General features: G+C 42.7%; 1 protein-coding gene and 1 non-coding gene across 2 annotated transcripts; one reads left to right on the forward strand and one right to left on the reverse strand.

Moving 5' to 3' along the window:
* Nucleotides 1-1799: 1799 nt before the first annotated feature.
* Nucleotides 1800-79774, reverse strand: Tbc1d2b (TBC1 domain family member 2B). Its single transcript, XM_059268361.1, has 13 exons — nucleotides 79409-79774; nucleotides 58099-58252; nucleotides 46075-46243; nucleotides 34181-34344; nucleotides 31703-31938; nucleotides 30294-30677; nucleotides 26057-26167; nucleotides 24885-25078; nucleotides 18747-19241; nucleotides 15137-15254; nucleotides 9904-10089; nucleotides 7908-8029; nucleotides 1800-5200 (listed from the first exon to the last, which is right to left on the reverse strand). The coding sequence occupies exons 1-13, from the start codon at nucleotides 79772-79774 to the stop codon at nucleotides 5005-5007; spliced, it is 2895 nt and encodes a 964-aa protein (XP_059124344.1). The 3' UTR covers nucleotides 1800-5004.
* Nucleotides 66684-66790, forward strand: LOC131915723 (U6 spliceosomal RNA). The gene has a single exon (XR_009380383.1). It is a non-coding gene; the product is annotated as a U6 spliceosomal RNA (small nuclear RNA).
* Nucleotides 79775-144179: the final 64405 nt, after the last annotated feature.

Raw genomic sequence — 144179 nt, forward strand, 5'->3', positions numbered from 1 at the left:
GGGCAGACAGCAGTTCTCCGTTCCTGTGGGGGCCGATCAGCACGGCCAGCAGAGGCCATGCAAAGATGCCTAATGTAGACGTGGAAGCTCCTGAGGTGGGTGGAGATGGCATCTAGGGAAGGCACATATATCGACAGAGGCTTACACAGCAGGAGCAGCAAGGTCTTTGCAGGGGGCACAGGTTGGCAGAGGCCCAGGGAGTCCTCCTGTTCACTGTCCCCACTCATTCCACACCCCTGCCCACTATCTCCTGTTAAGGTCCTCAGAGACCTCGGTTTCACAGGGATGGAGCCAGACGCACTCATGCACATGAGGCAGTCTAGTCTCTCACGGGGACTACCTGTGGCATGACAGCAGGCACCTGCCAGGTCTGCTACCTGAGAGCAGCTGGGCATGCAGGTACTTTGAAGAGGGTTCTGGACCCTGGTCAGCGACAGGGAGAACTAGGCCTTCTTCTCAGCCTTGGCCCCTGTCTGACCCTTCCTTCTGGCTATGAGTCATCTTCTGGAAGGCATTTATGCTCTCCCTCAAGTTTGAGGCACTGGAGTTGTAAAAAAAAAAAAGGGCACTCGTTACATTTTATTCTCCAGAGTGAGGTGTATGTAGAAGCATGGAGGGATCTGATCACCGAGAATGTGGGTACAGTGGAAGTCACTGCTTGGGACCGGGAAGTGGTGACACAGGGTGGAACCAGTCAGTGCTGTGCCTGTCCCAGGACTTGCTCTACCTGGGAGTGGGGTGGGGGTGGGGGGTGGAGCAGGGGCTGTGGCTCTCAGGAGTAAAGGTTTTTGTCTAGCTCTGGGTTTCCTGTTCTCCCACCATCTCATCCTGAACATGAGCAGGTGAGAAGTTCACGGTGGAGGGAGTGACTAGAGATACAGGCCCAGTGGAGACGCTGGGCTCCAGGCAGTCCTATACTTGGCCAAATTTAGGCAGTCTACCAGGTTACTCAGGAAAGCAAGTCACTGGTGGCCTGTGTGCATCCAAGCACTACCATGCTGAGGGTGGAGAAGCATTGGGTTTGCTTCCTGCCTATGTCTGCAGCAGCCCTGTGGGCCCAAAGAGGCCCTGGAGACCCACAGTCTGAGTGATGGCTTCCTACAACCTTGCCCAATCCACTCCCCATGGCAACTCCTCACAAAGATGGGAACAGAGACCCATACACTGCAGGGGTTGGCACTGTGGTAGAGACCTAGGGTCCCTGACCCCTGCCATTACTATAGTGCTGTGGGACCTCAGGAGCCCCCCAGCCTTACTGAATAAACCCATGTCTCCTAAAGAGCAGCAGCTTACCAGGTCCAGGCCTACATTGATGAGTCCTGCCCCCCTCTGCCCCCTCCCCCACTTCATGGAAAGACATTTGGTCCTAATCATTCTTGTGTTTTTCCAGAGATGGCTGGGGGAGTCCCTAGCGTCAGCTGGGCCTGAGCTGTCTGCCCAGACAGGAGGTAAACAAACCATGACTCAGGCTGGGCACGCACAGCTGGTGCGAGAGGGTACCTGTCTCCCAAGGGGTGGGGGGTGGGGTAGTAAGGACTGCTCCAAACACAGGCAGCATCTCACTATGACTCCAACCTCTGCCCTCAGCCCTTGCCCATAGTTCGGTTCTGGCACTCAGGTCTATCAGTGTTGAGAAGGGCATCCTGTCCCTCCTATCCCAATGGAACCAAGGGCAGGGACATAAGAATCAGCAGGCTGGCAGAATGAATAGCACCCCACCCCTATAATGCACACCCCACGCTTCAAGACCATGCAGAGGCCTCCACCCCAAATGACTACAACTACCTTTCAAGACAGAATGTAATACAAATTAGTTTATTTCTCCCTTTACAAGTCTAACATTGAACTCAAAGATCAGCATAAAAGCTGCTGTGATACATAAGGACGGTCACTGGTAGTGTGCCCTCAAGTCTTCCAGTTGCCCACAGGGGAAGAACCTCACACACTGGGCATGCATCCAGCCTCTATCTTCAAGGACTTCCCTGAACAGGCCGACCAAGAGGTCAGGAAGAAAGCACTGTACAGAGTGAGAGGGGCGTGTGCAGTCCCAGATAACAAAACCTGACTGGGTGCTACCTAGAGTACTTCCTGTATCAACACAACATAGCTAACGCCAGAGACGTAAACAGCGACCAGCTACTGTTCAGCTGTCAGCATGGCTACACGCAGCACCAGAGGCTATCTGGGTGAGCAGAAGTGAGGGATGGCCAAGGCTAAGGGGAGAAGGCAGAACAGGAGGGAACTGTGATTTGGAAGGCTCAGGTTGATATAAATACATACAAGGGAGTTGTGCACACAAAATAGAACTTGTTATATAAAAGTCGTACAGAATCTAGAAAAACCTTAATAAAATAAGTCTATAAAAAATATAAAATGTAGTGAAAATATAAAAGTATTAACAGTTGAAATATTGGTAAGTCCCATCAGATGGGGCACTGAGGGCGGGGTAACCCCCGTCCCCGCCCCCACCATGGCATGTGCATGTGGACCCACATGCTGGAGGCTATGCTTTGGGTTTCTCAGCCCACAAGGATCACCAGGCAGGAGCCACGGGTTGCATGCTGGGTAAAGGTTCAAAAGAAGAGCAGCTGCATGAGGCGGCCCCTGACATTAGGGGTGCCTGCCATGGTGGCCAGTATAAGTCTGGAACCTCAGGGGCACTGGAGGGTAAAGACAGAGGTGATGGCTCAAATCTCTGGAGTTATGCCTGGGGAGGAGCCTGCTTCATTCTGCCCCCAAACTGGAGAGAAGGCAACTATGCCTTCTCAGCTCCGTGGACACGGAATCCTTTATTCCAGGGAGGAGAGCCCGCAGGTGTACATTTCCTGAGTTCTCTTGTGACTTTACCTGACCACTGACGCTAACTGGGAAACTAATGCTGCCTCTCAGGGAATGGCAGGACAGCATGCTAGGGATTTTTCTTTTTTCTTTGCATTGCTGAGATGGAACCCAGAGCCTCACATGCCAGGCACACGTTCTACCACTGAGCCATGTCCCCAGCATTACCAGATACTTTTAAGATGCCTCTACTGGGCACACAGGACAAAAGCAGCCCAGTGCTAAAAGAGCATTTATGCCAAATTCATATTTGGACTGACTGGCATCTTCCAGTGGGGAACTGACGTGGCGACTGAAATCAAGGCAACTGGAACTGAGCCATGGGGCTCCAGCCCCATCCTACTGCACCTCCTTAGCAGCTGTCCCCAAGGCTGACAGCCGTCATTTCACAGGGGGTGGGGATTTTTCTGGCATTTGGTTTCAGGGAGGCCCTGAGAACAGTAGTGAGACCACTGTCCAGCTCAGACAGCTTCCTGAAGAAGCCGTGCCTTAAACCACCATCCTAAAGATACAATGCTGACATTTTTTATACCTGAAAAGAGACAAAGGTTATTGGCTAAATACAGAGACCAGCTCCTTTTACACGGTAATAAATGAAGCAACTTTTAGAGAAGTTGAGCACAGTCTAGATGCTGAAAAACTGACTCAGCCATTCAAGTGCTAGAAAGCGGATAGCAAAAACAGGAAAACCGGTCATGGAAAAAGCACTTCTCACAACTGCCTTGCTCCAATTCTTAGTCTGAGTGTGTTTATACTAGCTAAGGATTGTTTCCGATCTTTTTCCAGGTAGTGTAAGATAGTCCGCTTAAGGCTGTTTCCCTTGGGTTCCGATAATACTGTTAGAAAATGTTTTCTCATGACAGTCACTCATCAGGGATGCTTAGGACTGAACAAAAATAACCTCCCTTGTTCAGACCCTCTTTGGGCTTTAAGAAGGAAGTGTTCCAAGTCCCCAGAGTCCCCAGAGGCCACAGTGACCCCAGCTCCCTGATGAGGACAAGGATGATAAAGACTGGGAGAGCTCATCACTCTTGTCCTCAAGCAAAGGTGCTTCCAGATCTAGGAAGCTGGCAGTTAGCCTCATTCCCCACCCAACCTCTGGGCACAAGAGCTATCAGAACCCTGGCCACTGCCACCCAGGAGCCCACAAGCCACAGCACTGCCACATGTTTCCATGTTTCTTCATGCAGGGGCGGGCCTACTGCAAGGCTCATTTGGAAGCCCAATCCGGCCACACTTGGAGAATGGCATCTCCAAGTCACCTCCCAACGACAAGAGCTTTCCACAGCAGCTCTTGGAGGTGTGCCAGGCTCCCTGCAAGCCGGGACAGAGCAACTGGCAAAATCGCTGGCAATAAGAAGTGTGGGGGCTGGCAGCAGGACAGGGTGAGTGCTAAAGTCTGAAAGGCCATGTATGAGGGCAAAGGCTAGTCCGGAAGGGGCTGTGGCTGGCAGTGTGAAGCCACCAGCAGAGGGCTCCCAGGCTCTCTAGGAAGGATGGTTCTGAATAAGAGTTGTGCTTGCTTTTTTTAAAAGGACCCTCTTTTTTTTTTTTTTTTTTTTTGGTTTTTTGAGACAGGGTTTTTCTGTGTAGCTTTGGAGCCTGTCCTGGAACTCACTCTGTAGACCAGGCTGGCCTCGAACTCACAGAGCTCCGCCTGCCTCTGCCTCCCAAGTGCTGAGGGCGTTCGACATCAACTCCCCGGCAAGAGACCCCTCTTCTTATGATGACCTTTTGCCCCTGGAAGCAGCCTTGCTGAAGCCCTGTGTGCATTCCTCCACAGTGCTGTCCTTGAATAAAAAGAGCCTGGGGAGATGTGAAGCACAGCAGTTTTTGTAGGGTGAAACACTCACACGATTGGCAGATGCTGTAAACAGGCCCTTGGAAACGGTCAATTGGGGAGTCACCAATCGGGTAGCAAGCATGACTGTGATGCATGTGACTGAATGCCATGACATGGAAATGGCTGTAAAGCCATCGGACCTCTGCCCCCAAATGGGAGGTGAGAAGGTACAGCTTAGTTTTGGACATCTGCTTAGCAGACAGCCAGAGGCCACAGATGTTACATTTTGGCAGCTGAATGAGCAGAAACATGCCTGGAGTTAACCCCTTTGCTACTTTTGGTTATGAAGGCAAGAAGAGCAGCATCCTAGGGTGGGGGTTCATTCAAGTGTCCTCCTCCTCATCGCTGACCAGCTCGCCTTTGTCAGGGCTAGTGTCCCGCTCACGCAGGAAATCCTCTCGGATGGCCTCCAGCTCTGTCAGCTCCAGCCGGACCTTCTCCAAGTGGTAGGTTCTCCGGTTCCGAATCTGGCGCAGGGGGAAGGGGTTCAGATCCCCAAAGGAGATGCTGATCAGCTTCCTGGTGGGACAAAGGGCAGAGGCAAGCATCAGCAAGGTCAGGGGAGTGCTCAGAACACTGCCTGGAGACCAGGAAAGGGAGCAAGAGAAATGTGCCATGCTGAGAGTCTGACGGGGGAATGTCACCGTGGGAGTCCAGGCCTATCTTTTTTTAAAGATTTATTTATTTATTTATTTATTTATTTATTTATTTATTTATTTATTTATTTATTTATTTATTATGCATACAGTGTTCTGTTTGCATGTATGCCTGCAGGCCAGAAGAGGGCACCAGTTCTCATTACAGATGGTTGCGAGCCACCATGTGGTTGCTGGGAATTGAACTCAGGATCTCCGGAAGAGCTTAACCTCTGAGCCATCTCTCTAGCCCCAACCCAGGCCTATCTTATGCAGAGCGGCAAGAAGGTTCAGTGGCTAAGGGGAAAACCCTAAGCTCAGAACCCTTTTTGACCTGATTCTTCATCTGCACACTGGGAACATCAGAGGTGTCTCCCCGTATGGTTCCCACACATAGGCGTTAATAACTTGGTGCTCGCTTGGTGGCAGCAGGTATCCACGAGTATGATTCTTCAGGGCCAGTGTCAGGCAGGGCTACGTTTAGCATAGATGTACACAGGATATGCAAGCGGCCAGGATTTCTCCTTTTTATATTTAAACAGCTTCTCTTGCAAGGGAGCAAAAAGGCTAGCCTGGCCGGCTCTCTTCACAGGCCAGGTTCCCCACACGGTCTAGGACGGGCAAGCACCAGAGGTTAAGGCAGGCCTGACTGTGCCCAGGTGTTGTTTCAGGCCCAGCTTTGTGATCTAGCTGGGGCACATCACTGAGACTGGGAACCAGGAGCCCACCACTGTCCTTTCTCTTCCGTGAGGCACAGGCCCGTAGACCAGAAAACTCATTCTTTACCATCAAAAGTGGAAAAGGTTTCCTCTAGCTGGAAAGAGCCGACTGTGACAGGCCCCGGCTGCAGCACAAGGGAACGCAGGTATTTGCCCTTGGATGCTCAGCCTCTCAGGACCCCCAGAAGTCCTGCCACAGACACCAACCAGTTCAGTCTTGCATCATCCAAAGTCTCCTGAGCGTACCTGGCTATGGAAGCCCCCGTCCCTCCCTCTTTGTAAGACCTATCAACTCCGCAGAACTGCCTCTCCTCAGACCACTAGCATGGGCAGCTCCTTAAAGCACTGGAACTCCAGAGTGGAGGTGGGGCCAAGGCACCTGCAGCTTCAGCAACCTCCCTGGGGGTGGGGAGGTGCAGGAGCAGGGGCTGGTGGCACTGATGCACAAATCGGGAGCTCTTATCTAGTGACCTTGACTTTGTAGAGCAAAGGGGAAACTGTTTCAAGTGCCATTCACAAGGTGGCGCTGTAGGATCGGGCAAGATGGGAGTGCCCAGCTCTTTCCTATGGTGAAGTAGAGGAGGGGGTTTATCTCCAGGCAGCCCTGACATTCCCCTTAAGACTGTCAGGGTGAGGCGGAGTCTGTCTCTGAACCAAAATGCTCTCAACACAGTGTCAGCTGTCATGTGGGAATTCATTCAGTCATTTTTAATCTTGACCATTGCGAGATGAACAAAATCCTTATTCTAAACTTTTCATCAATCTTTCTCAGCAAACTCTCTCAGATACCCCTTCTCACTAGGCACAAATCAAGTTATTTTTAGTGTTAGGACTAAGCCTAAAACTATCTTGAAAGCATACGCCTCAAGCATAAGATCCTAAAAAACAGAGACGACCTCCCAGAGGCCTGGCATGGCTTCTGCCAACCACTGCCACTGCCAACGTCCACGCCAGCTGCCAGAGCCAGAGCAACCACCAACTGTGGCCAAGGGAAAAACGGCAGCCCAGACAGGAAATAATTATGTGGCTTGAGGCGTGTGTGTGTGTGTGTGTGTGTGTGTGTGTGTGTGTGTGTGTGTCTCTGTGTGTGTGTGTGCGCGCGTGTGTGTGTGTGTGTGTGTGTGTGTGTGTCTGTGTGCGTCTGTGTGTGTGTGTGCGTCTGTGTGTGTGTGTGTGTGTAAAGATTCATGAATATTCCAGCTATTCAAGCTGGAAACTTAGGGTTCTTCCAAGTTCAAAATCTCAGATCTCTTCAATCTGTCCCACTTTCTCCAACTCTCAGGACACCTCTCTCTGGCTACCACCTTTCTTTCCTGGATCTTTCTGACAGTCACTGTCTACTCTCCTAGTGGCCAGTTCTGCCCCAATGCCTTCAGTGACTTCCCAATGTTTAGAATGAAGCTCCAAGTCCTGAGCATAATCCACAGGAGCCAGGCTAGGCTGTAGCCTTGAGCCCCAGTACCCTGGCACAAGCTGAGTGGTCCCCTCCCACTGTCTCTAAATACACTGGTTCCCACACCTGTGCCCGGAAGAATCTCTGTCAAGCACAATTCCTGCTACTTCCTCCTAGCCTTGTTCTCTTCCAGACTGGCTTCTTCCCACTGAGAGCCGTCAAGTTCAGGGCTATTTTTATCTACCATCCCTCCTGTACAGGTTCTGCACTATCACAGAAACAGAAATGCTTTAGGCATGGAACACTGCTTTCAGTTCCTAGATTTTATTTATTGAATAAAGAACAAAACCATACTCATCTCTGTCTCCTCAAATGACTGGAAGGCCATAGCCCTTCCCATTTCTCTCTCTATAAAGGAATGTCCCTCCCGCAGATGGCACCCTGGACAGCTCTGCGTCTGAGGACTCCTGGCAACTCACCTGGCATCAAGGATAGTCCGAGTGAAGTAACGGAGATACTTGAATATGGACATGGAATCTTGCAATTTCAGGATCTCCTCTTCTTTGTATTTGAAAAGTGCCAGGGCAAAACGGAAAATAACCTATGGGAAAGCCAGGGAAACTGTAATTGAAAACACACTGTGGCTAGGCAGGAGTCCAGGCATGAGGCTGGGACTCTGGAGCTGGGGGCTGGCTGGAGAAGTATCCTGAAGGCCCTGCCCTTGGGCAGACACCTGAATTGATGGGTGACTTCCAGGACTGGACAAGGACCTTTGGTACAGAAAAACAAATACTTGTGGTTTCCAATAGTTCGGTCCAAACCAGAAACGTTCCTAAGAAGTGAGGATACTTGTGGAATCCTTTCACATTTGGCTAACCTTTGTATTCAACAAGGAATACTGACCTCAGAAGCAGTTTCACATAAGATCAAAACCCAGGCTTTTTTTTTTTGACTGAAAATGTGAAGCTGCAACTCCTGAGACAAGCACAGTCTTGGCTAATGAGCAGGGGTCTGAGCAACTTTTCATTTCAGTGAAATAATCAGTTGATTTTGGTGATTTTTTTTTGGGTGCTCTGGGCAAGGCTGGGGGAATGAACTCCTGGTGATCTTACAAGTTGAGGCAGCTTTGGAACAAACTGCTTTTCCACATCTAAGAGCCCTAAATGGCCTGAGCCAGCCTACACTGTACCATATTTAGAAAGCAGTATTTACAGGGTCAAATTGTTCATGATTCTCTTTACATACTCATGTACAGCCCAACATAAACAGTGTTGATGATCTTAGTTGAGAATTCTTTGTATTAATGATACATTAAGACTATAAAAGTGGCAATACCCTATGCTGGATACTGAATCTACATATGGGATAATATATATACTCAACTGCTGTGGGAGTGTAAACTCTTACAGCTTTGTTTGTTTGAGACAGGGTTTCTCTGTGTAGCTCTGGCTATCCAGGAACTCACTCTGTAGATCAGGCTGGCCTCAAACTCACAGAGACCCACCTGCCTCTGCCTCCTGAATGCTGGGATTAAAGGCGTGTACCACCAGGGCCTAGCCCTCACAAGGACCGTTTGAGGGGCAATCTGGTGTTACCCCAACACTACTGGTGAACTAACCTTTGATCCTGCAATTCTAGGCTAAATCTACAGTGCATGTGCATACGTGTGGAAAGATGGAAGTCACAGGAGAGCTGGGTACAGCTTGTTCTAAAGTGGGAAGAGACTGGAAACATGCAAAGCAGCCACCATCAGGGACTGCTATGCTCATTTCTGACTCCTTATATAAGAAGATGCCATCAGGTTACAGCACAGGTCCTGTATGTGCTGCTACAGAACTAACTCCAAGATACAGTAAAACAGCATACTTTAGATCGGCTTAAGAAACACGATAGAATGTATAAACTGAGGAGAAAACAAGAGGATATTGGGAGGAGAGAGACTGTTTTCCTACTATATATCCTTTTTATGTTTTGTTCTTATTTTTACTTAATTAAAATGTTTTGTTTGATGTGTGTACATGTGTGGTCATACGCTTGTGTGTAGAGCTTCAGGAAAACTTGGGGAAGTTGGTTCTCTCCTGTCACCCTGTAATTCGAAGAATTAAACTTAGGCTGGAGGATTGTTGTGTTGTCCCACCAGCCACTTATTTATCCATTTTTGGTGTATTGTGGTGTGGCATGTGGGGGTAGGAGAAGGGTAGGGACTGAACCCAGAGGTCTCACAGGAGCAAAGCGAGTGCTGAATCACTAAGCTACCAAGCGCTTTGCTAGTTATTCTGAGACAGGATGTCCCTGTGAGCTACTGTGCTCAGCTTCACACTGAGGTTTTTGATGGATGAGCAGGTAACTGCTGTTCCCCAAGGCCTGCAGGAGCATATCACACTGAGGTAACTCTACAAGTTCCAGGTGAACCAGCCACTCGGCTATGTGTATGTCAGTCTGTCAAGCATGTGTATCTGGAAAGAGTGCACTCACCTTTGGTCCCTCATAAAGGAAAGAGTCCCATATTTTAAAAAGGACGTCGCTGACGACACTGTCCACGAATACCACCAGAAACCAGTTGAAGGTGATGAGGGTGTAGTCCACTTTGTACTGTTCAAAGTGGGTGTGCAATCGAGGCAGCTTTTCACTCATGAGGTCTCTGAACACCCGCTGGTCCACCTGGAGAGGGAACAAAGTGAGAGAGGTCTGGGGTCTGCGGTGCAGAACAGCTGTTCCACCTGAGAACGGAGGGTGGAGCCCATGGGGACATGCAGCAACACAGCTGTTTCAGATGTACATGTGGGACACTCACAGAGCCAGGCTGCTCCGTGGCCCGGGGGCAGCTGACCTCAAACGCTTCAGGGCCCCTAAGTAGAACTTTCATCAGGGGATGGGCAGAAGTGAATAGTCTGTAGCCTAAAAGTGAATAGTCTGTAGCCTAAAAGTGAATAGTCTGTAGCCTAAAAGTGAATAGTCTGTAGCCTAAAAGTGAATAGTCTGTAGCCTAAAAGTGAATAGTCTGTAGCCTAAAAGTGAATAGTCTGTAGCCTAAAAGCAGCTTCTGGACTCAACATCTATGGGAAAGCAGGCTGGTATCAGCTTGCTAGTACTCGCACAAATACAGGCAGCCCTGGGCAGGTGCATAAGGAAAGGTGAGCCGCTGAACAGAAATATAACATTACTACCCACATCCACACAATGAATATGCTTAACAGGGCAGGGTGGGGAGAGAGAACACTAGAGTCAGAGGACTCCAGGTACTAGCTGGGTCCACCCACCTACAAAGAAGTTCTAAACAGCCATGTACTCTGGAAGACAGTTTGTGAACATTAAAAGAGATGTGTAAAGTTTTATAAGACAGGCAAGCCACAGGTGGCGGAAGCCACTGCATGTTAGGTCAGGCAACCAGTCAGTGCTGGGCAGAAGGCTGAATAAGGTTCCAGGATGACCTAGAGGATGGAAGAGATGAGTAGGGCAGCTAGACAAATGGATTAGCGTAACTGTGGGCAGGGATCAGGCTTCTAGGAAGAGGGTTGAGGGGCCACACCAAGGGGCTTTTCCCTGCTCTGTGTGTGACCCTCACATAAACATTTTGTGTGTGTGTGTGTGTGTGTGTGTGTGTGTGTGTGTGTGTGTGTGTGTCTGTGTGTGTGTGTGTGTGTGTATAACAGAAACAAGCTTCACAGAACAATGCTAAGTGGGACTCAGGGCCATCTGGTTACAGTCCAATCAATTTTATTTGACACAGGAAAAAAAATCTACGAAACCAGTTTCTCCACAGAGTCTGCAAACAGCAGGGAAGAGAGGAGAAGCATCTCAAGGCTCTCAGCAGGATGGCCAATAGTGAGGCCTGCTCTCTAGGTCCATCCTTCCCGCTACAACAGAAACGCCAGACTGGATGGCTGAGAGCCCTGGACAAATGGATGAAAACAGAGGAGGGTGCACGGACCCCAAAACTCCCTGAAGGTAACTGCTAAAGGTAACTCCCCTTTGAGTGAGAGGTGAGAAAAGGTGCTCAGAACACCCCACTTCTGAGCCTGGCAGGGAGAGTGCAGAGATGTGGCCTCTGAGACCAGAGCATAGGGAAGATGAGAACCAGTGGGTGTCCCTTTTAGGGAGACCCCTACGATGAGTGGTACAATTGCGAGGAACAAGGCTGCAGAGGTACAAAGCCAGCCTGTAGAGGAGGAAGGCTCTGGTCCGCTCACGCTGAGACCATGGAGTAGGTCATCCTCTCTGAGTAGCTGACGGGGAAATCGACTGGATAGCCACTGTGGAGAACAGTCCTACCCGGGAGGGCATCCTGGACTAATCTGCAAAGCCCCTGTGTAATAGTTTTATGTCAACTTGAAACAAGCTAAAGGCATCTGAAAGGAAGGAACCTTGATTGAGAAAATGCCTCTGTAAGATCAGGCTGCAGGCAAATCTGTAGAGTAGTAGTTCTCAATCTTCCTGATGCTTCAACTCTTTAATGCAGTTGTGGGGTACACCCAACCCTAAAATTATTTTTGTTGCTACTTCATAACTAGAATTTTGCTACTGTTATGAACCACAATGTAAATATCTACGTTTCCAGGTGGTCTTAGGTGACCCCTGTGAAAGGTTCATTGAACCCCCCCAAAGGGGTAGAGACACACAGGTTCAGAACTGCTGGTGTAGAGCATTTTCTCAATTAGTGATTGATGAGGGATGGCCCAGCCCCTCGTGGGTTGTGCCTTCCCTGGGCTAGTGGTCCTGGGTTCTACAGAAAAGCAGGGTGAACAAGCCATGAAGAGCAAGCCAGTAGTAAGTGGCATTCCTCCACGGCTTCTGCATCAGCTCCTGCCTCCAGGTTCCTGCCCTACATCCTGTGATGTAAGTCAAATAAATAAAGCCTTTCCTCCTCAAGTTGCTTTGGTCATGGTGTTTCATCACAGCAATAGAAATCCTACCTAGGACAACTCCTGTCAATTAGGACACTAGGTGAGAACATTCCTGGGATTCCTGGAATACTAACACAGCTACAGTCTAATCAAATGTTAACACTTTAAAAATGTTATTCTAAAGGACAATCCAAAACTTTTAAAATGGCAACTATTTGTTGGAAGTTCTGTTTGTTTTTTTTTTTTTTAATATTGTTATGGCTTTAACAATAAAAATGTGTTGTTATTTGTTTTGGAAAACACAGTTAAACAGGTTCAAGTAGGAACTTCTATTTGAATTTAACTTTTTAAAGGCAAAGCTAAAAACTAGCAGGCAAGGTGGTGGACATCTATACTACTTACATTTGGGAGGCTAGGGCAGGAGGAGCTGGAGTTCTAGGCCAGCTGCAAAGACAAAATCAAAGGTATAAACTGCTAAAATGAATGTAATTTTCTGGAATACTTTAAAAAAACCAAAGTGCACATAAAAAGCTGCAGAGCCCACCTCAGCGTTCACCCGTATCTACTTCCCCTGTCAAACTCGGGTTAGATGTTCTATCCTGAAAACCATTTCAAAAGCTCTCAAACTATCCCACAAGTTGCCTAAGAGGTCAAGCTGGGGCTGGTGTCCATTCACCAGGAAGCATTGCTCCCCTGCCCTCAGAAGCGCCCTCCTTGACAGTCAGATCATACACTTTCTGTACACCTGGATCCTGACATCAGGGGCCAGAGTTGGGTAACATGAACTGGAAGAGGTCAGATCATCTGTCTCCACCTGGTCTTGCACAGCCTAACCCCCAGAGTGGTGGGCACTCTGGGGGTTAGGCTGCCCTAGCGTTTCCCGCTTTCTCTGCTGTCCTGGCTACCTTGCCCCCAGGCTCTTCCTGCCTCTCAACCACAGCTGCCTCCCCAGGTCCACAGCAAGCCTGGCATGCCTGCTCACACAACCTGCCCTTGCTCTCCTTTCTGCTCCATCTGGGCTAGCACCATGGGTTAGTGGACAGTTCCCACCCACTCACAAAGCTGCTGGATACAGTTCATCCTCTAACCACAGGGCACCGGTTCTGTTTATGGAGTCCTCTACCAGAACACATCCCCTGCTCATCTAGAAAGTTCCAGGTCAGTTCCAGCATACACCCTCCCTCCCACACTGCTGCCCTGCATTCCTCCCACCCCTGGGATGGCTATTACCTAGCTGGATTAACCCTTGCCTGCCTGCCTCTCCTCCAGCTAATCAGTGGTACCATCCAGGCCACAGCTCTGTCATCTTAGGATGTCCAGTACCACCCAAAGAAATGTCAGCACCTGCAGCAGCTACTGTTTGACCAGAAGAGGGAACTGGTATTTAGTGAGCCTGGCCTTAGACTCCCAGCTACACTCTCAAGTCATACCATGTACCAACCTTATTGTCCCCATTTGGCTTGGGAGAAAAGGAATGTCAAACACACTGAACTAGGGCTAGTTAGTTGCCTAGGGCCAGCAAGAGAGATGGGTATCTGAGCGTGAGACCAAGTGATGACATAGGATTTAGTCTATCTGGGGGGTGGGGGGACAGCTGAAGACGTCTGCAAGGACAGGACATCCATCTGCCTTTGAAGTGGGAGAAAAATATGTGTACACATCTCTTCTTCCAACTGGATGGCACACTGTGCCTCACTTGAGGCTGTCCAGGGGTTGGCAGAGGGCTGGGCAGGGAGCAGGCTGCCAGGAAATGCTTGCTGAGGCCTCTGTTTTACCCTCCTCCACTGAGCACTGGAGGACATGGGATAAGCATGTCATTCATCGGTGTCTGCAATGCCTGGGTGAGGTCCTGGCACACAACATGCCCTTCAAGGATGGCAGGAAAGGGAAACCTGGCCAGCAGTTGGGCCACAGCAGCAGCAGGCAGCGGGCTTGGGGCTCTGGGTTCCGGCAAGACCAGCACTGGGACCGATGGCATACTCACTTTCAGAGCAGCCTTATACATACTTCTCAGAGATAATGAAGAGAAATGAGTGTGTGGTGGACACCCGAGACAAGAAACTGGCACCAACATCAGGGTAAAAAGTACCTGATGACACCCCACCCAGAGTGGTCAGGACATCGAGGCTTCACTTTGTCTCTTCTGAAACCCTGGGGCATCCGAGGCTCTAAATTCAAGCTTGCGGGGCTGTTTTCAGGTGCTGTGAATATGCAAAGCACTAGCCACCGAGTTTTCAAATCCCACCTGACTGAGACCGTTACCTCATCCCCTTGTTGTCCATGTCCTGGGCAAGATCAGGTGGAGACAGATGATCTGGCCTCTTCCAGTCCATGTCACCCTGCTCTGGCCCCTGATGTCAGGATCCGGGTGTGAAATGGAACGTGTACCAGATCCTCTGATGGAGGAGGTTACTGCCAATCCTTCTGCAGTTCTTTAAGACTTATTGTTTGTTCCCAGAAACTAGGGAATGGCAGGGTAGGGCACCAAGGAAGCTGCTCCTCTGGTACCTTTAACAGCTGAGACTCCTCCCACCAACTCTGGTTCCTTCCCCGGGCTGGAGGCTCCCCCAGCCTCCTCAGCTGCCCTTTGTCCTCCCACATCTCCTCCAGCCTGGTCCCCGAATCCTGGAAGAACCGACCTAACAGACCAGAAGCTCCCCCAACTCCCTGCGCATCTTTGGCCTATGACAGACTGCCAGGGAGGGCTGTCTCTCTGAGGTGCTCAGGGAGCTGAAGGAGCTGACCTAGTCCACTCACAGAGATCAGCTGCTGCAGTCATGGACACAAGCTGCCCCCACAGGGTTGACTCAGATGACACTGGAGCCCTATAAACCAGTGACCAAGGCACAGTATTTTAAAAGTACCTGGGATCCCAACAGAGTCTTTGTGTAATAGTCTCGAGGCATGAAGACTTCCACAATGGTAACGAGACACCAGAAAGCGTCTTCCTGTTCCAGGTAAAGGAGGGCCACCGCCACCAACCTGTGGGCAGACAGGAACAAGGTCAGCGTGGGCTCCTGTTCCTGCCTTCACCATATTCTCTAAGGGCCACTGCGGTTTCCACTTCTCTAATGAAGGATAAATGATTATTTCTCAGTAAGTGACGAATCCTCTACAACTTGAAGAGAAAAGCCACCTTCCTCTGATCCCATCATTTGGTGTTTGTTCAAAGTTGAAATTACTTCCCAATGAAATTGCCTCCCTGTGACCCATGAGCCTTGTTTAAAGAATGTTTCACTTGGGGTGCAGAGGCGGCTCAGCCGTTAAAGGCAAGGCTTACAAACAAGCGTTTCACTCTAATATTTTGCTAATGCAGCTAATTCTTTGAGTTCATTGCTTAAAATGTTTTGATTAATCCTTTTATGTCTAAAAAGTAATGTGAATGTAACAGAGTATGAGGTAGTTTAAGAACCTGATTTCACCCGCTATCCAGCTGCCTTTCTGGAGGGGGAAATGGGTTGCACAGAGTCCCCAGGAGGGGCCTTTGGAACTGCATGAGGTGGGCACACAGGGCAGGAAAGGAGCTCACACATACCAACTGCTTTGCCATTCATAATGGAAAGAAACCTGACTCCAACCATTTGTACACGGTCATAATGCAGAGGTTGTTGGTAAAACATGACTAATCCCAGTTTCTGAGCAGGCTACAGCAGAAGGAATCACAAACTGAGGCTCATGTCTGGGCAAGCTGGCAAGACCCTGTCTCAAAATTTAAAATAAAGGTGTGTGAAGAGAGGGTGCTGGGGATGCAGCTCAGTGGTCCAGCATTTGCCTAGTACGTCTCAGGCTTGGGTCCAATGTCCATATCACAACCCAAGGGTGGGGGATGTGGCTGTACTCGGAGGCAGAGTGCTCGTTCTGACAGGTGAGGTCCTGAGTTCCATCACCAGACACGGGCAGAGTTGAGGGAAAGTTCCTCTCCACTGAGCTGAAATCCAAGAACTTCTGCCCCAAAGTCTATATGCGCCACTTACAGGAAAAAATGGCCCTGCTCAGAATTTGCTCTTTCCTTTTTCTTTGTAAAACTGAAAGAAATCAGCAAATCTCAAATTAAAAAATAGGACCTGGGTAGGTAGGCAAAGGGAGGACCCCTGTTTTCCTAAAAGGGATGGAGAGTGGGGGGAGGGGAGTGACAACTGAGGACAATCACAGGGAACGTTCCTGACAGCACAAAACCATAACCAGAGGCACAGCTCCCAGGATGCCAGGAGAGGCACCAAAGAGTCCAAAACAGAACTGTCAGGACATCATTCAACTGAGGCTGATCACGATGAGCACAAATCCAGAAAGACCTAGTGTTCTCACACTAGGTTCTCAGAAGGCAGGGGCATGTACTGGGTATTCTGAGGAAAAAATTTACCCCCACCCACCATTAAAATTCAGAGGCTTTAACAGGACAGGAGTGGAGATGAGGCAGGGTTACAGTATCCCGAGAATCACGGAACTGGCTCACAGAACACCGGCAAGTCTTCACTGTGGAGCCCTGGCCTCAGGGTTTCAGCTTCTAGTAAGTTTCAGACTTGGTACAGTGTGAGCTGTCGCTTTAAGTAAAACCAAGACTGCTTTAGGCAGGTTTTGGTTTTTTTTTTTTTTTTCGTTGTTGTTGTTTTGTTTTTCGAGACAGGGTTTCTCTGTGTAGCTTTGGAGCCTGTCCTGGATCTCACTCTGTAGACCAGGCTGGCCTCGAACTCACAGAGATCCGCCTGCCTCTGCCTCCCGAGTGCTGGGATTAAAAGCATATGCCACCGCAGCCCAGCAGGTTTTAGTTTTTAATTGGAGACCAAGAGAAGCTGAAGTCCTCTTTAACTTCTCAAGGGCAGAGAGAACTCCCCTGTCCTTGTTGACAGAAGTCATGGTTTTCTGGTAGCCACTGGGTTTCATCTGGGTTTTAAGTAAGTGGTGGTCAGGTTCTAAACCATATACTTGTGTAGACACAGACAGCTTACCTGGAGGTCAGCAGCAAAAATCCCTGAGCAGCCAGACTGAAAACCAGCATTTGAAACTCCCACACACGCTCTGCTTATGGGAGAATTGCTCAAGTACACACAAAGATCTTCATTCTTATTTTATCTTTTATTTCCCCCTTCCTTTTTGAGGCAGGGTCTCACTATGTAGCCTTTACTGGCCTAGAACTTGCTATATAGACCAGGCTGGCCTCAAACTCACAGAGACCTACTTACTTCTGCCTCCCAAGTGCTGGGATTAAAGGATGTGTCACCGTGTTCTGACAAGCTTGGGAAGGACTGTGAGCTGCAGTGACAGCAGAGAGCAGAGAGAGATGAAGGAGGATATGATGACATTACGGTAAGAAGTCGTCCCAGCACCCAGTGTCTGGTGCTGAGAGGAGATTGATGGGCAGCAGACCTTGGTACCCCCAAAGCCTTGTCCTGGCCTAACACACAGCTCAGGACGACAGCCTGGATTATTAATAAAAGGTGAGAGTCCCTTTGTTTGCTTATGGAAGCAAGGAAAATATTCAAGACCTGTAAGAGACTCTATTCAGAGGCTACAAAGCAAAACAAATAGGCATGAATGTGAGAGATTTGTGGGGAGGAGGGGAGCAGACAGGGATGGGAGGGGGTTGGGAGAACACTGGGGATGACAGTGGTCAGGATGCACTGTGTAAGAAAAAAAACTAATATATATATAAAAAGGCAAGCAAGTTTAGGTCTTTGAAGGGCTGAGTATTAATTAGCAGAAAAAAAAGTTCAGGATCCTGTACAATCATATGACACAAGCTTTTACTCCATCAATTATCAAATAATGCAATCAGATTCCTAATGATTAAAATTGAAGTGTGAAGAGAAAAGGAAGGAAAAAAAACGAGACTCTAAGATGCTTCCAGTGAGCCTGACTTCTGTGCTTACCTAGCCTGGTGCTGGGACGGGACCAGGGTCTCACTGTGCCAAGAACACACATCGCCACTGAGCCACATCCCAGCAGCTTCTGTAGTCCTCAGGCTATCTGAGGCAGAATCTGCCTGAGTTACTCTAGAGAGATATAAAGGCCAGTAGCTAGGCAGGAGAGATAGGCGGGACTTCTGGGCAGAGAGAGGAAGAGGAGGAGGACTCTAGGCACATGGATTACACCAGAGAGATGCCAATAAAGCTCTGAAGAAGTCGGACATACGGTACAGAGCAGAGGTAACCTAGCCACATGGCAGATCGTAGATTAATAGAAACAAGTTAATTTGAGTTATAAGAGCTAGCTGGGGACAAGCCTAGCTAAAGGCCGAATTTTCATAATTAATAATAAGCCTTCAGGTCATTATTTGTGGGCTGGCGATCCAGACATAGTCCGACAAGAAAGCCTGCTACAGAACTAGAGGACTGCATCATGAAAACTAGCTCTTATCCCGGGATCCTTTCCCCAAGAATACAGGCTTTTCTTAGCCGGGAGGAGAGGGAGCTGCCAGGTAGTGCCCGGTGCCCTGAGGTTTTTCTAAACCACAGACGAGAGTGGTCAGACACCCACCTGTTGAGGCCTTGGCAGTAGCCAATATCCGGATTTCGCCAAGAGAAGGCAAGCAGGACACTGCGCAGCTTCTGGATGCCCTCCGATGTGGGGCTGGAGTAATGTTTGTTGTTGGGCAGAGTCCGCAGCAGGTCCAGCTCAATCTGCTTGGAGGCAGGGTTCTGTTTCTCTAGTGCCTTCTGGAGCAAGGTCTGGAAGTAGCCGGGCTCCATGCTGTCCTTGAACTTCCTGGTATGACGGTCGACACACCACTTCCACACCTTGGAGCGGTGCTCATGGGGAATGCCTGCTCGGATCAGGTTTTTCAGCTCCGGAGAGCATACCATCTCCCTGTTCATTGTGCTTGCAAAATAGTTTTCCCACTTGACCCCAGTGGAAACTTCCTGGTTTTCTGTGAGGTACAGAGTCTTCAGGTCTAATGCTCGGACCTTGGCGACCAACTTCTCTTCCTCATCATCATCAGGGACAGTCCTAAACCCGTAGATATCGAACTCACTGTGGAAAAACAAGAGGGACAGTAGAAATGGCATGGTCTTGGCAAAGGGTGCAGTGAAATAGGAGACATTTCAGACCATCAAGCACATAACAAGCTTCTCAATGAGCTAGGACAACTGGCTGTCTACATGGAAAAGGTCAAATGAGAGCTACTCTCCATTGCGTACAGGGACAAATCACTCTCGGGTGGGTTAAAACTCTGCAGGTAAAACCAGAAGAAAATACAAGCACCACCACCAATCAAGACTGACTTAAGTGGGACAGAGTGGTGTACACCACCGATCTCAGTGTTCAGGAGGCTGAAGAGGGAGGATTGTAAGTTCAAGGCAAGTTTGGGTGTAGTGAGAAAGACACTGTCTCAGAAAGAAGAAAGAAAATGAAAAAAAGATTCATCTATGTGGCTATGTCGTTGTATATGTCTGTGTCTTCATACATCCAGAACAACTTCAAGCTTCAAAAGGTATTGTTTTAATAAAAAAAAGTATCTTGCTATGTTTACCAGCCTAGCCTCAAATACCTAGGCTCTGTCTCAGCCTTCCAAGTAGCTGGGATCACAGGTGTGTACTGCCACACCTGTCCACAAGGCATCATTTTAAAAGGTGAAAAGACGGGGTTGGGGATTTAGCTCAGTGGTAGAGCGCTTGCCTAGCAAGCGCAAGGCCCTGGGTTCGGTCCTCAGCTCTGACAAAAAAAAAAAAAAAAGGTGAAAAGACAATGAAGAAGGTATTTGTAAGATGTTGGGTACGAGCATCAATCAAGGCTTTGGTGGAAAGGATATGGCCCCACAGACGTCAACATCCTACTCCTGAAATCTGTGATTATATACAAGAAGATGGTGGCCGATGGTACTAAGGTTACAGAATTAAGACAAAGAGACTGTCTGAGTTACCAAAAGACCTGGTATCCACATGAACCCTTCAAAGAGGAAAAGGGAAAGGAAGAACAGATCAGAGGAAAAGGACAACAGAAGAGGCAGGGGAGAAGGGTGTGTGTGCAGGGGCCGGATGAGCTGCTGACACTTCACAGATGGAAGGGGCCAGGAGCCATGGAATACAGGTGGTCTCTGAGGCTAGGAAACAGGGTCTCACTTTATATCTACCAGGAACTGTATCTACCAACATTTTTAATGATGAAAATGAACTGCTCCCCAGAAGATCCACAAAGGAGCCCAGTCCTTGATTAAACTGTGACTTCAATCCAGTAAGATCTTACGTTGCCTTCTGACCTATGAACTCTATGACAGCAAAGTTGCTGCTAAGTCTGTGATTAGTTGAGACAGGATTGGAATCTAGTACAAAGCTTCTTGCTGTGGGATGGTCTGTATGTCAAGTGTGTTGCTGATTGGTCAGTAAATAAATCACTGATTGGCCATTGGCTAGGCAGGAAGTATAGGCGGGACAAAGAAAAGAATTCTGGGAAGTGGAAGGCTGAGAGAGAGACACTGCCAGCCGCCATCAGGACAAGGAAGATGTAAGGTACCAGTAAGCCATGAGCCATGTGGCAAAGTAAAGATTAATAGAAATGGGCTAAATATAAGAGTAAGAGCTAGACAATAACAGGCCTGAGCTAATGGCCAAGCAGTTTAAATAATGTAAGAGTCTGTGTGTTTATTTTATAAGTGGGCTCTGAGACTGGCGGGACTTGGTGGTGGGAGCTGGAGAGAAAAACTCTAGCTACAAATGGCGTCCAACGTGGTGGCAAGAGTTTCCACCTAAAAACTTAGAAAAAAGATTCTAAAACGGAACTAAAAACAGCTTCCTAATTGTCTCTCTCAAATGAGCGGCAGCTGCCGGTTTGAGCTACTGGCGGGTTCCTAGTGTGCACTCTCGACCTGCAGTATGGTAGGAATGAGGCCTCTGCAAGTAACACATTAAGCTATGTGGTGGATTTAGCCTTTGCTAGTACAAAACAAAAAAAAAGAAGTTTCTGGGCTACACGCTGCTTGGATAAAAGCATAGACCCACGATAGCTCCCAGAGCTGGCGGTAAACGTAGCCATGTTGGGAAGCTGAGGTGGGCGGAGCCAGCAGCCACAGCTGCTGCAGTTTAAGGCAAGAGATTCACAATAAGACAGATTCAGATGTAATAGTTTACAATGTATGTAAAAGATACGTAGGCTTGAAAGAGACAAAAAAAGTGATATATAGAGTTATAGAAACAAATACATAGTTTTAAAAAATAAAGTCTTTAAAGAGACAGTAAAGGTAGTATAAAAAATAAGCCACGTAAAGATGACTACCACACAGAGAATCTGGATTATGTTCTCTTTGATATTCGTAACTGCAGAAAAACATTTGATTGTAAAAGCTGTTGAGTTATGCCAAAATGTATATTTTAAAGGTACCTTGACTTCAAAATTTGGATATAAGGATATGTTGCTTTGGAAAAGAGTCTCTGCTCTTGTTTCCACAGAAAGCCAGAGACTATGGATTTGTTCCAGATTAAGATACATCAGGTTTGACCAGCCAAGACCCCCTGAAAGGTCTCCAGTGACACCATGGCCCAGATGATTCAACATCCAGAATGGTTTCAAGGCAACTGGCTCAGACGATACAGCCTCATGGACTACTCCATGATCCTAAAATTTTCTTCGTGTCCCCATAAGATACAGCGCCCCCCTCCAGCAGGAAGTAGTAAGAGAAGCTACGCCCAAATTCCCAAATATACCAAGCTGGCTTTAGAGATGGAATTGGCTCACTCCCCCTCTAAACCCAGACATATTGCTCAAAAAAAAAAAAAAAAAAAAAATGGTTAAGAGATTCTTGTGTCCCAAATCAGAAGAGCCCTCTGGTGTGGGACAGAGAAAAAACAATATTTTTATTTAAATCAGGTTGATTATAAATACAATCTCTTTCTAAAACAAAAAGGGGGATAGTTTAGATATGATAGGATGAAAGGGTAGATTAATGAACCTACTTTTAAAGAGTAACAACTTGTTTAAAATGTTTTACATTGCTATAGATTTTAGTTTATTGATACAAATTTAAACTTAATTTTGTTATACTGTATATATATTTCTATTCTTGTTTGAGGTATTATGTTTATGTAACTCATTTAAAATTATAATGGATAATTAAAAAATAGATTAATAATTAGTCATCTATGATAATCATATTTGTAGCCATGTTAGTTAAGTATCTAGGTATACATAGTTATATTTCAGATAGATAGGTAGTCTTCAAACACTTCAAAGACCTACAGAATATGGCATTTAAAATGTTTTAAAAATTTAGACTTTCTGGACAGTGAGACATGTCTGCTCCTGACAGCACCGATTTACTTCAGAGAGGAGGATGGGCATCGAAGACACTCCATACGGAGTTTATCTTCACCTTGACAAAAATAGCCATTTGGGCAAGAAACTGTTCTTGCCTGGACTGTCTGATCAACTGGACATGCAGGACCCATACAAAGGTGACCACTGAACTTTGCTTGACAAAATGGTCCTTCAGGTTCCTGCTTTGCAGAGAAAACTGCCAGACATTCTACAGGACACAGAGAAAAGTGAATAAGAGACTCTAGGCCTGTGGGCTGAAGACAGATGCCCCAACTTTACAAGAGAACTTTGAATGACTGTCCAGGCTGCCAGCTGTCTCTGTCTACCCTACAAGACTCCTAAAAGTTGCTTATATCCTTCTCCATTTCTCAGGTAGTAGTATATCCTTCTGAGGTCTTTGATGTGGTTAAAGACTAGATACTTACAATTTTCCTTAGTTATAATAAAAGATAAGTTAGATATAAAACCTTAAACTTACAAATATAAGATAGATAGGATCTCTTCTTTAATATTGTATCTGTAATTCTTGCTTGATAATTGTTTTGTTATATGTAATTTTACTATGTTAAAGTTAAAACCTTCCTTTTTAAGAAAAGAAAAGGGGAAGTGCTGTGGGATGGTCTGTATGTCAAGTGTGTTGCTGATTGGTCAGTAAATAAATCACTGATTGGCCATTGGCTAGGCAGGAAGTATAGGCGGGACAAGGAAAAGAATTCTGGGAAGTGGAAGGCTGAGAGAGAGACACTGCCAGCCGCCATCAGGACAAGGAAGATGTAAGGTACCAGTAAGCCATGAGCCATGTGGCAAAGTAAAGATTAATAGAAATGGGCTAAATATAAGAGTAAGAGCTAGACAATAACAGGCCTGAGCTAATGGCCAAGCAGTTTAAATAATGTAAGAGTCTGTGTGTTTATTTTATAAGTGGGCTCTGAGACTGGCGGGACTTGGTGGTGGGAGCTGGAGAGAAAAACTCTAGCTACACTTCTGACATAATGGATATGCTTAGGAACTTTACACAAATCTTAGGAACTTTGGAAATCAAATCTGGTGGTGTTGAAGACATGCACTTCTTTCACATCAGGAATCTCCTTTCTCTTCTACATCCTGGAGAAACTCTTGCCTGGGCACAAGGAATGTATACCATGGTGTTTGTAACTAAGGAGACTAGAAAGGTCCTAAGTGTCCTTCATGAAGGGAAGCAATAATGCCTTTATCTATTAGCTAATGAAGTTCTGCAAAGCAGGAAAGAATGCACACAACTTCCTAAATGCACACGAGAAGAATATAACACACCTTCAGAACAGCTCCCAACAGCTATGAACAAAGCAACCACAAATGATGTGGAGGAAGCACCCTTGAACTTGAGACTCTAGCTGCCTGGGCTGGGGTCTCATCCGTGTCCCAGAGGTTATGTAACTCAGGATATGCTGTATTACCTCCTGACTCAGTCACCTCACTTACAAAGTGAGGGAAAAAACCTACCTGCATTGAGCATTTAATACAATTCTGCACGCGAAGCACTTAGCAATTCCTATACCTGTTACACCCCGAAAATGAGTCCTGTAACAATGGTGCTGATTACACTCTGAAAGTTTAGTTCTGTCATTTAACTAGTGCAGTCAATGCTGGGAGGTTCTGTCAGCTTGGGGAAGGGCCCCAGCATGTCCAAGGGCTTCATCTGAGGCTGGAGGAAAGGCAGTGAGGAGATTGCATTGAGCAAGGCCCAGACAGTGCTCAGTCTGAGAGACAGAGACAGAAGAGGAGGGTACCCCAGGTGAACCTGCAGAGTTTTCCTAGTCCTAACACGCCGAGACTTGTCAGAAAATACATTGTATATGAGCTTTTAATCCAAGATCCATCAGATGCTTCTAGGCTCTATGACCCCCATCCCCACAAGAAAAAAAAAAAAGATGCAGTATTTTACATGTAGTTGCCTTAGTGCATCTTGGTTTGTTTCAGATCCTCTGTGGGTCTTGGGCCACTCAGTCAGGTTATAGAACTGCCTTCCCATACAAGGAAAACGCAGCTTCCCTTCATAGGCCCCTTTGCTTTCAGTTCCCTGTGGATGGGATGTATTCGTGTCAGGAAAGGGTTCCTATTTCTTGGAAAACTGGCCCCCACAGAAAGAGATATGGATTGTAGGTGTGGCTACTTTGACATGATTTTGGAATCAACAGGCCTGGACTGATTCCAGCTCCAGCACTTGATTTCTGAGGGAGAATGATGATATATGTTTTGCTGGCCTGACAGTACTTATTACAGGCATCAAATAAGATACACAGTGTTAAGTGCCCCGTGAGTGTCTACTGCTATGGAAAGGGAACTTTAGAAACGGGTGGACTTCCCAACAGAGTCAAGCACATTTACCTGACCAGATGAGGCTTAATGAATGCTTGCTCTGGCTGTTCTTGGCTCTCAACCTGCAGAGCATCCTCCAGCAACTGGGCTATGACATCCCTGGTAGGCCCCTGTTCTTCTGAGCAAACTGGTGTCTTCATTTCTTGAAGCAGTATCAAATACTTACTTTCCACCTGGCAGAGCTTGGCTTCCAGGCTAGAATACTGCAGAGAATGTAAGGTGGTAAGCTGTTACCTCTACCCAGAGATAAACACAGGAAAAGCATGCCTTGGGTCCCTTAGGCAACCAATGAACCCAAACCAGCATGCCCAGAAAGATTAGGAAGTAAGCCTGCTGCAAATTACAACACAGGTGAAAGGTTAATTCATGCCACAGACCCTTTCAGGGTTAAAATAGCCTGCTACGGCTCCCCTCTTTTTTTTAAGAGTTCAACACAGAAGGGGTGCTGATAAACACAGGTACCATTCTTCAACATGGTTAGAGGGAGCAACAAAACTCGTCACGAGCCAATTACTGAGGTCAAGCCTAATACTTGGTTACATGGGCCATGAATGCCCTACCCCCCATGCACACCAACTTTGTTAGGACATCATGTCCTGGTAGGACTAGTTGCCATCTGCTACCTGATGGAAAAATCAACTTCATCCTGGCAAATATGCAGAAATACAGTTTAGAAATGTGCTCAGAAGGCTGCTCAAAAATAGTACATACACACAACATCTGGGACGAGTGTCAGGTGTGTATAACTCACTACTATGCAGCTGAAAGCCTTGTGGCCCTATATACTTTCCAAAGCCCTCTGCAGCCGTAATCATGGCTGATTCTCAAGCCAATCCTGCTGGATCTGTGGAGATGGTAATATGCTCACCATTCCTGCTTCACACATGTGAAACTAAATTTCTACAGTATAAATGAAAATCTAGGTAATATGAATTTAGGAGAACCCTATAATTACACTTCATTTTTACCTCTGAAAACACTTTAAAAATGTATGAATGCCATATGTGAGAGTGTTTCTTTGTCATCCACAAAGAAAATGTACTGGACATACTAAACATATGTTTTGATACCAGTAGCCATGTTTTTCCCAGCATGGCGGTTGGGCAGGTTCTACAGCACATCTGCTGAAATGTACTTTCCTCCCTCTCACCAAGTGGTAAAATGCATCCATCCTGACTTACCTTTGCCATCAGATCCCTCTCTCTCCTTTCTGCATTTCTTCGTAGAGCAGAGAGTTCCAAAATTTCCTTATTTAGAAATTTATTTTGGGTTTTGTACCCTTGCAGACTATCCTGTTAGAGAAAAATATTATCAATTCATGTGGGTTACATGTTGGCTAGTTACCCAACATAATTAGTATATTTGAGTCCCGCTAAGTGAGAGCAAGTTCTAAAAGAAAAATGGAAAGATGTCAGAAGTAGCACTCTGAGGAATCTTTTTTGGCCATTTGGGGCAGCAGGAGGTGAGAATACTGCTGTCGTCATGAAGGAGGTGGAAAAAACATTACTTAGCAGTGGTGATTTTTCTTGACTGATGGCAGGAGAAATAAACAGGTTGTATTTTCTAAATCCACTCATACTCATTAAGTTGGTGATGAGAAAAAAAAGCAATAATAATTTAACATTCCTTTAAGCCAGAGAAATTGAACATATTCTTCGTAGGTTCTCATTTTTACTTATGTAGCTTCTATTTTAAAACACTATAAAAATGCACAAGAGCCCTGATTAAGAACGGCATGTAATGATAACTACTACAACCTGTGATGCAGCAGGGACTCTGGAGGATAGAGCCCTTGCTTTTGTGTGCATTGTGGAAAAGTTGAAGGAAAAGAACGACGGGACAGAGGGTGGAGCTGTGATAAAGGCCCTGCCTGGGTCCAGTCCCCAGCACCGACTCCACAAACAACCAAGAACAAAATGGGCTCTTCAGTGGATGGCCAACTGGTCACTTGAGAGAACATAACAAGCTGGAGACAAAGTTTTTTTTGTAAAGACAGGGTCTCTCCATCATGTATCCTTAGCTGTTCTGGAAGTCACTATGTAGACTAGTCTGGTTTCAAACTCAGGGATCTGGCCTGCTTCCCTCTCCCATGGTCACACGTTTTGTCCTGTTCAACTTGAAGTACAGATGTGGCTGGGTAGGGAAGAGGTTTCACGTAAAATGCTCTGGAAATAAAGTTTACTGACTGCTTTAGACCATCCTCATGATAAAACAAAGAAGCTTCTAAATAAAGATGAATCAGAACCATCTTTAAGGCTGTGGTTTCTAAAGACTTCTTATAAATTCCATCTTTTGTAACCACACCCTCCCTCTGCCCCTGACCATTTCTAAATATTTCTCCAGACACTCCCCAGTCTCCAGACTGAACTTCCTCCAGGGTACAGACTTTCCTATAAGATGCAGAAGAACTGGGAAGGTTTCCCTGCTGCCCCTGATTTGCTGGCACTCATGGAACACATGCTATGGGTCACAGAACTCTGGGCAAGGCATATGAGCGTCTTGATCTCACTTAGACCTCTCAAGTCCCAGGAGCCATTCTCAGCATTATTCGCCAGACAGACCCAGGTCAGGGAGGCTATGCGTTCACTGACTGCTGTGCAGGGAAGCCAGCTTCCGAGCTCTGGGGGCCAGGCCCAGTACTTGAGCCTCCTCACCTGCAACCCAACCCCTGCATCGTACCAACTCAGCCTCAGCAAACCAAGTACTTAAGCGAAAATGTCAGACCCCAAAGAAGGCTAATGTGTCCTTTTCTGGCTCAAATGATGACATTTTCTCGGCTCTCCTGGCATCTTAAAAATACTGTATTGGGAAACAATGAACACACACATCATTAAAAGGCAGGTCGTTAAAAGAAGGTTGGCTGGAGAGAAAGGAAAGACACTGAGCTGTGAGGAGAAAGGCTAAGTGACAGCTACTCTGTCCCTACTGGCTGTGTACTTTGTCTTTAGTGTAAAATTTGTGCTCCAGTCTAAGTAAATTCTGACCATTTGCCATCAGTATACTTTCTTGATAATAACGTCTGGCAATAAACACTCCACAGGGTGCCAGGTCCAGATGTGGACCACTTCCCTCAACCCTCCTAACACCCAGGGGCAGCAGCACTGCTTCACAGATGAGGTCACCGCTGGTCAGAGCTCACTGTGTGAGGATGGCTGAGCTCGGGGCAAGCCGCCTACACTCTTTGGGGAGGACTGGATCTCACTGCAGTAACAGGCTCGGGCGGAGCAACGCCAGCAACGTGAGGTTCTGACCTAGGCAGGCTGCCCTGCCCGCTAGGAAGCCAACAACCACCAGCCACTTAGGACGTTTCCCCACTAGGCTTCATTCCCTGTGTAGACTTTGGAGCCACAGCTTGAAAGCGTTGAGAAAAACTGAGGAAAAGGATCCATGACTCATTCAAAGTCACCCCAGCCACACAAGGACACAGGAGGACACGGCCCGCTTTGGATGAGGTGAGTTGGCCGTCTTCAAAGGTTTGGTGGTCATAGAAATTACACAGCCTATTCTCACACCCCGGCTTAGCTCCCTGGGGAAATGTGTGCCATACACTTAGCTCCTGCCAAGAACAAAAAGACCACCTGGAAAACCCACGTGACAAACACTAAAAAATTACTACCGTGGGGACGCATAGGAAGGGCAGAACATTTAAGGCTGAGCATATAAACAAAATTGACTTCTACAGGCAACACCAAGACCACTTGTTAAAAGAAAAACGAAACAGAAACAAACAAGCAGCCAAGCATGGGGGCTCGCACCTGGTAACTCCAGCACCCTGGACATGGAAGGGATTACCTTGAGTCTGAGGCAAACCTGGGCTACAATGAGTTCCGAGTCAGCCTGAGCTACAGTATGCAACCTTGTCTCAAAAATATAAATAAATAAAATAATGAGGCCTGTTCTATAGTAGATATAAATATAATAAGGTGCTTTGGTTCCTCATTAATCAATCCTACAGAAAGCTGTGAAGAGGGCTTAGCCAGCAAAGAGTCTGCTGCACAGGAATGAGGACCTACACTTGGGTTTCTACACCATGTAAGAGCCTTGTGCTACAGTACTCCTATAACCCTAGTGCAGCAAGCGCAGAGACAGGGGGATCCCTGGAGCTTCCAGGCCAACCGGTAAGCTCAGGGTTCAGACTTTGTCTCAGAAAATAAGGTGGAGAGGTATGGAGGGAGAATATCAGTATCTAGTCTCCACGTGCATGGGCACACCTGTGCATGTCCACCTGCAGATACACGTGCACCCATGCACACACCACACACACCAAAAAAATAAACCACATTGGCCTGTGTATCCAAAGGGTGTTGTCACTAAGACAGACCACCCACACATTCCAACAGTGCTGCCATTGTCTCAGTGTTCCTAACTCTGAAGTCCCCAGCCTGCCCGGCACACACTCAGCTCACAGCTGGTAAATGAAAGGTGCTGGAAGCCATGATGTTCACACTCTGTAATGACCTCAACAGTAACACACCTAGGCCAAACACCTGGAACCAAATTATTTGCAAGAAGACAATGGCCACGTGGAAACACTGGGGCTAGTAGTTAAAGACCTATTTGTGGTCTGCTGGAGTTGTTTGGGTTCTACCTAATGCCCCATTAGGTAGACATTTGTCTACCTAAATCTTTCTTCTCCAGTAGAGTCTCAGGAGCTGCTGACAGCAGAGGTATGCTGGTCTCCTCTACAACCTTACTCATAGCAGCCCAAACGGTTCAGCTCTCTACTCTAGACCAGCAGAATTGTCCACAGGCCTAAAAGCATTCCCCTGCTTCCCAAAGGGGGAATGCTCCCCTCCCTCATGTGCTGCCTATCACCTCAGTTCCCTTGTGTTCAGGAACCTGCTTCTCATCCCTGGGCCATCGAAGAGGAGGACACTGGGAAGACAGCTCCACCCTTCCAAGTTCACGACTTCTGATGTTAGGCACTGACCCTGACCAAGCAGGCTTCTTTTCTGAACTGCCTGGAGCTGGGTCCACTTTCCCAGCTGACCCTACTCTGACGACTGTGACAATACTCCTACCTGGGCCTGCGGGAGGCTGTGCAAATTCAGTCCATGTTTGCATTCATGTACACAGAAGGGGAAACTGACAACCTCCATATGTTCCATGGCATAATGAAGTCCTGAGAGTGGGATCAATCAAAGGAAAGGGGTGTTTCAGCTCCTCCTAAGAAAGGGACTAGAAGAGCTGGAAGTGTCCCAGGCAATAGCGGCAATGCTAACAGTGCTGGAAGTGCTTCCAAGGAAGTTCCTTAAAATGCCTAGAAGTTGACTGCAAAGCCAGTTTCTGTGCCCTGCCCCAGCTCTGCTTCCTTCCCAGACTAGCTCACTGATGACAGTACCTCTAGGGATCGAAACTGAGGGAGCTAACAGAGTTTGGGATCTCTGTCCAAAAAGCCAGCCCACACCCTGCCCTTACTTTTAGCCTGTCCAGCTCCAGCTGGTCTCGGCTGGCTGGGCTGGCCAAAGGAGAGGTGGGCCCCATGGTGGGCGAAGACACGCTGCCCTCACACTCGCTGAGCTTGATGATGACCTCGTCCTTGGCCTGGATGGTCTCCATCAGCATCCCCAGCCGCTCGTTCAGCTCGCCCACCTTGCTCTTCAGCGTCCTCACTTCCTGCTGGAGACTCTCCTTCTCCAGGCTGAACCTCTCCAGTTGGCCGCTGAGGCCCAGGATCTGCTCGTCTTTTTGGTGGAGAAGCTCCAGTGTGTCCCTGGGGACCCCCTGGCTGATTTGGTGGCTTGTGAAATACTTGTCATATTGGGACGACCGGACTGTCTGCTGGAGCAGCCGAATGAGCTCCTAGGAGCCAAGAAGATGATGAGGTGAAGAAGGGTGTGAGGGAGAAAAACAGAAATCATAACAGTGTTGTTATGTAAGTAATCACTGGAATTTGAGGAAATGCAGAAACAAACTTCACTGGAAACATTTTAATACTGAACTTCCTCTTGAAAGACCTCAAAAATAGAGAGGAAAAAAATTTACTCCACAAATACAGCCTGAAGAGAACAATAATAGGAAACTGGAAATAATGGATGTGCATGCTGTAATTAGCAATGGTTCCTGGCACATGTTTATCAGTACTAAGGGATCTGTGAAGTACTGTGTGGTGGCACATGCCTGTAATTCCAGTGCTGGAGGAGGATCAATTGTTCCAGGCCAGCCTAGGCTACACAGTGAAATGATGTCTCAAAAATAAGTAAGTAAGTAAAGAAATAAATGGACGTGAGTGTGTGTGTGTGTGTGTGTGTGTGTGTGTGCGCGCGCGTGCGCGCGCGCGCGCAGGGGTTGACAGAGAATGAATCAGCAGTTACAAGCACATACTGCTCTTGCAGAGGATCTGAGCTTGGTTCCCAGAATCTATGCTGGGAGGCTCACTGGATTTGACACCCTTTTCTGATCTCCATGGGTGCCCGCATTCACATACTCACACACATAATTAAAAATAAAACAAAACAGGCTGGGGGTGGGGGAAGAAAAATCCAGGCTCTAAGATTCACTGAACTGTCCAGCAATTAGGAAGAAGAATGTCTGACCAGCTTAGAAAAATAGTTCTGTCTAACAGGATGTGGAAACTTCAGAGACCTCTAGGCTGAGGAACTGGGTGTGGGCGCAGATAGCAGCACCCTGTAACCTTCCCTTCCCTCCATGTAGTCTAGGGCCTTTGAATAAATGACGGGCATAGCTCAGGGCATGGGATGGAGGCCCCGGGATGGAGGCCCCGGGATGGAGGCCCCGGGATGGAGGCCCCGGCAGCACAAGCATCAGGGAAGGGCTCCTTGGTCTTTGGCTGCTGAAGGAACACACAGAAGTCAGGAGAAAGCTACCTTCTGACTGGACAGGTCCTTCTTGAGCTGCTCCAGCTCTTCCTGCTGGCTTTCAATCTGCAGCTGCATCTCGGAGACTGGTTTCGTGAGGCTTCCGCCACCCGATGATGTTCCCTCAATCGAGGAATCACCGCTGCTCTGGCGATTTTTGTATGACCCAATTATGTCTTTCAAGGGGCGCTTTCCTTTGTAAGGGTTCCGTCCAAACTCGAAGGGGAATCCCGAACTAGTGACTCCTACATTAAAACAAAAAAGTTTTTGAGCAAGTTAAAGCTTCTCCTGGTGTCCTCAGAGATCACTCTCAGGGGGTGCGGACTCGTCAACCCTTGAAGAAAGCAGGGCAGCCCATGTCACTTTGCCCCAGCTCACTGCAGAGAATACCCAAGAGGTCTAAAACCAGCAGAGTCCTCACTGGACCACTCTTTACAGAAGACTACAACATGAGCCCTTTAAGTCAAGCTGAGATGCACAAGGCGACCCTGGGCTTCTTATTTCTACTCATTTGTTTTTGGCTCAAAACCAAAACACAATGAATGTTTTCCCCCAACTGGATCAGGCCCTCTGAATGGGTGAGACAGTTGATTGGCTTGATCTGTTTGGGAGGCACCCAGGCAGTGGGACCGGGTCCTGCCCTCAGTGCATGAGTTGGCTGTTTGAAACCTGGGGCCTATGCAGGGTCGCTTGGCTCAGCCTGGGAGGAGGGGACTGGACCTGCCTAGACTGAGTCTACCAGGTTGATCTCAGTCCTCGGGGGAGTCTTTGCCCTGGAGGAGATGGGAATGGGGAGTGGGCTGGGGGGAAGGTGAGGGGGGGCGGGAGGGGGGAGAACAAGGGAATCCGTGGCTGATATGTAGAATTAAATTATATTGTAAAATTAAAAAAAAAAGTAAGAACTTAGAGCTATGAACTTGCTATATGTTTCAGTACATTGTACTTCCTTCTCTTTCATTGCAAAAAGTTGTTAGTTTTCTTGTTGAATTTTATCTGGACCCAGTTTTCATTCATCAGTTAGTTATTCAGTTTCTAAGAGTTCCTGTTCTTTCTGCTATCTTCATTGTTGTTGAAATCTAGCTTTAATTCATGATGGTTAGATAGGATGCTGGGTAGTGTGTAAAATACCTTACATCTGTTGAGACTGGCTTTGTGTGCACATATTGGTCAATTTTAGAGAAAGTTTTTGAGCTGCTGAGAAGAAAATATAGTGTTTGGTGGAATGTTCTGCACATGTCTGATAGGTCTAATTACTTTATGATGTTAACTTAATGTTTCTCTGTTTTGTTTTTGTCTTGATGATCTGTCTATTTGTGAAAGCGGAGTATTGAACTCATTACCCACTATCATGATTTGAGATTAAATATGTGATTTTGTCTGTGAAAAAAAAAAGTAAAAATACATTTTTAAAGTGTGACTTTGCATATTAAATGGTCCAAATAAATGTTACTATGAATGGCTTCAAATGTATACTCAAAAATACAAACAGGAGACACAAAAGTACTATGAACTTTTGATTTTTTAAAGCTATGAGACACAAAGGCATCTCTGCTGTTAGAAGCACACAGTGGCCTCCTGCAGTCGGGCAGAGACTCGAAGGGGGCAACAGCATCTGGCACCTAAGTGGCACTGGATAGCTGGTGTGCCTGCCTCATGACAACTCACAGAGGTGCATGTTTCTGACCTGGGGACTTGTTCGGGTCTAGCGTGTCTCCCAAAGGTCCATGTGTTAACACCTTAAGTCACCAGCTTGTTGATACTGGAAGATGATGAAAACTAGGGGCCTAATGTGAAGTCTTCCAGACAGTGGTACCCCACTCCTTTTTCTGTTTTGCTTCCTGGCCTCATAGTCCCATAATGATGCACCTGAACAGGCCCAAAGCAATGGGATCAATTGGTCATACACTAAAATCTCTACAACTGTGAACCAAAATAAATCTTTTCTCTACATGAGTTAGTTTACTCAGCTACTAGTTACAGTAATGGGAATATGACTAATTTAACCACTTCTCCAGAATCTATGAGACTAGGTTTTGTTCCTTTTAAGCACATCTAAAATTTCTGTAAATAAAGGTGATGTGTGTGTGTGTGTGTGTGTGTGTGTGTGTGTGTGTGTGTGTGTGTGTTTCTGAGACAGAGTCTTGCTACACAGCCCCGGCTGCCCTCAATTGTGCAATCCTCCTGCTTCAGCCTCCCAGGCCCTAGAACTACAGGCGTATGACATGCCTGTGATCCACAGAGGCATGACAGGTATTCTATCTCCCGAAGAAGGTTTGCAGCCACTGGGCTAGATGGACATTTATTCCTTGTAGCACTTCACAAACTTTTATGAATTAGTGCCCCCCCCCCCCCCCCCCGCACCATAACACAAGACTCTACTGCACTCCATGCCTCCAGGAACTCTGCCAGTCAAGTGTCTGTCTGTTATGTCCCTGGAGGTAACAAACGGCAGCACACCGAGTGACAGAGCACAGGTGCATTCTGTACCTTTGTTTCCCTCAGGCATCTGCTTCTTCCTTTCCTCCTGTATCAGCGACTCCTCTAGGTCCTTAGGAGGCGGGTCTAAAAGTTCCCACTCTTCATTGGTGTAAAACACAGTCCGGCGACTCTCACTGTGCCCTCTCCCAGGACGGAAAGATGACATTGAATTTCTGATTAAAAACAAGAAAAGGCAAAACTAAACATAACTGCATATACGATTGATAAAAACGAAGACTTGGTAATACCAATTGTTGAGACTATGGAAAACAAGAAAATATCCATTGCTAATGAGTACACACTGATGCTAGTATCACGGGGAGCAACCCAACATGGCAAGCTAAGTTAAACTGAAGAAGAACCTTTCTTTTTCTTTAAAAAACAAAACAAATCTTTATTTAAAAAAAGTCACACACCCAAATTAACCAGCTCCAAAGTTTATCCATCTCAATGGATTTCTGCACAGTTAGATCAGCTATTCTGAAGTGGTGGAGCTTCACACTGGATTTTATACTGTCACCAACAAATATATTTTTATGAAAAATGCCTTTCTAAAGACGCCAGTATTTCCTAAATGAAATTCCTGCACACGAATACAGGCAGATACTAAAACACACACTGCATTATTCATGATAGCCACTCCTTATACTTATCGTGAGCTGATCTTCAACAAGGATGTAAAAAGATTCCAGGGGGGAAATGTGGTTATAAAAACTGGTTATATATAGGAAAAAATCAACTTGAACCTTACCTCATACACACATACAAATTAATTAAAAATATACTATAGAGACAGGTTGTTGTGGCACACTCCTATAATCCCAGCACCTGGGGGACTGAGGCAGCAGGACCATAAGTTCCAGGTCAGCCTGGGCTATATAGTGAGATCCTGTCTCAAAACAAAAATAAAAACACCCCCCTAAAAAACAAACCCAAACCAAAATAAAACAAGCCCCATAAAGGACTTAAACATAATCACCAAAACACAAAACTTCTAGAAGAAAAGGAGAAAGTACTTTTCACACTTAATTTTTTCTTTTTTTATACGCATGTGCATATGTGTGTGTGTATGTATGCACACATGCCTGTGTAGGCCAAAGGTCAACTTCAGTTGTCTTTCTCAATTACTTTTCAGCTTATTTTTTGAGACAAGGTTTCTCTCTGAACCTGAGGCTCACCCATTTGGCTAGGCTAGCCAACAAACTCCAAAGATCTGCCTGTCTCCAGCACCCTAGTGCTGGGATTACAGGCAACATCTAGGTTTTTACATGGGTTCTGGGGGGCCAAACTCAGGTCAAGTTTACTTCCTGACTAAGCCATCTCTGTAGCCCAAAGTTGGACAGATTTTCTAGAGAGCACTCAGAAAGCACAATCTATAAGACAAAATGGGAAAAACCAAGTTTATTAAAACTTTTCCCCTTTGAAAAGTATTTGAAAAACATATGACAAAAGGCTCATATCCAGAATATTTAAGAACTCTTAAAGCTCAGTAAGATGGACAAACAACTCAGCTTTTAAAAATGACCAAGAGATCAAAGCAAACTAAAAAGGGAAAAATACAGCAGTTTCCTAACTTGTAAGGTTGGACTTAAGATTACTTTAAAATTTAATGATGGTTCCAAAGCAATACACGTTCACTGCAAACCATACTTTGAAGCTTCATTTTTCCTGGGCTAATGATGTGCAGTAAGATACTCTCGAGCCAGAAGTGGCTTCCAGTGAGCTCCATGATTTCAAGGGTGAACAACTGGTACTCCACAGAGTACAAGCAGCTAAGCCACAACATTTGCTTTGTTAGAGCTAGAAAATGCATGTTTGCCTTTCAGCCTCTTCAATTTATGGTAGGCTTGCTAGGACATAACCCTATCACGTAACCCTTCCTAAGCCAAGAAGCATCTGTCCATGAATGGCTTAAAAAGAGAACATGGGGGTTGGAGAGGTAGCTCTGTGGTTAGGGCCCTTGTTTCGCTTGCAGATGACACTGGTTTGGTTCCCGTCACACACATGGCAGCTCACCACCATCCATAACTCTTAGCTCCAGGGCATACAACCACTTTTGGCCTCCACAGGCACTAGGCATGCATGTGGTACACAGATATACATGTAGGCAAAACCACACACATAAAATAATCTAAAAAAAAAAAAAACTTAAAAGTACGTTAGTTATCATATACTAGTTTAAAAACGCATCACACCCCAACAGCTGAAGTGAAGAACAAGAGCAATTCCTAGTGTTCAGGAGGATGTGGGGCAGCTGGAACTGACCTTGTCATGTTGGTGGGAACGCGAAACGGAACAGTCACCTTGAAGGGTTACGTCAAGGAAACAATGACTATTCGGCTAGAGGACGAAAGAGTTGACTTATTTTAAATTCTTACAAAAGCACAGCTAGTGAGAGCGAGTGGCTTGGAGGTTGTCCGAGGCCACGGATTAGGGGAGGGCTCCTGAGCAAACATTCTCTCCCTCCCACACCCACCATCTCAGATAGGGTCTCACCATGTAGCTCCGCCTGGCACAGAACTGGATACATAGACCAGGCTGGCTTCAAACTTACTGAAATTTGCTTGCCTCTGCCTCCCACATGCTAGGATTATGTATAGGCATGTGACCTGATTTGAAAAAAATTTGATTTGAACATTCACTAGCCTGTACGCCTAAAATACGTGAGTCTACAGGCAAACCACACCTCAATATGGCTTCTCAACCAGGAGAAGAACCTGTGCGTCACCAGTGTTTCCCGAGGCAGACTGCAGGTGGGAAGGGAAAGCCGATGCCAGCTCCAGTTTGAACTAGATAGATGACACTCTAGCATAAAGCAGCTATGTCTCAATAGTTTAGTTCCGGTGTGGGTTGTGTGTATGTGCAGCTGTGTTTTCCTGGGCATGCGTGTGTGGGCCAGATATCAGCATCAAGTATCTTTCCCTATTGCGTTCTACTTCTTTTATTTAATTTTGTTTTTGTTTTGTTCTTCCTGTTTTTGGCTCAGTAGATAAGAACACTGGCTGCTCTTCCAAAGGACCTGGGTTCGATTCCCACATGGTGGCTCACAACTGCCTATAACTCCAGTTCCAGAATGCCCTCTTCTGGGCTCCATGGGCACCAGGCATGCATGTGGTACACAGACATACATGCACACCAAATATTCATACTCATAAAATAAACATGTTGTTTCTTTCCTGGGAGGCATGTGCACCGCGGAACACGTGTGGAGGAAGCCAGAGGACAGTTTTCCAGATCTCAGGTAACCAGGCTTGCTGGGGAATACTTTTACCTGCTCAGCCATCTCACCAGCCCTTCCACACTTTATTTTTCATGGAAAGTCTCACTGAGCCCGGAACTCACTGTTTCAGCTAGACTGGCTGGCCAGCAAGCTCTCCGGAGCTCCTCCCCAGTACTGGGGTTACAGCTGTGGAGCCAATGCTTGGCTTTTACATGGGGACTGAGGATCTAAATTCAGGTCCTCAGGCGTGAGCAGTGACTACTTTACTTATTGAGCCATCTGAGTCCCTTAATATCTGTGTTGTTAAAAGCACAGTTTATCCCTTTTATTTGAATTGCACTAAGTATTTTTAAACTTTTAGAAGAACACAAAGAAATTATACAGCACATGTAGGTTCTCATTCTGCTGGCAAAATATGCAAACGTATCACTTTACACACACACACACACACACACACACACACACACACACACACACACACGTTTTAACACTGAGTCCCCAAAACCTAGTGATTACATTTTTCTAAGACTGGCAGCTGTTTTTAAGCTGTTACTTACTGAGAACTGAGACCAGAGGTAAATAAACATAGTAAGCATGTTCCATGTTATTCAAGCCTAATCTTTTCTGGTGCCTGGCTCTGTACACAGAGGGGCTCCGTCAATACCCAGGGGAACCTAATGACCACACTCTTGTCACGGTCAACTCTGGCTTCGTAACATCCCGGAACTGTAGAGAAAACGATTGCAAAATAGTTGCTCTGGAAGAAAAGGAAGTCTCACAAATGCCTTATCTACCCCTGCACATTCCAGCACCTGGGATCCGGCCCCAACGTTTTGGTGACAGTTTCCAGGCCCAGAACTCCTTGTATCCTGTTCTCCTACAACATGTTTCAGGAGTTAGAAACCTCCTTGCCATTTGCCACAGCTTCAAAATGTGCTCTTGTGTCTTTCTTGAAGAACACTGCCAGTGAGCAGGGAGCCGAGGAGTAGCTGAGCTCTGCCTGCCGCTCTTGTTCTTGAAGTCAAAAGGAGAAATGAGAGCAGAGAAGACCCACACTCAGCCTGGGCAGGAAGAAAGGCAGTTTCAATAACTGACTTCCATGTACTCTGCTTCCACCCCCCCCCCCACCCCCGTTTGTTTCCCGGCTGTCGCAAACCCCTGCAGCTGAGGGACAGCTTTGGAGTGCTGTGACAACCGCCAAGGCCTGGGTAACGGAGAAATGAGATTGGCTTCAACGCAAGGTCTCTTTCAGCTGAAGTACTGTCGAACCAAATTCCGGGTGAGTGTGCAACACACTGTGCCACACTTTCCAAAACAAATAAATATAAAGATATCCAAGTAACACAGCAATTATATACTCAGTTCTCACTGTAATTTCGACGAGCAAGTGGACTTTAGGAGTTGAGAGAAGTGTTTGGAAATGTCCCATCAAATCTCTCCTGAGCCTACAAGTTCACATGTTGCCTGCACGGCCACCCTGTGGCCAGCACCTCAACCTTTTTCAGTGGTGAAAGGTGGGCTAAGGTGGAAGTTTGGATTTACAGAAGGCTGAAGGCGGCAGGAAGCAAGCTACCCCAAGGGGTTTCACTCAGCTATCTTCCCTCACACCAATGTCAAAACAAAAACAAAAACAAAAACAAAAAACGAGGAGGTACTCTCTCACTTGCTGTGGGATGTTCTGGATGCTCTGAATGTGTTGCTCTGATTGGTTAATAAATAAAGTGCTGATTGGCCAGTAGCCAGGCAGGAAGTATAGGTGGGACAAAGAGAGAGGAGAATGCTGGGAGGAAGAAGGCTGAGTCAGGAGTTGCCAGCCAGACACAGAGGAAGCGAGATGTAAAAGTACCGGTAAGCCATGAGCCACGTGGTAAGGTATAGATTAATAGAAATGGGTTAATTTAAGATACAAGAACTAGATAACAAGAAGCTTGCATTGGCCATACAGTTTGTAAGCAATATAAGTCTCTGTGTGTTTACTCTGTTGGGTCTGAGTGGCTGCCGGACTGGCAGGTGAGAGAGATTTGTCCTGACCGTGGGCCAGGCAGGACTGGAGAAAACTCCCACTACACTCACTGAAGGTGACTCAGCATTTCTTCCTCTGACTCAATGAGCAGATACCCACAAGTAGGGAACAGGTCAGACAAAGGGCGCATCCAGACCCCTGAACTCCGCAGAATAACAGCCCCCACAGATTACTGAGTTAGACCATTCCAGACTATACAGTGCCTCAATTCCAAGAATCATGAAGTTGTCGTCCACACCCCATCACTGCCAAGCTCTCACTCTGCAGGTCAGGGTACAGCTCTGGTCCGAGTGGGCCTCACGACTTGGTTGTCACACAGAAAACATGTCTAGGAGAAAAGTCAGGAGAATGCTAAGGCACCAAGACAGTGTATACTGCAGATTCTCTTTTATCAGGCAAAGAGAATTCCAGAGTGCTTACATTCACAATTCCATTTCTAGTAGCTACTTCTGGAATGTGGATTTACAAAGGCCTCAGTTTTAGCTTTGAGCCCCTCAGCATGAGCAGGCCTCTTTCTTTATAAGCATGCATGCCTTTCACAAGACTAAGAAAAAAAGGACAGGTTGAATGAAGCTGGTGGGTGGCAGCATACAGGCCAGGTGGTTCTGGGCTCACCTAGGCCAGAGGGTCCAAGCTCTGAGTATTTCAGAGAAGATCGAGGGCCCAGGCTGTGCTTTCTACCACTGGGCCTACCCACTGACCCCCACCATAATGCCCAGTGTTCCAAAAGGAGACGGAGAAGTGCTGAGGAGGCTAGATAAAGTAGGAACCAGGGGAAAGCCCCACCGTGACGGAAGGGATAAATAATGCCCACAGCCCACAATGTCTACACCTAAATCTCAGGAAAAGATCTTCAGTTGGGGAGGTCATGCTGGGTTATCTGAGGGAATGAGGAGGCTCTGAAAGGCTAAGAGAACAGAATGAACTGACCCAGGCTACTGAGAACTTGGCTCCTGTAACAAGTGGATCCAGCAGGCCCAGAAGACACTGACTGTTCCTCCTCCTGGAGCCCTCAACTCTAACTAAAATAGGAGACTTGGGTTAACTGGTTGGTGGCCTTGGATAAGGCATGGACTGACATTCTCTGGTTTCCTAGACTGAGTCAGATATCATCCGAGCCATGGCTAAGGTCTTCCAGTCTGCAAGCCACGGCTAAGGTCTTCCAGTCTGCAAGCTACAACCATGATTTCTCTAAAGTTACAGTAGTCCTGCTAATGAACGGGAAGTGCATGGTTCCAATCAAGATGGGAAAGACTGTTGGCAAGAAGTACTAGGTACAAACAATTTTATGCTCCAGGAAGCTCTTAGGAAAGAGTATTGACATAGCAACACACACAACCTGGCCAACTTCTTCAACCACCATCCTTGTGCTTCCCTTCAGAAGGCCTGGTTCTGAAAACACCCACGAGGTAGCAACATGACTATACAATCCTCCTAGTTCTTGGCAAAGACTGAGCTATACCTTAAAACAAGGAAAATATTAGCAAGTACCACATAGCCACAGACACAAAAGACCTCCCCAAATACACCAGATATCTGGGCACTGGTTTGGGCTGGGGTGGCCTTCTCTTTGCAATGGGGCTCTGAAAGAGATGAGTCACCAGGCAAAGCCCTAGATGGCAAAACCAGTGGATTCCCAGAACCTGAGTCACATACAAAAGTGACATTGCTACCAGGTTTGAGGGGTCTTGAGGAAAGCAGAAACAAAGAGTCCAGGACACAGTCAGCAGCAGAACCAGTAAAAGACGCAGCAGAGACAACCTAGAAAGGTGAGCACACCTTCCCAGCAAGCTCAGCCTCCCCATGCATCTGGGACAGTGGGGGTGGGGGTGGGGGGACGCTCTCCACCTGACATGAAGGGAAGACCCACTATGTTTACGGCCCCAAAGTGTGAGAGCAATGCCTGTAACACTGCATCCTCCAGCCACCACTGGCTGAGCACTAACCACCAGCTGGTCTCTACGAGGCAGGGGTTATTCTTACACACCACTTGGAATTTCACATGGGGTCTAGCTTCATCAACTGATGTGATCTAGATGGTGGCTAGGTTAAATAAGAAAGTCATCAGAGCAGGAAACCAAGTAAACGTAACTACATCTCCAACAGAGGCGCCTATGCCGGAGTAAGTGGACACACCTGCCAGGGCTACAGGATGCAGTCTGCCCAGATAAACCACACCTCTAAGATGTCACCCAGCTTTTCCAATCCTGTTTTGCTGCTGCTGCTGCTCTTAATGGAATAAAGACATACACTTACAATGTAGGCCTAGAATCTTACAGGTTTTTAACAAGTTTTTCTTCTTTTTTTCTGATTCCTTCCAACCATATCATCCACACTCTCTCAACGATATTTTAGTGGCATGACCACCTTTATCAATTTCCTCCCTAAGCATCTAATTTATTTTTAATAGAAAATACATCATATTTTAAGGGATTACTAAGTGATTCAATCACATAATAAGCACCAGTGGCAGTATGAAGGAGAATGTCCCTCAGACATTTGAATACTTGGTTCCCAGTTAGAGGAACTCTTTGGGAAGGATTAGGAGGTGTGGTCTTGTGGGAAGAGGTGTGTCACTGGGGATGGGCTTTGAAGTTCCAGAAGCTCAAGTCATTCCCAGTTACCTCTCCTGCTTCCTACTTGGAGATAAGGATGCAAGTTCCCAGCTACTGCTTAGTGCCATGCCTGCCTGCCTGCCCGCTCTCATGCCCCCACTATGAGTGGGTCTCTAACCCTCTGTAGCTATGAGCCCCAAATCAAACATTTTCTTTTCTGAGTTGCCTTGGTCATGGTGCTCTGCCATGACAATGGAACAGTCAGTCACTAAAATAGCACCAGCTATTAGACTCTGGCAAATCCTTAGCTCAGCTGCAGGAGCAGAGCACAGGGCCCCGAGTCTTGTACAACAGTGTGGAATTTAAACTCTCAGTTCACCAGGTGAGCCTTATAGAGGGCCCCAACTAAACTGATGAAGACAATAAATGCATGTGCACACATAAGCACATGCTCATCCTTAAACCCTGACCACAATCAATTTAGTACTAGTTTGAATCCATTACAAAAATACAACTTTTGAGCCATTCCTTTTAGGGAAACATAGCTTTACTATTTCTTTCTTTTTTTTTGAGACAGGGTTTCTCTGTGTAGTTTTGCGCCTTTCCTGGAACTCACTTTGTAGACCAGGCTGGCCTCGAACTCACAGAGATCCACCTGCCTCTGCCTCCCGAGTGCTGGGATTAAAGGCATGCGCCACCACTGCCCGGCCATGCTTTACTATTTCTAAGGTCATTAAGTTCTCTCCACGTTGGGGTTGTAGCTCAGAGGGCTTGCTTAGCAAGTTCTAATCTCTGAAACTATAAAAAAAGGTTCTCTATTCACCCAGATCATTCTGTTTTAAGTTCTTAAAGCATGCCTAGAAGTCAAAAGAAAAGAAAAAACATAAGCATTTGAGATCTGTCTGAGCATCCTGTTTCTGTAAGCATCCCGCTTCTACAGAAAGCAGTCTGCAGAACTCCACAAAGAGGGCTTCATCACGAGACCCAACATGTCGACATTCACTTTCCTTAGAACTGAGTCCCAGGCTTTGCTCCATGTTGTTTGTTCCTATTAACTTATCATCATCCAGGCCATCCCATGAGGTATGCATGATTACTTACAAATGAGAACTGTAGGCACAGAACGGTAAGGAGCTTGCTTGAGACAGCAGATTATGAAGTGGCACAGCTGAGCATTCTCTCAAGGAGTCTGCCTCTCCCACCACACAACACCACAACAGCGCAGCTCGAATTGCTCCTGCCGACATTAATGCCGGCCGAACTTGCTTTGAGAGTTGTCACATACAAAAGGGACATGTGTTCTCTCTTCCAGGCAGAGATATTTAATAGTCACTCTAAGCTCAAGGAAACGGGAAGTCCCCAGTACTAGAGGCCTGTTTCCACCTCATCCTACTGTCGAACTCTGAGGGCAGATGGGGCTGCACAAGTATAAATACCCGGCTAATTAAAAGTCCCCCATAGACGTTCTTGTTACTTTATTGAGACTCTATCTTGCCAAGCAACCCAGGCTGGCCATCGTAGGTATAGACCATCATGCCCAGCTCCCAGATACGTGATGGTGAAGAGTGAAAGGAATAAGAAGTAAAGGGTCCTGGGTGTGCTTTTCAGTTCTGTCATGCACTCCTGTAACGCAGCCTTGAACAAGCCACTTTAATTTTCTAAGCCTCAGCTTTTTAACCTGAAAAATGAAGCAAGAGTCGTTGTGGTTTCCTGACATTTTTAGGAACAAAGAACGCTTTGTTTACTGAGAAGCATGATATGGTGCAGGGTCTGGGGAGGCAGCCCCACCCTTGCCTCCTCCACCCCCTTCTCTTGGGGGTTGGGAGATAGTGAGTGGGGCTACCTCAGATGCGTCAGACATCCACAAGGCAAGTGGGGCTCCATGAGATGAAACAGGGTCCCTGCCAGATAGACAGGTACATGGTGAGGCAGAGGCTCTCAGGTGGAGAGGAGGGGAGCAAATGGCCAGAATGCAGAGGCTCAGAGAAGGAGAATTTTGGAAAGGAGTTACCCAAGGGACAGACTAGAGTCACAATGCTAAAACCCTCAAGTGTCAAATGAAGACATTTGGTGCAGCTGCTACCCATGACTCTAATTCAGGGTGAGCATGTGGTCGGAGGCAAGAGGGGCAGAATGTGGCGGGAATAGAGTAGAGCAGGACCAGGAGGGCAACACCACTGTCCAGGCAGAAGCAGAGTGGACAAGGCCTCATAGTGATCTCTTTCTCAAGTGCTGGTCTTCTGAGGTCTGCCATATTCTACTCAGTTCCAATACAAAGTTATGTCTGAAGAAAAGAAAACACACACAAAAATGACTTTATTATACGTAACCAAGCACCAAGGCATACACAGAAAGAGGTATGGGGAGAACACTTGCTGAAACAGTGTATCCTTGGGTGGTCGCTGCTGGGGCATTCTGAACACCCAGCAGGACTGCTGGAGCATAGCTGACAGTACTTGGGTCCGACAGCAGAGCACAAAGTTTTCCCGTGCTCCACAAACCCAGAGTACAAGCCTTCCTACTAACTCCCATTTCTAACTTACGCCAAGTCTCTTGAGATTCTGTGTCTAAACAAGTGTATTGCTGCCAACACTGATGAATCACCTCCATTCAAATAATGCATACAACTCAATAATAAAAAGCCAATACTATTTAAAATAGGCAAAGGATCTGAACAGATCCAACGTAATGCTGCTCTAAAGAGGATGCACAAATGGCCACGTGGGAAAAGATGCTCAAAGCTGTTAGTTATCACGGAAATGCAAACCAATTCCACAATAAGATATCAGCTGATTCACACTAGTAGGATGGCTAGGATCAAACAGATGACAGTTGGGGCTGGGGAGATGGTTCAGTAGGTAAGAGTGCTTGCAAGCCTGTGGGGGACTGTCTTGATGACATTAATTGATGTGGGAAGAGTCGTTTGGGTCCTGGACTATATGTAAGAGGAGAAAGTGAGCTGAGCACAACATGCGTGCATTCCTTCCTCTCTGCTCCGGTCTGGATTTGCCTAGCTGTTTCAGGTTCTGACTGCCTTGACTTTTCTACAATTGTGGAATACAACCTGGAATTGTAAGCCCAATAAATACAGTCGCTTTTGTCACAGTTTTATCACAGCAACAGGAAATGGAACTAGGATAGTACGTAAGGGATATTATTTAGTCATGGAAGAAAACGAGATACTTACATACCACTTACTACCTGGGTAGATCTTAAAAACATTACGCTAAGTAAAGAAAGCCACACACCAAAGGGCTCATCTTGTGCAATCCCAGTTACATGAAATGTTCGGAATAAACAAATCCCCACAGACAGAAAGCAGATTAGTGGTTGCCTACAACTGAAGGCGGGGAGGGAGGGGAGAAGGCAAGGGGGGTAGGAAAGGATTGCATAAACGTTTTCTTTTGGTGCTGATGAAAATGTTCTAAAATTGAGTCAGGCTCACACACGCCTATAATCCCAGACTTGGGAAGCTGAGACAGCAGGACAGTTGCAAGTTCAAGACTAGCCTTGGTCATTTAGCAAGACCCTGGCTTAACAAGCAAGCAAGCAAACAAACCACCACCAACAAAATGTTCTAAAATTAATTATACAGCTCAAGATACATGAAAAAAACACAAAATACTATATATTGTAAATGGATGAATTATATATACCTCAACAAAGCCTTTCTTAAAAACTAATCAAATAAAACAAACAAAAAAATCCCACCTCTATTCTCACTGGCCCACGTACAGCCAGAGCACAGAACCCCACAGCAGAGACTCTGGGCCAGCCCTGCATCTGGAAGCCTTGTCATCTCAGACTCCGCCCCCTTCATCTAGTTTCAGTCTCTGTAAAATGTCAGCCATCTGATCTACCACACAGAGTCAAGCAATCAGATGAAACCGTGTGATGATTCTTGGCATGGTACCAGAACCAGAGCAGGCATACTGTTTAAAGCTTTAAAAAAATGACCTATGTGAAAGTGTGCTGCAGAGCACAAAGACCCTTCATAAATGTAAAGTGGCTTTATAATGTCACAGATAAACATATAACCCACATTATAACTCATTATCAAAGAGAATCCATCTTCAATAGCATATGCTACTTCCCAAAGACTCACTTGAGCTCATTACCCCACTGCTTCAGAGAGTAAAAGTTAATGGAATTCGGATGCCCTGGGGCTGGCTGGCGAGCAGCTCGGTCTCCCACCAGCTCTCCAGGGGCAGCTTCCACAGCGAGCACAGTTCTGGCTTTTTCTGCAGAAGGATTTGGGTGCTGGGAAATTATATCTGAAAGAAAGGTAAACAATTGTCAGTTACCCTAAACTTTTGTAGGAAATCTGTCATCCCAGATAAAACACTGACTTGCTACATTTCACAAGACTATCAGCCATATGTGCAATAGCACATTTTGATGCATGCTATACAAAAACATGGTCTGTGGGTGGCTTTTGTGCTCATGAGCTATCTTCATGTAAAGTAGAACCATGCTTCTTGTAAGGTCACGATGTGTTTCAAGGTCGCCAAAATTAACTGTTGGTCTAGGGAGAGAGAAAAGGCCAGAATTACCCTCCAGTCTTATAGATCAGTAATGGTGACAGGGTCCATTCACCTGTATTGACAAGGAACAATTTCCAGGATTAAACTGTTAATTGAAAACATTAAAGCAAGTATCAGCTTTGTCTACTCTATTGATTCTGTTTCTTTAGGAAAACCGGGAAATTACAGTTAGGAACACGTTTTCTAGTGTCTGTGAACTGTGACAGTGAAAAAATAAGCTTTGTCACAGTGCAGCAGCTCAGCAAACTCATGGTTCAAGTTTAAAATTGTTCTTTAAAATGTAAGCTTTGAGAGCTGGAGGGCTGGCTCAGGATTAAGAGCACTGGCTGCTCTTGTAGAGGATCTAAGTTCAGTTCCCCGGCACCTACATGGCAGCTCACAACATCTGTACCTCCAGTTTCAGGAGATGTGATGCCCTCCTCTGGCCTCCAAGGGTACTGTGGTCATGTGGAGCACTTACAAACATGACACACACACACACAAACACACACACACACACACACACACACACACACACACACCCCCCAAACACTCATACATATAAACAAAATAAAATAATTTAAAAAATGTAATCTCTGGAGATGTTCCAGCTTGAAATAATATGATGCCCAAGATTTACTTGACAATAACAATATTTATAGCTTAAATAATATTTGCTTCAAGCAATATGCTAATTGTTTCAAAATTAGAAAAGCAGGTAGGGGCAGGAAATGAAAATGTCATAAAATAATAAAAATGGTAACTGATGAAGCCATCTAATAAACACAAAGATAATAATACTGTTACTCATTTTGCATCATGTTTAAAGAAACAATTCTAACAATCCAAACATTCTGTATTCTTCCCAGTGCCGATGTCTGAGAATGAAAAATGTTTGCAAACGGAATTTCATGTTATTTCCTAATAATCAACTTAGTCTATATGTCTTTTTAATAAAGTGCTCACAATATTAATGTGAAAACACAATTAGAATAGAACTGTTAGCCACTGACAGCCAAGACAACAATTAGTTTCTAATTGGACCAGCATCCCCCAGGCCTGCTTAGGACTGGTCTCCACAAAAAGCTGGTCAAGACAGCAGGGCCCAAGAATCCTGGGCAGCAACAACCCTTGGAGACGGATGTCCTAGTTGGGAATGTGCTGTGGGATGGTCTGTATGTCAAGTGTGTTGCTGATTGGTCAGTAAATAAATCACTGATTGGCCATTGGCTAGGCAGGAAGTATAGGCGGGACAAGGAAAAGAATTCGGGGAAATGGAAGGCTGAGAGAGAGACACTGCCAGCCGCCATCAGGACAAGAAAGATGTAAAGTACCGGTAAGCCACAAGCCATGTGGCAAAGTAAAGATTAATAGAAATGGGCTAAATATAAGAGTAAGAGCTAGACAATAACAGGCCTGAGCTAATGGCCAAGCAGTTTAAATAATGTAAGAGTCTATGTGTTTATTTTATAAATGGGCTCTGAGACTGGCGGGACTTGGTGGTGGGAGCTGGAGAGAAATTCTCCAGCAACAAATGGCGTCCAACGTGGTGGCAAGAGTTTCCACCTAAAAACTTAGAAAAAAGATTCTAAAACGGACCTAAAAACAGCTTCCTAATTGTCTCTCTCAAATGAGCGGCAGCTGCCGGTTTGAGCTACTGGCGGGTTCCTGGCGTGCATGCTCGACCTGCAGTATGGCGGGAATGAGGCCTCTGCAAGTAGCACATTAAACTGTGTGGTGAATTTAGCCTTTGCTAGTACAAAACAAAAAAAGAGGTTTCTGGGCTACACGCTACTTTGGTAAAAGTGTAGACCCACTATTTCTGAGAGTTACGGCTCCCAGAGCTGGCGGAAAGCGGACCACCGCCATGTTGGGAAGCTGAAGTGGGCGGAGCCAGCAGCCACTGCGCCGTTTCAGGCTTAGAAGGCTGCACTTTAAAGCAATAGGCTCAAGCTAATATAAAAAAAAAGCCACGTAAAGATGACTACCACACAGAGAATCTGGATTATGTTCTCTTTGATATTCGTAACTGCAGAAAAACATTTGATTGTAAAAGCTGTTGAGTTATGCCAAAATGTATATTTTAAAGGTACCTTGACTTCAAAATTTGGATATAAGGATATGTTGCTTTGGAAAAGAGTCTCTGCTCTTGTTTCCACAGAAAGCCAGAGACTATGGATTTGTTCCAGATTAAGATACATCAGGTTTGACCAGCCAAGACCCCCTGAAAGGTCTCCAGTGACACCATGGCCCAGATGATTCAACATCCAGAATGGTTTCAAGGCAACTGGCTCAGACGATACAGCCTCATGGACTACTCCATGATCCTAAAATTTTCTTCGTGTCCCCATAAGATACAGCGCCCCCCTCCAGCAGGAAGTAGTAAGAGAAGCTACGCCCAAATTCCCAAATATACCAAACTGGCTTTAGAGATGGAATTGGCTCACTCCCCCTCTAAACCCAGACATATTGCTCAAAAAAAAAATGGTTAAGAGATTCTTCTGTCCCAAATCAGAAGAGCCCTCTGGTGTGGGACAGAGAAAAAACAATATTTTTATTTAAATCAGGTTGATTATAAATACAATCTCTTTCTAAAACAAAAAGGGGGATAGTTTAGATATGATAGGATGAAAGGGTAGATTAATGAACCTACTTTTAAAGAGTAACAACTTGTTTAAAATGTTTTACATTGCCATAGATTTTAGTTTATTGATACAAATTTAAACTTAATTTTGTTATACTGTATATATATTTCTATTCTTGTTTGAGGTATTATGTTTATGTAACTCATTTAAAATTGTAATGGATAATTAAAAAATAGATTAATAGTTAGTCATCTATGATAATATTTGTAGCCATGTTAGTTAAGTCTTCTAGGTATACATAGATATATTTCAGATAGATAGGTAGTCTTCAAACACTTCAAAGACCTACAGAATATGGCATTTAAAATGTTTTAAAAGTTTAGACTTTTTGGACAGTGAGACATGTCTGCTCCTGACAGCACCGATTTACTTCAGAGAGGAGGATGGGCATCGAAGACACTCCATACGGAGTTTATCTTCACCTTGACAAAAATAGCCATTTGGGCAAGAAACTGTTCTTGCCTGGACTGCTTGATCAACTGGACATGCAGGACCCATAGAAAGGTGACCACTGAACTTTGCTTGACAAAACGGTCCTTCAGGTTCCTGCTTTGCAGAGAAAACTGCCAGACATTCTACAAGACACAGAAAAAACTGAATAAGAGACTCTAGGCCTGTGGGCTGAAGACAGATGCCCCAACTTTACAAGAAAACTTTGCATGACTGTCCAGGCTCAGCTGTCTCTGTCTACCCTACAAGACTCCTAAAAGTTGCTTATATCCTTCTCCATTTCTCAGGTAGTAGTATATCCTTCTGAGGTCTTTGATATGGTTAAAGACTAGATACTTACAATTTTCCTTAGTTATAATAAAAGATAAGTTAGATATAAAACCTTAAACTTACAAATATAAGATAGATAGGATCTCTTCTTTAATATTGTAACTGTAATGCTTGCTTGATAATTGTTTTGTTATATGTAATTTTACTATGTTAAAGTTAAAACCTTCCTTTTTAAGAAAAGAAAAGGGGAAGTGCTGTGGGATGGTCTGTATGTCAAGTGTGTTGCTGATTGGTCAGTAAATAAATCACTGATTGGCCATTGGCTAGGCAGGAAGTATAGGCGGGACAAGGAAAAGAATTCGGGGAAATGGAAGGCTGAGAGAGAGACACTGCCAGCCGCCATCAGGACAAGAAAGATGTAAAGTACCGGTAAGCCACAAGCCATGTGGCAAAGTAAAGATTAATAGAAATGGGCTAAATATAAGAGTAAGAGCTAGACAATAACAGGCCTGAGCTAATGGCCAAGCAGTTTAAATAATGTAAGAGTCTATGTGTTTATTTTATAAATGGGCTCTGAGACTGGCGGGACTTGGTGGTGGGAGCTGGAGAGAAATTCTCCAGCAACAGGAATGTCTTCTCACAGGCTTTCTTTCACTTTGTAGGCAGCTCACTAACTTGACTACTGTCAATGTCAGTGGGAAAGGCTCCAAGAATGTCCTGTAAAAGTGCCTTGAGTGTGACAGGCATCAGGGACTGCTGTCAGCGGGAACAACACTCAGCTTATGTATAGGCCATCACTTCTTACGCACTAAGCACCGAGGGAATAGCACCAAGAGCTGTTACCCTAAAGAAAAGAAGGTCAACATGGCAAGCTCCCAGTCACCACAGAACACATGGAGTCCTGGTAGTCAGACCCTTGCTCTGGGTTTAAGGGTTCTAGGAGATGCCTGGGGACTGCTGGAGGGAGAAGAGATAAGCATAGTGGTTGCTCACTTCACTTAAATGTTGGGGTTCCCCTTAAGCTTTCATTTGGAAAGGGGATCTAATAAGCAAAAGGAAAAAAGTTCAGACACCGCTAATTCAGCCCACTCTAGCTACTGTGTCAGGACCCTAAAAACCTGAACCAGGGATAAAAGAGTCACCTGCTATGGCAGTGACACACATGGCTAGGAAGCAAAGAAGACGTTGGTCAGCACTTGAGAGCCAAAATATAGCAAGCACTTACCACCTCTGAGTACTTGTGTTAGTCCACGGGCACACAGGGGTGGAGGCTCTACTCTTTACTTCAGAGAAAGGCAGAGCTGTCCTACACACTTCCTGAAGGCTGGCCTCTCACTGACCCAACTTGAGTAAGAGCATGGCAGTTCTAAGCCTAGCCAGGAAACAAGCAACCAGCCGTACACACTGCTACTGTGAACAGTGCAGTACTCTTTCCTGTGTGGGCTGGCAGCGAGGTCGTGAGGCCCCTTAGGAACAAGGGCTGACACTCCCGGAAGTGGTAAGGTACCTATTACCATGAAAACCCAGGGCTTGCAACAAACCACCGTCCACCCAAGAAGGAGCTGGAGGGTGTAGGGGCAGAAAGGGCCTTGAGGGAAACCATGCTGCAGAAATGATTTCTACTGGGATCTTGTGTAGAAACAATCTTTAAAAGTCATCACTTTACTTGAAAAAGCAGTAGCTTCCTGGCTGGGTATGCTTCTTTACTTCTTTGCTTATTAATTTTTACATGTTTGAGTACTTTGCCTACATATATATGTTTACCATGTATGTGCCTGGTACCCACGGAAGTCAGAAAAAATTTTGAGATCCCTTGGAACTGGAGTTGTGGATGGTTGTGGACTACCATGTCTGTGTTGGGAAAAGAACTCAAGCAAGTGGTCCTAACTGATGAGCCATCTCTCCAGCTCTGAGTATATTTTTATGGTTACTGAAGTTTCAGTTTACTGTTGTCTGGTTTTATTTGGTTTGGTTTTTAAAAAACGCTTCACCCAGAGTGGAGCTGCTGGCTTCTCTTCGGTATGTGCCATACAGTAGCACTCAGGAGCCTCTAGGACAGCAGGGGACACGCTCTAACATTAGGATACAGGGAGCCTACGAAAGAACAGGGGGTCGGGGGCTGCTCAGAGCCGCAGTGGCAAGAGAAAAGCTGCCCTGGAAGGTGTCTGCCATTCTTTTTAGGCATTTCCAATGCTGATGAAACCTTGAAGAGAGTTTAGACCGCACTTCCTGGGGCCCTACTCTACAGCAACCCCTGGATTTCACTGACTCAGCTTCCCTGTAATGACGTTTCCTGTCACAGCTCTCCCACAAAAGTGCCTACACTCACCTGACCTGCCTCTGAGTCTGTCCTCTCCCTTCCTGCTCTCATTTTGCCAGAAACTTCTGCAGACAGCAAAGTGCATGCATATCCCAGAGAATTCTCATGGTGAAGATGGCCATTCTCCTCACTCCAATGTGGAGGTCGGGGGGCAAGGAACTGGGATCATTATAGTAGGTAAGGGAGGATCAGATAAGCTTAATGAGGATTAAGCTTTTGTGCTTGCTAGGCCAATACTCCATCCCAGCCTCTAAAAGGCATCAAACTGAGTTTCAACCCAGATTGTGAAGGAGGGAGTGGTCAGAAGGAGCAGGGATATCTTCATGAGGCTGTAGTTCCCACAGAGAGACAAGAAGCCACAGGGTTCTGAGAGTCCCCAGGGCGGGACCAACCTATGTGCCTAAGTGAAGGCTGGCCTATCTGTCCGTGGTTCCCACCAAGAACGCAGCCTGAGACCTGGGGCTCTGACTGATTCACTAATAGCAAGTAACTAACACCGAGCAGCGGAACGGCTCAGGTGAAAAGGCTACCATTGCTGGATGAAGGGCTAATGACAGCAGGCTGCTGTGAGGCAAGAACGGCTTCCTGTGGGCTGAGGAAACGACGCAAGGGGCGGCCGGGGCCTCCACAGTTCTCAACGGACGGACACTCGTGGTTCCTCCTGACCGTCCCCTTCCTGCCATTTCCCGGTAAGCTCCTGAATTAGTGGGGCGCACCAGGCTCAGCTTTCCTCTCTTCTCTCCCATTCATGCCCGATCTTCAGCAATCTCAGGCCCAGCTGCTATTTACAGTCACAGCAACCCCTGCCTTCACCTGTACAGACTAGTCAAACCCAGAGCCAGGTTCAGGACACCCCCATGGGACCAAATGCTGGCCAGTTCTGGCCAGTTTCCTTTCAGACCTCCTCTCCACACAGATCATCTCCCCCATGTTCTCTCTCCCACAGCCTGACTTCCAAAGAACCTGGCTCTGAGAACATCTTGTTTCTCAGAAGGGGATGCTGAGATGTGCTGAATCACGGTAATACAAGTCTCTCAGAGACAACACTGCTATACAATGGCTCATATGTGAAAACTGTGGAGTATTTCATAGCATTTCACAAGCAGGGTGATACAAACACACAACCGTGATCACTGCACAGGACTGGCACTGGAAGATGGCACTTGACTATTGTGGTGTTAGTGCCAGCTCTGTGCTCTACCCACAGGCCTCCTTGCAGCCTAAAGGCCTAGCGCAATGATTCTCTGTGGGTCACGATCCCGCATATCAGGTATTTACATTACAATTTATAATAGTAACAAAACTAGTTATGAAGTAGCAACGAAAAATAACTTTATGGTTGAGGGACTGTATTAAAGGGTTGAGAACCACGGCCTAGAGGAACCCCTGCCCACGCTGCTGAGTCCTGCTCACACGGAACTGCAGAAGGTGTGACAGTTAAAGGAGGTGATGCACTTCTGTAGAGAAAGAAATGTCGTCACCTCAAGCCGTTTTCACAACACAATTTTCTTAAGAAATAGTAACCACGCACAGGCACTCAGCCCACTAAAACCGCGAGCCAGAAGTAAGAGTCACCTGTCCCTGAAGTAACGTATGCGCCTGGGAAGAGAGAAGGCAGTGTCATGGACACACGCCTGAGTTTCAGGAAACCTAACCAAGAGCGGGGGTCCAGCAGCTCTTTCTTCTAAGGTCTTGTGTGGAATGAAGTAAACAAATGGACTGGACAGCTACATTAAATCTGTATTCAGTATGTGGATTCTCAAATACCATGAAAACCTGAAGGCAGACCCTTGATTCTTAATGGCTATGAAGATCTCTACATGTAAACAATGGATTGTTTATCTTCCCAAAGTAATAATTTGAAGCTAGGTCCTTATCCAACCAACTCCGGCAGAGAATGGGGGTGGTGCCTGAGGTACACTTCAGAAATCAGGCTGTGAAGGGATAACAGAGAGAACACATAAAAAAGGACAAGGTCACCCCCCTTTCTAATACCTGCCTGAAAAACTGAACCACCACACAGGAAAGAGTCTCTTACTCCAAAGACATGAAATACAGAAACACAGGCAATTATGGGACAGTGCCAGTTCACGACCAACTGTCCATCCCTGCTTCTTGAGAGTCTGTGGTTTTGATGGCCATACGCTCAGCTGAATTACTTGGTTCCCCATATTCCCTGGTAACCATTTGATATAACCACGAGGAATAGCCACGTGAGAGTCACTGCTAAAGAGAGGTGGAAGGTCTCTGTGAAAGCGTCCTCCTGTGATGTGAGTGCCACCCAAGTGACAGTGAGCATGAGTCAGGAACTTAGTCCTAAGCATGGGACAGTTAGACGTGGCTGAGGAGTCAGAGCACCAGCTTTGAATTGCTCATAAGAGGGAAAAAGAAATAATGTTCCTGTTAATCCAGTTTCCTATTAAACGCAGTGAAACACAATCCTCACCCACTTAAAATCTCATTGTCAGGGATGTTTGCATGTGCATGCCTGTGTGAGCATGCGTGCACGTGGGTGTAGAATTATCTCTACCCTTAGCAATGTGCTTTCCCTTTCAATCCTTGCGATATGGAGAGTAGACAAACTTCATTTTCACGGCACAGTGTGCAGTCTTGTAGTCATGGGTAAGTGACCTGCTCAGAACCTGATGAACAGTAAATATCAGAGTTAAGACTTTAAGCCAGACCCACAAGGCTTCCAGACAGGACCGCCTTCCAAGATAAACACTCCATGCAAAGTGTCAGTTCCGTCTACCTTTCTCCACACTGACTTGAGGTGCCTGGAGAGTCATGATGGGTGGACACTCAAGATTACAACAATGTGCTCAGCTGGGGGATGTGACTGGGTGACTAGGAGACAACAATAGCAAACCAGTGCTATGAAAACCAATCACCTTCTAGCCAGGCTAGGGTTAGCACAGTTAGACTAAGGTGGGCTGTTAACCACAGCATGACCACAGAAAATTAAAGGACGTTGCCGTATAACTACAACATTTATCTTTTAACCAGTTTTTCCCTCTGATGATAAGACAAAAGGGTCTGAAATACAGTTCTCTTTAAAATTTATGTGTCTATGTCCATGTGTGCATATGCCATGTATGTACAGGTGCCCACAGGGACCAGAAATGGGCACTGGATCCTCTGGAGCTGGGGTTACAGGCAGTTGGGAGCCAACTGATGTGGGTGCTGGGAACCCAACTGAGGTCCTCTGAAACAGCAACACGCATTCTCAACCACTAAGCCATCTCTCTAGCTCCTGGTCGTCTAGACTTTCTACTCAAAAATGTTTCACTTTCTGGATAGCTATGGTTTTGAAAATAGCTCAAGGGTTCAAGGTTTCACTATTTGTCCTTCCTTATAATTCCTATCTAGAATTTAGAAGACATTTAAAGTTAGTTATTTCTATACGTACAATTTTTAAAACTCCACTGTGCTTTAGATAAAAACCTAAATTTTTAAGGCCAGCCAGTAGGCTCTCCCTGTCTATTTCAGGTCTGGGTGGGCCTCCAGGCTTAGCTTTGCTGGCCCCTGCAGCCCTACTGACCTGCAGCAATGTGGAAGGACCCTCTCTGGCTCTTTCCTCCACTTTTCTGTCTCTTTACTGGCTGAGTCTTGGCCATCTTGTCCCTAAAGAGACCCCAATAAGCCCAACACTGAGCTCAGCCCATGCAGGGGCTCAGGCTGCCTTAAACTTCTCGCTTTTGTCTGCACAAACACTTTGGCTCACAGGAACACTTGAGGGGAGAGAAAGGGAACCAAACGTAAGCTGGAGATGACTCCTCTGGCTCCCCAACCTCACCATTTTGGTTTGCCAAGAGGCAGGACAGACATAACAGAGGAACCCCAAGACTAGGTACTACCTCTCTGCCCTCCTTTCAGCTCCACATCTGAGTCCTTGCTCGAGAGGAGTGATCTGTGTCCCCAGAGTGGAGGCAAATGGAGTATCTTCAGTGCCAAAGGCATAAGCCACTAGCATGGAGGCTGCCCATGCCCCTACAGTTCCTTCCCAGTGTCCCGAGTGACCTCGAGACTGATCTAGAACTTCTTATCACGGAAGAGACACAGGTCATCCTTAGCTGCAGAGTGAGTTTGAAGCCAGCCTGGGCTATACAAGACCCTGTCTCAAAAAAACGACAAACCAAATGAAAAGATAAAGATGCAGCTCAGCTGGTAGAGCTTGCCCACCACACCACAGGGCCCCACAAACCAACATAGTGGTGCAAACACGTAATCCAGTGTGAGGAGGTCGAGGCAAGAGGATCAGGAGTTCAAGGCTAGTTTAGATTACAGAGCCTGCCTCAAAACAATGAAAATAAAAGTTAATTAATAAAATAAAACCAAACCAAACTAAGCCTCAGGCAGCAGGAAGCCACTTCTAAGCTAGAGAGGGGCATGCACTTGAATATAAAGCGTTCCCTTCCACTCTGACTCCAGGGCAAAGGCTCCTAGAAAATCATCCACAGGTACAAAGAAGGCAGTATCCTCTCACTGACTAGTATGGACAGTGCTGAAAAACGCCCAAGCCAGGAAAAGCAAGGCTAGAAAACCCTAGTTTTAAGATGGTGAGTGATTCCAGAAAAAGACAGCTGCTAATGTGCCCAGAACTCAGATGCCACTGCCCTCACTCTGTTGAGCAGAGGGTCCCACATGCTTTATGGAGTACAGACCACAGCTCTTCATGGAAGTGCTACAACAAACCTATACTGGTTTTAATTCGAATGTGCACTCCTTTGTAGTGCTAGTACAGGCTAGGCATAGTGTCATATACCTTTAACTCCAGAACCCCAGAGGCAGACGTAGGTGGATGTCTATGAGTTTAAGGTCAGCTTGGTCTACATAGTGAGTTCCAGGCTAACCAAGGCTACATAGTGAGACCCCCATCTCAAAACACACAAACAAACAAACAAACACCTAACTAAGTAAGAATGCTAGTATAGGGCTGGCAAGATAGCTCAGTGGGGAAATGTACTTGTTGCTGAGGCTGATGACCTGATTTGGATCCATCTCCAGGACCCACATGGTAAAGGAGAGGAGTGTCACCTGAAAGTTGTCCTCTGACCTCCACATGCTCACCATAGTACATACAGGTGTACACACACACACACACACACACACACAAACACACACACACACACGAATACAATTTTTAAATTGCTAGTACAATGTCCTGGCCATTTAAGAGCTCACTTCAGAGGTCAGGAGCTCCAGGCTTGTTCTAACAAGCTAACAGGAGGGAACCACAAGAAATAGCCTTCTGAGCGGTAGAGGTAGGTCTGCAAGATGATCTGCAAATAACTGCCTCATTCTTTCTAGAGGGCTCAATACAATCAACAATCATGAGAAGATCATGGGGCTTAAGTTTTGCTTTTCAAGTACAAAAGTACATTCTCTCTAGGGTGCAAATGGCTAGGACTTACTAGGACCTATGAAAATGCCATGAATCTGCAATAAAATAAAATCAGTGCTTAGCTTTTAGGGCCTTCCTAAGAAGTACTAGAAAATAACCAGTGGAATGCTGCTTCTCTCCTGGCACACTCAAAATGCAAAGCATTAGGAAGCTGGCCCAAGCATGAAGACATAGGTGAGTAAACTTCGTCACTAATTATGGTAGAAGGTAAGGCAGCCTTGGAGCCAGATCAGAAGGTATATACTGTGGATCATGATTTCAGTTGCACACAGATGTTGTCCTCCATCTCTGCAATATGCTTGGCATCTGCCTTGCCTGACACCCAGGCCAGTACTAGCTTGAAAATGACTCTGTCCCTGGAGCACCTCACCTGGCACTGTGGACTGCAGTCCATTCGTGAGGGACTGCCATTATTTTCAGTCTGAATTAATTTTCACTCACTGCTCATCTGAGCTGCTGTGTCAAATGGCTACCCAGAAAGAACAGCCAGGGAGCCAGCCCTCTAGTTGTGTCTTACCTGGGTTATCTCTGGCTACGAGGCCCTTAGGAAAATCTCCTGGAGTTGGGGAAGTCCTGCTGTCCCATTTCACCATGTCGAGGCTGTTGCAATACTCCCATCTTTTCTGCTGAAGCTCCTGTAGCCAGTAAGTCATGAGCTCACGATTAGGAGCCTAGAATGAGGGAGGGGAAACCTTGTTAGAGCCACCAGTAAAATAAAGAGCTTAAAAAAAGTCTGTGTACAAACTGTACATAAGGAAGAGAGCAGCATTAGGAAGAGAGCAACTTGGTTGCCCAGGAGTACATGATGGTTAAGACTCTACTGTTGGAAAACCAACCACACATTTCAGGTACAGAACACAGAGACATGAAACTGAACCGAGCTGATCCTTCCTGCTATCTAGCTTTCATATTGCTAAGCCAGGGAGAAAAGTCATCAACACTGTCACCCAGATGTGAACTGAGAGGTACAACACCAACCACAATATGTGTACTGGTGCAAGGTTGGCATGATTATGATGGGAGTAACTGGTGATCTGAAAAAAAGTGGTCCCCAAAGGCAGTGGCACTATTAGGAGGTGTGGCTTTGTTTGAGGAGGGTGTGGCTTTGTTGGAGAACATGAGTCACTGTGGAGGTGGGCTTTGAGGTCTCATATATGCTCAAGCCACACCCAGTGTCTCAGGCCACTTCCTGTTGCCTGCAAGATACAGAATTCTCCAGTACCATGTCTGCCTGCATGCCACCATACTTCTAGCCACCATGTCCCACCATAATGATAATGGACTAAACCTCTGAACTGGAAGCCACCTCAATTAAATGTTTTCCTCTATAAGAGTTGCCGAAGTCATGGTATCTCTTGACAACAATAGAAATCCTAAGACAGGGGTATACGGAGGGTGAGCTGGTCCTCCTACTGCTCCCAGCCTACCCAGTCCCTCTTTGACCACTCAGGCTCTGGAGAGACCCAGGACAGGGATGTACCTCAAGTCAGGGACAGGATAGGCACCTGCCTGACTTCCCTCCTCCAGCCTGCACACCTACTGTGACTGGATCTGGGCTCAGATGCACTAGTTGCTCAGCACACTTGGAACACACTTGTTGACAGAGACCCATTGCTGACCTCTCCAGTATCCCCTGCAATGTAGGCATTATGGGAAATCTGCTTTTCTTCAAGAAAATTTTTTCTCCTTCAGTCTCTGAAGACTGACTAACTAGGAACAATGAGTAACGCCTCAGTCATCTCTCACTGAAGTCCTAGGGCGAAAGACCTGACATTCCTTTGTGTTTGGCATATTATCAGGTTGCAGAAATCGGGCCAATCAGGCATCAAAACATCCTTAAGGCAGTGACTATCAAGGTTTGCTGCCTTTCTAAAAGAAATCTAAAAATCAGGGCCAGGGAGATGGTTCAGGGGTAAAACACTTGCTGTGTAAGCCAGAGGAGCAGGGTTTGGGTCTCCAGAACCCATGTTAAACCCATGGATCCTTTCCCAAAGAAGGCTGGCTTGCCAGACTAGCTGGAATCTGCCAGCTCAGGGTTCAGTGAGACACCCTGCCTCAATAAAAAAAATAGAGTGATTCAGGAAGACATTCAATTCAACCCTGAGCCTCCACATACACATACTCACACATGTCAATATGCACACACACATACATAACATAGTCATAAACAACCTAGGAATCAAACGGATATTGTGCGTCTGTTTATGTCCACAGTGCTGCTCCACACACACATGCTCACACATGTCAATATGCACACACATATACATACACATAGTCATAAACAACCTAGGAATCAAATGGATATTGTGCGTCTGTTTATGTCCACAGTGCTGCTCCACACACACATGCTCACACGTGTCAATATGCACACACATATACATACACATAATCACAAACAATCTAGGAATCAAATGGACATGGTGTATCTGTTTATGTCCACAGTGCTGCTGTCAGCTGAGGTCACAGGTGCTTCTTTTCTTGCAGTGTGCAGCGGTAACTGCAGTGTGGAGCGGTAACTGCAGTGAGCAGTCCAAGGGCTGAAAATAAATGACTGTAAAATGCAAAGCCATCCATTTATGGATGAGTAAGGCATCTATCTTACCCCTTCTAAGGCTCAGGAGATAATGTAAAAGAAGGGGCAGAAAGAATTTAAGAGCCGGAAGAAGGGGTGAAGTATTACTTTTCTATTGTTCTCTAAGACACAAGCTAAACTTGCTGGTCTCGGATCTAAGAATTTGGTGCCTTGAAAAGATGTGTCTGGTTTCTTATGTTAAGCTGTTGCTGCTGTCTCAAGAACGCTCAAATCCATTTGAAATACAGCACTGAATCCTACACAAAAGACCAAACCAAACATCTTGGAAAACAACCCTGGCTGTCTCCAGAGTAGATGTGATGTGAGAGGTAGGGGCAGAAAAGGACTGTGTGGGCACAATCCTGACATGGTAGCCATCTAATGCCTCTAAGAGCTGTGATATGAAATATCCGTTCAGAGAAGGGAGCCTGGCATGCCTCACTCAGTCAAGGAGGAACTGTTCTTGACAGCTGCCTAAGAAGTACCAAGTGATGCTCCAGCTGCTACCACAAGTTCTTAAGCCTAGGCCACCATAGCATCAAATCCAGAAGCCCATTCACTCATAGATGAGTCTGGCTCTGCCCTCTGTTCCTTCTCTTGAATCCTGCTCTCCCTCCAACTCAGCTGGCTTTGAATGTAGTGCTCAAAATTGTACTACACTAAATCATTTAACTCCAAGGTTGTTGGTTTCATCAGAAATTTCCTTTTTTAATTAAAAAAAAAAGAAGTGTCAAAAGAATTCATTGGCCATTTTATACGCTAGCAGTCCAGATATAATGTATACTGTATGAAACAGGACACTTACTGGTCCCTTTGCCTGTCTAGACTTTTATGTCTTTAACTGTGCAACCTTCTCAGCAGACCTTTTAAGGGCCCACCACAACAGGAAACGTTCCTGGGAAGCCTGGCTGGCGACTCTGCAGCAAAGCCAGGGAGCTGGGCTCCACCAGCTAGCAGGGTCTCCACTGTGAAGGCCTTACCTCAGCTGTTCACTCCCTGGGACCCCAGCCCTCCAGGCCACACTATAAAAACTCAGTGCAGAGGGCTGGGGAGATGGCTCAGCTGGGAAAATGCTTGCTTTGTAAGTATGAGGGCCTGAGTTTGATCCCCAGAATCTACATCAGAAAAAAGAGGAAGGAAAAAGAAAAACAAGGAAGTAGCAGCAGCAGCAGCAGCAGGACACAGCAGCATTGTCTGTAATTCCAGCGCTGGGGAGGCAGAGCAAAGAGGAGCCCTGAGGCTTACCAGTCTAACCTACTTCAGGCCAAGGAGAAACCTTGTTTCAGAAACCAACACACACACACACACACACACACATACACACACACACACACCCGAACATGTGGTGCATATGTCTCTGTTTCTCTCCTTTCCTTCTCTCCCCCTCCCTCTCTCACATACAAACTTACTCAGTACACTTAGAAACCATAAACATTCTCTGAGCCATGACTCCATTCCTAGGAATTGACCCCAAGCACTGATAAGGATGAAAAGGTGACAATGCATGTATGTTAGAGACTGGCAGTCAGCACTCGGAGAGCAAATGTTTTCTTCCACTTAGCAAAAAACGACGACAACGACGACACACATGCTCAACACAATCAGCGTAAAATGGCCAGCAGGTTGGAGGTGAGACAAAAAACAGATTTTCTTTTAACATGTTAATCCACTGTCTTCTCAGATTGCTGGCTTTCTTAAGAAAGCAGTTTTAAAGACCAAAAAAAAAAAAAAAAAAAAAAAAAAAAAAAAAAAAAAAAAGGCAGAAAGAAAGAAAAAGAAAGCCTAGCTACATGACTGAGATATTCTTTATTCTATGGTCTGAAAAAGTCTAGTACAAATTCAAAGCATGGCAAAGAGATGATAAAATTCATCTAAAGTTCAGTCTGAAATAATGGGGATGGAATTGTCCTACCATAGTAAAGCATGTTATAAAGCCACAACAATTAAAGCAAGAGTATATACTGCTAGCAAATCAAAATTTCTGGTTCAATATGTAAAAGAGTACTTAAGTAACATTTCAAAGCAAACCAGTGGAGAAAGGATTAATTATTGAATAATGGCACTGACAACCAGTCACACATCTGGAAAGAAATCAAATCACCACGATTATGACCTACATGAGAGACCTATCACAGTGGAGAACTATCTCAAATTTGATTTAAGATTTAATAAATTGAATACAAATCATTAGATGAATGAAATAGTAAACATGATAAATTAATGAATGGAATAAATCCCACTAAGTTACAAGAAGATGTCTATGTAATTAAGGTTGTTTGTCTCCTTTTGCCTCTTGAGGCAAGAGATACTTAGATTTCTACTGCATTTTTAAGGAGATGAAGGAATGCCTGGGCTTACAGAGCCACGTAGCAGAGTAGAAATTCATGGGGAAGGGTTTGGCAAAAATCTTGGACAGCAAACAGTGAGGTCCGATCCTCGGGCACGATCCTACCCAGATGTGAGCTGTGGTGCAGTGCCTAAGAAAAACAAGCCACTCCTTTAGGACTGAGCCCTGAAATGACAGCTAGAAGGACAGACTTCAAATGGCAAGTCACCAGCTGCTTCTCCCCCTACAACTCTAGGGAGCAGGCCGGCTCTAGGCTGACAGTTACAGAGTTAAGTCTCTCCCCTAGCAACATGGAAGAAATGTCTTCGCATTTCTATTTTCTTGGAACAGAAAGTCTTTCTAAAGCTACAATGTAAGCAAGCAATGAAAATGACTGTGTGACTAAAAATGCCAGAAATAAAATTAAAAGCAACGAGAAACTGAGAAGAAACCTGAAGATCTTCCAAACCTGAGTCTGATGTGGAGTCTAGGGCTGTCACAGCTTTGCAGGGGATCCTGGAGGGTGTTCTGTTTACTTAAAAACGACTTTATTCTTCTGTACTTTTACAAAAGTACATTTTTAACTTCCCTCCCCCCAGGACAGGGTCTCACCATGTGGCCGTAGCTGGCCTGGAACTCTCTATGTAGGCCAGTCTAGACTCAAACTTAGAGATCCACTTACCTCTGCCTCCCAAGTGCTTAGCATAAAAGTCTATTTTAGACTTCAGTTTTTTTTAGGTTTATTTTATGTTGTATGTATGAGTGTGTGCCTGTGCCTGTGGAGGTCAGAAGATGTGTCAGATCCCCTGGAACTGGAGTTATAGATAGTATGACCTGCCTCGAATGTGCTGGGAACCAAACCCGGTTCTCTGTGAAAGCAATGAGTGCTCTTTGCCATTAAACCATCCCTCTGTCCCTAAACTTAGACTTTAATGTCAAGTAAGAATGACAACACAGACACACTCCTGTGAAGAATTTGGGAAAAAAAGAAGAAAATAAAGTGATCATAACCACATCACCAGAAATGGTCCCTCCCAAAACTTTGGTGTACTTATTTCTGAACATTTTTCTCCCCACAAATACATACATCTGTTTTCTTTAAAAAATTGGAATGAAGTGTAGGCACTCCAGTCATCTATAGTGGCATGTTAGTAATGTAACACACTGTCAATTAAACAATTACCAGGCACTGGGCTTTTCTTCTACACAGTCACTTAACCCTCACAATATTCTCCCCAAAGAGAATCATCTACCTGCCCGTAGAGCCTAAGCACCTGGCTTCACATCCCTGCGCTTCCACGCATAGCTGGGTGAGACAGGTGCCTCGTTTACAAAAACCTTGGATGCCTCCTTGGTGAAATGGATGTCACACCAGGATCCTGCTCCAGGCCGGTGTTCTCAGTGACTGGTGCCATACCCACTATCTACTGCACTGTGCTTCCCAAGGTCTCACAGCCAGCTTCACAGTCAAATTCAAAGCCGAGTCTGCCCATGTCCTACTCTCGAGGAGGATTAGAGTACGCCCAAGGCAAACTCCATTCTCAGTACCCCAGCAGGAAACACAAGTTCCTCTATGGCTTTCCCCAAATGTTGAAAGGCTGATGACCTCAAACAACACTGAAGATCAATTTAAAACCCCATGAGGGTGCTGGTGTTAGGGGCACACCAGAGGCCACGCACTCATCAGTGCACAGGGCCTCAATTCTGGGGTACAAGCATGGCCCCCTGAGACTGAGAGATCAAGACCATCAATCAGTCCTTAATGTGCTTTCACTGGACACTTGCAACCACATTCTATTCTAAGGTCATTGTTTGGGAATAAAAAGCAGCAGGCCTGTGGTTAAAGGTGCTCATTGTTCTTATATACGACATGGGCTCGATTCCCAGCACCCATATGGCAGCACAAAATCATTCATAAAACTCCAGCTCCAGGGAATCCAACACCCTCTTCTGACTGAGGGTACCAGGCACGTTTGTGGTACGCAGATATACAAGCAGGCAAAATACTCGTATATGCTGTGGGATAATGTTTTTGTACACTTGTTTAATAAAATGCTGATTGGCCAGTAGCCAGGCAGGAAATATAGGTGGGATAAGCAGACAAGGAGAATTCTGGGAAGAGGAAGGCTGAGTCAGGAGATGCCAGCCTGCCGTCCAGGGAGCAGCATGTAACAGCACACAGGTAAAGCCATAAAACGTGAGGCAACCCATGGATTAACAGAAATGGGCTGAGTTTAAGTGTGAGAGGTAGTCAGTCAGTAGTAAGCCTGAGCTAATGGCCGAGCAGTTTAAATTAATATAAGCCTCTGTATGTTTAGTTGGGTCTGAGCAGCTGCGGACCGGGTGGGGCACAGGAAAACTCCAGCTACACATATACATAAAATAAAATAAATATTTAAAAATAAAATGGAAAGAAACGGAAAGCAGCAAGCAATCACAGGCCACATCTAAACAGACACAAAAAAAGTACAACAGCTTCCATGCAGAGCAGGCCCAGCAGGTCTGCTGTACTTGGGCTGACGCCCTGACCAAGCTCTCAAACTCATTTGATCCAGGCCTCTGCAGCAGGCCCTCCAACTGGACAGCTACCCCTAGTCTTCACTTTCCAAATCCTCTTCTGACCCCTAGTCAATCAAGTTCTGCCCACCCCATGTCTAAAACCCTTGGATGTTTTCAAATGCCAAGTTATCTGGCTGAGTATAGGGCCCACAGTGCCCACCCTCCACAGGACCATGACCTCTCTCTCACACAATGAATGAGCAAGGCCAGTTCTGTTTACACTACACTACTTCCCACCTAACTACCTGCAGGGACACCATATATGAGGCCATCCACATCCCCTGTAGAGTCAATCATTCATTTCTTCAACATGCTATAAGTGAAGACGCTTCAGATGTGGCTTCCTTCCCAGGGGGGTCAAGTCCCACCACAGTTATAAGCCATTACAGAAGCGCCAACAGTAATGTAAGAGCCACAGACAGGAGAACACACATACAGATGGGTTAAGTCTACATGCCCCATAGGAAACTGTATAAACCCTATAAACCCCATGAAAGGTTTTATCCAGAGTTCTTAAAAGTCGTAACGGTTGCTCCCTTTTTTTTTTCCTTCAGTTTTTTGAGACAGGGTTTCTCTGTGTAACAGCTCTGACTGCCCTGGAATTCTCTTTGTAGAGCAAGCTAGCCTTGAACTCACAGAGATCTGCCTGCTGCCGCCACTGGAATGCTGGGATTAAAAGGCGCATTATCACCTGACTCAATTCTTTTTTTTTTTTTTTTTTCCTGGTCTGATAAAGTCTGTTTTAATTTTGAAAGTTTAAATACAATCTTATGAAAATATAAAACATGTAAGTTCGTATATTTACAAATGGCGATATTATGAAGAATAGCAGCAAATGAAAGGAAAACATGTCAAAGAAGTGACTAAGAATAAAGACCAGCGGATTTAACATTTTCTGTGGAGATATACGGTCAAAACAAACTCGTTAGTATTTCATTGGCTTCCATGAGCCAACGAGTCTTATGATGGTATATTTATTTCCTTAAAATAGGTATACATTTTTCTTCATTCTTTGAGAACACTCAATGAAACCTATTTACTGTTAAGAGTTGGAATTCTTGGCCCTTAATGGCTCAATTCTTAAACTTAAGAAAGGGTATACTCATTTCCAAGGAATGTCTAAGGTACTTTGCCCATAAGCAATAAAAACTGTACACAGCCTGATAATATAAAACAAAGTTCAAAAGGATGGCAGACTACACCCCAAATCTAACAAACTTTAGTTTCCAATTTTCCTTTTGAGTGTTTCAAAATCATGCATGAGTCTAGAGACAATCTCAAGGGTTCGGGCTTCATACTAATAGAAAAATGAGTATTTTTCCCTTGGAAGATTTTTGAAATCTTCAATGTAAGTGAGAGGTCAAGGCAACTAATACTGGGCCTCTTGCTCCTCAGAAGACAGAATGCAATTTCATAAACTCCGCACATCTAGGGAACATAATACATTCTCATTTGTTAAGTCTTTAAATTGCTAATTAGATTTAGCATTTTCATATATCTTATGAAAATAACCACCTAAACTCTAACCCAATTCCTTTTCGAGAGCTGGATGGTTCCCATGCCTCTGTCAGGCAATGCTGGGTGGCCAGCTGGTGAATGCTGCCATGTTTAGTCCTGGAACAGTCTGCTCTTAAAAGCAACACTTGTGCTAGCGTGGGCAGCACATATATTGAAACTGGACCAATACAGAGAAGATTAGTATGGTCTTGTGAAAGGACAACTAAATCAGTCTGTGAGGCATTCCATAACTAAAAAAAAAAAAAAAAAATCTTTAGAGAAAAGCCATTTCTTAATACTGTAAGTGACGGCAGCCAGGTATAGTGGCTCACAGCTGTAACCCCAACCTTCAGCAAAACTGTTGGGAGTCTGTGGTCAACATGGGTTACACAGTGGGTTTCAGGCCAGCCTGGGCTGCAGTGGGACCCTGCTGTGGGGGGTAGAGGCAAGTGCTGGTGCTGGACTTGGAATAAAGCCCATGAACAGGTAAGAGAAGAGCAAGTACAGAGGCATGGGAGCAGCAGACACAGCTGGCCTGGGAGGGGCTGGCAGACACAGTCTCTCAGCCTATGCTGCCCACACGGGCAAGGTTCATCAGGATGCAAGCAAGGACAGGGCCACTCCCTGGCCCTGCTCTTCCTCTCAGGAAATGGTAAAGTCTGTTAAATGCTTTCTGTTTTAGAGAAAGGGAGCACTGGAGGCCTCCAAGTGACCAGAGAGCTACATTCCAATGGCTCTGCTACTGTAAAGTCAGGGAGAACCAGGGCAAATAAGAACTCCTGTGGCCTCAGCCAGGGGCCTGCTAGACAGCTCTGCTCCAACACTGCCTCCTCCGAGAGCATAGAAACCCAGAATGCAAAGTCAATTGCACCTACAAACCACAGAGTGCAAACCTGAGTTAAGGCCTCGCACTTCACTGGCTTCCACCCACGCAGTTCTGTTATTTCTGTTCTACCACCAGAGAATGGGTGACCTAAGGTCCATCCCCGGAACTCACACGGTAGAAGGAGACTACTGAAGGTCCAAACTTTTCCTGTGACCTCTACATATGCATCATGGCCACCATCAAACAGTCCCAACAAGAACAGTCACACATGACCCGGAGAGCAGAGAGGAGAGGCCAGAGATCTACAGCGGATGGGCAGTGATGATCACTGGCAATGTAGACTCTTGAGGCCCACACTGGCCTACTGAGCATGGGGCATCTCCAGGGCAGGAACTCCACCGCTGCACCTTGACAGTACCCAGACTTCCTCTACACCATCACTTCCAGAACCACTGTTCTGAGGAAGCCACATTTCTTCAAAGGACAGGAAAAGTCTTACTAGCATGTTATCTCTGGAACAGCATCCATGTGAGGACTGGGTAAACTGTAAAGTTCCCTTCCAAAGGGAAGGCTAGGGGACTCATTCCATGCCATGGCCAAAGGCCTGCTTCCTCTGGTGAATACTTTACAATGAAGGCACCCCTGGGAGGGATGAGGACAGAGACACCACTGCTTCTGTTGGTCAGCTCCTGCTGGAAATTTACAATCTATGCTGTCCATTTCCAAACTTTATGCAATTAAACATGTTCACCTTATGCCCAACATAAAATAGTTGCATGTACAATTGTGTGCCTGTATAAAACCATGAGAGCATAAGCCTGCTTTCCTAATAACGGATATGCACATAGAACAAGTATTATCTAACAGCTTGGGCCATGTGTCTGGAGGAGATTTTAGTTCCAAGACTGAGAGTGGGAATCAGTTTCCTCAATGTGTTTATATGCAGGGGAAGGACAGGCTGATCTCTGGGGGCCTCTCTACTTCTGACTTGGGGGTAATGGGCAGAACACCAACAAGAAACGACCTCTTCCAGAGCTATTTATTTAACGACAGTGCCCTGATCACAATCCAGTGACAGGACAACCTCCTTGAGGGCAGAGGTGATAGTTGAGTCCAGCTGGATACCCATCCTGGCCTTATCCTACAAGGCCTGCTAGGGAAGGGGCTGGCTGCAATCACATAGAAAAAGTCAGGTCACCTTCCCTATAAGCAGTCTTCCTGAACATCAGAGAGCTGGAAAGGGAAGTAAAACTGGGCTGCCTGCCTAGAAGTAATTCCTTTAATCCCAGATCAACATCCTGATAGCACTGGCCTACTCTCCTGTAGTCAGAGAACACTCAGCCTGACAGGGCTGGCGTGGGGAAGTCTGCTGGAAGAAAGGCGGCTCTTCCCAGTGGACTGTCCCTGAGACAGCAGAGGAGGTGGCACCCAAAAGATCCACCTCCTGAAGCTCTTTCTCCCCCTACTTCCAGTTCGCCACACAATCCCAGCAAAAGCTGAGCAAAACACAGGATGCAAACTCATTATATGGTGCAGACTCTCATCTTCCTGGGGACATTTCTGCAAATCCAAGAGGTACTAAGTCTTTGAGCAGTTCTGCAATTAAACCCCTGGCTCATCTTCTCCAGGGACGTTTCTTGATGAAATTAGGCCGAGGCTGGGGAAATGGCTGTGGTGGGTAAGTGCCTGCTGTGCAAGCATAAGTATTCAAGTCTAGATCTCTAGCATGTAAGTAAAACCCAGGTGTGACATGTATGCCTGTGACCCAGTGCTAGGGGACAGGCACAGGCAGATCCCAGGGATTCCCCCTCACTTACCGTGGAGAAATGCCAGAATTCTGTCAGAACCAAAAAAAACTGCAGACAGTTGGTATTTAACTCCCAGTATACTGACATATGCAGACAAATGTGGCCTCTTTCCAACATTCTTGCAGTTCTTGGATTGTAACAGGTGCAAATTACTTCTAGAACTCTAACACTATGTTTTTCTTAAATCAATGGAAAGTTTTCACTGATACGTTTGCATCAAGATGCACAACACTGGGCCGGGAGAAGTGGCTCAGTGGTTAAGAGCACAGGCTGCTCTTCCAGAGGACATGAGTTCAATTCTCAGCACCCACATGGCAGCTCACAACCAACTGAACCTCTAAGTCCAGGGGATCTGGTACTCTCTTCTGGCCTCAGCAGGCACACACGCAAAATAGTCATACACATAAAATAAAATAAAAAAAAAATTTTAAAAAAGATGCACAATGCTTAGAACATGATAATACATACAAAAACATTTGCTAAGTAAATGGATGCTACAAACCTATTTGCCATGAAATGAGAGCATATTACCTACCATCATACCCATACCCACTCTACAGGAGAAGCTGAGGGCTCAAAGCATTCCTTTAGCTAACAAACACAGCCTGTACATCTACTGGGTGCCTGGCACCCCTATAAAGCATTAGAAATACAGTGGTGGACCACACAGGAAACTCTTGTGCTCCTATAGGACTCAGTATCAGGTGCTTCTGAGACTAGGAAAGGATGTGATAGCACCAGGGGTAAAACCATCTGACTCGCCAGTCCACTCAGGGTGTCTTGTGCTTACAATTAGGTCAGGAACACTGCAGTCTCCCCAGGGCCTCTCAGCTTCTTGCCCTCTGAAGGCCTCATACATACCAGTCCTGGGACATTAGCTGAACTAAATACCTTTGGTAGAGGGGATTTACAGAAAACTAGGTAGATGTATCACACTTCCCAACTCCCCATTCCCATACCGTAGTGTAGGCACTCTATGAAAGCAAAGCAAATTCAGCAGAGCCCCGGCCTAGGAGGACTTAGGGAAAATCCCACTCAGATGTCTCTGGATAACAGAACCCCAAATTCCTAATCAAAACCTCTTTCCTTCTCCCAGTCTGAAAATCATTTCTAAAACAGTAGGGTTCTTCTCTCCTTTTAGAAAAAAGAGAGTTACCATTTATTTTCTGTTCTGCCTAGAGATAGAAAGGCTGCAACCAGTGGCTGACCATTAAGTACTCCAACCAAGAGACCTGTCTTCTCCCTCAGATCCCTTGGCCAGGTGGAAATCAGTACCGAGTACACTTGGTGCTTGTCTTAGTTAATTTTCTATTGCTGTAACAAAATATCATGACCAAGGCAACCTAAGGAAGAAAGCATTTAATTTGGGGCTCAGGGTTCCAGAAGGCAGTAGTGGCCATGACCATCATGCAGGACAACATGGTAGCAGACAGGCAGGCATGGCACTGGAGCAGTAATTGAGAGCTTACTTGTTGCAATAACAACCATGATGTAGAGACGGCTAACTGGGAATGGCACAGACTTTTGAAACCCCAAAGCCCACCCCCAGTGACACACCTCCTCCAACAAGGCCACACCTCCTATCCTTCCCAAACAGTTCTACCAACTGGGGACCAAGCATTAAAACATGAGCCGATGGGGCCATGTTCATTCAAACCACCACAGTGCCCCCTCCACTTCTCAGGAAACAGTTATCTTGGAAGGGGAAATTAACTGGCAGTGTACATAGAAGGAAAGAAATATGAAACAGCCAGTTAGTGAAGGCGGCCTTCAGGAATGCCTCAGGGGAGGAAGTCTAGCAATGCAGGGCAGAGCAGGCCCTCCAAAGCTAGCAATAATAGGTGTCAGCACTCTTAGCCATGACAAAGCAAAGATACTTGAGGGCATTGTTGGTGATATCTCCAACTCTGCATTTATCTACTTAAAAAAATTACATTTTCTATATTAGCATATATTTATTGTATCATAAAAATAATGGGCTTTATTATGACATTTCATATATGTATTCCTATCATCTGTCTATTACACTGAAGATCTTCCTCTTCACAAGTAGTTTTTTTTTTTTTTTTTTTGGTTTTTCGAGACAGGGTTTCTCTGTGTAGCTTTGCGCCTCTCCTGGAACTCACTTGGTAGCCCAGGCTGGCCTCGAACTCACAGAGATCCGCCTGGCTCTGCCTCCCGAGTGCTGGGATTAAAGGCGTGCGCCACCACCGCCCAGCCACAAGTAGTTTTTTTCACCACCACCCCCTCTCTCTTAACTCTAGATTCCACAGGACAGAGAATATACAATATCTTTCTTTATCAGTCTAGGTTATTTTGCTTGGCATGGTATTCTCTACCTTAACCCATTTTCCTGCAAATGACATAATTTAATTCTTCATGACTGAACAAAACCTCACTGTCTGTGATATATTTTCTTTATCCATTCATGTACTTAACATTTCATTTTATAATGACGACAGTAATGTCCCAGATCCTGTCCAAACACTTCCCAAAGTTAACTTATCTGACCTTAAGTGACAGTTTATGAAGTAGGAGCCATCATGATCTAGGGTCTCTTGCTCAACAGCACACAGCAAGCAGGTTAGGCAGGAATTCACCCAGAGGAGGCCTGACTCCAGGGACCAAGCTCTTAACAGATTCCTTATCTTAGGAGAATTTCCCAACAACAAAATAACTAAAGTCCAAGTATCCTGTGGCTAGCAACTGTCAGAGAAACTCACTTATCCGGCCTGTGGAAAACTGCCTTTCCTCCGATGATCCTGGGGAATGAAAGAACAAACTGAATTGAGCCTGGAACCTAGATTTCCTAAGCCTGATCTACTGTACTCTTCCCTTTGCAACAAGGCTTGTTGCCAAGTCAGACTACAGCAAGTTTAAATCTTCAGAAAAGATCCCATATCAGGCTACTGGCAACAGAAGAGAAACACTCAGGTTTTTGTTGGTAGTACTGTCAACTTCCTGGTTTGAGAGGTATTTGAGAGTTGACACAGGCTACCTTATTACCTAGAAACATCCTTCTTCACACCCTGTATCTCCAGGCTCCACCTATGCTTACAGATTATAAATGGAATCAGAAGACTGTACTTCAAAAGTGAGTGCCATTTTACTGGCACGAAAGTGCTACTACCTATGGTGAGGTCCAGCCAATGGCCCCCCAAGTACTAGGATGTGCCTGGCTCCATCTCCAACTTCAGCTGCTTCTCAGGGACTCAAGAATTACTTTTGTTTTTGCTGTTGTTATGCCTGTGGGCATGGGCTCATATCTACCTTTCTGGAATAAAGAATTCCTTCAAAGGAAGCTCCATGTTGGAAAGAGTACACCCATTCTGAAGGAACCAAGAATGCACTTTCTCACAGGAATGGGATCTTCATACATCACACTCCCTGCTCCCAGTACTGTTCTGCCCTCCCTTCCCCCATCCTGATCCATCAAGCAGGCTTTAAAGAATTGAATTCCCTTGTCTTTAAAAGACAAACAGGGCTGGGGACATGGCTTAGTTGGTAGAGCACTTACCTAGGAAAGCCTGGTGTTCAGTCTCCAGCACCACATAAACCAGATGATCCTACACTTGGAGGACGAGGCAAGAGGATAAGAAGTTCAGGGCTACACAGGAGTTCAAGGACAGCCTGGGCTACATGAGACCCTATCTCCACGAAAAAACAAGAGAGTAAGGTGGGTTAAATGGATTGTTTTGAAATAGTGTAGGGGGATTAGTAAATTCTACCATGTGAGGACCCAGCCAGATGGCATCATCTGCAAAGCAGAGTGAGTCTTCAGCAAACTAAATGATTTATACTGATACCTAGGACTCGGGTTTCCCAGCCTCTAGAACTGTGAGCAAGACATTTCTGGTATTTACAAGCCACTCAGTCTATGGGATGTTGCTGCAGCAGTCCAAATGGATTCAGACCACCAGCTGGTCTCCTTATTCACTGATTCCTTCAGCTCTTAGGAACAAAGACCAAAATCCTGCCATAAACCCAAGGACCACAGGTTCAAGGAGACATGGCTGGGTCTCAATATGGTCCTGTACTACCTGAGTCCTCCCACCTAAGGACCAGCTGCTGCTTATTTCTGTATTGTCTAAGAGCAATAAAACTTAACATGTTTAAGTGGTTGGAAAAAAAAATCAGAAGAGAAACCTTTCGTGACATGAGATTATCAGAAATTCAAACTTGGGAACCCAGCTATACCCAGCTAAGATTCCGTTTGGGCTACCACAGAGGGACAAAGTAGAGACAGAGATGGCATGGCCTGTGCAACCTCAAGTATGTATTCATGGCCCTGTCCATAAAATGTCTGCCCCTGCCAGAACGGGGTCCCCAGAGTCCAACCCGTGGGCAAGCAACACTCCACAAACTCTCTCCTCTGGGGAAGGCTGAATTAAAACCTTCCTTTGGCTTCCTGATGCCTGTGAAATCTACCTGTCTTTACTGAATCAACAGCAGCCACTTTCATGACATGTGGCAAAAAATGTTTTTATAACATCTGCACATTTGAGAGCTCTAGATGGTCACTTCTAAAGGGCCAGAGGTCACACTAAGATCGTGCTTACTGGTGATGACTTTCTATTCTTTCATTTAATGAAGGTCTGCTTGGGCTCCTTGTCTTGGTTTAGGTATCAGAAATAAAAATTAAAAAAATCATACACTGGGACTGCGGAAATGGCTCAGTGCTTGCTGCGCAGTACCTACATAAAAAGGTGGGCATGGCTGTATATGTCTGTAACCCGTGTGTGTGTGTGTGTGTGTGTGTGTGTGTGTGTGTGTGCGCGCGCGCGCGTGCGCGCGTGCATGTGCGCGTGTGCGTGTGTGTCTGCTGGGGTAGGGTGGGGTGGCACAAAAAGGCACATTCTAGAAACTTACTGGCTGGCTTCAGTGAGCAACCCTGTCTCAAGGGAATAGGCAGACCACAATAAAGGAAGATGCCCAATGCTCTCTGGCTGCTGCTTGCATAAGCACCCACATGCACGTGCCATTCACACATATACACCACACATACACATGATGATGATGATGATGATGATGATGATGATGATGATGATGATGTTGTCATAGACTGAGTGGCTTAAACAGAAATTTACTCATCACAGTTCTGAATGCCCACACACCCAAAATCAAGACGCTGGACAATTCAGTTCCTGGCAAGGGCCTGTGAATCTGAGATCTGGCACTGTCGGAGTCTAACACACAACCAGCTCTCACTAAATGTTTGAGGAAGGTAACTTTTATGCTATGACCTTACAGAGACAGATAATCTCTCTGGCATCTGTTTTTATGGAGCTTAATCTCATTCAGGAAGGTTCCACTTCCCAAATCCATGGCACTCTTGAGTTAGGGCTTTAATATAGAGATTTTGAGAAAGCAATGAGTATTTACTCAGTCAACAGCACACCTACTTCGTGCCAGGTACAGTTCTGAGAAGTGCTCAGAGAGTGAGACTGGACACTGCACGGTAGAGACTCCCCATAACAAGGAGTATGCGGGGAGGCAGTGGGGCAGAAAGCAATTGTATCCAGAACTTGAACAGGTATACTTGCCTTTAAGGAACTGACTGCCTGGGAAACCGTAACAAATCTATGAAAAGCCAAGTTCCCACAACTTAAGATTTAAATAATGCTTCAAGACCCTACACAGAAGCCTTAGTGCAGAACAGCTTAGCGGAACCATTCACCAAGGCAGGCTGGTTTACCACATCTATTCTGTGTCGAGCACACTATCATTATCCACACTAACAAATGTTTGTCATTAAGCTGAGAGGCGCTCAACAAGAGGGAATGGGCATTTTCCCCACAAAACAGGGTTAAGAAGAGGAATGCATAGTTGTTCAGTTACGTGTAATTTGGAAACCAACATGCAACACACACGTTCATGTGAGCACCACATGCCTCCAAGAAAGGGAGAAGGGGGAGGGGAATTCATCTGCGGCCAGTCTGATGATGTATCTTGCTCCAAGAACTGCAGAGATCAGCCGGGGCACGGGTCATCCAAACTTTACCGACATTCAGTCACATGCTTTCTTATCCCCAAGTACCAGCTCAATCCAGAAATAACCCATGCCTCTGGTCCCAGGGAAGTTGGGAAAGAAACCTCTAGCAGCACACTGAATACACGGCAGAGGAAGCATCTGCCTCCTCCAGGTCTTTGCAGCAGTCTCCAAATGTCTACTCAGAAGTAATCCATCCTAGTAGAATCAGGCAGGACAATGTTCCAGGTACTTACCACATAAACAGGACTGACCGAAACGCAGTGGAGGGGGGAAGCCACGACACCTCACCTAAACCAAAACGAACAGTACCCAAAGTCTGGAGAGAGACCTTTGCCAGAACAGATAATGCAACTGGGACACTCCCTGTTCCCAGAGACTCTGCTTTCAGAGGCTCTGAGTCTAGCCTCGTGATCTCAGGCAAATCACAGCCCTTTCTGGGGCCTCTTTTCCCTCATCTGTAAAATAGGGCTCTGGACCAGATCCCTGACTTTAAGAATAGAGGAGTTTACCAAGAAATTCCAGTATCAGCTTTCATTAAGACTTAAGCAGTAAGGCATTCTGAAAAAAGCCCAACAAAGCCACAGCTTCTCTTAAGAAGGCTGAAAGACGCTTAAAATAAGAAACACATGATAATATAGTAAGCAAAGCACTGATTTTCTTCTCTTTTTAACCAATCTTTTTCAGAAGAAATGGCATCTGCACAGTCATATGCATACCTGAACTGAAGTAGGTATAAATCCTCTCCAGCTCTTTGGAAGCCAGGGGCTCCCCTGTGGGCAGCCCTCCTGGGAAGTATCCATGCTCATGGGAATCAGATCTCATGAGAAGGGAAATGACTGCTGCTTTCCAGCTTCCCCTCCATAACAGTTTTACTCCAGAAGCTCAAAAGGAATTACTGTGCCCTGTGTGTAGACCAGGAGCTCCAGGGACCCACTTGGCTCCCTCAGCAGGATCATAGGTATGTTAATTCCATGCCCAGCTTTTGCTTGGGTGCTGGGGATCAAATTCAGGTCCTCTTCTCTCCACGCAAACACTTTATCCAACTGAGCCATCTTTCCCGTCTCTGAAAATTAACTTAAACAAAAACACCCTGATTCTAAAACCCTACATCTCAACTGATCTTTTCTTTGGGAAGCCATTTTCCATTCCCACCATGTCTATCAAGCCAACACTCCAATATCCTGTGTCTGTTCTCTAATTTCACATATAAAACTGTCTTGCGCTGGGCGGTGGTGGCGCACGCCTTTAATCCCAGCACTTGGGAGGCAGAGGCAGGCGGATCTCTGTGAGTTCAAGGCCAGCCTGGGCTACCAAGTGAGTTCCGGGAAAGGCGCAAAGCTACACAGAGAAACCCTGTCTCAAAAACAAAAAAAAAAAAACAAAACAACAACAACAAACCCCCCCCCCCCCCAAAAAAAAAAACTGTCTTGCACAAGGGCTGAAAAAAGGGCTTAGTGGTTAAGAGCACTTGCTGCTCTTGCAGAAGACCTGGGTTCAGTTCCCAGCAACTATCTGGTACCTTTCAACTGTAACTCTGCTTCCAGGAGATCTGATTAATTCTTCGGGGCTCCATGAGCACAGCACACACATGGCACACTTATAGAAATAGGTTAAAAAAGGAAAAAGACCTGCATGAATATTCATGAAGGCTATGAAATTCTGAATGAGAATCAGGTGGGTCTGTAACCCATGTGAATGTGTGCCCTTCCCCCACCTTTTAAAAAATGCACAACAAAACAGTCTCAGGGGCCAAAGAGATGGCTAATCACTTAAGAGCACTTGCTCTTCCAGAGGACCCTGATTCAGTTCCCAGCACCCACATGGCAACTCACAACCATAAGTAACTCCAGTTTTCACGAATCCTCTTCAGGCCCCTGCCGGAACCAGGCACATATACATACACTCAAACATGTGAAATTTTTTAAAAAAAAAAGAAAGTTTAACTCTGAGCTGGGTGTGGTGGTGCACACCCTTAATCTCAGATCCCAGGAGGCAGAGGCAGCTGACTCTCTGTGAGTTTAAGGTCAGTGAGGGCTACAAAAAGATAAGCTGAACAGCACAACACACCCTGGTACAGCTATGAGCCGATCTAAGACGAGAAACATTGCAAAACAGAAGCAGATGCCCCGGGATATCCATCCCCTCCTACAATCCTCTTCCCATCAGAGTTATCTACCACCCTGAAGCCAGGGATTGTCACTCTGACATAGTCTCCCAACTCCCTGCAGGGCACAGCACAGATCCATCCTCTTGGTATGTTAATACCTCACACAAACTTAGTTGTTACATAAAAGGTATCATTCTGAAACTTTTTATTTCTTGCTCAGTTTGACATTGTGACAGTTTGCATGTGCACCCAGAGTGACACATACACCTCTAATTCCCTTATATTCACTACCCATATCATTCCATTATATGAATATAATGACTGTATTACATTTTTGGCTAAAGACAGTACCTGCTGTTTTTATATGCCCGCCAGGTAGGGCTTACAATGTACCAGACGTTTTCCATGTTTTCTAGAACATTTTCCACAGCCACTCAAGGAGGAAGGTAAAATTCACATTAGACCACAGCAGGAACTAGACAGACAAGTGTTAAGATGTGTCCAATACACATGATTGACGACGATCAGGCTGCAAGTTCAAATCCATCCAAGTCTAAAGCCGTACTCCTAACATTACGCACTGTAAGTCCACTTATGCAGATATTGCCATGATTTAGATGTTTAAAAAATGAAAGAGCTGGTAGGGAGAGGATTCTAAAGATATCTGAGAAAATCTGAAACAGGAAGCTCAGTTTTCTTTCTTAACAAACAATTCCACCGGAAATTCACCAGTGTCCACATGTACACAGAGGACAAGCGTCTGCCTCGGACAAAAGTCCCTGTGGACACTCTGGAGTCAGCCCCAAGTTTACACAGACACTAAGTTACCTCAAGTTGAACTGCAGGCCTGTTCGGCTTCCTTTGGAGAAACATTTTAGGCACCTACTCAGACAGCAGAGAGAGGGGCCCAAGAGACCCTGGGAATCAGACTCTGCTGAGTCGACAAAGTTCCAAGAATCGGCTCCAGGGAACAGTTCCAGCTGCTGCACATTCTGCAGATCTCAGGAACAGTCGCATGCTCACAAGGCCACTCTGCTCTCCACTTGGCCAGCTTTGAGAGAGCTGCTGCTTCAAGCCCAACCCTGTTACTCTGGAGAAAGCCCAGCTTGCAATAAGGAAGAGAAGCCAGAAAGGGAGAGGGTGGAGACTTAGGGAACCAAGCAGGGAGCAAGGGAGAGAGGAAGAGAGGAAGAGAGGAAGAGAGGGGGAAAGGGGGAGAGGGGAAGAGAGAGAGAGAGGGAGGGAGGGAGGAGGGAGGAAGGAAGGGAAGGGGGGGGGGAGAGAGAGAGAGAGAGAGAGAGAGAGAGAGAGAGAGAGAGAGAGAGAGAGAGAGAGAGACCCCGACGGAGACCAGCTCTAGGCCAGGCCCAGACTCTGGGTGCTCTATTCAGGACAATACCTAGGAGATGTCCAGGTCCCGGCCTCTAGAACTCCCAGCAACAGGGAAAGCTGCCCCAGGACTGGTGACCACTGTCAAACCTCTAATAGTCAATCTCTCTGAGGAAGCCCTCCATAAGCTGAAGCAACCCCTCCCACCTCTCCCAGCCAAAATAAGGAGCCAGAGGCACTGCCAGAGTGAGCGTGGCTGGAGCATCCCCTGACCTCTCTGGGGGCCCTGCCACCACTTGCCTTTGGCTACAGCACCAAACGCACCGCATTTACTGAGCACTTTAGAGTGGAAATCATTAATCCCAGAAACCCTGTGAGATAGTTATTACTGCTGTCCCCACTTTACGGATCAGGCAGCTGAGCACACAGGGCATATCCAAGGTCACAGGCAGAGTTGTAAAGTCAGGGGTGAAGGATGGAGGAAGGAAGCCTTCAGCTGAGGGTGGGAATCCCAGAGCATCCACTGGATGGGGAGGGCGGACACGGGAAGGAACCGAGGGAAGGCATAGAGGGAGATAATGGGTCCAAGAGTCAAAAATCAGACTGAATAATCAATCCCCAACCGTGCCCCCGCCTCAAAGCTTAAGCACAGGTAAAGAGCAGAAGATAAGAATGAGGAAGGAATCAGACTGAGCAGTGGCGAAGGGTGGCTTGGGCAGGATAGGAGGAGGCCACTGGGGCAAGGAAGGAAGGTGGAGGGGGAAAATATACACGCGGGACACGAGCGGGCACCGGGGCGCGATTGTCCCACCTTGAGCACGGTGACTGCACCCGCGCTGTGCACCTGGAAGTGCGTGGGCGGGTCGGCTCCCGGCTCCGCAGCCTCATCGCGGCCCTGGTAGCTGAAGCAGGCGTCAGCGATGTCCAGGTGGCCGAGCGGCAGAGCGTCCTGCGGGCTCTTGAAGTAGTAGAGGTAGCAGCGGCGCGAGTCAAACACGAACCAGCGGCTGCGGTAGCCGCGCAGCGGGCCCTTGCCCGAGAGCTTCTGCAGGTAGCCGCACAGTCGAGAGGGTTCCCGCCCCGCCACCGCCCCGGCCTCCGAGCCAGCTCCCGGCGCCGCTTCCTCGCCGCCACCACTGCCCTCCTCCGCACCGGTCCCAGCCCCGGCCCCTGGCATAGCCCGCCGCCGCCGGCGCCCTGCGCCCCGCGCCCCGCGCCCCGCGCCTCCGGGCCGCTGCAGCAGCGCCCACCTCCCCGCGCCGCGCCCTCCGCAGGGCCGCGCCGCGCTGAGCAGCCTGGGACTTGTAGTCCCGCCCCCGCCGCGCCCCCGCTGCGTGGGGAGACGAGGTTACCCAGAGCCTCTGGATTGCTCAACCCAGGTCTTGGGGCTCCAAGGTTCTTCCTTATCCCGGGAAGCTAAGTTCTGTTTCTTTATGCGAGTGTGGGTTCCACGGGAGGGTTTTTCAAAACCTGCGGTGGGTTCACTTAACACTGCCCGGAACTCCAAATAAGCTTTGGTTTTAAAATCTATGCCCAGCCAGCAGTCATAGGCGATATCACAAAGATGAAGAGTGCCTGTTGCCTGGAAGAGAGTGGGTGCTGGGTAAATATTTGTAGAGTTTGTGAATGGAAGCCAAAGTATTTACTGCCTCTCCACATCCTGGTTTGTTCACTGAATAAAAAAAAAAAAAAATTATGGAGGGCGTTCTGTGTAGGGTTCAAACACTGGCAGAGACTCAGCAGTGACAAGCCAATGACTTCCTGGCCTCATGTTATAGTCTAATAATAATGCACACATTTTAAAAAGCAAATAAATAGAACAATCGCTTTGCTGCATAAATGTTATGACCTGTAAATTGATTGCTGCTTACAATAATACCACTGTGCTGGTTAGTGTTTTGTCGACTTGACACAAGCTACAATCCTTAGGGAAGATGAAAATTTAACTGAGAAAATGCCTCGCATAGTCTTGGCCTCCTTGGGAGGAAAGTATGTGGGGCATTTTCTTGATTGGTGATTGATGTGGGAGGGCCCAGCTCACTGTGGGTGGTGTCACCCCTGGGCAGGTGGTCCTGGATGGCATAAGAACGTGGGCTGGGGAAACCATGAAGGGCAAGCCATGAGGAGTGGTTCTCCATGGCCTCTGCTTCAGTTCCTGCTTCTAGGTTCCTGCCCCGAGTTTCTGCCCTGACTTCCCTCAGTGATGGACTATAATCTGTAAAGTGAAATAAGCCCTTTCCTTCCCAAGTTGCTTCTGGTCATGGTGCTTTATTACAGCCATAGCAACCCTAACTAAGACATCACTTACTAGTGATGGGTGGGAATCCAGGATTGAGACAGTTTCTCACGGTGTAGCCTAGGGTGGTATTCAGCTGGAGATCTTCCTGCTTCCACCTTCAAAGTGCTACCTTACCCAGGATTACAGGAGTGTGCCACCTTACCCAGCTTCCCAGTACTTTCTGTATTAAGTCATTGAACTCTCACAACAACCTCACAAGGTAATTATTTTATTTTATGTGCTTTGTGCTCTGCCTGCATGTATGTCTGTGTGAGGGTGTCAGGTCCCCTAGAACTGGAGTTCCAGACAGTTGTGAGCCAACATGTGGATGCTGGGATTTGAATTGGGTTCTCTGGAAGAGCAGTCAGTGCTCTTAACCGCTGAGCCATCTCTCCCGCCCCCTCCCTTCTCACAAGGTATTTTTAAATAATTAAAAAGATGAAGTTGTTGGATTTTTTTTTTTACTTTAGCTCCATGTTGTTGGATTGTCATTTACTCTAGCCCCACATTGGGTGCCAAAATGTTGTTTACTCCTTTTTCCTTTTAGCTCTTTACTCTTTGTTTTTTTGGGGGACCCACTACCCAGCTCCCAAATAAATCACGCACGGAGGCTTATTCTTAATTATAAATGCCCAACCTTAGCTTGGTCTGTTTCTTGCCAGATTTTCTTAACTTTAAATTATTCCATCTACCTTTTGCCTCTGGGCTTTTACCTTTCTCTTACTTCAGCAAATCTTGCTTTCACTCTTATTCCATCAATGGCTGGCTGGGTGGTTGGCCCCTAGTATCCTCTCCTTGTTCTCTTGTTCTTTTCTTCTTTTCTCCCCAGATTTCTCCTTCTGTTTATTCTCTCTGTCAACCCCACCTATCCTTTCTCCTGCCCTGCCGTTGGCCATTCAGTTCTTTATTAGACCATCAGGTATTTTAGACAGGCAAAGCAACACAGCTTCACAGAGTTAAACAAATGAAACACAAAAGAATGCAACACATCTTGGCATCATTAAACAAATGTTCCAGAACATAAACAAATGTAACATACCTTAAAGTAATATTCCACAACAGAACTAAAGTAAGAAGATGGAGTTTGCAAAGGAAGATGAGTATAACCTGTGGGTTGGTCAGAAGAGGCAGATCTTAAGAAATAAGCAGAGACCTATATGATGAGAAGGAGAAAGGCAACCAGAGACTGAGAGTAGGGGGTAGGGGGCAGCATTCCAGGCAGAAGGAATGATGAGTACAGAACTCACCTTTTTCGAAGATGAATAGACATTCTAGTTGTATTTCTAGGACATATAAAATACCCCACCAGAAGAGGGTATCAGATCCCCTGCAACTGGAATTACAGATGGTTGGTAGCCACCATGTGGGTGCTGAAAACCAAACCTAAGTCCTCCTGAAGAGCAGCTAGTGCTTTTAACTGCGGAGCCATCTCTCCAGCCTCCTGTACACCCTCTCATATTTTACACACACACACACACACACACACACACACACACACACACACACAGAGAGAGAGAGAGAGAGAGAGAGAGAGAGAGAGAGAGAGAGAGAGAGAGAGAGAGAGAAAGAAAGAGAGAGAGAGAGCAAGAGCCTATTTAGAGCTTAGGTCAGGCTATTTAATGTCTTTTTGCCTCAGTCTTTTGTTTTCTGCCATTGCTATTATTATTGTTATTGTTATTTTGCCATGAGCATTGCTTCTTCTTCAGTAAGCAGAGGGAAATCTATCAGTCAGACTGGCCTACATGCACAGTAGGCTAGAGACTTCCATGCTGTGTGCCAGCTGGGCTTCCCTGGGGAGTGAGGGGAACCAAGTTAATTTGAGCCTCCCTCTGTGGATACGAGGGCCTATGACTAATCAGCTTGTGGAGTAGGCAGTCAGATAGGGTGTGACTTTGAAATACTATGGAAAAGGGAAGAGGTGGGAGAAGATGATACCTTCAGCTGAGGTAGGAGAGACAGAAGGATACAGTCCATTGGGAAATAGATGTCTGGTAATAAATAAATAAATAACTAAATAAATAAATAAATAAATAAAGATGACATCCTTCTTGGGCAGAGGGAGAATGTCTCCTCTTCCCTGGGAGAAAGTCTTGGCAGGCAGATAGGTAGACAGTAATAGACAGGGATCCCAAGCTGGCCCAACTGTGCTGCACCTGAGTTCCCTGAACACTTGAATTGGATGAGACTGGGACCCCACTTTAGTGCTGCAGGGCCCTGCCTTCCTCATTTTGGAAGCTACACCTTATGTCATAGTAAACATGCTGAAATGCTCTCATGTCCCATGGTAAATATCAACTGTGTTTTGATATAAAAATGTTCCAAGATTGGGGCTGGAGAGTTGATTTAGCACAGTGGTTCTCAACCTTCCTAAGCTGCGACCCTTTAATATAGTTTCTTATGTGGTGGTGACCCCCAACCACAAAGTTATTTTGTTGCTACTTCATAACAGTAATTTTGCTAGTGTTACAAATTGTAATGTAAGTATCTGATATGCAGGATATCTGATATTTGACCCATGTGAAATGATTCTTAGACCCACAAAGGGGTTTTGACCTAAAGTGGTTTTGAGAACCACTAGCTTAGTGATTAAGAGCACTTGCTGCTATTACAGAGGTCCCAAATTTGATTCCCAGCACTCAAATGGCTCACAACCTCCTGTAACTCCAGTTCCAGGGATCTAATCCTCCTCTTTAGTCACTTATATCTTTCACATAGATACATCCAGGAAAGCACTCATACACATAAATAAATAAAAAAATTTAAAGTCCTATGATGCATCCATATTTGTGCTCTTGATATTATATGACGATGAGTTGTTCATTTTAATTTTCTCTTTTTTTTTTTTTATTTTGTGTACATTGATGCTTGCCTACTTATATGTCTGTGTGAGGGTGTCAGATCTCCTGGAACAGAAATTATAGACAGTTGTGAGCCGCCATGTGGGTACTGGGAATTGAACATGGGTCCTCTGGAAGATCAGCCAGTGCTCTTAACCTCTGAGCCATCTCTCCAGCCTCCCCTTTTTAATTTTTAAAAAGAGATTTGTTTATTTTATATGTATGGGTATTCTGCTTGCATATATGTATGTACACCGTGTGTGCCTGGTACCTGCAGAAGTCAAAAGAGGGTTGAATGCCCTGGAGCTGGAGTTACAGATGGTTGTGAGCCATCTGGGTGTTGGAAACAGAATCCCAGTCTTCTGCAAGAGCATCAAGTGCTATTAACCGTTGATCTATCTCTCCAGCCCTGGCTATGATTCCCTGAGAGTTATTGTGTCTACATGGCAGTTCTGGCCAACTGAAAAGAATAAAGTCTACAGGGTAGGGGCATATTTATGATTCCTAGCAAGTGTACATAATGTTGCACTTTATAGATATTTTAGAAAATGCTTATTAATTTTGATTTTGGTCTTCTTTGTGGAATTTGAAGTCAATACATTGCTGGTTTTTTGTTTGTTTGTTTTTTTGTTTTTCTGTCTTTTGTGGGGCAGGGCAGGCTTTCTCTATAAAGTCCAGGATGGCCTGGAACTTACACTTTTGCCTCTGCCTCCCAAGTGTTGCAATTACATGCACCTACCAACACACACAGCTGTCATTTTTCTTATTCAACAGATATTTCACTGGTCTCTCAAAAGCCAGCAAACCTGGACACTAAGCCGATAGTCTCTAAGGGATAAATTGACTTGGCCCTTGCTAGCTCTGGCCAAACCCAGAATGTGGCTCTTTCAGGAGGCTAAAAGCAGGCTTGAGATTCCCCTGTGGCAGAGTAAAGCACCATCTTGGCAGGGGTCCCTGGAAGGTCTGGATCCCCCTGAGCCATGGGAGGTGTCCAAACCTTTGTAATCAACTCTAAATTCAACTTGACCTCCACCCATTTGCTAAGGCCACTCTAGGCTGCTGCTGATTTCCTGATTTCCTTGTCTCATCTAGGACACTAGGTTTATTTCATCCCTGCACTGCCTTTTACCTTTAGTTTGGGTACTTTCTACAGTTTATGTAAAGTGCAACCAAACAAATGTAGCTTCAGCCTCTGTGCCACGTGGGCCTCTGCCCTGGCCAGCTTCTTGGAACCCAGTGACCAGGAGGAAGTGGCCGCCCAGAAGGAAGTAGCCACTGCTTACCGAAAAGAGGAAATTTGGGGAATGAACTTACTCACACAAGGCTAGTGCCTGGGCAAACCCCAGGGAACGTACATCCAGGGGTTCATTCCTAGTCAGTTTCTCCAGCGAAGATACAGCATGCCCAGAGGCTCTAGGGAAGCCTCAGACTATATACTGCCTTTGCACCTGTCAGATCCCATCAGATCCCAGAGAGCCTGAGCTGGCCAAGATGTTCACCTGCCACAAGAAGAATTCTCAGTCTTGTGCATGTCCGCTGCACAGGACCCCAGTTCCCATGTGTATAGCAAGTCCCCTGAATAGGACCCTACTTCCCACCCATATAAGCAAGTTCTCTGAATAGGACCCCGGTTCCCATCTGTATAAAAAGTCCCCTGTATAGGACCCCATTCTCACCAATATAAAGTGAGTCCCCTGCACAGGACCCCATTTCCTGCCTGCATAGCAAGTCTCCTTCATAGGACCCCACTTCCCACACATATCCAGGAAATGGATGGATGAATACTCTTCCAGGCCCTACTTTGCCTGCTCTGCATCCTAACATTGGCAGGAAGCCTAGCTGGGGGTAGGGGATGGGTAGGTTGTGGCCATTCTTCTGCAGCTCCCCAGACCAGTTCAAGTCTTTGTGCTTAAAGCTTTCTTGGTTTCCTGTGGTCTTGCTGCCCACTGGTCAGGACAACCACGACTACTTTGTGGTAACACACTGGCATCTTCCCTGTGTCCTGCTTGGGAAGTCATCCTTACACTCACCTCATTGGGGCACAGTGAAGGCCTCTGTTCTTGAAGCAGAGAGAGGCAGTGATGGCTTAGCTTCTTGGTGGTTGGGGTGCAGTATGAAGAAACTGTCCTAGAGGGGAGGAGATCAGAAGTAGAGGAGGAGGCTGGGAGACTGGAAGGGTGGCAGGGCATGAGGAAAAATAAGGCCATTCTCAGTGTAAGGGCTCCTTGGCTGCAGTAAGTAGCTTCCCAGGCTTTCCATGCTGTCTGCATTGTTCTGAAGGAGCATACATGCATGTAGACCAGTTAGGAGTTTGGTAGAGAAACTGAGAAAGATGGGTGGAGGGTGGTGTCAAAATAGGAGAAGGCATCTCCTGGTGCGTCGTCGTCTTCCTCATCTGAACAACGGAGCAGAGTAAGTTCAGTGGCCTTCTGGAGCTGTCCTGAAGTTACCTGAGTTAATGAATGCAAACATGGGCAGGTCCCTGACACCCAGTTAAATGTCAACATAGTGGCTAAGATATTCCACAAATCTTTCCAGTCTCTGTTCTGTGCCTCTGGCTGGGGTGGGGTGGCTCCTGTGTTGATTCTGGGCCTATTCCCTGTTGTAAGACACTGTAGCAGGTAGGAACTTCTGGGGAATACCCTGTCTAGGGGAGGGCTCAGAGTGCTTCATTCTGCTGTACAAGAGTTCTCATTTTCCTAGCAAACCCGTAGGCAAATCTATATACCTCGTGGTTCTTTTTCTGAGGGAGAAGGCATCTGATGACTTCCTACTTTCTAGGGTCTGGGGAATCAAGCTGTGGACAGGCAGTGGTCTGGAAGTCTGTGGAGCTGATGAGGGTGGAAGTTGACCAGGGACCCCATGACTAGTGAACAAGGTTCTCAAAGGAGGTAGGAAGACACATGTGGCCGGAGAGCAGGGAAGGCCTGGACCCCAGGGGAGGCAATGGGACCGCCCGCAGCAGAGGCCCTCGGTTCTCCTGGTTCATCACTTTATCCCCAGAGCCTGGCAGTATGTCCAGGACACAACAGTCCCCACTGCCTTTACCACATCCCTCCCTGCCCCTGCACCACTCAGCCAAACCCCATCTCCAATTCTCTAGGTTCAAACCCAGGGCTTCATGCATGCTCAGCAAGTGCTTAGCACTGAGCTCATTCCCAGGCCCTTCCTTCCCTTCTCACACAGGACTGAGGACTGAACACCCTCTGTGTCCACGTGGGAGGAGGGAACATTGAACTGAAAACTTGAAGAGATCTGCTGTTCTGGTGGAGGAAGTTCAGGCATCTCTGGGTTCAGAAAGTCCATGGAAGGACTTTAAAATGTGCTTATGTAAGCAAAGTGACACGACCAGACCCCAGTAGACCTGAGATGATGAAAAGGGGCTCAGAAAAGACCTTGAAGAAGCTGATGCTAGAGTGGAGGGAGAAATGTTTGTAAATCTGGTTTCTGTTTTGCAATTCAACTAGTTGGAGTAAGCATTAATTGTATCATTACATTTTAAAAGTACTTCCAGCTGGGTGTGGTAGTGCATGCTTTAATTCCAGCAATCAAGAGGCAGAGATAGGCAGATCTCTATAAGTTCGAGGCCATCCTAGTCAACATAGAGAGGTCTAGGTCATCTGTGGCTACATAATTAAACCATAACGCAACACGACAACAAATAAATAAATACGTAGATGAAGGTACTTCAGAAATTTAGGTCAGGCAAGAGGGGGGTCAAACTATGGCATGAGTACAGGGAGGGGGCTGGGATTATTCTGTGTCCTTAGTAGGCCATTTCTAGTCCTGAGTCCCAGTTTACCGGTTGTATCATGAGAACTGATGAACAGTTATATTAAATGTATGCCTGCTATAAAGACAATGGGAAACCTTAAGTGTTGATGTTTCACATACTTGGCACATAATAGGAGCATAAAACTTTGCAATACCAGCTGATTAGGTTGCTGGGCCAAAAAGACTGTAAGTCCAAGGGAAGCCTGGGCTGCATAGTGAAAATCCCACCTCTGAAAAACAAACAAAACTAATTAGAGATTTACTGTTGGCCTCCATTTTCTCAGCAATAAAGTGAAGGGAAGAGTGTCAGGGCCAGCATAAGATGAGCAGAGCTCATGGGCCCCAGCCTTGCAGTCTGCCAGCTGTACCAGCCTACCTACCTGGGCCCCTTGGCAGCTACCTGGCCTCCCAGAAGCTGCAGAACAGGTTTCTTCAGGGTCTGATCCTTGGCCATGATTTTCCTAATGAGCCCTAAACAAATCCTAAATGCTTATCCTTTCTTTAGCTGTGATGAGCAGGCAGTTCTGTAGCAGTTCACTATTTCCTTCTTACATGTGACCTAGTGAAGCTGGGGTCTCTATAGAGACATTCATGTGGGTGCTTTGACAGAGGCACTGGGGAGTCTCTTTCTGAGGGAGGTTTCCCTTCCTCTAGGTTGTCAGGAACCCACAGACCCAGAGCATGTGGGATGATAACTTTATGGGTCAGGTGTGGCTGACAGTCACTTTAAAATGATGGAAAATCCAAGGCTCTCTTACCTTTGCAGTTCTCATCTAACTACATATCAAATATAGTCATTCGTCAGTATCCTCAGGATACCATGTGAGTATCAAAAAACCTTGGATGCTCAAGTCTACCATATATAATACAACCATATAAACACACACACACACACACACACACACACACACACACACACACATATACTATTTTCATATAACCTACACATACCACCTCTGCTCATATTTATATACCTTAAATCATATCTACTTACAACACTTTTGCTTTTTGAGACAAGGTCTCATCTAGCTAAGGTTGGCCTTAAACTCCTGATCCTCTTGCCTCCACCTCCCAAGTGTTGGGATTATGGGCACATGCCACTGTACTGACCTTATTTGTAACTTAATCTGATGTCAATGCTATGCAAATAGTTGCCATGCTGTCTCATTAGGAAACAGTGATGAGAAAAAGTGTCTGCACATGTTCAAACAGATGTAATTTTTTACCTAGTATTTTCCATCAGTGGTTGGTTGAATTCACTGATGTGGAACTGTCCCACATAGAATGATAGCTATGTAAAAAAATTCAAATGACATGGGCCACCTTGCACATGAAAAGTATGTGGAGGGACTGGAGAGATAGTTCACCAGTTAAGATCCCTTCCTGGTCTTGCAGAGGACCTAGGTTCAGTTCTCAGCATCTACATGGCAGCTTATAACCATCTATAACAGGGAATATGATGCCCTCTTCTGGCCTCCTTGTGAGCCAGGCATGCACATGATGCACAGACACACATGCAGGCAAACACTTGTACACATAAGTACACTTCAAGTACAAATAAAATAAATAAATAGTAAATAAATGTTTTTAATATTATGTGCAAGTTGCAGAGATGTCTCAGTTGTGTGAGTATGATGACCTGAATTTGGGCCTCCAGAATACGTGTAAAAGCCAGGTATGGTGACAGGCAATTCTATAACCTCAGATCTGGGGCATGGGGTATGGTGGCAGAGACAGGCAGATGCCTGGAGCTCGATGGCTGTCCAATATTGGTGAAATTATTAAGGCCACTCCACGTAGTTAAAAAGGAGATTTATTTAATGGCGTAACTTACAAATGAAGGGATAGGTAGGTTGCGGGCTCTATGAAAGATGCAGCACAGTCCGGCCGTGTTCTCTGGAGAACTCTCCTCGGTCTACCTCTAGCGTCCAGGGTCCAAGCAGGAAGAGAGGGCAGTGCATTCCGATCTCGGGTCTTCAGGGCCCTCCCTTTGCCCCGCCTTGTAGGCATGATAGTTACCGAAGCCTCAGTGGGGGTTGGAACTTCCAGACCAAAGCTGGAATGGCTACCCACTACAATCCAACATAGCCAAAACAGTGAACTTTAAATTCAGTGAGAGACTCTGTCTCAAAAAATAAGATGGACAGTGACAAGACACCAAATGTGGACCTCTGGCCTCTACAGGCACATACAGGGGTAAGCAAACTCACACACACGTCTGTACTCACATATGCACCACACGCACAAATGTGGTTCTTTTAATGGTTTGTTTTAAATTTTTTGAAAGGATTATTTTTATAATTGCTTTTGGAATGACTGGCTTTGAGGTATTCACTGAATTTGCAATTGGCAAGGATTTCCTGGCTCTCTTCCTCCACATTTAAGGATTCCTATGAGGTAAGACACTCTTGCCTTCAAATCATTTCACATGTGAGGAAGCTCTTATGACTACTGGATGAAGCTGATGCAACCGTTCTCTATCTCGACATTGACTTACATATTTACTCATTGTGATTCTATAGTTTTCTCCTTTTGGGTTTTAGAAACAGTGTTCTTTTTGTTTTGTTTTCCAAGGTTTCAGTCCATTATAGAGGTTCTCAGAAAAGCAATGTAAATTGTGAAGGTCCAGTTCAAGAAGTTTCAGAGGAGAAGAATGTTAGGAAATAGCTTAGTAATTATTGTGATATTTTGGTGAAGAATGTGACTGCTTTTTGTCCTTGTCCAAAACATCTGCCTAAGGCTAAATTGAAGATTTTTAAATTAATGGTGTTGAGGAGATTTAAAGACAGTCTCATATCGACTCTGTTGTGTGGCTATTATCAAGTCTGTAATGAAAAGGAGCAAGTTAAGCAAGGAAAAATACAAAATTTACAGTTTGAGGAGAAAAGGAACACCAGGAAGTGTAATGGAGCTAAGTCCATTGCTCAAGGAGAGGACAAGTTTAAAGAAAAGCTTGATGCTAAATGGAATAAAGGGAGTGGTGACCTCAGGGCAAGACTCCGCTCAGCTAAGCTTCCAACTTGTGGAAAGGAATTAAAGAAAAGCTTAAGCAGTAAAGGAAACCACTAACAACAGAAAGCTGGTGAAAACTTATTTGAATGAGGGGTCAAGTTCCAGCTTGGCAACAGATTTTTTTTTCTAATATAAACAGATCCTGGGTTATTTGGCATCCTAGGTTTTAAAGTTAATGTTAGTCATTAATGTACCTGTGGTGCCAAGACTGGCCCCCTGCTGTTCCTAACCCTAAGCTTATTATGAAGGGTATGAGGAGGGAGATTGCACATTTTCCCTTGAACATGAAGGCTAGAAGGGCCTGTGTCCATGCATACATCTGCTTTCTCCCCACTGGACCATCATAAACATACATTCTAGGGAACAGGGATCCCAAGATACAGAATTTTGGGGATTGATGCACCTGGAAATAGGCAAGCAAGTGTGCAACCTATCACCACTTGCAAACCAATAATTTTCAACTGGGAAGTAAAGGAAGGAATGTCCACCTGAGGAAATGGTAGCTGGGAGCTGGGAGCTGTTTATGGCAAGATTGTATTTGCTCTTAAAGAGGGATCTAGACATATATCCCATGAAAAATAAGGAGGGAACATAGTCAGACAAAACACCATTATTAGTCTACAGCCTGTATCAGTCTTATCTTTAGTGGACCTTCTCAGGCCTTGGTGATGGTCCATTTTTCTGCAGCCAGGTCATCATCCTATGACTTGGGATAGGAATGCTTGACCTGTGATATATCCAGGTGGGATACCATCTGTCTTGACAGCAGTGGGAATGGTCAGGATGACAAGGTCTGGTCCCTTCCAGCAGGGTCTCAATTTCCTTTACACCCAACAGTCCAGCGTTTTGTTGATGATAAGGGGCAATGTGCTCTTTTCTGTAACTGCTTCTCAGATGAAAATAGGATGTCATTGTCAGGGCCCATGAAGGCTGGAATGCTAGTCAAACACTAAGAGTAGGGAGCTCAGGCAGTGGGGGCATTCATCAGAAGCATCTGGTTTGCTAACCTAGCTGAAGAAATAGGCAGCAATGATATTGGATGGGCTGGTTCACATCAGCTTTAAGCAATACCAGGGTTTGCAGCTGTTTAGAGCAGTTTGTGGTCTGTGACTGATTTCATCGATGGTATATATCAATAGCCAAGTAGAAATCTGCTGAAACGGATAGAGACTAGGGACAGAAGTCAAAGTTTAAGAACTTAAAGGAAAATATTACATTTAGGACTACCCTCAACCCTGGGAATAAGCAGTAGGTGGGGAAACTTAGGCTATTGTTTGATAGGAGAACTTATCTGGATTCCATTTGACCTGTGATAGATGAATCCAAGTTGCAACTCCTAGAAGTTTACACGAATTTAACATTTACAAGTTTTACATATATTAGCATTACCACTGTTTGTAATCTGTACAGAAATCCACATTATAGAAAAAGCAGGAGGCCAACACCTTTGAGTCACAGTAAAAATGATTTTGAATTAAAAGCATTAATATATTTTCCCCTGTCCGGAAGGCTGGGTGTTTTTTAGCATGACAAGAAACACCTTTTAGTCTATAACACCAAAGGAAAATTTGAAATTTGAGCTTGTGACTATAATAGTAGTCAGTGCTTTACCAGAGCCAGATTAACAGTTTATCAAAACTCCATTGGTTAATATATTAAAACTCTGAACCTTTGAAATCTTAACACCATATATCATCTTTAAGTTTTATTAATTTTTAGGTTATTTCCTCAGACTCTTAAAACTTGTATAAACCTCAGACCTTTCTCTTTTGTCCATTAGATTTTTTTACCTTGAGAACCAGTGATTTGTTGATTACTGACAGTAGTCACTGCAAAGCAAGTTCTTTTAAATAGAGGAATAGTAAAAAGTTACATTGAAACCCGTTTTGGGAGTTTGCCTTTCTCCCCAGGAGACCTAATAGCTCTGGAAAAAGCAATGCCTGATTTTCATATATGAAATGCATTGACCAGGCAGCTGCTGCTAAAATGATAAAGCTACAGTTAGCCACCAATACCATCAGAAATCTGAGAAGGATAAATTTGAGCAGGAAGTATAAACCAAATGTCCTCTGTATTGATTAAAACGTCAGAGACTCACCTGCTACCTGGATGATTACCACAGGCTCTTCCTCGGCAATGGAGGCAGAGTGGCTTCAGTCTCCAGTGGTCACATAGAATAGCATCAACTCTCTGACCGCAACACAGGGCAGCATCAGCCTTCTGACGTCAGATCCAAAAGGTCCGAGAGGCTTTCCTGTGGGTGAGGAACTTGAGAGACCGTCCAACCTTGTCGAGGCAAAGAGAGGCAGTCAATTCTCCAGTTTTCTTTCTCTCCACAGTCTCTATGGAGTTCTGGAGACTGGGGACGCATGGGGCAATGGTTAGCATTACCACAATCTGAATGGAGTCATCTTTTTTGGAGACCTTAGGGCTACTGCTAGGAGCTGAAATTTTTATCTGATCTCATGACATCAAACCTCTGCTGGTATTTTTTAAGTTTTATTTTTAATAAGAAGATCCAACCAGGGATGCTGCTGGTACCTGATAGTGAGTGTCAGGCTGGCATCAAAACCTGGCCAGAGGCAAAAAGTCCTAAGCCAGGAGGTGACCTGGGCTGATTTTTTTTTTTTTTTTTTTGGCCATAGCTTCATTTGTGGAGCTTTCCTACTTGCTTCTGCTTCTGGCACCAGTTTCCATCTTGGCCCTTTTAAATGGCTTTCTCAGGCCTAGCCCTCTGGGTCCTGAGCTGGTGTATTCTATTAGCTTAGGTTTGTATCTGGCTGTAGCCCTCTATTTAAAGTGAAAGCTAGACTTGGCAAAATTACTCGAACATTCTTTGCACGTATCAAACCACCCACGCTTGCAGACTCAATGAAGTTTGAGAACGTTCAAGGACAAACATTTTGGTTTAACCCATGACATCATCCTGAGATAAAAGTAATGTCCAGAAGACCTGCTATTTAGCCATTTTTTTAAAAAAGAGCGAAGAGTTATTGAACACAGTAAACAATATCTCATTTATGTTGCCATGGTTGAGGAATAAAAACTGTTACATATTTAATCATCATAGCCTTTTCAGTGTTATTTTCCATATAGATATTTTTATAAAACTTGTTTTTGTGATTTTGTCCTCATCTGTTATTCTTATTCTCAGGACAAGAATCACCACATAAAAATTCATTCCAATCCAAAATATCTAGGAGATCTGCTGTTATTTAAAAGCAGCCATTTCTTTTAAAACAAGAGGCGAATCCAAGTTACACATACCAGTACACTGTAGTAATTAAGATTAGCTATGTATTGAACTATGAACCAATAGTCGAGGAGCCCCCAACTGGATCAGGCCCTCTGGATAAGTGAGATAGTTGATTAGCTTGAACTGTTTGGGAGGCACCCAGGCAGTGGGACATGGACCTGTCCTCAGTGCATGAGCTGGCTGTTTGGAACCTGGGGCTTATGCAGGGACACTTCGCTCAGCCTGGGAGGAGGGGACAGGACCTGCCTGGACTGAATCTACCAGGTTGAGTTGAATCCCCAGGGGAGTCTTTGCCCTGGAGGAGATGGGAATGGGGGATGGGCTGGGGGAAAACGGCGGAGGGGGGAAGGGGGGAGGACAAGGGAATCCGTGGCTGATATGTAAAATTAAATTAAATTATATATATAAAAAAAGGAAAACAAGGTCAAGAATTACAAGGTGGTATTTCCCCCACCTTGAGGATGTTTACAGTTTGGAAGACAATAAAAATGGTAACTATGTGGTGAAACAGCAAAAAAAAAAAAAGATTAGCTATGTATAGGTTTTACAATCATCAACTCTCTTGCTGTAAGTTTGACGTTAACTTTTGTTATAGATTTTACAGATCTTTAACCATACCCAATAAATTTACAAATCCTGAGATACAGAAATTTCACATAATAGTCTTACAAATCTTGAGATAAGGTTCATACTTTAGCAAAAGTTTTAGAGAATTAAACGAACCCCCCCCAAAAAAAAGAGTATGAAATGAATGGCAATAATTCCCATTGGGACTAGTCTATTCTTTTGTTTTGGGGTGCCCCCCTGCCCAGTCACACAGTCAGGTAGCCTGCCTGGCACAGGACAGAGATTTTGGAGGAAACTTTTAAACAAGTATGTTTGGGTCTAGAGAAGGGGAGCAATAACCCAACTCCAGAGCCAGATTTTTACTGAAGTAGAACATAATAAAACATTTTTAATATTATCCATACCTAAAAGACACATCAATCCCTGTAAAACTGAATCCAATGACCAGGGGGAGGGACACGAGTAAGTTGAGAATGAAGAAGGCTTAGCGATAAGATTTTATTTTTCTTGAGCCCTGGCTATAGACAGAGGATGCTGTAGGAGGGAGCTGACACACACCAGCTAGCAAGGAGCTTGTGCCTACCACAGTGGTGTATTGGTGAAATTATTAAGGCCACTCCACGTAGTTAAAAGGCAGGTTTATTTTGTGGGGTAACTTACAAGTGAAGGGATAGGTTACAGGGTCTGGGAAAGGTGTAGCACAGTCCTGGCGGTATTCTCTGGAGAACTCTGCTCGGTCTACCTCCAGCGTCCAGGGTCCAGGAACCAAGAGAGCTGGCGCATCCTGATCTCCGGTCTTCAGGGTCCTCTGTCAGCCCTGCCTTGTAGGCATGACAGTTACCGAAGCCTCAGTGGGGGTTGGAACTTCCAGACCAAAGCTGGAATGGCTACCCACTACAGTGGTATCTACTCCTTTACCCCAATCCATCCCTGGCTCCCACACCTGCCACAATCTTATGGACACACCAGAAAACACAGATCTATCAAACAATAACTTAAGTAACAGTCAGGGGGTGAGGGTGGGGGACAAGATGAAAACCAACATTTGGTGGCCACCTTCATTCATAAACCCAAAAGCTGATTTCCATCTTGGCTTTTCCAACAAGGGCCAGTGGCGTTTTGGTGGTCCCTCCAATTTGAGAATTAACACTGTGTCCAGCTTCCTATACCTCCAGAGGTTTTCTGATCCTTCTTTTCTCACAATCGAGACATTGAGAACCTGACAGAGGCTCTCTGCAAATTCTGGGCCTGTCTGATTTCTCTGCTCCAGAATGGACACCAAATGTTATGGGTCTGGGGTCATTCAGAGATTTACCAGTCTTACATTAATAAATTTTAACAAAGAAGAGGCTTTTAGTTATATACTGGCACCTGGGATTGTGGATTCTCAACTGCTGCACCCTACTGCCTCAGTCAGGAGCTTTTAAAAGCAAAGAAGACAAAGTTACATTCTGTCCTGGTGGAATCAGAAGGTCATCTGCAAAGCAAGCTTTTGTTTACAGAAGCAGAAACAACAGTTTTGTTAAAGCTGTACAAGACCAGGCAATTACAAAACTAACCCTTGGCAGCCCTTAACATTTGGAAGTCCATTTTTGCTTTGTAGTTCTCTTAAGCAAAGGAATTTTAAACTTTTAAACATAAAGTTAGCCATCAACATAATGTTAGCCATCACAGGTATTTCAAGACAAACTCCAATTAAAGCAATTCACAATAACCAAGCTAGCACTACAGAAAGTTCTTAGTAGACTATGTTACAGAGAGGAAGATGAATACATGAAAGGGTATATTTTATCAAAACCACAGATAAACAAACCACATTTGGGAAATAAATAACCATGTCCAGCATTGCAACATAGCAAACCCTCAAAATTAATATGGAAGAAGAAAAAGAAATACTAATAATCTAGCAAAACAAAACATCACCCAACAAATTTATAGAAAATGGCAAACAGCTGCTGTGGGATGTTCTGTATGTTAAATGTGTTGCTCTGATTGGTTAATAAATAAAACACTGATTGGTCAGTAGCCAGGCAGGAAGTATAGGCGGGACAAAGAGAGAGGAGAATTCTGGGAAGTGGAAGGCTGAGGCAGAGAGCACTGCCAGCCGCCATGATGAGAAGCAGATGTTAAGATACGTTGTTACTGGTAAGCCATGAGCCACCTGGCAACTTATAGATTAATAGAAATGGGTTGATTTAAGATATAAGAACAGTTAGCAAGAAGCCTGCTACGGCCATACAGTTTATAAGTAATATAAGTCTCTGTGTGTTTACTTGGTTGGGTCTGAGCAGCTGCAGGATTGGCGGGTGAGAGAGATTTGTCCTGACTGTGGGCCAGGCAGGACTGGAGAAAACTTCAGCTACAAACTGCTTTCTTTAATAACCTTAAATATAAATAGCATTAATGCACCACTAAAATGATAGAAAGTAATGAACTGTGTTGAAAAATAAGAGCTAATTCTATGTTGTCTCTCAGAAACACATTTATCCCCCAAAGACAACCCAAAACTTAACATCAAAGGATAGAAAGCAAGCTACCAAGCAAATGGAAAATGGAAATAATCAGGAATAGCTATCCTTATGTCAACAAGGTAAACATTAAACCAGAACTAACTAGAAGAGATAAAAAGGAACACTGACACTGCATATTAAGAAAAGGAACAGTTCATTAAGAAGATATAAAAATTGTAAACTTTTATCTACCAAGTATTAATTTCATAAAACTAACCTCAAAAGACATAAAAGATCACTTATGTCCTGACATCATAACCATGGGGCACTTTAAAACTCCACTTCTCATATTTAAATAGGTTTTCTAAACTAAAACCAAATTAATAAACTTTAGAGATAAAAATATAATATGGATGAACTACACTTAAGAGATGCATACAGAAAATTCCACCAGAGAAGTACAAGACCTCTATAATGAAAACTTCAAGATACTGAAAAGGTAAATTACAGAAGGTGTTAAATGATACAAAGATACCACATATTCCTGGGTTGGCAGAATTAATATTGTGAAATGCCTATACTATCAAAAGTAGTTCACAGAATTAATGAAATATCCAGTGTCATATTTCATAGGCTTAGAAAGTAACAATACGAAATTTCACATGGAACCACAAAAGGCCAGGAATAGTTAGAGCAATCTTACGGAGTAAGAACACTAATCGAGGTATTACTATACATGACTTCAAATTGTACTATAGAGCTATAGTGGTAAAGACTACTTGATACTGACATAAAAGTAGACAGGAAGAATCATGGGATATAATAGGGGACCTGGAAATAAAATGACAAAGTTATGCCTACTTAATTTTTGACAAAGGAGGCAAAAACATACATCAGAAAAAAGGCTATTTAACAAATGGCTAGCAAAAATGTTTTTCTACATGAAGAAATATGAAATTAGATCTATATCTTTCACTTTGTGTAAAAAAAAAATCTATTCAAAAATCAAAGACTTTAAGACCAGAACCAAGCTTCTAGAAGAAAACATAGAGGCTACCCTTCAAGATAGTGAGAACATTCTAAATAGAACTAAACCCAAGAATCAACAGATGGGGTTACATGAAATAAAACGTTCCCGTACATCAAAAGAAACAGTCAGCAGAACAGATAGCCCACTACACAGGGGACTATTTTTATCCCTTCATACAAAGTGCTAATATCTAAAATTTAAAAAAGCATTTCAGAAATCAAATACAAAGGAAATAAAACCGCCAGTCAAAAAAAAATATGGGCAAATGAAGTGAAAAGACAGTTAAAAAACAATCCCCCCTCCCGACAAATAGCCACTAACAATTTTAAAAAAGCACCCAATCTTCCTAGCCATTAGGGAAATGCAAATTAAAACTAAGATACTCCCTCACCTCCATCTGAATGGTTTTCATTATCAAGTCTGCCAGCAAGTGTTGGTGAGGATGTGGAGAGACAGGAACTCGAATCCACTGTTGGTGGGGGTGCAAATTAATACAGCCATTGTGGAGATTAGCTTGGAGATTTATCAAAAATGGAAAGTAGAACGACTATATAACCCAGCTATTTCCGTCCTGGATGTTTACCCAGAGAACACTGCACCCTACTGCAGAGATATCTGCACCCTTATGTTTGTTGCTGCTTTATTCACTACAGCAAAGAGCTGGAACCATCCTAGTTGTCCATCAACAGATGAATGGATATTGAAAATGTGCTACATTTACCCAATGGAATTAAGGCTATGGGGGCCATTCTCATTCAAACCACCACAGTGTGATAGAGGAGGAGTTGCAGAGAGGATATTATGTAAATGAAGCACTCATACATGAAATTCCCCAAATAATTCTGAAGAGATAAAATATTTAACTGTATAGATAGTTTGTTGTAGGATTCATTGAACTTAAAATATAATAATATATTTTTCTGAAGAAATGTAGTACAAATACTCACCTGTGTAGATTTACTTAATTAATGATATCTAACTTTTCTTTGGTATAAACAATGATGATGATTTTGGAGTAAGTTAGAATTTGTATGAAAAAATCCATTATTCTATTTATCAGTGGTGTTAATATATAAACATATCAAGCATTAAATATGTACTTTTGGAAAAATGTAGATGAAAGTGATTATTATTTATGATTTTTGAAAAATGAAATGTATACTGTACTTAGAACACACTTCTCCTACCTTTTATCCACCTATTTCCCCCATCTTTCCCTTCTCTTATTAATCCCCTTCTCTCCCCTAGACAGTATCACTTATAATTTCACGTTATACATGTTATATATACATATATAATTTTATTTATTAGTGAATCTAGGATCTACAGATGAAAGAAAATGTGATGTTTGTCTTTCTGAATCTGACTTAATTTACTTAAATGTTAATCTTCAGTTGCATCTATTTTCCTACACACAAAATAATTTCATTCTATGGTTGAATAAAATTCCATTGTATATTTACACTACCTTTACATTATCCATTGGTTTGCTAATGAATACCAACCTACTTTAGTTCCATAATTTACCTATTGTGACTAGTATCACAGTGAATAGTGTTGTAAGATAATCTTTTTGTACACTATGAAGATGTGTCTCTACCAAGGCACCTTCTTATTGGTTTAATAAAGAGCTGAATGGCCAGTAGCTAGGCAGGAGAGGATAGACAGGACTTTTAGGGAGAGAGAGGAACTCTGGGAAGAAGAGAGGTAGAATTCGCCAGCCATATACAGAGGAAATGGGGCATACAGTATGGAGGAGAGGTAACAAACCACGTGACAGAACATAGATTAATATAAATTATGAATGGGCTAATTTAAATATTAAGAGCTAGTTGGGAACAAGCCTAAGCTAAGGCCAAGCTTTCATAATTAATGAGAAGTCTCCATGTCATTATTTGGGAGCTGGTGGTCCAAAGAAAGTCTGACTACAGACTAGTGTTATACAGATATCTCTGTGACATGTTGACTTAAGGTCCTTTGGATAAATCACTAGGTGTGGTATAGTTTAATATGGTTTTTTTTTTTTTTTGCGCCTTTCCTGGAACTCACTTGGTAGCCCAGGCTGGCCTCGAACTCACAGAGATACGCCTGCCTCTGCCTCCCGAGTGCTGGGATTAAAGGCGTGCGCCACCACCACCCGGCTAGTTTAATATGTTTTATTCTAGCAGTTTTGGATTTGCAACTCTTACACGAAGGCCTTTGATCCATTTTGAATTTATGTTTGTACAGGGTGAGAGAGAGGGACCTAGTTTCATTCTTTTGTATATGGATATAGTTTTCTGGCACCATTAGTTGAAGAGGGTCCTTCTCCAATGCTTGTTTTTGGCATATTTATTAAAAAAATCAGGAAGAAGACAAAGATGCCTACTCTCTCCACACCTATTCAATATAACATCTGAAGTCTTTGCTAGAGCAATAAGAAGCTGAAGGAAATCAAAGGAATACAAATAGGAAAGGAAGAAGTTGAAGTATCCTTATGTGCACATGTTAAGGTTTCATATGTAAAAGACTCTAAAGACTCTACTAGGAAACTTCTACAGCTGATAAATGCTCTCAGCAAAGTAACAGGATGCAAAATTAATTTACAAAAATCAGTAGCCTCCCTACATGTAAATGAAAAAACATACTGGAAAGAAATCAGGGAAATTATACATTTCATAATAATTTTTAAAAATACCTTGAGATAATTCCAGGCAAGTGAAAGACACTTATAATAAAAACCTGAAGACACCAGAAGATGAAAATTCTCTCATGTTCATGGATTGGTAGGATTAATATTGTAAAGATAGCTGTCCTACCCAAAAGTGATCTATAGATTTAATGCATTCTCAATCAAAATTCCAACACAATTCCTCTCAGAAACTGAAAAAAAAATCTTAAAATCATATGAAAATGTAGAAGACACAGGATAGCTAAAACAATCCCAAATAATAAGAGAACTGCTGGAGGTATCACCATTCCAGGTTTCAGCTTGGCTTATAGAGCTGTTGTAATAAAAACAGCATGGGATCAGCATAAAAACAGACACATTGGTCAATGGAATAGAATTGAAGACCAGCATGTAACATAACTTCACACACCTACTGATATTTGACAAAGAATCCAAAATTATACACAGGGAAAAGATAGCATCTTCAACAAACTTTTCTGATCACATTGGATACTGGCATGTAGAAGAATGAAGGTAGTTACATATCTACCTTACACAAAACTCAACTCCAAATGGATAAAGAACATCAACATAAGTCTAGATACTCTAAATTATAAAGAAGAGAAAGAGAATATGCTTGAACTTATTGACACAGGAAAGGACTTTCTGAACAAGACATTGATAGCACAGGCATTAAGACCAACAATTAGTAAACGGAGCTTCATGTAGCTAAAAAGCTTCTGCACAGAAAAGGATGCTATCATTTGAGTAAAGTGGCAACCTACAGAATGGGAAAAATATTTACCAATTATACATTTGACAGAGGGGTAGTATATGGAATATATAAAAACTGAGAAAGACCCACATCTGAACATTAAGAAGACAAATAAACCACTTTAAAAATGGAGTATAGAAAGAACCATACTGTTCCCAAAAGATAAAACACAAATGGCAGAGAAACACTTAAAGTATTCAAGATCTTTAGATATCAGTGAAATGCCAACTAAAACTCTTTTGAGATTTCATCTTACATCAGTCAGAATGGCCAAGATCAATAAAACAAATGACAGTACATGCTGGTGAGGATGTGGGACTGTGGGGGCATTTATTCATTGCTAGTGAAAGTGCAAACTGGTACAGCTGCTACAGAAATCAATGTAGGTGTTTCTCAGAAAGTTAAAAGCCAATAAACCACAAGATACAGCTATTCCACTCTTAGGCAAACACCCCAAGGAGTCTACATCTTTCAGAGACACTTGCTTATCCAAGTTCATTGCTGCTTTGTTTACAATAGCCAGAAACTAGAAACATCCTAGATGTACATTAACTGATGACCCATTCATAATGAAAATGTGATACACACTTTGTACACAATGGAATATTATTCAACTTGTAAGACATGAAATTATGAAATTTGCAGGTAAATGGATGGAACCAGAAACAATTATCTTTAGTGAGGTAACCCAGATGTTAAAAGGCAAACATTGCAAGTTCCTCTTATATGTGGATGTTAACTTTCAGGCTTTAGATATGTGTGTTTCAATCAGAATAACTACAGATGTTAGGTAACTAGTAAGGGACCAGAAGAGAGGAGGGAATCTTCCAAAGAAGGGGAAATAAAGCATAGTATTATAAAGAGACACAGGAAACTAGAATAGGAGGAAATTAAACACAAAGGAAATAAAACTGACAGTCAACAAATTGACAAATGAATTGAACAGACAGTTTTTGAAAAAACAAACACCCACAAAGTTAATAGTAATTTTTAAAAAAAGCACTCAATATCCCTAGCTGTCAGAGAAATGATATCCTCTCATCTCAGCCTGACTGTCTGCCTTCTTTTCACCCATACAGCGCGCGCGCACACACACACACACACACACACACACACACACACACACACCTTATAAGACAGATCTGGCATTTTAATTGTGTTCTGTTGTACTAAGTACATGAAGGAAAATGTTAGGAGTTGTAAAATGGAAAACCTTTGATCTCTCCTCACCTCCATTGCACAACTCCTTCAATTTTAGCTCAGTTTGAGAGGAATCTATGTGAAAGCTTGAACAAACAGCATGTTAAGTAAACGTGCTATTAAAACTGAATTCAAAGACTGTATGCCTTTCTTTAGTTTTGTTGCCTTTTTAATTGTTTTAAACACAGTCATGCATGCCTAGAGAAATGCAAAAAATAACCCAAAGATATTAAAATGCACCAATAACCCAAAGATACCCCCAAGTAACCCAGTGCTTTTCTACTTGTCTCAAAATGTTACCCCCATCTGCAAATAACACTACCGAAAATATTTCCACAATTAAAAAAAACTTACATAAATTTTATCTACATTTTCATTTGTTAGCCAGAAACAGGATTATAATCAAAAACTTAATGAGAAACTGGCTTCAATTTATCATGGGTGCTCTTGCCAGTCTTGGCTCTTAACTTTTCTTCAAATAACTATGAAAATCTGTTTTAGACAGAGTTTTTTCATTGGGCTGCCAGCTCACAAAAAATGACACAGAGACTTATTATTACTTATGAAAGCTCTGTCTATCCACTAAGAGCTTATAACTTAAACTAATCCATTTCTATTCATCTATGTGTTGAAAAAGAAAAGTTTTAATTCTAAAACAGTAAAACTATATATATATATATATATATATATATATATATATATATATATATATATAAACAATTATCAGGTATTTTCCAAATAAAAAGGGAAGGTTTTAACTTTAATAAAGTAAAACTATATACAGTAAGAACAATTTTTAAGTAAAAATTACATTCACAATGTCCAGTTTATATGTATTTGGCAAGTTTGGAGAAAGTACTGTATTATCTATCCTAGGTTAGTGAGTCCAAAGTTTTTAAACCATTTTTTTTTAATCATAGCTTGTATTACCAACCCCAAAATATCTTTTGAGACCTTAAAACATTTTTTTTAGACAAACAACTTAAGTCTTTATGTCTCTCAACCTTATACATTTTACATCTCTTTTGTAAGTTTCTCTTTTGAGTTTGGTAATAAAGAAAACTGTAACTTGTGGTGATATTTTGTTTGTACTCTAACAAATAAAATTTGCCTGAAGATCAGAGGACAGAACCAGCCACTAGATTTAACATAGAAGTCAGGCAGTGGTGGCACACACCTTTAATCCTAGCCCTTGGGAGGCAGAGATCCATCTGGATCTCTGTGAGTTCAAAGCCATCCTGGACTATGTGAGATTAATCCAGTCTAAAAGAGAAACACAGCCAGGCAGTGGTGGCACACACCTTTAATCCCAGTACTTGGGAGTCACACGCCTTTAATCTCAGCACTAGGAAGGCTGAGACAGGAAGTGATATGGCTGGGCAGAGAAAAGAATATAAGGCCAGAGGAGACAGGAGTTTGGTGCCTTTCAGCTGAGGACTTGTGCATTCAGTCTGAGGATTAACGGAGACAGGATCTTCCCCTTTGGGCTGAGGAGTTGACAAGGTGAGAAATGGCCGCAGCTTGTTCCTTTGTCTCTCTGATCTTTCAGCATTTATCTCAATATCTGGCTCCAGGTTTTTTATTAAGACCAATTAGGATTCATGCAACAGTAACTATTAACTATCTTGCCTTCAACTTCATCAGAGACCCAGAAAGGATAAAATATTACTGAATAAACAGCAAGTACAGAGCAAACAAACTTCCCAAACTAAGAAATGGCAGAGACAGTTGACTGCCTGGACAGTCACCCAAAGGTTTCTCTGCAATGTTGTGGCATCCATCTTCAGCCTATGGGCCTAAAATATCTGACTGACTTTTCTGTGAAGCAGGATTTTTTGAAGGACTGTCCTACTCTGTCTTGTCAAAATTTGGCAGTCACTTTCTTTTGTGTCCTGTTTGTCCAGTTTGGACAGCATATTGTCAGCAGTCAAGGCAACAGCAGTTTCTTGCCCAAATGTCTAGCTTTTGCCACAAAGAAAGCAAACTCCATATGAGGGTTCCTTGATGCCCATCATCCTTTTTTGAAGTAGATTGGTGCTGCCAGGAGCAAACTTGTCTCACTGTCATGAAAAAACCTTATGTTGTAACATTTTAAATGCCATATACATATATACATACACATAAGTAGGTCTTTGAAGTGTTTAAAGATCACCTATCTATCTAAAATATATCTCTGTATGACCTTGAAAACAAACCTAACATGACTGTAAGTTTAATTGTTACAGATGACTATTATCCTGTATTTCTTTATTATTTTAAACAGCTTTTAGGATTAAAACTTCACATAACCTTTTTAAAGGAGCTGTATAGGTACAATATTTTAAAGAAGAATAGAAACATATATACAGTATAACAAAAATAATCTTAAATTTATTTCAATATAAAAAAATTCATACCAATGTAAAATATTTGAGACTAGTTGTTTAAAAGTAGACTCAGCAATCCATCCTTTCATCCCATAATTTTTATGCTATATCCCTTTTTTCCCTTCAGAAAGAGATCCTTGAATCTAATCTGCTTTGTTCAGCTTTTTTTCTGACTATGACCAATAACAACTTGTAACCCACCCCCTTAAATGATGACAAACATCCATAACCCCAAAACCATCACCTTACCTCTTAGGAATGTGGGTGTCATGTTCTCTAGACTGCTTCCTGTTGTCGGGGTGGTGGTGGTGATGGAATCTTTAGGGGATGGTGGAATCTTTGGGGGACCCTGAGAAAAATTAGGATAATGGTCAGGTCCTTGGAGAGCCCAGGACTTTGTGCAATGGGAGGCTTATCTGCAGTCCTGGCTAGAATAGTCTGTGAGGCCAGACCATCTCAGCCAGCAGCCTTGAAGCTGTTCTGGATGCCAAACTCTGAGGAAACTGCAACAGAGGCATTCTGAGAGGCTAGATCACCTGGGCCACCCATTTTCATTGGTGTCTGGTCCCCTTGCTCTGAAAACACACAAACTTTCAAAGGTAATATATATTTCCATATTAACAAATATGGATTGTGCATTGTACACAAGCCAGCCAAAGATGATTTTTTTTTGTTTTATGTTTGAGCAGGTAAAATATATATCACCTGTCCTGTAGTTTTTTATTTTAGGTTTATTTCTTTATGTTTGTAGCCAAGATTTTTAGGGGGTCTCCTCTGATCAAACATGATCTTTTTCAACCTTAAACGAATTCACAGTCTTTCATTTTCTGTGGAAACAAAAGCATAATCTCTCCGCCAGTGCAACATATTTTTTTGACTTCCATTTTGAAGTTAAGGTATTTTTAAAGTATATAGGTTAGTTTAATTTAGCAATTTCCATAATCCAATATCTCTCAGCAACTATTCACTCATCAGCAATGAAAAAAATTTGAAGTCAACAAGACACCATGTAGGATCTAGATTCTCTGTGTATTTTTAATTTTTATGTGGCTTAGCCTTTTTATATTATTTTATTCTCTCTTTAGAGACTTTATCTTATTATTTATAAACTATATTTCTCTGACTATACTTTTTTTTCATTTTTTAAGCCTATGCACATTTTTTTAAACACACTGTAACCTGTTTAGTGTTTTTTTTTTTTTCAATCTGGATCTATCTTTACTGAACATCTACAGCATTTTCTGACCATATGAGACAAATCTTAAACTCCGTGTCAACCACCTCGTGTCTCAGCTTAGCACATGGTGCTAGTGGCTGGCTCCAGCTTGTGGGCATCAGCTGGTAGCTGTGCCTCTCTGTATGCTTCTGAGCACCAGCCTAAGAGACTGCAGTTCTAGGAAGCTATACCAACTCCTTGTCCAGAACTTTTCTTAGCTTTCTCAGGCCCTACATTTGAATATTAGAGCTCTCATGTTGAATGCCATTTGTAGATGGCTTTTTCTTTGGGCTGCCAGCTTCACAAAAAAATGACACAGATACTTATTATTAATTATGAAAGTTCAGCTATAGCTTAGGCTTGCCCCACTAGTTCTTATAACTTAAATTAACCCATTTCTATTCATCTACATGTTGCCATGTGGCTCGTGGCTTTTACCTCTCCTCCTGCATGTTCTGTTCCCTCTGTGTCCAACTGGCAACTCTGCCTTTTCCTCTTCCCAGAGCTCTCTCTGTCTTGAAGCTCTGCCTATACCTCCTGCTTAGCTATTGGTTGTTGAGCTTTTTATTACACCAATCAGAGTGATACATCTTCACACAGGGTAAAGGAATATTCTACAAGAGCCCATTGTATTGTGGTGGTTCTTCAGACTGTGCTCCTAAAAAGTGTACAATAGCCTTTGTTGTTCTTTCCCAATATAATATGTCTGACACTTAAGCAAAACTGTGATAGGCACATGTCACCATATATCTCTATACATTGGTAATGTTCTTTTTTCTCCAACGTAAATAAGTGATTCTGTTCTGTCATGGTGTGTGTGTTTCTCCTTGTATTTCCAATGATAGATCAGTTCATAAAATGATTTTGAAACATATTCTACCAGTAACGCTAAGAATGCTAAGGTAATTATTTTTAAATTTTATTAATTTAATGGCACAAATGGTGCATTGTAGTTAAATATGTATTTTTCTGATTACTAAGGATGCTGAGAATCTTATTTTATCATTTTTGTTCATGTGTGTTTCTTCTTCTTTGAATATTTTCCTTGCTAACTTATATGCATGTTGTAACATTACAGACATTAATGTTTTATCATATATGTGGCAGCTTTATATATATGACACTTGTGGTATATATTAATTCTCATAGTCATATATTTGTCATTCTTATTATGCTTTGTCTTCTATTTTATTGGGTTTCATTGCATACTCTAAGAAGATTTTTAGTTTAAAATTAAATATTTCCTAAATTTTCCCAAATGATGAAATTTCTCCCCAAATATGGAACTTTATTTCAAGTATTTTAATGGCCTCAAGGAGAAATTATTTTTAACTATAACACTTAGAAAATAAAATGCTTTTTTTCTGTTTTTAAAAAATATTCATTTCTGTTTGAAGATTTTCTAAACCAGTTGCAATGGTTTATTTTTCTATGTCTTTTATTCTTTTAAATTTTATTTATTCTGTATATGTGCACCCATGCCACAAAATGCCTGTGGAGGTCAGAGGATGGCTCAGGGGATTAGTCCTCTCCTTCCACCATGTGGTTTGGGGAATTGAAATCAAGACTTTAAGGTTGGCAGCTGGCACCTTAACCTGTTGAGCCATCTTGTTGGCCTTCTAGGTGCTCATAAGTATTATTTTATTTCAATATCATCATGATTTGTTTGGGTATTTGATAAGATGATTCTAATGTTTCCCAAGAAAATGCCACTTCTTTTAAAGCTTTATTTTATTGGTCTATATTTTTATTTACCTGTATAGCTTTTAGTTTGATTCTGTCAACTTCTAAATAATTTTTATCACTGTTTATCATCTATGTATCTATGTATCTATCATCTACCTATCATTTATCTATTACCTATCTTCTAACCACATATTTTCTATATTTACATATATGTATATAAATATATATAGTCTGTCTTGTTTCTTATAAAATCTTATTAAGAAAGTCAAGCTCTTTAACAAACTTTTATTGCTTTTTCATTTGTTTTCACAGATCCTATCCTTGCTTCCATAAATGTTTCTCTGACATTTTGATTGGTTTGCTTATATAAATATATTTTTCCTCCCATTTCCAAGGTTTGATGTTCCATTTTGCATTGGATCCACATGTTCATTAGATTTTGTGGTAGTTGTCAATCCATAAAAGTATACTGCTTGTCTGAAAGTACTGCATACTTCACATTTTATTTTAAGAAAAAAAATTTAAAGACAGAGAAACACTACAAGGATCATCAGTGTCCACAGTCTGGTCTAGAATTGTTGCTTTTGGCTTGGGTAGAATAGCTCATTAGCCAACTGACAAGAGGTGAAGACATGAAAAAAAATGTGTGGAGAAAAGAGGGAGAAACTCTTAGTTTATTGGTCCAAATCCTGGAAGTCAATGAAGATACACATGTCACCCTCAGAAAACCCCAATCCCATCAAGATAATAAGTAAAGGATCCTATGTAAAGGTGTTAATTGGTGAAGGTAACTAAAAAAATTCTGTTTAAAATTCCCTGTGTAAGAACGGACAGGAATTCAATGATTATTCTTTGTTCCTGCCTTTAATGATGTTTGACTAGAATATTAATTGCTTAAGTCACATTGGGTTTATTTCTTAAATAATGAAACTTAAAGTAAACCAAATCATTTTAAAATAGAAAGGCAAATCATTTAATTATTTTATATCTCTTAGTTGAAGCACATTTTTGCATTAATTCAGATATAGCTTATAGTAATGGAACTACTGCATATGTTATTACTGTTTTTTAAACTATAATGTCTTTGTTCCCAATCATAGAAAATCTCAATACTATAAAGTTTTGAAAAATATAACTAAAGATTTTAATCTTTAGCTGTAACTAGGTAAAAGAAACATTTCTGTCTTATATTTTTTTTAGCATCATTTATGATAGAACCAGTTTATTGGATTATATAATAGAATGTAAAGATCACCAACACTTTTTAGATCCTCTGAACAATCATTGTTACAGAATGAATTCTAGGACAGCTACAGCTACACAGAGAAACCCTGTATCCTAGTTAGGGTTTCTACTGCTGTGAAGAGACACCAAGACCACAGCAACTCTTATAAAGAAAACATTTAATTGGAGTGGCTTGCTTACAGTTTCAGAGGTTTGGTCCATTATCATCATGATGGGGAGCATGGTGGCATGCAAGCAGATGTGATGCTTGGAACTGAGAGTCCTACATCTTGACCAGAAGGCAGCAGGAAGTCAACTGAGAAACTGAGTGGTATCCTGAGTATGGGAAAACTCAAAGCCTCTTCCCACCGTGACATACTTCCTCTAACAAGGCCATACCCACTCCAACAGAGGCACACCTTCTAATAGTGTCACTCCCTATGAGCTCATGGGGGCCAATTACACTCAAACTACCCTGTTGCAGGATATTTTTATACTGTGTGAAGATATGTTATTGTGATTGGTTTAATAAAAAGCTGAACAGCCAATAGGTAGGCAGAAGAGGTTACATGGGACTTCTGTGCAGAGAGAGGAACATGGGCGGAATCTAGGCACGTGGCATTTGCTAGCAAGACATGAGGGAGTTGGACACAGAATGGAGGAGAGGTAAAGAGCCATGTGGTAGAATGTAGATTAATATAAACGAATTAATTTAAGTTATAAAAGCTAGTTGGAAACAAGCTTAAGTTAAGGCTGAGCTTTCACAATTAATAATAAGGTTCTGTGTCATTATTTGGGTGCTGGTTGTCCAAAGAAAGTCAGACAAGAAAGACTCAGTACACTACCACACTAGGTACTATGATGAAATGTGATTTAAAGTGATACAAACTACTTGCTGATCAAGGATGGAAATAACACACTCTATGTAATTGTCCACGTTCCTGCTTAAGATAATTGAAACATATTGTGAGATAGGAAGCCTAAGAGCTTGGGTTCTGAATAACTGTAGTGAGCCTTAGTCCACAAGTACCTCCTCTCTACTGTAGTGTGAACACAAAATACGTTTTCATGTCAAGCCATTGGTAGATGTTTGTTACTGCAGCACAACCTAGTTTAAACTAGTTAATATAAGACCTTCCTGTCTTAAATGTGAACTTCTGAGATATTCTACTGTGAATACATTGTATGAGCGTTAACTGGTAGACTGACTCTTCCATAAAAATTCTTTTTCAAAAATTTTAAAAGTTTTCCTTTTTATTCATGGATTTGAATATGCTTATGCTTCAACCACTTTAATGTTGTCTAACTAGGAATTATTATCCCAAATTATTTTAAGGTTAACATGAACTATGTATCTATCTACACATACTTCTATCTCTATATTTAAAGAACCATATTTTTTCTGATTTTCTTTCAATGATGTGGTCACTATGCTTTCAATCATTGACCTATACCAGTGGTTACTGGTTATACCCATTTTTGCACAATTACAAAAAGAACACAAGCAGCAACAATTTTGAAATGCATTACAATGCCAAGGTTTATACGCTCTCATTAAGCATTAATTGGTAGTTGATGGCTATTGCTATTTTTATCACCATTAGTTCATAGCAGTATAATTAGTAATGCTAAGTACAGGAACCACATTAATAGCTCTACTAATTGTAAATCTGGAGATAGAAACACAACATGACTGGTTAATTTCTAGGCAATATCTCATGATAATTAGCTAAAAGAATTTGTGTTGAACTAGAAAAGTAAATAATTTAAACTTTCCTACAGTTTTCCTGTGTGTGTGTGTTCTTTTCAATACCATTCTTTAATGTGTAGATTATGTAATACCATCTGATACTAACATGTTTTCATTTACATTCCATATAGTGTTTGGTAAACAATGATCATTTATCTCTTTCAGAAAAAATACAAAGTTACTTTAAAATAAATTCTGTCATTCTACTTCCAAATTTCTGAAAGAATATATCTGAAATTATGTACTGCGTTTATTATATTGTAATTGGTTCTCAATGTTTTATGAACAACCCCCTGAACATCTTTTAGAAGCTCACTGTCATTCTTAATTTTTTTTTAGCAGCAATCTGGCCAATTTAAAAAATCTTTTTGACTAAAGTATCATAACAATACAATTAAGGATAGAATGCTCCTAAATGCAATAAATAAAAATATGAACATTCTATATATTACCTTCATGTTTGATGTGCTAATTTCTTGTGCAGCTGTATTCTATGGCTGCTAATAGTCTATAGTAAAAATAAAAACATGGAACGATTGTTCCATTGTCTCATGCTTCTACTAAAGGACAGACTTTAAAGTATAATTTGCTAAATTTTGCTTTCTTTGGTTTACAGAGGAATTTTGGTGAGGTACATGTTAAGCAAATTAGGAACAATAAAACAAAAATGCAGTCATATATAAAACTGAGTTGTTTATAAAAAATCACAAAGTAGATTTAATTTTATATCCACCCCTTTAATAGTTTTCATTTAATCTGAGGGGCTCTTTAGAGACAATATTGAAAATATACCATTTCATGTAGGTATTTATGTTTGCTTTTGAGTTTTTAATGAACTAGGTTACATTTGAAAACACCAATTTTCCTCTCTTGACTTGGATTTCTTTATTCTTTTCACACCTAATAGTCACAAAATATGTTTTCCTACCTTATTGATAAGGAAATGGCCAGATTAATGATTTTAACATATCAAAACTAAGAACGTCAATATATTTTATGACTAAATAGTTTGTCAAAATCAGTAAAAATGAGTTGAACTTGTTTGGAATGTTAATATAAATTTACATTGTTTTTGTCTGGTGACGCAACAGTTAAGAAAAAGAAAGCCACATGGTAGCAATCCTGAAAGAGTTTGTTTTCCTTATTGGCATGCAAGGATCTTGTGAGTCTAGCTTTATCATTCTTCCTTGAGCTTTTAATTCTTAACAAGATGCTTGTTAACCTGTCAAAAATGTGCAGTGCTATTATTTAGTTGTAATTAGTTAATGATTGCATCATCTCTTTCAGCAGGTGATGCCTTAGCTGATGGGGGTCTTCTATTATCTTTAAAAGTTACACATGTAAATTATAGGAGACAAAAGCATATGATGATTATTTTTCATCAAATTAACCCACTAATCTATGGTGTTCTTAAAGAACTGGCATGAACAAGCTGTTTGTTATATTGTGGGCAATTTAATTCTAAGATGATAATATATGACTTAGTCCATCACTACTTTTCCAAAAATAGAATATGAAGGTGACTCTTGTTCAATCAAAGAAAAAAAGAGATTCAATTATTTTATCCTTTTTGTGATGGCTAACATTAGCAGAAAAGGTGCTACTGGTTTCTTTATTTTTATTAAGTGTTCACTTCTAAAGTGAAAGGTAATAATTAACCACAACTAATTATCACTGACCCAAGAAATACTGGACCTCAAAATGATATAATACTTAGCATTTTGACAGCCATGAACAGTGTGAAGCAGATACATGCGGGGTTGCTGAATTCTGCCTAGGCTGAGAGGCCTGTATCCTATTCTTCTAGACCTTTTTGTTACCTGCCAGCAGATGTCCCTATAAGGCAATAGTATCTTGCAGTTAGAGTAGCTGGTTATGAAAATCAGAAGTTGAACCACTCATCGTATTTCCAGTGATTAATGGGGCTAAACCCACCATGCACTTCACAAGGTTTCCAGAGGCTGATAAAATGCAGTGTACCATAAGAGTAAATTTAGTTTACTTCTGAAAACTAAATAGAACAGCATTCATTTTCTCCTTAAAGTTTCCTATCTTTATCAGCAATAAATCCATTCTCTAAAATAAAATAAAATTCTCAGTTGGGTGTGTGTTATCAGTTTTCTTTCTCATTTTTTTAGCTTCTTGAGAATTTCATACAATGCATTTTGATCATATTTACTCCTTCCCCCAACTCCTGCCAGATCCATATCTGTATGTCTACACACCTAACTTGGTGTCCTCTTTCTGTCCTGTTTTCTTTTTTATTTATTCATCTTTTTATAGTATTAGAAATTAGAATCAGGACGTATGTATGCTAAGCAAGCACTCTACCACTGAGCCAAATCTTGCCTGTCCTTCGACTGCCTACTTAAAAATTCATCATGTACAGTTTGTGTTGTCCATAAATTCTTGCATTTGTGGCCCTCAATGGAGACCCACTAGGGGGGATGCATCTTTAAAGGAAAAAAAATAAAACAAAACAAAAACTAACCAACCAAATAAAACTTTCCCTCTCCCCGAAGTTATCAACAACCAATAGCCCCTTAGCCAGAGGTGGGACTTTGAGCCCTCCCTTTCCCTTCATGATGGAGCTATGTCTGGCCCGAGTCTGCATAGTTCTTATGCATACTGTCTCAATGGGTATGGATTATGAATTCATAATGAAATTAATTAATTTTGCTTGGCTTACGGGCTTTCCTGATATTTCACATTTAGGTTTGGTGTGTTGCTCATCTTTCATTTTCTATTTGTCCTGCCCTGCTTTCTTCCTTCTGTATCTCTGGAAAAAAATGCAGGTGAAGACACAGAGATTTCTAGATAGTCAAGTTCCAGCTTATTCTGAGCACTGTGCTGTTCTAGCATGAAACCCGTATGTGTAATCACAGATAGTTTGTGTTTAACAGTCTGTCTTTGAAAATAAAGATTGTATTATTCCCCATCAAAGAACTATTCAGTACTGTTCATCTCACCTGCTTTAATGAATGCATAAGAACCAAAGTATGCTGCTCTTTAATTTATTTTAAGCAAATGCAAAGTGTTTCTACTTAAAATAATCTGTAGTCTCTTGGTAGGTTAAACAGGGCTTTGTTTCTTTTTAATTAAAATGGCAAAGCTTTCCACATTCTTATTTAATTTAATTCTCAGAATAACCTGGTAAGTCGGTAGCTTCCAATTCTGCAAGCGGGGAGATGCAGGTACAGTGAGGTAGATAGTAGAGGATAAAGTCATATAGATAGTAATTAAGAGGCCAAGTTTACATTCTGGGATACTGACATCCAGGGACCAATCTCAGATCCATTCTGATGCTCTTCTCCTGTATCAAAACATATTAGATAAAGTTTTACCGCAGTGAAGTAGAGATTGTTACACTGGCTGCATTTAGACAACATTCAACTTTACAGTGGTAAACCAGTGATATGCACATCATTTAATTTAGAGTAGTATGCAATATATATTTCAATAACAAATGTTCACAAATCATAACACCTCCCCCCACCGTGTGTGTGTGTGTGTGTGTGTGTGTGTGTGTGTGTGTGTGCAATTTTTTTGTCTTCTCTTTGGGTTGACACACTTGAATTCTAGTCTGAGAAAAATTTTTAATGTGTGAAGGTCTGGTATCTTTCGAAGTATACTTCAAATGTCAGAGTAGGCACATGGTGAAGGGAAACGATTTTTTTCTTGCTTGCTTTTCTTTTCTTTTTTAAAACAAAAGCTGTACATTCCATTTAAAGTGTCAGAGTTTAGTTAGGAATACATCATAGTGTTATAATAACAAAATTTCCAATCCTAGCTTTCTATAAAACAACCTAAAGAAATGCCACTCCGAGCCAGGCAGTGGTGGTGCACACCTTTAATCCCAGCTCTCGGGAGGCAGAGGCAGGCGGATCTTTTGAGTTGGAGGCCAGCCTGGGCTACAGAGTGAGTTCCAGGAAAGGCACAAAGCTACACAGAGAAACCTTGTCTCAACCCCCCGCCCTCCCAAAAGAAATGCCTCTACAGTATGAAACAGTTGTTTTCATTATAATATGGCTTCAGTGAAACTTACAGAAAAACTAGAGGAAACAAGCCTATGTTAGAATTCCTGAAAACCTCCTGTCTGTTATTATGAGAAGACCGCTGATAAGAATACTTAGGGCTGTGAAGGTTCCATTCATCAGGCCAGCTTACAGCTGATAAATGCAACAATGTATTTGCCGTCCTGGGAAATATTTTGACAAGGATCCTCAAACCCTAGTATAAACGTTCCCCCAAACTTACAATTCTTGCTTAGAGATGGTTGCACATATTTGGGGGAACCTATCTATTAAATGTTTTATAAGACAGAAGAAAATGTGAATTTTCACTTCTCCTATTGTATGTATTATAGGAACTTTCATTAATAAATGAGTAAATTAAGTGTATCTTGTCACAGAGATGATTATAGTCCCCTTGGTTGATGGAAAATATAGAATGAAATCTGAGACACCATCATAATTTAAAAAGTATGATTAATATTTTTAATGGTCAAGGTGTAAAGATGTGTTTTTCTTTTCTAGATAATATGAAAGTTTACTTTATAGGGGTTAAAGTTTCCAGAAAGTGATGCCAGTAGAGGGGAAAAGGTTTTTTTCTCTACCCATGGCTAGTATCATGGTTGAAAACCCTGTAATAAAATATACATTAACAAGGAAAAGGAAGATAAATGTATTAATGTAAATTGTATGCAACATAGGAGCCCTCAAACTAAATATCAAAAGAAGGAAAAGATGTAATTTTTTTTGTGTTTTAAAATTTTTTGACATTATAATTACAACCCTTCTCCCTTCCCTTTCCTTCCTCCAAACTCTCCTGTACACCTCTCTTTGCTCTCTTTCGTTAATTTTGCTAGGTTTTTGAAAAAAGGGGAACATGATGTGTTTCCTTATGTAGTAACAGACAGAGAACTACTTGGAAGGGTCTCGTTGGATTGTTCTCAGTATTTCTGAGTGGCATTCAGTAGGGCAGGACACTTGTCACATGAAGACCTTAACAAGAGAAATTCAGAGAATGCTCTCCCTAGTCCTGTTGGCCTGCTCCAGAGAGGAGGATTAGAGAAAGATAAGAGTGTTTTCCTTGTCTCTAGGGTTTCCTCAGTTTCTAGAGTATCATATTTTTTTAAGGGGGGGACATCTTCCCATATTATATCACCAGTATGTTTATGAATTGTATGCATAAGAAAGTTAATATTTGAATTTGGCAAGAGGGAGTTGATTTAACAAATGATGCTGATAAATTACCACCTGTCTAGAAAAACAAAATGTCTCTGTCCTAAACAGTTTTTACAAAAGTAACATAAATGAGCACAAAAGTCTTAAAAGCATGTTGATAAAAATATTCACAATGTAGGAGAAACTTTTTAATCAAGGCAGATGATACAGAGGCGTATATAAGGTAGACTTATTTTACTGGACTAAATCTTCTGCCAGGTATCTTTTGCCAGTTAGTAAATAACTAATATAATTTTGTTAGAAAAAAATAAAAATAAAAACCACATTTTGTTGAACAAATTAATTTTATCCATAATAATATAGGCACATATATAACACGCTTACGGTATAAGAAAACAATTTGATAGAGAATGAGAAATAGCTAAATCAATGTGATCCCAAAACTTGTGACTTGGCTTAAACTGCCTGCTATCAAGGACATAAACTCTAAAGTAACAATGGTATAGCATTTTATTGCCACCAACATGGTACTAATTAAAAGAGCTGTTGGTGCCAGGAGTATAGAGATGAGAGCACCTTGGTGACCTACAGCTGACAACATGAACAGTTTCACACTTCTTGGATAACAATATGAAATACATCTTAAATTTAAGACCGTGTATATTTCTTGTGATTACTGATAGTCTCTTTCATAGAAATAGAAAATTCTTTCATAGAGATAAAAACACAAGCAAAGCAAACTGCACCTCTCATATGGATTATTGTTACTACATCAGAAAACATGGTGCAAACAGTAAAATTGATGCATCAGAGGGTGTATTAGTTATCTTGGAGGATTTTGCCCCTGAAATATTAAGTGAGAAAAGTAAGATGGAGAAATGCCAGCACCACATGGTGCAGTATTTGTAAAAGAAGGACATACCATCCTATGTTGGTAAATGAATAGTGGTAAACATATTCCTGGTTCTTTATGTTTCATCTAACAATATGAACAAAGGAAAAAATAGATGATACCCACTAAATTGTTAACAAGAATGATTGTTCTCTAGGGGGAAAAGAAAGAGGAGTACACCAAAAATTTCGTGTCTCAAAAGCCAACAATATACTCTGAAAGCTGGGGCTGGTGGATTGCAAGTTTAAGGCTAGCCTTGGTTATATAGCAAGAATGGGGGGAAAAAGATGAAATGAAATATTTCCGTGTATTAACTAATCATTCCTGATCTTTTTTGTGGTGATATTTTATTTGTGCTGAAATGTGATATTTTATTTGTATGTTAATAAATAAAGTTTGCCTGGAGATCAGAGGTCATAGTCAGCCATAAACAGAAGTCAGGCATGGTAGCACACACCCTTAATTCAATCACATGTTAGGTAGAGTCTCTGTGTGTTCAAGGACACAGCTAAGCATGGTGACACACACCTTTAATCCCAGTACCAACCATAGAGACCTGGAGGTCTGTAGAGACAGGCAGTGATGAGAAAGTGATGTGGTTGGGCTTATAGCCAATGAGAAGGCAGAACAGGAAGGTAATAAAGGCACAGGTTAGACAGGAAGAGGCTCTCTTGGGAAGCTACAGCGAGGTGCTAAGCTAAGGTTAGTTGGTGGCTATTGCGCTGATCTCTATGGCTTGCACCTCTGTATTTGACTCTGTGTTTCTTGTTTAATAAGACCATTTAGAAATTTCTGTACACCTTTTCATTAGAAGAAAGAAAGCTAAGAACTCAGCTGATTTTTCTGCTTGCTTATTATGTCTTCTTATGATAGCACACTCCATATATTGCTTGTGGGGAATGTGTTCTATTTTCCCATACTTTCTGTTTTTTTTTTCACTCTTACAGATATTTTCCCTTTTGCTGTTGTGTGATACAGGATCTCAAATATCCCAGGCTTATTTTCAAAATTTGTAACAGGAGAGATACCTTGAGCACAAGCCCCCAAAGACACATTACAGAGTAGAAATAACCTAGGTTCTGAATTCAGATGTACTGGGGATGGAAACCCTTTTCAGTTATTACTTGAATGACTTTGGACACAGTGTTCAATGTTTCTTGCCTTTAGCTTATTCATCTACAGAATGGAAAGAAACAAAACTACGTTGGAGGGACTGTATTAGAGATCTATTTAATTAAATTAATTTATTTAACTTTTTATCGATTCTTTGTGGATTTTACATCATGCACATCAATCCCACTCATCTCTCCCACCCTTCATGTTTGCCCTCTGCACTTGCAACCTCCTCCCCAAGATAAAACAAGATAAAATTTAAGAGAAAATAAAGAGAAAAGAAAAGAAAAATCTTATCGTAGAGGCTGTAGCATGACACAGTGAGTCACACAGTAGACCCTTTGTTTAGTTCATATGTCTTACTTGCAAGTGTTCATTGCAATGAGTCATTGATCTGGTTTGAGGCCTTTAGTTTCTGCCAAACTATTGATACTGGGCCCTCACTGGGACTCTTCTTGGATATCCTGTTGTTCTGTGTCATGGAGGTCTTGCAGCTTTAGATGAGGTGGATGTTGGTTGGAATGGGCCAACTCATAGTCCTGGTTCTGTGTCTGGGTGGTTGGTGGGTTGGTCAGCCCTCCAGCTCTTCCTCATCCTCACCACCAGGGTGAGCTCTCCAGCACTGCCCTGGCTAGCTCGCTCTATGCAGTAAGCAGCAAGGGGTGGGGTCGGTTCTCCTGCTCTCTTGCCCTCAGGGCAGGATCACCTACTCTTACACCACCAGGGCCAGCTCTACTGAGTCTCCCAGGTGAAGTAAGTGCAGGGGCCGGCTCTGTTAAGTGCTGCAGTTGGTGAGAAGCAGGGCCAGGTAGAGACTTACCTTTTCTTTTGTTGTTTTTTTAAATAGTGTGTGCAGGCACCTTGTTTGGCACAAAGTGCGATGGACACATTGCTTCCCTACTCAGAATACTCAGCAGAAGTTAGAGTTAGAGTCACGCAGTGCTGAATTTAATGGACATTTTTGATGTGGAATGCACACTGAAGATTATGCACAATTAGTTGCCTTCATTCCCTGTAACACCGAGGTGCAATAAATAATCCTGGGGTTGTCTGCGTGGGATTCAGGTTTGCACAGTGGGATCTTGCCTTGCCTTGGCTGACTTGCACAGCCTGTTTGGAATTGTTTTTATGTATTATACGAACAAAGCATGCTTTTAGATACAGTCAGTTGTCCTTCATATGAAGTCTTACGGTTTTCATTTCATGAAAAGTGGATGTAATTTTTTTTTTAGACCATTCAGCTAAGATTTTAGGCGATTTTTCCCTAATAGAATTTTCCTGTTATGTATTGGTTTCACTTCTAAGAAAATAGGTTTACTTATGTACTAAATCCACCTAGGCAAATAGGAGATCTGGCTATGTAAGAGCCAGTAAATAAGGTAGCGTTGAACGTAGTGGGTATTTTTATATAGAAAGTGCAATCCAACATAATTGTATACAATTCACTTTTGAAAGAAAACATTCATATTGACTTAAACTCTAAAAGATGAAATTTGAGGACATTAAAAACATTATTCTGAAGTTTAACTTTTCTGAATTCTAGAAGCCTGGTAGAATTTTTTCTTATGTAGCTCATTGGATTTTTAACTTATTCTAATATATTAATTTTTTTACCATAATTTATTGACTAAACATCTTCTGACACCCCATTTTCCACTTATAAAAAATGGTGGCCTCTTGTGATTGCTTCCAATGAATTTTAATAGTAATCACCTAGTCTTTTAAATCAGTTCATACAGAATACAGTCTTTTCTTTTTACACTGCTGATTATAATTTCCCCCCTCTGTCACCAGTCTCATTTAAAAAGAAAGGTACATTCATATTTTCCTAATAACCTACATTGTCTTAAAATCTTAAACAACCCTGGTAAAATGATACTTACTGTACCAGAGAACTGGATGGTGTGAAATGAAAAAAACTAGTATTTTGTATCAAAATTAACTCTGGTAACTAATGAAGTTGGTCTTTATTTCCTCTTGTCATCTTACTAATGTTGATAAAAAACAAAAACAAACACAAACAAACAAACAAAACCCCCTTTATCTGCTGTGGACAGCCCCATGTGTGTAGGGCAGAGTGATGAGCTGAGATTACTGCCAACTAAGCATTTACTACTATTTACTGGCATTTACTATTACTCAGCATTACAAATTCGTGGAGCCCTGGATTACATGTGCTGGCTTCTGTCTATCAAGCTCCTGAGAGGCTTTTTGTTTCTTCTAAATCTCTTCCAGGTTTTATTTTTTCAAAAATTGGGCTAAAACTCAACTTCCAAAATCCAAGTTCATGGTTGTTCTATTTTTGCATTTTCATAAGTTTCTTTATAGGGTATTTTCCATTTACAAAATGGATAACTTCTTGTCATTTAAAAAATACAGCAAAGATGTTTTTGTAGTGGGAGTGGCCTTAATAATTTCACCAATATGTTTTAAATGCAAACTACTACCCATTTTCTACCACCATTTCCATTAGATTACTTGCTTACAAAATGAGCAGAAAAAGATGATTGAGAGAGACAGAGAGAGAGAGACAGAGAGAGAGAGAGAAAGAGAGAGAGAGAGAGACAGAGAGAGAGAGAGACAGAGAGAGAGAGAGAGAGAGAGAGAGAGAGAGAGAGAGAGAGAGAGAGAGAGAGAGAGAGAGAGAGATTAGTTGATTGGTTATTTCACCTTCATAACAGCAGCATATTCTTTATATCTCTTTTCAGCTCATTTTTGCTTTGGGAGTGACCATGGCCCAATAACACAGAGTTAGGTTACCTCAAATTCCACTTTCCAAGGTGGAAGCAGTTTCATGAAGTTTTATAGTTTTAAAGAGCAAAGAAATTCACAAATCAAGGCAAATGTAAAATTTCCAGCTGTTGATTCTGAGCAATCCAAGATTAAGGAATTGGCAGATTTGGATACACAAGGACGATCTTGCTGCATCTTCTCACTGCAGGAGGTTTGAGTACTGAGTCCTTACAGGAGAGAAAGTGGAAGGGCAAAAGAGGATAATGGATTTATCCGCTCAAGCCTTTAGAGAGAGTAATCTCTTCAGGAGAAAGGAGCTTTCATAGCCTGCTTCATCCCCAAACGTTCTAACTCACAATGGTGTTTACGATAGTTTGGATGAGAATGACCCCCATAGGTTTGTATATCTGAATGCTTGGTCTGTAGTTTGTAGAACTGTTTGGGGGGGATTAGGAGGCGTGGTCTTGTTGGAGGAGGTGTGCCCCTGCAGTTGGCTTTAAGGTTTCAAAAGCCCATGCCACTCCCAGTTAGCTCTCTTTCTCCCTTTGCCTAGCTCTTCTGGGTCAGATTTATGCTCTCAGCTACTTCTTCAGCATTATGGCTGCCTGCCTGCCTGCTGTCATGTTCTGTGCCATGATGGTCATGGACTCACCCTCTGAAACTGTGAGCAAGCCCCCAATTAAATGCTTTCTTTTATAAGTTGCCTTGGTCATGGTGTCTTTTCACAGTAATAGAACAGGAACTATGACAGTGTTATATTGAGGATTAGGTTTCAACATGAGTTTGGTAGGAAGCAGATTTAAACTACTACAGAGTTTGTATAGGCACATCTTTTTCCTGCCTGTCTTCCATGGTGATGTTTCAGAGGGTGATGTTTTTTGTGGTTTAGTATGCATCAGTGGATGAGGAAGGACACCAAACTGGGATGAGCATGTGACAGTAACTAAAGGTAAATATTTCCCTTGTTTTAAAGTACTAAGGTTTTTTCTTGAGCCCTCATCTCACACTCTATCTTTTGTGATGCAAGTTCTTAATTAGCAATACGTATAACATTGAATCTTTCAAGTTGATAATTCAAAGTCTAATATCTTGTTCTGTCTCAACTCCCTGAGATTCTTTCTTCTTAAATGGATTCTATTTCTGGTTAATCTGATCTCTCTGTTTCTCTCTATAATTCATTTAGAGCTCTCCCTTTCTCAACCTCTCTCTCTTCCTTCCTTCCTTCCTTTTTTTTTAATCTTGTTCTTTATTGTGTTTTTGGAGACTAGTCTCAAATCAATGAGACCAGTATTTCTGCCTCAGCCTCCCTAGTGTCAATATTACAGAGTTACTTCTCATCCTGGGATTCTCGACAGATTTTTTCTTTCCCATTTAAATTATTTGTTTCCATTGGGGCAAACTTGATCTTAATTTTTAATCAAGTTTTTAAATACTCTGAGGACCAGAAATTTTGAAGTCATGTCAATTTTTAGAGTTAAGTGAACTCAAATGAACTATTCATGCTACTTAATGCCTATCTCCAAGTGTCTGTCTCAGTATATGGTTGTACCTGTTCCTGCCCTTCAGAAAGCAGTATTATTATATTCTATAATATGGTTTCAAAATTACCTCAGTTTTTTTTATAACCCTTCACTAGGAAATGAAGTGCTCATTCTTTTGTCTCAAAGTATCAGTAAATAATTACTACATAAATGCTAATGCTAGCTAAAGACACGTAATTAGTGTTATATATGTGATACATTTTAATACTTACATAGTTTTAATACTGTGTATTTAACCTGATCACAGCTTTTTATAGTATACTAAAGCACCTATCCCTCTATCAACAATGTATATATTATATGTACAATTGTATTTATTTAGGACATCAAGTTTATTTCCTTTAGAATTTTTCTCTAATTTTAGCCATCCAACAGTTTTATACTAATATTTATATATATTAATTTTTTGTGGTTTTTTTGAAACAGGATTTCTCTATATATCCCTGACTGTCCTGGAACTTTCTCTGTAGAACAGGCTGGCCTCAAACTCATAGAGATCCACCTGCCTCTGCCTCCCAAGTGCTGGGATTAAAGAGGCATGTGCTGCCTCCACCTGGCTGATGTTAATACTTTTAATGTTTTGTATGTGCAAGCAAAATCTTAGTTAATCTTACAGTAATTGTGTTAAAAGTATTCAATTTTATTTTCCCTTACTGAAGTGGAAGGGAAACTTTATGAACATGCTGTACTGATAAAATGCACAATTTATAAAATAATCTGAAGACTATTATTATTACTATTATTACATTAAGTTATCATTTGATATAGCTTAGTTTTCACTTGTATGTATATTGGCAGTAGGAAGAGAGACAGAGATACAGAAAATACATACAATTTCTATTTTCTGCTCAAGTTCTTTTGTTACTTGAAATGTTTGTAATATATCTGTATGATTATTAACTTTAATTGAAACTTAAAGTTTAGAGTTTTTTCTTAGATATTGCTGTTGTCTCATTTGTAACTTTTGCTAAATTACTAAAACTGACTTACTTTTGAGTTCTCAAATATTCATTTGACAAACATCTATTGAACACCTAATAAATGCCAATCATAGTGCAAATCACTAGGGATATGATGATGAGTAAAATATAGGCTTTGGCTTCAAACTCTTCACAAATTAATGACATTGTTAGTGCCCAAAGTAATTTTACCCTTTTCTTTGTCATGTGATTTCTGGAGTACTTCTCAAGTTTAGAAATTTCAATACTATCTTTGTCTTCACCTGCTTGGACAATTGGGTTAAAATAGAAACAGTGGTGAACATGAAGTTCAAAGCTGGAAGTTTGTATTCTGCCTTAGCTACGCCATAATCTCCCAACTTTTGTAAAATAATGAAACTCTGAGTAATTTTCACTTTTAAAGCTGATTCGTTATTTATCTCATAGGCTGTATATAGGATCAAACTTTAAAAGCTGTCATCATAGCTACTTTTCTAATGCTGTGCAAAGACATTATGACTGAGATAACACAAAGCATTTAATTTGGGACTCACAGTTCCAGAGGGTTAGAGTCCACGACTGTCATGGCAGGGAGCACAGAAACAGGCAGGCACAGCACAGAAACTGCAGCTGAGCTCTAACTCGACCACAAGTGTGAATGAATCAGAGAGAGCTAACTGGCAGTGATGCCCTCTTTTGAAACCTCAAAGACGTCCCCCAGGGGTACAACTCCCCCACGAAGTCCACACCTAATCCTTCCCAAACAGTTCCACCAACTGGGGACTAAACATTCAAATATATGAGCCTATGAAGGACATTCTCACTTCAAATTAAGTTTTTAAATAATCTTCAATTAATTTATATGCTAAAATATGTAGAAGAAAAATCACATTAGGGTCACTTTTTTTGGCTGAATTATCACCATTTTTATGATCATCAAGCTAATGACAAATGTGTCATATCCTTCTTTAGACTATTAACAGGCTGGGCTACATGTTACAATCACATGGCTAACATTAAAAGCCAGTGAACAGGTTGTATTTCAGACTAATTACATCAAGATCTCAAGGGGATGGACTCAGCCATCGGTACTTTATAAAACTTCCCAGGTGATTTCAATTAATTTGAGAATAAATATTTTGGACTACACTAATGGTTCATTGAAATGAACATTTGCAAGTAAAGCTATTTGGGGAAAAGGGTGTATTGCATGACACACCACAGCTTCCAATGCCACTACAATGAATGAATATGCAACCAACGGAGAGGTGACAAAGACAGAGGAGTGGCATGGGACATGCACAGAGGGCTATGGGGGAGAGAGGAGCAGGTCATTGCCCAGAGGAGTCAGCAAATTTTTTTCCTTTTTCTTCTTTTCTTTCCTAATTTTTATTCTTTATTTTATTTTCAGGGAGGAGTTTACAGAGGGGAGGGTGGATATGGAAGGTCTGGGAAATGAGTGGATTTAGGGTGCACGATGTGAAATTCCCAAATATTTAATGAAAATTATGTTAAAAATCATGTGAAACTTTAAGTTTTTTAGTCATAAACTTTTAATAACTAAGTTTAACCTAGTGACATTGCTGTGCTTACTGATACATTTGAGCATATTTCCATTTCTTGATATCGCTCTCTGGATTGGTTATTTTATTTACTGTTATTTAAATTTGTTTTAGATCCTATAAGTTTTGTTCTACTCATTTTTCCCTCACAGTTTTAGGCATTGTATTAGAATTCTTAATTATAAGAAGCCTAAACCAAATCTACTAGGAGCAGAAAGGCACTAATGAAAAATATATTGAGATGCTTTTAAAAGTGTTGACAACTAAAATATGAAAGGAGGCAAGACAAAAGAAGGCTGGTGACCTAAGACTATAGACGTAGAAATTGAAGGCTAAGCTAAGACTATTCGCTGCAATACAGCTCAGCCTCATTCCCTGTCAGCCATTACTGTTAGCAGAAGTGTTAGGACAGAGACTGGAAATCCAGACTTGCTCATTCATCCTCAATAGGTCAGTTATACAAACATAATTGCAAAAGCAGGTAGGAGAGATATATTCAATGTGACCACATTCATAAGAGGAATAAAGAAATCCAGTGGCCCCCAAGTCCATTTTGAGGGTCCTGAAGATATAGAGGATAAATAGACAGCAACAGATAGCATAACTAGGAGGTATTAGTGGAGGTGTAGTCTCCCCATCCTCATTTACTTAGCTTCAGTCTCTCCTGAATGGTACTCTGGCAAGTTATTAAAATTGTGTGAAACACTTTTTCATTAGACAAAGCCTCCCTCTGGCTGGCACCAGACTCCTGTCCTTTTTCCTTCTTCAATATGCAATTCCTAGGGAAATTCTAATGTCTTGGGGTCCATTGTGTCAACAGTCTGAGAGCTGGGGAGAGGGACACAAGCATCTCTTTCAAATATGTTTATTCCTGATAGGACAGTTACAACCCCACCATTTCATTGCTACAGTTTACACCTTCACAATAAATAAACTCTGTTCAATTCTGAACATCTAATTTTTCTTTATAAATACCTTATTTCTTATTCATTCTTTACTATCACTGGCTGTGTGAGTTTGATTAAGTTTTTGAACTTTCTACATTTTGATTTCCACATCTAAAATATGAATAATTGTTTATGGATCTTAGGATGGTATACACAGTGAATTAAGTCTTACTTAGTTGCTTATGCCTGTAGATGAATTTCTAAATGGTCTTATTAAATAAAAAACATGGAGGCAAATATAGGGGTGAAAGCCTTAGAGAGATCAGGGAAATAGGGAAAGCCACCAACCAGCCAACCTTAACTCACCAAATCTGCAGCTTCCAAATGTGAGTTACTTCCTGTCTGTCTGCCCACATCTATATGCCTTGCTGTTCTGCCATCTGTTTTGCTCTCTCTGCTCAGCTACATCACTTCCTCTTGCTGCTCAGCTCTGTCACTTTCTGTTTGTCTGTATAGACTTCTAGACCTCCATGGTTAACTAGTGTTGGAATTAAGGCGTATGCCACAACATCTGGCTCTGTTTCTAGTGTGGCCTTGAACACACAGAGATCCTGCCTGCTAAGTGATAAGATTAAGGGCATGTGCTACCACTGCCTGACTTCTTTGTTTACTTATAATGTCTGGCCTTTTCCCTCTGATCTCCAGGCAAGCTGTATTAAAGCACAAATAAAATATCACCACATATGCCTATGACAAAATACAAACATTTGAATGAGTCAACTTATTTTAGATGCTTAGAAAATTGTTTGAAAGTTGTAGACACTCAAATTCTTTCTACAACTATAAGTTTTTACACATGTATTATTTCCTTGAATAGCCTTCTTTATACATTTTCCTTTTCTCCCCCCTCTCAGATTCAGTTTCTATTTAGAGAGTTATTTCCTTTTTATATTCTTAGTCTGTCTTCTCCAGTTCTTCTTTTTCCAGCAATTCTTAGACTTGTGAAGTGTCTGAGTATGTACATCCTTATTTTATAGGTTTTAAATGATGACTTGGGGGTATAGCACTTTAGTTTCAGAGTTAATAATCCCTCATCACATTTAAAAATATGACACCAGTATTTTCCATTATCTAATGTTCATTAGGACGTAGTATTGAAGCTACATTTGCAAAGTCTCACTAACATGACTTCCCAAACATGAATCAGACAAGGATGACACCAATGGCCATGCCAAAGTGGACAGGAAAAGCCGTGACGCTTCGACATTACACAAAGAACTATAGGCAGCTGAGGAAACCTAGAAGCAGGAGAGGCAATCTTCCCTAGGGAAGAGTGTACCAGTTAGTTGTCCAGAGCCAAATGGTCAGCCATCCTGAAAACATACACACAAGTAACATTATATGGACCAAGCAGGTTATATTTAGGAATACATATGTATATACATATGTATATATGCATGCAATGACAAGGAATAAAAAAACAAGGCCATGAATTTGAAGTAGAGTGGGGAAGGGGAGATGGGAGGGTTGGCAGGGAGGAAAGGGAAAGGAGAAATGTTGTAACTATATTATAATCTCAAAAATAAGATTAAACAAAAAGAACAAACTCTGGTGTCTGTTTTTTTTTCCATGATAAGTGATGTTTTGTCTCCTTTCCCTTGGTGTTCTGAGGTTTCACTATAATGCGTCCCAGTGTAGATATTTTTAGCTTCTTGGTATTTGGAGAATTGATGTTTTGAATGTGTAAGAGTTCAAAACTGTAGTGAGATTTTGTTTTCTTTCTTTCTATTGTTCTTAAGTTGCTCACTTAGGAGCAACAGATTTGACAAAGGTATATAGAGTGGAGAAAAATGTAGTTACAGTCATAAAGGTTTGTTTTCATCATTGCTGATTTCAAAAAATGGCACTTGAGAGTAAGTTAATAATTAATTAATTAATTAATTAATGCATTTTCAGCATTTCAGGTTTTATGTGGAGGTCATTGATCAATTTGGAGTTGGTTTTTGTACAGTGTGATAGATGTAGGCCTGAATAGAGAGTTCTCAAAAGAAAAAAATTAGCTTGGAAATATTTTTAAAAGTGTCTAACACCCTTAGCAATCAGGAAAATGAAATTGAAAGCTACTTTGAGATTTCATCTGCCCCGAGTCAGAACTGCTAAGATCAAGACAACCTACAACTAATCCTTGCAAAGAATTTGATAAAAGGTGACCCCTAATTCACTGTTGGTGGGATTGTAAATTCGTGCAGCCACTCTGGAAATCAGTGTGGAGAATTCTCAGAAAGCTAAAAATAAATCTCCTGTATGACCCAGCTATTGCATTCCTTTGCAAATGCCCAAAGGACTTGTCAGGTTCTTGATCAGCCATGATAATTTCCACTGTGGTCACAATAGTTAGGAAATGGAAACAGCCTAAATGTCTATCAACTGGTGAATAGATAATGAGAATGTGGTTCACACACACAATGGAAGTCTCCTTTGCTGTAAAGAAAAATAAAGATTTCAGGTAAATAGATGGAACTAGAAAATATACTGAGTTAGGCAACTGATTCAGAAAGACAAATGCTGTGTGTTCTCATTTATTTGTGAATTCCAGCTCCAAATATTTAGATGTGAGTATATAATCTGGAGTGACCACAGAAACTAGGAAAGCCAAAAGGAAGCATAGCAGGGGTACTCTAGAGAGAGGTATTGTAGAACACAAGTGTTATCAAGGGGCAATGGGAAGAATGAATACGAGTACTGGAGGGGGGAGGGTCATACAGAAGAAGTGGGGTGGAGGAGAGATCAATAACACCAGGGAAATTTGAAAATCCTTATGGAAACATTATTTTATGTTTACTTAAAACTGCACATAATGCATATACAATATATAAGTCACACACACACACACACACACACACACACACACGCACAATGCAGCTATGCTACTTGGGCTGATAATGCTCCCCCAAAGAGCCATAAATTAGCTAGGAAAACCTCCCTTTGAATTGTTGGTCTGGGACATCTGAGAGACTCCCCAAACAATTTAGGATGTTGATGTTATTTTTGATTTCCTCACAGAACTTGAAAGTGATACCCTATTGTTGAGGACACCACACACTTCAGACATAGGACTTGGAAGAATTGAGCAGCAACTGACGTGGAAACCTCCTCCCTGAGGACTAGATCTGAAAGTACCTGAAGGTGCTACGCAAGCTGACAGAGGAGAAACTCAATTAATAGTCCTCCCTATTTGTAAATCATGAAAACCATAACAATGACCAGCCCAGCAAGACATCACAATGGTGCAATAGTGACACTCTTATCTGGGGGTAACCAACAGCTGTCCTATGGGAGCTAAGGGCCAGAAAATAGGGGGGAATTCATGCCTAATACTGTAAATATAGACAAATACCCATGCTGGTGAGGTCATGAACCCTAGAGAAGTTACTACTGATACTTCTCTAAACCAGTGTAATTTCTAACTGTATTTAAAATATCGATCTTAATACTTGCCGATAGTTGTAGCTCTCACCCTTCATCAAAGAAGCTTCTTTTTGCATCAGATAGAGACTATTATAGAAATTCACAGCTGGTGAAAATATAAAATAAGTTACCATGTGGTGCCTAGTTCCAGCTGATACTCCTACAACACAACCCCGAGACCCAAGGCTCAGGGAACATCAGAGAAGAAGGCACAGAGAGCTTAATAAGAGCCAGAGGACCTTGTGATGCAAGATGTGTCTTCACAGGTGATGTGTGCTGCAAGATAGTGTCTTCTGCAGATGAAAGGGAGTTGCAATCATGAAATCTTAAGTATGTGGTTATCTAAACAAGACCTGCACAGTGACAACCCTAGTTGACATTCCAAAGTGGATGGAGAAAAATCTCACAAGCTGCTTCCTGTGATGAAGAGCTACACTTAATTCATGGCTGCTATGAGAGGGAGAATCAGTCTTCTCCAGGGATAAATTTTCCAGTCTCAAGTAGTCATCTTTAAACACATAAACACACACCACACACACACACACACACACACACACACACACACACAGTACAATAGGTCATGAATTTGAGAGAGAGTGGGGGGAGCAAGAAGAGTTTGAAGGGGAGAGGGAGAAGTGGAAATGATATATTTATAGTACTTAAGAAATCCTCAAAGTCATTCAATTAAATGTAAAAAGAAATAATTGATAGTTTTTGTTTGTTGTGGACCTAAAAGATATATAGATATATAGATCTATAAATCCGATGTTCTAAAAATGGCTGTCTTTCATCTCCTTACAATTTTAAAACTTAAATCCATTAATTGATATTTTTGGATCATTTTATATTTATTTAGGAAAGTTTGTCCTTAATACCAATTTAGATCAAGGCTAAAAAGAATGTAATAGAGAAATTAATATCTCACCTAAATTATAAAAACTCCACATAGAGATAAAATAAGATTCATCACTAAGAAATAAAAAATTGTTAGTGTTCTAATATGAAGATCAGTCTAGAATTAGAACCTAATTCCTGTGTTTAAAGCAAATCAGATTTTCTTAAAGAAGTTGTTTTGTTTTTTGTGGTAAACTAAGATGAGCTCTTATGTGTTGTTAAAAATTCGTTTTATATTTTCTGCTGTTTATGTTTCAGCCTTTTGGCTACCCAGGAAATGTTTCTAACAAAGTCGTGGTTCATTTATGGATTTATTTGCATTGATGTCTCTTAAATGACCACTTTGCTGACAATCACTTCCAATTGATTTTCGTGTATTTAATGCTCTATGGATGTACAACTAGACACACGTACATCTGCATATCTAAGTAATATATTATGAAAAACTTACAAAGTTAAAAGGGTATAACATTTGTTGATGCAAAAACAAAGCAAAATAAAAGCAAACATAGTTTTCATCTTAAAGGGAATAAGAGGTAGTGTATTCTGGAGCATTTTGAGTGACCCATAGCCTGGGAATACCAACTTAGGTAACCCCAAAATTTTGTGTTTTAATGTCAAATCAGTTTTGTGGTTTTACAGAACACAGAAAGTAATAAATCAAGGCTAGTTTAAAATTCATTGGTGAGTATGTCAGAGAGGTACGTGCAGCAAGATAGGAGAAGCTTTTCTATTAGTCTCAAATGCTATCTGATGATATCCTTAGCTTTTGGTTTGATGAAGTGAGTCTGCTAAGTTAATAGATTCCAAAGGTTTTTTTTTTTTTTTTAATCTATTAGTCCCAGAATGCTACTTCTTTCACAGAAGTGGGCAAGGAATGCCTGTTCTTGGGGCCAACACTAGCCCAAGAAAAGGTAATTAGCCTTTGGACTTTCAACATTTCATTCTTTCCACATGGTGCATTTCTAATCAGTCTCTGCAGATACAACTTTCTAGACGTTGTCTTCCATGGGTTAATAAATGCAAAATAGCCAATAAGTGCTGCTAGCCAGCACAGTTGCTTCTCAGCAACAAGGTGTGGCTGAAGGACAAACAATAACAGACTACAGTCAGCCAGAGCCAGCATGAGCAATTGGTACAATGGGCCAGGAATGTGACCCTGCTTCCCCTTGGCCCTGGCTGGGTTCAGAAGCTGTGTCCAAGCCTACAGAAGATAAAAAACACAAGAAGGCTCCATGAAGGCACCCTGGATGCCAGTGACAACTCATAGAGGTCATGGATTATGGAGGATTAGCAAGAAGACTCTTCCCTTCCACACAGCTGTACCTAACTTTGCTTTCTGAGAGAACAACTGATAGAGAGGATGGAATCTTTTATGCTCCATTGGATCTTGATAACATTTTTCCTTAGTCTTCCTACCTACTGACTACTGAAACCAACTGGCACCTATTGAAAATGGACAATCCATGGATCTTCGGAGATCTTTCAACCTGCTGTAAAACAGGTTTATTACATGGATAGGATAATGATGATCCCTTAGTGTCTTACAGACTTAAAAAGGCATCTAAAAATTGTCATCCAGATAATTGCTATTTAATACCTCAATATATATGTGTTTAGTTTGACAAAATAACTACCTTTCCTATTTTCCTATTGTGTGGATGAAATATACAGGCATAATATCTTGTAATAACTAGCACTGTTCCCTAAATCTGTAAGAAATTAAAATTTTTAATTGTCACTGCTACAGGCTTAATATACTAAACAAAAGAATCTAAATTTTGCTTTAGAATTAGCTTCTATATAGTCCTATGTAATGATGCTAATATTTGTTGCTCTTTGATATTTATTGAGCCTTTCTTAAATTATTCAAGCCTTCTAAAGACTGATATTGTTAGGTCTCAGTCAGTGAATATGTCCAGAAATGATAATCTTGGCTCAACTTAAGCTGGACTATAGAAGGTTTGCTAAAAGCCTTCCGTGAGCATTCCTCAGGAACCTGGAGAAACGGGTTTTCTGCCTGCCAAGAAGAGACAGATGGCTCTCCATTGACATGCACTTTTTGTTGCATATCAAAACCCATGCTGACCTCCATGTTCTCTCAGTCCCTTTCATAAGTACTTACTGTGTCTGAGTCCCCACGATAGCCTCTTGACCCTTCTGATCTCCCTTATTCCTCCTCCACTATGCTAGCCCCCAGGCTGTTCCAGATCCCTGCTTCTTTTATGATGGCAAAGTTTCCTCCTCCCTAACCCCACAGTGATGAGTAAGATTCTGGATGATTGTTCTCTGGATGAGATGAATGGTAGTGGGTACTATAAAATTTTGGTGTAGATCATCTATATGTAGGATTTTGTTTGGGGGCTTTGTTTTTCTAGTAATTTGTTATGTTATTTATGGTTCCATTATTATGGTTCCATTAGTGTTGTTCCCCAGGCACTGTTCAGTCCCCACTCCCAGGCTTTCTTATTGGACCGTGTGAAGTAGGCTAGGCTAGCTGCCCAGCTAGCCCTGGAGCTCCATCTGTTCCAGCCTCTCCATTGCTAGGAATGTAGGCATGAGCCATCATGCCTGGCTTTTCAACTTACTTCCTTTTGGTAATGTTGTATAAGACCATCCTCAGGGTTAAACAACACTATCTTGGGGCATTCAGCTGTGCTACATTGCTAAAGAGCATTCCCAGCTGGCTTGTTGACTGTTACATCCTCTTAGAGCAGGAGGAGGAAGTGTCACAGACCCTCACCTTAGCATTCAGCCACTCTCTACCACCTATTGTGTAGATGTTTGCCCTAACTGCATGCTTCCTCAGGGAGGGGCCAGAGTATATAGCCCAGGGAAGCTAGGCGAAAGGGGACTCCATCTTTGCGGCTACGGGAAAGTCATTATCCCTGCTGGGTAGACCTTCCAGTGAGGCCTATGTGGGGTGATTACCCATGCTCCAGTAAGTAACCCCTCATCTGTGCTCTGGAAGGAAGCCTAATAAACTCATTATTGGTGGAATTGTAATGTGGTTTGTCATTGGGACCTTAGGAGGAGGAGTAGACATTGCTTATTTCTCCCCCAGGGAAGGAATTTTAGTAACACTTAGCATAGTTGGCAGGATCCTACACAACTGAGGACGAGTTTAGGAAGGGCACTGGCACTCCAAAAAGAGCAGTCCTTGTGTGGGGCGTGAAACAAACAAGTGAAGCAAAGTTTCATGAGGATAGGGTGTTTGCAGACATTTGGACAAGATGATCTATGTGTTCCTTTAATGCTTCCCTCGAGGTAGTTGTAGGAACACAGTGACATACGTAACTAGGATGAGGCCACATGGGCAAGGGGCTGTCTTTGGAGGAAATCCTAGAATGGCAGTCTTCTTCTAGATGTTAGGGAGTGGCATGCCTTTCCGATGTGTTCAGTCACCCTGGGTGTATGGCGATGCTTTGAGAACAGCCAGAGAGGTCTGAAGCAGATGTTACAAGCGCTCGGAGTAGCACATCAGGGGTGGAGGTATCACCGAGCTGCTGCAGAGGTGGCCTGGCCATTGCTCTAAGTAGTAAGAAATCTATCCACAAGACCGCAAGTGTGAAGGAGACAGTGCAGTGATAAAGGAATATGAGGCCATCGTCTTCGGTAGGCAAGCCTCCAACTTGGCTTAGCAGGTGGACTGGATAAAAGGGAAGGAAAAATAGATGTGTTTGTTAGAATGCCCCTTTTTATGGCTAAGGGCCTCAAAGGAGGAAGGAGTCCAGTTTAGACCAGCAGTACAGTCTCACATGGAACCCCCAAACCTGAAACCCATGGAAAGTATCAGGTAGTGATGAGGAAGGCAGTGATCTAGAAGCCACAAAAGGTCCCCCTCAAATCTAACCTTTTATACATAGAAAGGAAAAAAAACCCTATGAGTCAGCATGGAGATGGGGGTCTTAGCAGTGGCCATGTGGGAGAGGCCTTGGTAGTCAAAGAATATTTAACAATGGAATTGCTGGAATTAGAGAAAAGCTTTAAATGAACAATGAAATAATATTGCACAATCTGGCTTGTGAGACTGTGGGGTATGGGGGCAGATGGGAATCAGACAGTGCTTCCAAAAGAGAAACTGGGTACTATAACCACACATCCTTCCTTGATAGGCAAGCTGCATCTCCTGAGGCAGTGCAAGGGGAATCAAACCCCATAGGACAGGCTCATAGGAGCCATTAGGAAGCACTTGCTTATCTCCAGTAGAGGTTCCCATAGTTGTCGGGGTCTGGAGGACAACAGAAGAGTGCTAGGCACTACTGAGGGAAATGTGGTATGAGAAGAGCAGTCTTGGATGCCCAGTTCACAGGATGCTCACCAGAAGCTTAAGGAAGAACTGGATTCAGCAAAGACTCCGAGCTTGGTATGCAGCTTCAGTAGCTTCGCTGAGACCTTGGTGGGGCAGGAAGTTCATGAAGTAGGAAAAGAGTTGGCTGATCTAGATGTCTTAGATGCAGATGTAAAGAGTGTCTGTAGAGTGAGAGAGCAAACTAGACAAGACATGAGAAAAGCAAAATGGAAAAGGAAATCTACCTAGGGGACTCAAAGGCAAATGTGGAAAGATTTTGCGTTGAGTTGCTCATGAACAAATTGACAGAAAGCCAAATTCTGTGATAATGAACTTCTGGAAGGCTTAGACCAAACAGGAGTTCACAGGAGGCATGCATGATAAAACAATATAGAAATTATATTGTAAAATAAAAAAAAAATACAGGCAGAATGATAACTTGTTTTGTTACTGGGACCCTTGGAGGAGGGGTAGCCATCATTTAGTTCTCCTCCAGGGAAGGAATTTTAGCAACATAATAATTAGGCAATTCGTATACTTTTTGTAAAAATCAGACCTCAACACTCCACCCCACTTTGTACAACTAGTCTTGTCTGTTACTCTACCTCAGGTCTCTAGATCAGAAGATATATAAAAAAATTAACTTATGGAAGATTTTTGTATTCTGTCATTTCAACTTAGATATTACACAGAAAATCTTCCTACCTTGCTTACCTCCTGCCTCTACCTGGGTTAAATTTATCTCTTGATGCTCTTGAGTCTAAATGTTCCTAATATTTTTTCTCATTAAGCTCCTGGAAGGCAAAAATTTGTGTTTCACTCATTTTCCTATCTATTTAATTTGATCCTGTATCTATGTTTTCTTTGTTTACAAGTGTATTTCTTTACATTCAGTTATGAGCCAAGTAGTAGAAAATACCCCACTACCTGAGTTTTATAAATGTTGGCAGTTATGTTTATCCCATGATATATCCATGGCTGTCCATGATATCCAATGATCTTTAAGTGCTACAAATTGTTTATGAAGCTGGTTGCCATCTCTCCTTAGAGACAAATATGTTATAGAACTGGTTACTGTTTTGTCTGTCAAGACTTTTTTTTTTCTGTTTGTCTCTGGAAAGGAACCTGTTTTACAGTAAGTCATAGTGAATCCTTAAGGAAGTACTGCACTTGAAAAATATTATTATTTTAAATATTATTATTTTAAATGTATGTGTAAATGAAGATGCCCTCAGAGGACAGAGGAGTAATTTGGAGCTCAAGTTACAAGCAGCTGTGAGCAACTGTAAGGGGAGGGTGCTGATTATTGAACTCAGTACCTCTGGAAGATCACTATTTGCCATCTGTCTAGCCCCACCGGGGAAAAATTTATTCCAAGGAGTTTATATTGATCCTATAACCACTGAGGTACTTCCTGTTTCTGTTGTCAATGGGTGATATTTTGCTTTATCTTTTTGGAAATATGTTTTAGAATTTCTTTGCAATATTAACCAACAAGATATACTTTATTGACAAATCAGTATGTGTTCATCACCCCAAACTACCAAAATAAGTGAGTTGTTCTAGGGTTTGTCTCCCTTCTTTGTTCCAATAGATTATGAATGATGGAGTATAAGAAGGCTACACAATTTTAGCCTGGATGGTAACAACACACACCTTTAATCCCAGCACTGCCAGAGGCAGATAGATTTCCATGGGTTTCAGCCAGACTGATCTACATATCAAGGAGTAGGACAGCCAGCACTTCATGGCTGATACCATTTCTCCAAATGAACAAAACAAACAACAGTAAAAACCTAGACAATCTGTAAAATTTAACAACAGTCTTTAAACCTACTCCTCACTGTTCTTAGAAGATACACTTCTGCTCTGCTGATACTCCTTAGAAAGGCAGTGTAGTTATTGGAAAGGGAATAGGATTTAATTGGAGACACAAAAGAGTAAAAAACCTGGCATAGCCTATCAATTGAGTTGACTTACCTGATGTGATCCTTAGTTTCCCTATCTACCAGACAGAGACAATGGGAGCTTTGCTATGTGATACCGTTAAGGATAGAATGTATTTATACCCAAGTAGAGTATGAATCCAACAACCAATGCCTTTATTACTAGACATAACAGGAACAGATGACCTATTGCCTAAATTCCTGTATTTTCTTTCTTTCTTTCTTTCTTTTTTTTTTGTTATTGTGTGAGTTTAGGTTTAGATTTGTAGGTGCTTCCTGTTTCATAGGAAGTCTTTTTGAGGATGAATGGTCAGCTAGAGAAAACAACCGTTGTATGACACGGATACTTCTGCTTTCCTCCGACTAACCAAGTTTATAATAGTTCAGATGGCAAGCAGCATATTCAGTTTCTACAAATGGTTGCATAATCAGTAGAAAAAATGATGAGGGTAAAAATATGCTCCTTAATACCTTGAACATTCATGTTCAGGCTACTGAATGAGAGAATCTGCTTATTTTATTCACAATTGAACCCAGCAAAACCACACACACACACACACACACACACACACACACACACACACACCAATCCTAGATTTAACCTAATTTTTTTAAAATTATGCATATATCTATCTATCTATCTATCTATCTATCTATCTATCTATCTATCTATCTATCTATCTATCTATCTTTATTTATGAGTCTAGAGGTGAAACTTCTGATCTGTGGTTACTGTAATGTAACAGTGATGGGAAATGGCCTGGATACTGTTATAGGCCTCTCTGGTCCATGATGTGTTTGTCTCTTTGTGTAGATCCAATTCCTCAAGCCTTAGAATTTCTAATCTCAAACAACCCCTCAAGTATTGTTTCCCACTTAATAACTTCAAATATGTAGGTGTCTTTTTCTACTTCAACAACAAAAACATTTTTTTTCCTGATTCTGAATGAGATTTAGTTAAATGCCTGTTTAAGAATTGATGAGTAATTTAGCGGATTTAGGAGAACATTCTGTGTTATTATGTGCAAATGCATACCATGCCTGGCTCCCTATGTCATTAACCTGGCAGTCATTTCATGCATGACTCCCCATCTTATTAAACTAGCAGTATGGAATATTTGATTTACTAAACTGATATGAACAACTTAGTATGTTAATATAGGATACAATTTTAAGCTTCTTTGGAATAACTATCTTTGAAGGAGATTCTCGAAAATGATAACACTATTTTGACAGCTGTGCTCAGTTTTAAAAAGTATAATTTGGGAAGCTTCTTCTAACCAGAGGAAATGTGCCTGGATGATTCTATTATTGACCCATATAATAATTAAAAATGAAAACCACCATAAAATAGAAGTTTTAGAATTCTGTAGCAAGACTTCTTACAACACGAGTAAATAAATGCAACAGAAGCATTTTCTTCTAGGCAGGATATGTGTAACAGTGTGTGGCTGCTCGATAGTCTTCCACCAGCTCCCCGGTTACCATGATGTTCTGAGGTCTTTATAGCTGGTCCCTCAACACTCTCTTCCCCAGCTTTGGTTGCCATGGCAGCATTCACTGTCCATTGAATTTACAGTGGAAAAATGATGAGGAAGTCGATGCATGTTTGTGAAGTTGGTGCAGTGCCAAATGTAGCAGGAATTATGAATTCAGGATGCTGGAGTCTTCTTTTAGTGTCCATTTCAGCTGGCACCTAATGTTGCTCACATAATCACAAACCACTCTGTCATAATTCAGACCAGCTGGATAAAATGAGACAAAAGGAAATTTGGCAGCAATGGAGGGGATGGTAATTTAAAAGGCTTTTTAATTACGTTTTCTGTGTTTTTCAATCAACAACACTTTAAAGCCTTTAGTTTTTCTCTTAATAGGATTTCTGTACTGTTGTTGGCTTGGTTGTTAAGATATTACCATGAAGTTTTCCACCAAAACTTTCAAACACTAAACACATGAGAACAAATCTATAAATCCAAAAAGAATTGAAAGAAAGCATTTATAATAATCATCACTTCTGTTAGGAAATTTGCATTTAATTTACAGAGGTAAATTGCCTTTACTCTTACAAAAGGTGTAGTTTTGGTTTGAATAGCCAATGTTTACCAGATATATCCCTCAATAAATACTTCCAGATTTGTGATATTATGTTCATCATTTTTTCTCCTAATCATGACTATATATCAGAGTTCACAAGGCAGCAGGAAAAAAAACTGTTAGTAGAGTGAGAAAACCAAGTAAATAATTCAGGAAACTTGGTGAACAGTAATGGGTGATAGGCTCATGGAACCATAGATACGTAAGAGAAACTCACTGGACCAAGAGGAGAGGAAGGAGGAGGAACACTAGGTAGAAATAAATCTTTTTCAAGAGAAAGGAGACCAATGATGTGTTTGCTGGAAGCATTTTCATGATTATTATTACTTTTTTGTATATTTCCTCACTCTTTTTTTTCTTTTTAATTTTATAATTTAATTTAATTTTACATATCAGCCACGGATTCCCTTGTTCTCCCTGCTCCCGCCCCCTCCCCCATTCCCATCTCCTCCAGGGCAAAGACTCCCCTGAGCATTGAGTTCAACCTGGTAGATTCAGTCCAGGCAGGTCCAGTCCCCTCCTCCCAGGCTGAGCCAAGTGTCCCTGTATAAGCCCCAGGTTTCAAACAGCCAACTCATGCACTGAGTACAGGACCCAGTCCCACTGCCTGGATGCCTCCCAAACAGATCAAGCTAATCAACTGTCTCACTTATCCAGAGGGCCTGATCTAGTTGGGGGCTCCTCAGCTACATTTTTATGATTATTTTTCTAGGATAAACACATAATTGAAATAATCTGTTAATAATATTAATGGTGAGATGGTTACAAATAGAGAGAAATTTGTAGTAAAAGGACCATTAATGTCTGACCGATTCTTAGTGAGATAATTTCTTTTCCTTTTTTTTTTTTTTTTTTTTTTTTTTTTTGAGACAGTGTCTCTATACATAGTCCTGGTTAGCCTGGAGCTCACAAAGTAGAGCAGGATGGCCTTGAAACCAGAGATCCTCCAGCCTCTGCCTCCCCAGTGCTGGAATTAAAGATGTGTGCCACCATATCTAGCATGCATTTTTTTCTTTAAAAAAATTTATTCTTGTTTTTTTTTTTTTTTTTTTTGAGCTGAGGATCGAACCCAGGGCCTTGTGCTTGCTAGGCAAGCACTCTACCACTGAGCTAAATCCCCAACCCCAAGAAAATTTATTCTTTGTAAATGTCACACAATGTATTTTGATCATATTTTCTACCTCTCCCAACTCTTTCCATATATGTCTCCACTTCCCACCCAACTTCATGTTCTTTCTGTCTCTTAAAATATAAATAAAAAATAAAGCCCTGTACTTTGACTTGTGTTTGCCTGCTGTTCATGAGCATGGTGGTTGCTCTGGAGTATGGTTAATAAACCTGCTGTCACTCCATTGAAAAAAACTGATTTTTCCTCTCCGAAGGAACTCTCACTTGCTGATAGAATCCTGGCCAAGAGTGGCACTTGGTGCCCACTTCCCTTCTAGAAATTCACCCATTTATTTTAGTTTTTCCAGTTTCGTTAAATAAAGATTTAAAAAAATAGCCGGGCGGTGGTGGCGCACGCCTTTAATCCCAGCACTTGGGAGGCAGAGCCTGGTGGATCTCTGTGAGTTCGAGGCCAGCCTGGGCTACCAAGTGAGTCCCAGGAAAGGCGCAAAGCTACACAGAGAAACCCTGTCTTGAAAAACCAAAAAAAAAAAAAAAATAAAATAAAATAAATAAATAAATAAATAAATAAATAAATAAAAAAAATACGTCCTTATTATTCTCTTAGTTTCTCTTGCAGTGGCTTCTTTTTCATTCTTTAATTTATTAATTTGAATCCCCTCTTTCTTCCTTTAGGTTAACATAGCTAAAGGTACCCATTCTTGTTAACCTTCTCAAAGAACCAATGCTTTGTTTTATTGTTTATATTCCCCCTTTCACTTTTATTTCATTAATTTTAGCTCTGATTTTGATGATCTCTTTTAACCTACTTTTTGGGTGCTGTTTGTTCCTGTTTTTCTAAGTTTTCAGGTATATCAAGTTATTGATTTGACATACTTCAAGTTTTTTATTAAATATTTTTCATATATTTCAATCATATTCTTTACCTTTCCACAACTCCTCCCTGATCTTCACTATTTTATTACCCACTCAGCTTTATATTTTTTCTATTTCTCATAAGAGAAACAAAAATGAAAATTAAATAAACAAAAACAAACAAACCAACCAACCACTGTCAAATTGTCTTCATGTCAGGCCTTGGTCAACCTCTTAGGACTGCTTTCATTGCCCATAGATTTTGATATAATGTGCTTTCAGTTTCAGTCAGTTCTAGGCATTTTACATTTTCCTTCTTGATTTCCTCTTGACTCAATCATCATTCAGTAATGTGCTGCTTCATTTTGTTCTCTCTGTGGTTTCTATTGTGGTTGATAGCCGGCCTTAATCCACTGTGGTCAGTGAGCATACAGGATGTTATTTCAGTTTTCTGTACTTGTTGAGGTGTTCTTTGTGTTCTAACATGTGATCAGTTTGGGAGATGGCTCTATAGACCACTGAAAAGAATGTGTACTCTTTAGTCTTTTGGTGGGATGTTCTTTAGATACACTAGGTCTATTTGGTTTATTGTGTCATTTAACACCACAGTTTCTCTGTTAAGTTTTTATTTTCCCATATGACCTATCGATTGCTGAGAACAGGGTATTGAAATCACCTATTGCCACTGTATTTAAGTTAATCTATGGATTTGATTTAACGATGCTTCTTTCATGAAATTGAGTAACCCTATGTTTAGGATTGTTATACACTTTTGATGGAGTTTTTCTTTAGTGAGTATTAATTCCCTCCTTATTTCTTTCAGACTGATTTTGCTTTGAAGCCTGACTTGTCAGATATAAAAATAGTGACACCCACTTGCTTCTTGGTTCCATTCACTTGGAACAGCCTTTTCTGTTCTTTTGCCCCAAGGTGATGTCTGTCTTTGGTGGTGAGGTGTGTTTTTTTAAATACAACAGGAAGATGGATCCTGTTTTCTAATCCAATCTATTAGTCTGTATCTTTTTACTGGGGCATTGGGACTACTAGTATTTAGAGTCACTATTGAAAGATATGTATTAGTTCCTGCCATTTTTTGTGTTTTCTCTTTTGAAAATCTTTTGAGTATCTGTCCTGATACTGTTTATTTGTTCTTGTGATCCTTGAGTGTGTTTATTCTTCTCTTGAGATTGCTCCTTTTAGTATCCCCTGTAGAGATGGCTTAGTAACCATAAATTCCTTTTATCTGTTTTTATCATAAAAAGTTTGTATTCATTCACCATTGTAATGCTCCACACTGTGGTTTGCTTACCTTTTTCTGTCATATTTCTTCTACTCTCTCAGAGGTAGTGGATTCTGCACTATCCTTTGTTCGAGCATGCCGAGATCAGCACAGAGTGTCAGCAGAAGTCCAGGGAGAAGGCAGACAACAGAGTCTAGTATGGGAGCCATTTGGGTTCCTCACAGGGGGCAAAGCATAGCCTCTGCTATCAAGAGTAAGATATGAGGGAGCAAGACATTAAATCTGATTTCTTTTCAACAGTGCAAAGTCCAGTGGCCTCAGTCTCTAGGTGGAGGCTGTCCTCTTTGTAGGAAGTAGGGGTATTGGAGGCAATAGACATAATAGCTGGCATTTGTTAGTGAGGATTTCCATTGAGGATTTTTTTTTCAACTTTGAAAATTTGGGGATTTTTAATACTGCCAATTAAATCAGTCTGTTCTATTTTTTAAGTCTAATACAAATTGATATGCATTAGCTTATTTTTTTTAAATTTCTGGCCTTGTTTCAGATTGGATTTTCTTAAACAATTAAAACTCTATTTTCATATATTTGGTTGCTTCTTTATTTTATTCATGCATTTGTCTTCTTTAATTGGGTTGACCATGCTTACAGTTATTTGTTTGAATTCTTTGAGTCTTCTTCTAGGTCATTCTCAACAGAGGCTATTACAGTGGGATCTGTATTTTTTGAGGAGACGTGATATTTTAGTTTTTCATGTTTTTTTTTCCTTTGTGTTGAGATTTGTGAATCAGAAGATGCTTTATTGATTGAATTTTTCTTCTTTTCTCTCTTTCTTTCTGCCTGCCTGCTCTCTCTCTCTCTCTCTCTCTCTCTCTCTCTCTCTCTCTCTCTCTCTCTCTCTCTCTCTCTGCTGTGGGATGTTCTGTATGGCATGTGTTGCTAATTAGTCCATAAATAAAACACTGATTGGCCATTGGCTAGGCAGGAAATGTAGGCGGGACAAGGAGGAGAATAAAGCTGGGAAGTGGAAGGCTGAGTCAGAGAGACACTGCCATCCTCCACCATGACAAGCCGCATGTGAAGATGCCGGTAAGCCACGAGCCATGTGGCAAGGCATAGATTAATGGAAATGGATTAATTTAAGCTGTAAGAATAGTTAGCAAGAAGCCTGCCACGGCCATACAGTTTGTAAGCAATATAAGTCTCTGTGTTTACTTGGTCGGGTCTGAGTGGCTGGGGGACTGGCAGGTGAGAGAGATTTGTCCTGACTGTGGGCCAGGCAGAAAAACTCTAGCTCCTCTCTCTCTCTTTCCTTTCTGTCTTGTTTTGATAAAGTCACATTTCTTTTTTTCAGCTGTGTCTTTTCAATGTGCAGGAAGGGGGCGAATTCATAACAGGATTGGGACGTCAATTTCCCGAGTTCCTCTAATTGTCAGCCACAATCAGGTGCTTTCAGGAGCTTGGTAAAGGAGCTTGGAACAATTTCCCACTGGCAGGTGTACTAGGAATGGCTTGAGTCTTCACGCCACATGTGTTGGTTATAGTCCTTGTGGGAACAGGCTGAGAACTGGTGAGTCTCAAAGGGAAGGAGCGGTGCTGGGGGGAGGTTCTAGACTCAGGGCAACTGGGGTGAGGGATTGGAAATGTGCTGAGGACTGAGGAGCTTGCCTGTTTTTCCTTGCTACTTGGGTAGAAAGGTCCCTGGATTGGAGGGGTCTAGCATCTACTGAATCCCAAAGGGAGTTCAGGACCCCTAGAAAGCAACTGCGGCGCAAATGGGAAAACGAGATGTTGGGGAGGAGATCTGTGCTGGGGAGTACAGGTAAACTATCTATGTCTGCATGCCCTGTGAGTCATCTAGTAGGCCCGTGTTGGGAGGGGCTTGAGATTTACTGAGTCCCAGAGGGAGGACAAGGTCCCTGGTAAGTAAACCCAGAGCAAACAGAAATAAGGGTGTTGAGGACCATGCAGGGCAGTACAAGCAGCTTACCTGTGCCTCTCTGCCACCTGGTGAGCCATGTACTTTTCTAGGAAACAATTTATTTCATATTTTAACTAAGACTTAATTGTAAAGAACTTGTAAATAATAATAATAATTAAACAAAACCCCACCACACAGCCAGATTAACCAGACTCAAAAGTCTGTCTTTCTCAATGAACTGTACGGATAGGATAGTCATTATGATCCATGGGCTTCACACTGGATTTTACATATTCTCTATCAATTATATTTTTATGTATTTATTCACCACAAGAAGTCAGTGGCAGATTTCAAACTAAAAAACAAAAGAAAACAGAACAAAAACCAATTAACTTTACATCCTCTTTCAGTACTCCTCTGTCCATTCCCTGCATTCCATTCTTCTTCATCACCTAATAGTTACCATTTTCTTCTTATTTCTACATGTGATGCTGTACCCGCATAAACATATGTTTACATATGTGCACATATATATTATATACCAGGGTCCACATATGAGATAGAACATGATTGTTTTTCTTTTTGAGATTGTGTAGCCTATGGGCTGGAGAGATGGCTCAGCTGCTAAAGGCTAGGCTCACAACCAAAACTATGAGAGATTATGTAGCCTAGTATATTATACATTCAAATCCATCTATTTCCCTGCAGACTTTGTGATTTCACCTTTTCTTTGGATCCATGCTGGCTAGTTTTGTCAACTTGACACAAGCTAGAGTCATTTTGGAAAAAAGGAACCTCAATTGAGAAAATATTCCCGCTCGA

The sequence above is a fragment of the Peromyscus eremicus genome, chromosome 7 (assembly GCF_949786415.1).
Source record: "Peromyscus eremicus chromosome 7, PerEre_H2_v1, whole genome shotgun sequence".
Classification (NCBI taxonomy): Eukaryota; Metazoa; Chordata; class Mammalia; order Rodentia; family Cricetidae; genus Peromyscus; species Peromyscus eremicus.

Bases quoted from the DNA above. Each gene is read 5' to 3' on its own strand.
- Tbc1d2b (XM_059268361.1), bottom strand. From the start codon at position 79,774: ATGCCAGGGGCCGGGGCTGGGACCGGTGCGGAGGAGGGCAGTGGTGGC. The intron at 30,678-31,702 runs GTAGCTTTCTCC...CTTGGCTCCTAG, and splicing joins AGGACCTGTCCAGTCAGAAG to GAGCTCATTCGGCTGCTCCA. The intron at 8,030-9,903 runs GTGAGTGCACTC...GCTTTCCCATAG, and splicing joins TCCTTTATGAGGGACCAAAG to GTTATTTTCCGTTTTGCCCT.